Raw genomic sequence first — 144179 nt, forward strand, 5'->3', positions numbered from 1 at the left:
CCCTCAGAGAAATTTTTAAGTTTAATCCATCTTACTTAATTGTTTTGATAATACTAATAGAATAGTGTAAGGATTAATTAAATATCCCTCAGAAAGCCGTAAAACTCACCATTTTGAACCGTTTATCTTAAAATTCCGCAATGTATTAATCTCGCACCTACCGCTAATCCTGGTGGGTATTCATACCCCCACACACCCTGGTATTAGTGGCACCTGAACCCCCCCCCCCCCCCAGCTTTAATTCCTAGCTGCGCCCCTGTTTGGGAGGATTGGCAACTCACACATTTAAAGGTCCTTCTTAGTTCACATAGGCATTTTAATGTTCGAGTTGCTCAGGAAAGTTATAATACTATATGGGGCATTGTAGTTCAACACGGGGCAATATCGTGCTCCTTGCGCCTTGTACGGTATTGCCCCATGCAAGGTGTAAAGAAATGCCCCAAAACGACATGACGTAGCATTTTCAACCCTAACCTAAAATAAGAACAATATAGGGATTGTTTTCGGCATTAAAAATAGCCCATGATATGGGCTATTAAAATTCACTGGTTTGAATATAGTCATTAATAACATATTTCCCTTACCTCAGTTAGTTTTTAAAATTATAAGAAAAGTCGACAAAACATAAAAACTTTCGTGTAAAGGAAGAAGCTCCCAGATTGTCTTAATCGGTTTCGCTTTCCTTCGCTATGCAGCAGTAATTCCCAGCGCTCACTATACATATATGCACGCATGTATACTCCAGTGGATCTAAAATTATGGTGCACAGTATTGCCCCACCGTACGGTATTACCCCGCCCTACAGTATTACCCCTCTCTCCCCTGACCCCACTGAGATTTCAGACTAGTTCCAAAAGCTAGTCGACTCGGCCCGATTACAGACCTCGTTTACCAACTCGAACTGTGTCGGCAAGCCCGATATCAGTATTGATGGTAAACGTTGTGTATAAGTGATGCGTCACAAAAAATATCGGTCGAACGGATTTTTCGATCGATAATAATTGAATGTTCTCTCCTCAGGGTACCTCAGAGCTAAGGACTGCAATGCGATCACCGTTGATTGGTCTGGCCTCGCATCCAACATAATGTATTGGGTGGTGAAGAACCGGACTCAGGAGATCGGAGCCTACATTGCCCAGATGGTGGAATTCTTGGTGTCAGAGGGGGACTTGGACCTTGGGCGTTTACACCTAATGGGACACAGCCTTGGTGCACACGTCATGGGACAGGCCGGAAAACACATGCTAAGTGAGAAGATCTCTCGCATCACTGGTAAGCGAATTTGGGAAAGATACGGCGAATTTAACTCGCAGAAATATGCAAAGGAAATATGCCTATTGACGGCAAAATATCGGTATAGGCAACCCGCATACCACTCAAACTTTCCCCTAACCCCCGAAAAAATATTATGGTTATACTATGCTTGAGTTGCATGTTATGTCCGTTTCACTCAGTTGCGTAGCTAGGAATACGCTTTGAGGGGGGGGATGGAGGGGCACAGGAGGGAACTCCCCCACAGGCAACCAGGGTTACGGGAATTTCGTTTTGAAAAATGGCATGCCTGGAAATGCATTTTGCATCATTTTGTCACTTAAAATTTAACTTTAAGCAGATTCAGTTATTATTTGACAAAATTAGAAAATAGTTTTAAATAATTTTTGTATTTGATCTCTGCATTTTTATTCCGGGTTTCCTTCCGCGTCAGCTTGTTTGTAGACAATAGTTTCGCTGGCTATCCTGCCAGCGTCTTCAGGTCGAAGGTGTCGGCTGTCGGTTTCTGCCTCGCTTATATACCGTAGGCTGGACGGGAGCTGCACTGTGATTGGCTTCAGCCTACGGTATATAAGCGAGGCAGAAACCGACAGCCGACACCTTCGACCTGAAGACGCTGGCAGGATAGCCAGCAAAACTGTTGTCTACAAACAAGCTGACGCGGAAGGAAACCCGGAAGAAATGCAGAGATCAAACCATCGCCGTGGAAACCTATGTTCTAAAATTTTTGTATTTGTCTGAGACTTTGGGGCGGGGATCTATCCCCTCATCCCACCCCATAGTTACGCCAATGGTTTCACTTATCTTTTCGATACCTACACTGCACAAACGCTCAACTATAGACTACCGAATCAAATCCGCCCACGTACCTAGTACTACTAGAGCTACTTGATGGGTGGATTTGTTTCACTAGGCAATTATTGAGTGTTTGTGTATAGAAGCAGGGGCGCAGCCAAAAATTAAGGCTAGGGGGGGTTTTAGGCACAACTAATACTTTGGGGTGAGGGGTGTATTGCATACCCACCAGGGTAAGTGGGAGTTGCTCCTCCAGAAAATTTTTAAGATTAATGGTTCCAAATGGCGAGTTTTATGGCTTTCTGAGGGATATTTGATTAATCCTAACACTTTTATATAAGTAAAAACCAATTAAGTAAAATGGATTAAATTAAAAAATTTCTCTGAGCTCTGGGGTTGGGGGGGTTTCAACCCCCAAAACACCCCCCTCACTGCACCACTGTATAGGAGGTATCATTTTGTTTGTTTCAGAGTGTCAATTTTTTTACACTTTCCTTTCCATGTTCTTTCTGAGTGCTTTGTTCATAAATCTTGGCTGTGTACCATGTGACTTGAATATGTATATCGATGGCTAAGTTCAAACAACACGTATCTTAAATTCGGCCGGTTTGAAACAGGTATCTTAAACAAAGTGTGGTAACATTAAAAAAATAAAATACAAGCAAAAAAACAACTCTTTGTTTGCAAATGAATGTTTCTTTTTCAGTTTTATGAACTTTTGCTTTTTGGTTTCAGTGCACAAGTACAAAAAATTAATCGTTTTTTTTTGCTCTCCTGAAAAGTAACTATTTTTGAGATACGCTTTGTTAGAACTTAGCCATTTATATCTCTTTTAAATCAACATCTGTGGCATTATGTGAAACCATTCCACCATTTTACTAATTGCCAGGCATTGATCCAGCTGGTCCCCTCTTCACCCTGGAAGACACGGCGGATCGACTGGTGGTGGGGGATGCTGAGTTTGTGGATGTGGTCCATGCGTGTGGAGGCATTCTATCTTTCAAATATGCCATGGGCGACGCTGACTTCTTCCCCAATGGAGGCATGGCCCCAATGCCCGGATGCGGAAATGACTTTGGTGAGTACCTACTTACATACATTTGTAAGGACATGCAGAGTGCAAGGTTTCACAAGAGTGGATTGAGCACAGAACATAGGTTAGGGTCAGTGGTGGATCTATAAAGGGGGGTAACAGGGATCATGACCCCAACCCAAATTTTATCAAAATTTTTAAATATTTATTAGTTCAATAGTTTTTGTATTTTTGTAAAGGAGTAAAGTGAGTACCGTGTATGTATGAATATAGTCCCCCCTTTCTTTCCAAAAATGCCTGTGGTAAAAGTAAAGGTGGGGACTATATTCAAACGCATTTTTTTAACTTTTCCCAAACCTGAAGCCTCAAAATTAGGGGGGGGGGGACTATATTCAGAGGGGAATATATTCGGAGAAATACTATATGCAAATGTATGCTACAAGTCCAAAACTGATCCACTCCAGTTCAAGACATTGTTTCTCTCAGTAAGTTACTATCAGCCTTTCGCAGCATGTTACATAGGTTGCTGCAAATTCCGATGTCCCCTACCAATTTGAATGAGGAATTAAACACAGTAAAACTAATTGCTAAAAATAACGGCTACAACGAACAGCTAATTGATAGCTTATATTGGAAACAATTAAAAAAACAAGCAGTGGGAGAAATTTATGGTTCCCGAACGCAGGAGCGGATACAGAAAACACTCAAGGGGGGGGGCGCAAAAGATATATTGAGTTGCCTTTACTTTTTATCGCGATATCGCAATAAAAAATAATCAAGTCACAGCCAGAGTAAAATAAAATTTTACTTAATGTAATTATACACATATATAAGACAATGCCATCTTATGATATAAAAAAAGTCACAATCGTGGTTCTGCCATGTTTGCCAATACAGCCGGACCCGCAAGGGAGGGGCGCGCGCCCCCCATCTGTATCCGCCACTGCCTGAACGCGACAAGAATCCACGGCAAAGTGGCGAAGAATCCTTTTTTTAAAGGATTGTAAAGGAAAGTTGCGTTTTACAATAAATCCAACCTCAGGAACATTCTTTCCCTCATAAAAGATCCCGTCCCAAGAGAAGAAAGGAGTGGGGTGTATAGTAGGGCGGATCGCAAAAATCGATTTTTTTCAAATTCATCTGGCCCAATGAAAGAAAGTTGTGGGACCGATCAAAAATAAGGCCTGAAAAATTTGAGACCTGTACGTGATCCCCTGGCCCTCGCTCAAATGCAATTTAGGGGGGGAGGGTCAAAATTCGAAAAATACAATATTTTATGGTCATTTCCTATATATTTTGCCGAGTTACTGCCCTTTTAGAGCAAAATTTTCGTGGATTTTGACGTATCTACCACCGTTTAGCCACAAAACGCCTAATTTGAGTCCGCGTCCGCGAAGAAAATATTCCAACGCCCACGCAGCGTCGCGGATACCAGAGCCGCAGGCCGATCCCTTCCCCTCCACGCTCGCTTCTCCCCCTCCCACGCCTTTAATACAGCAATATTCATCCCGCGCATGCTGCTAGGAGGTCGTTTGTCTTTGATAATATAAATCAGAAGATGGTAGAAGGTAAAAAGCGCTGCGTAGTGAGACGACTTGTCCCTTATTTGGCGCCTCGTCGGCGTTAAACAAATCGATGTTGCCAACTTTTAGAGAAGTTATGAAATAATTTTAGACCTGCGCACGCAGGAAAGGAGACTACGGTCTATGAAGACGCCTCTCGAGTGGCTATGAAGGTGTGCGAACTATGGTGACGCGCTTCTCTTCCATTATGAATGTGACTAAATGGATTTAGCGGCTCCACAGGAAGTACTAAAACTTACGGAAAATCCTAATAGGCCAAAAGTGGGTTTTATTGAAGTATAAGACTCAAACAATTTTAAAGGAACATTTTAAATTATGCGATATTTTTGCGTGTAAGAGCATGGAGGAGCATAAGTATTTTGAGAGACAATCTGACGAAAAGAAAGATGATGGATGCTGGATTGAACCCTAAAGAAGCTCGACAACTGAGGAAAAAAGGGAATCAAAGGAGAACGTTGAGTCATCATCGTCAAATCTTGTACGGGAAAATAGTATCAAAAATTTTCTTCATCAATTCATCCGAAGAAAATTAAACTGGCGAGAAATTAGCCGATTTGTATCTCTACTTTCCTCATGAAATAAACATTAAGGACTATAACCTCAAATTGGAACTTCTTCGGGGAAAATGCGTCAGCCAACTGTGATAGAGGTATATGCAAGAACCAAGAAACAGCAATGCTCGTTCCCGCAACTTTAGCTGACGCAAAAGTCATAACTTCGTAAGATACATAAAAGCTAGTGTTGTATTGTAAGATTTGAGAGAGCAATTTCTCATATGAACACTGTAATACGATTTCGTTAAGTGGTGTCCTCTATCGGTAGCCGTGTGTGGTTTTGTATTATGGTATGTGTTTTGTTACTGAGAGTGTGATTGTGATATCGAGGTGTCCTCCATTTTGTGCGTTTAAGAGAGTGAAATATAAAAGATCAAAGAAATACTTTTAACACTTTTATTTTCAACCTGACCCTTAACAAAAGGTTATGGGCCCAGGGCGCGTACTGTTCTGGTATCGATAATAGTTTTTTTTTTATAAGTGAAGTGTAAACGACTTGCTGCCTTCTTTTCATTTCTAGTATTGAACGGAAATGGAAGAAGAAAGAGTGAAATTTCCATTCTTTGATGGACGAAACTTTTCCGATTGGAGTTTTCGGCTTAAACTCCAGCTCGATGAGTGTGAGTTATTGGAGCATATTATCACACCCTTGAATGAGCTGAAAAAGGAATTTGAAGAATGCTCTAGAGACAATGCATCGCTGAGGAAGCAGAAAGAAGAAGATTTGAAGAAGGTAGTAAAGGCGGACAAACGATGCAAAAGTTTTATCGTGCAACGTATTCAAGATGGACAGATGGAGGTCGTGAAAGATAAAGAGACCGCGTATGAGTTATGGAGTGCATTGAGGGAAAGATTCGAGTCCACAACACCAACTACGAGAATGAATCTTTCGAAAGAATTACATTCACTGGTATATATACCGAAAAGGGAATCATTTCGGGACTATTGTCTTAAATTTGACCGGATCATTAGGGGCCTTAGACAGGCCGGTGATAAGATTGATGAAGAGGGCACTATTATTCAGTTTCTTTTGTCGATGCCTAAAGAATATGAGTCTGTGGTCACCAGCTTACAAACACTTGTTTCGAAAGAAATGACTATGCAGTTCGTGAGGGTTAGAGTAGAAGAGTACGAGGTGAGCAGAAATGTAGGACTGACTACCAGAGCGCCGAGCATCCCTACTCAGAATGCTGCCTTTTTAGGGGTTCAAGCGGCATTTCCGTTCCCATGCAACAATTGCGGAAAAACGGGGCATCGGAAGATCCATTGCTGGAGACCAGGAGGTGGAGCCTATCGCGGAGCAGTGCGAGGAGGTGGTGTATTAAAAAATTACAGGGGCCGTGGATCACCAGGACAACACCTGCAAGGAGGTCGTGTCTACCGCGGACATCGTGGAGGTCGGAGCAGCAGCTCGTGGTCCCGTGGAGGCCATAGTCGCGGTTATAATCGCGGACGTCGAGCAGGGCGTGGACCCTGTCAATCAACGCCAGCAACAGCGGAGTTTCAGGGAGAAACTGCTAGTTTTGCCTCCGGGGGAGAATCTGGACCAGTGGCGTATAGTTTTATGACTGAGGTAGGAGTTGATACTGAAACTGTGGAGTATGAAAGCTTGAATAATGGTAACATGGTTGTCAGATCTAAAGCATACAGCTCCCTACTAGAGTCAGATTTGTTGTCTGCATGTAACAGTACTGTTTGGTACATTGATTCTGGTGCATCGGACCATATGGTCCAGGGAGGAGTGCCAATGTCAAATAGAAAATTATTAAAAGTTCCAGTAACGATTAAAATTGCTCAGAAGGCATCATATTTGAAAGCGTTTGAAGTTGGAGATGTTTGTGGTAATACAGAAGTTGGAGGAAAAACAAGCGTAATTCATCTTAAGAATGTCCTTATTGTGAAAAATCTAAATTACAATTTGCTGTCTGTTTCTAGGTTGGAAATGAGAGGCTATAATGTACTCTTCTGCTCTGGTAAATGTTTTATCAGCGTAAATGGTACAGTTGTGGCTGAAGGGGTGAGACAAGGTAGAGTCTACTGTCTTGCACTCAACATTGAAAGTGAAGAACAAGCTAACCTGGCAGTGAAAGATGAATGTCTCTGGCACAAACGTCTGGGGCACATTGGTCAGCAAAGTTTGCTGCAGTTGAGTAAAATGGTATGTGGATTAGAAATAACCAATTCAAAAGAGGCTAAGCGTGCTGATGTGTGTGAAACTTGTGTGAAAGGCAAGCAAACTAAAAGACCCTTTACAGGGATGAGAGACATAACCACTAGGCCCCTAGAAAGAGTACACAGTGACCTGTGTGGTCCAATAATGCCCACTGCTTATAATGGGGATAAGTATATCCTTAGTTTCATTGATGATTTTACTCACTTTACAGTAACTTTTGGTTTGAAAAGTAAATCTGAAGTATTTCAGTATTTAAAGATATATGAAGCCAGGGTGACTGCTAGATTTAACTTTAAAATATCTGTATTTCGTTGTGATAATGGCACTGAATATGTAAATGAAAATATGAGAGAATTCTTCCATGAAAAAGGAATTCATTTTGAATTGACAATTCCCCGAACACCTGAAAACAATGGTGTAGCTGAACGAATGAATAGAACAATTTTAGACAAGAGTAGATGCATGTTACTTGACAGTGGTTTAAATAAAGTCATGTGGATTGAGGCTGTCTATACGGCAGTCTACCTGATAAACCGGAGTCCTACTAGAGCATTAAGTGGAAGGGAAGTTCCCGCTGAAAAGTGGTATGGGAAAAAGCCTGATCTTTCAAAATTAAGGGTATTTGGCTGTCTTGCCTATTTACATGTTCCTAAAGAGTTGAGAAAAGGAAAATTTGATCAGAGAAGTGTTAAATGTGTTATGCTTGGTTATTGTGATAATGGCTACAGGTTGTGGCTGGTGGACAAGAAAAGATTGATCACTGGCAGAAATGTTATATTTGATGAATCAAAAACCTTGCCCTGATAAAAATAAACTCCTCCATTAAGGAGAGGTTTACCCTCCATTGAGGGTACAGGAAGGATAGGTGTACCCTTCCTGTACCCTTCAGCAAGGGTACACGAAGGGTATTTTAGAACATTGGTGGGTACGCCCTCTCCTTCCTGGAGGGTACGGGAAGGGTTTGGCCAGCCTCGATGAAGGGTACAGGAAGGATAAGTGTACCCTTCCTGTACCCTTCAGCAAGGGTACACGAAGGGTATTTTAGAACATTGGTGGGTACGCCCTCTCCTTCCTGGAGGGTACGGGAAGGGTTTGGCCAGGCTCAATGAAGGGTACATGAAGGGTAGGATAAAATAAAAACTAAAAATCCATAAATGAACATAAAAATTAAAAAAATCGCTAATAAACTAAATTAAACGAATGGGGATGAGTTGCAACAGTGATTTCTAAAGTTATAGGGCATAAAAAAAATTAGCCTTCACATGGTCTTGAACTCAGGACTTACATATTATAGGATCACAAACTAGAGATTTAACAACCTCGGCTATCGAGGTACTTGATAGGAGTAGATTCTCAACGGAACTTATACTACAAAATCTTAAGATGAGAATCGCACCCGGGCCTATGTGGAAGAAAGCTGTGACTTTTTTCTACCACACCTATTTCGTTTCAGAAAATAAGATCGGCATTCTAATACTGAACATCACTCTAGCGATGTCTCATTGTCAGCCACACAAATAGGTTACATCCTAAAACGTGAATGGAAGAACTTATAAATGAGATTTTTTCACAAAATTACAGAAACTATTGTGTACAGTGGCGTTGTCAGGAATTTCGTTTGGGGGGGGGTCCAAAACCAGGTGGGGAAAGTTTTGAAAAACAGGATAGTAAGTATTGGGTTTCAACTTATTCAAACACTTTTCATAATCGAAAAAACTTCAATAGTGAAAGAAATATTTTTTAAATTCATTATTTTACAATACTTTGATTTCTATTATGAAGGAAAATGATTGTTTTTTTATACTTCGGGGGGGGGGGGGGGCGGAGGGTCCGAACCCTCCGGACCCCACCCCTGGATACGCCACTGAATATGTATATTATTGTTTTCCTTAAGGAAATTTTAAAGATTAGTTGTGTAGCCCGTCTATCTTTGCTTTCAAAGACTGCTTACGTTCTTGTACGGAACTCAATACTCTTTAGCAGGTGAAAGTAGCTAAGGAGACTCTTTCAGGATATGTTTTCTTCAGTTATAAATGCTAAGTCCCAAGGAAGGGTAAACGAAGGAATTTTCTCTCCTTCCCTTACCCTTAATGGTGGGTAGAGGAAGGGTTGACGGATGGTAAGGAAAGGAGTTCCAAGGAAGGGTACACGAAGGATTTTTCTCTCCTTCCCTTACCCTTAATGGTGGGTAGAGGAAGGGTACACGGATGGTAAGGGAAGGAGTTCCAAGGAAGGGTACACGAAGGATTTTTCTCTCCTTCCCTTACCCTTAATGGTGGGTAGAGGAAGGGTACACGGATGGTAAGGAAAGGAGTTCCAAGGAAGGGTACACGAAGGATTTTTCTCTTCTTCCCTTAACCTTAATGGTGGGTAGAGGAAGGGTACACGGGTGGTAAGGGAAGGAGTTCCAAGGAAGGGTACACGAAGGATTTTTCTCTCCTTCCCTTACCCTTAATGGTGGGTAGAGGAAGGGTACACGGATGGTAAGGGAAGGAGTTCCAAGGAAGGGTACACGAAGGATTTTTCTCTCCTTCCCTTACCCTTAATGGTGGGTAGGGCGTGGGTTGTGCAAGGGTAACTACCCACCATGAAGGATGCCACCCTTCCTGTACCCTTCCTGTACCCACCATGGTGGAGTTTATTTTTGTCAGGGTGCTGGACTCGTGGGAAGGTTTCCTTGAGCCAGGAGATGTATGGGAAGGTTTCTCAGAACAGGCTAAAGAAAGAGAAGGTTTCTCAGGTCAGGATGATGAAAGAGAAGGTTTCTCTGAACAAGTAAAGGAAAGGGAAAGTTTCTCTGAAAGTAATAATGAAATAACTAATGGGGTACTGACTCCAAAAGTAATGGAAATATGTCCAGGAGGGGAAGCAAGGGGATTAGAGCCTGAAGTTACAGGAGAAAAACTAGAACTGGAGGAAAGTGAGGAGCAAGTTGCTCCCTTGAAAAAGTCAACACGACTCAAAATAGCCCCAAAATACCTCCAAAATTATGTAGTACTAGCCATGGCGGCAAGGTTTGTCGACATGTTAGACTGTGCCCAACAAGTTGATATTAACATGGTCCAGAGACCAAATAATGAAAATGAAGGAAAGTTGCCAATGCAGTCTTTAGAGAATATTCAAGGTACTGAGATTAATAAGGGCATAATTGCCTCACAGTTGATGAGTACCAAGTTGGTTCAAAGCAAGTCAGATTGTGGTTTATTGGAAAAATTCAATGATTCATTCACGTATGTTGATGATTGTATCTTAGCATTGACTGCAGAAAATTACTGTAACAATATCCCACAAACTTTTGATGAGGCCATGTCAAGGGATGATAGAGATCTCTGGATCAAAGCAGTGGAGGAGGAATTGAGTGCCTTACATCAAAATGAGACTTGGAACTTAGTTCAGTTGCCTAAAAGTCATGTTCCAATAAGGAGTAAATGGGTGTTTACCATGAAATATGATGGAGATGGAAACTTGGATAGGTACAAAGCTAGGCTGGTTATAAAAGGTTGTGCTCAAAGGAAAGGCATAGATTTCAGTGAAACATATGCTCCAGTAGCAAGGCTATCAACTTTCAGGGTTCTTTTGAGCATTGCATGTCGAGAAAATCTTTTTGTTCATCAAATGGATGTAAAAAATGCATTTCTAAATGGTATCCTAAAGGAAGATGTATACATGTGGCCACCAGAAGGGTTGAATGTTAAATCAGATATGGTATGTAAATTAAATAAAACACTTTATGGTCTGAAGCAAGCACCTGCTGAATGGAATCGAAGGTTTGATGAGTTTGTGAAGAAACTAGGGTATGTTCAATGTAAATCTGACAAATGTCTCTATGCATTGCATGTAAATGGTGGTATATCATACCTGCTGCTGTATGTGGATGATATTGTCATTGCTGGAAAATCACTTGCGGAAATGGCTCAAACAAAAGAGCAGTTAATGAGGGAATTTCAGATGCGAGACTTGGGTGAACTAAAACATTTTTTAGGCATCAAGATAATTCATTCTGAGAATAAGATCTTTATGAGTCAAGAAAGGTACATGAAATCAGTTCTTAGGAAGTTTGGAATGTCTAATTGTTCATCAAAAGTCAAAACTCCTTTACTCTTAAACTTAAGCGATGAGTCAAACATGAGTAGTGGAGATAATGGAACAATTATTGGGGTGCATCCATACAGAGAACTCATTGGAAGTCTAATGTATGCCTGCATGGCCACCCGGCCAGACTTGTGTACTGCAGTAAATTATTATAGCCAATTTCAAACCAATGCAACTAAGGAGCAGTGGCAGGGCCTAAAGAGAATTTTAAGGTATGTACAAGGAACCTTAAATTATGGATTGTGTTTTACAGCAAAAGATGACAACTTATTAGTGGGTTATGCTGATGCAGACTTTGCCAACGGTGTAGATAGGAAGTCAGTGTCTGGTTTTGTGTTAGAAGTGTATGGAAATCCTGTTGTTTGGGGTACAAGGAAACAACGAACTGTGGCACTGTCAACCACGGAAGCTGAATATGTAGCACTGGTGACAGCAACAGTAGAGGTTATGTGGTTAAAACAATTGATGGAGGAATTAAAACAGGTGTGTAATGGACCAATTACTATTTTTGAGGATAATCAGTCTTGCATTAGAGCTCTAGAGAGTTGGGAACAGAAAAGAATGAAACATATTGATGTCAAATATAATTTCATTAAAGATCTGCATCAGTCAAAGGTGATAAGAGTAGAATACATCCCCTCTGGAGATCAGAAAGCGGACTTAATGACTAAGGCATTGGCTCCTGAAATATTTCGGAAGCATGTTACGAATCTTGGAATGGTTGATATGTCATCAATGTGCTAAACTGTTCGGGTTTTTGAGTTTGTGTGTTTGTTTGTTTTTTTTTCAGAGGAAGAGAGTGAAGTACAAGCCTAATCAAAAGAAATGTTCTATTTTTGAGAAATTGAGGAGGGGTGTTGTATTGTAAGATTTGAGAGAGCAATTTCTCATATGAACACTGTAATACGATTTCGTTAAGTGGTGTCCTCTATCGGTAGCCGTGTGTGGTTTTGTATTATGGTATGTGTTTTGTTACTGAGAGTGTGATTGTGATATCGAGGTGTCCTCCATTTTGTGCGTTTAAGAGAGTGAAATATAAAAGATCAAAGAAATACTTTTAACACTTTTATTTTCAACCTGACCCTTAACAAAAGCTAGTGTACCAGAATTACTTACGTATACAGAAAAAGATGCTAATTCCTGTAAATAAGAAAAGCGGGGTGTCATCAAAGGGTTCCATTTTATTGGAATGAAAGACTATACTCTTGTCTGATTAAAAAAGGCAAGTGGACTTATCAATAGAAGTTTAGAGGGGAATGTGTGGTGTTAGTTGAAGAAACAGGGTCCCACTTTTGGAGGTTTGCCTCCCCCGTCGGAGGATTAGCAAAAGTTATAAAATCTGCGATTATCGATTCCTTTTACGAGTGAAAATTAGGTACACAGAATTAAAAAGGATTTGATTATGATGGTACCAAGCGAATACCGCCCAAAATGGAGGCATCATCCCTTTGCTACAAGCATAATTCCAACATCCCTTGCAGTGTGGGTAAACTCTTCCCGGGATTCCCACCGGGTTAATTTTTCCATAATGGCCAACATTTCAAGCTCCGACTGGGGGCTCATCCTAAGGGATAAATTTTGTTGAACCCCGAAAAGAGTTTACCCACATCATTCGCCGGGAAAGCATCAAATCGTATTTCATCCCTTACAGTGGTCTATTTGCTAATTGCACTATGTTGACTTGGATTTGCGACATAAACGTTGGGAGGGTAATCTAGGGACCCAATTTGCGTTTCTGCAAGGATGCGTTTGGCGACCAATCCGAGATTTTTTTAATTGCTGGATTTTAATACCGACATAAAGGCTGATGATATATTGGAGAGAGACTCCGGTTCCTTCGGCTATATCTGAGCTTAGCGCTGTGAAATTTAAAAATCTATTGATGAAAGTTCAAATTTAAATTTCAATATTCCTTTTATTATACATACGGACGAGAGATTCGCGAAAGAATTTACCAAAACTTTGTTGAAAGCAGCAAAAGACGAGGAATGACACTAACATAAGAAATACAGACTGGAAAGCAGGTAATTGAGTAATTCCTTAGTGATTGTTCCTCACTGGACGATGCTGATACATCAAATATTAGTAAGACTAACGAAGAAAGACGCACTTGGTGTGAATTTTGTTGCATCTGGGGCGTTCGAGAGGAGATCGGGGAGGGTACGCCGGCGGCCTTCACCCTTATTCATCAATTTAGTCACAGCTGTCGGAAAATACCGGAATAGAAATGCATTACCTAAGTTTCCAAACCTTCATAGCCACTCGAGAGGCGTCTTCATAGACCGTAGTCTCCTTTCCTGCGTGCGCAGGTCTAAAATTATTTCATAACTTCTCTAAAAGTTGGTAACATCGATTTGTTTAACGCCGACGAGGCGCCAAATAAGGGACAAGTCGTCTCACTACGCATCGCTTTTTACCTTCTACCATCTTCTGATTTATATTATCAAAGACAAACGACCTCCTAGCAGCATGCGCGGGATGAATATTGCTGTATTAGAGGCGTGGGAGGGGGAGAAGCGAGCGTGGAGGGGAAGGGATCGGCCTGCGGCTCTGGTATCCGCGACGCTGCGTGGGCGTTGGAATATTTTCTTCGCGGACGCGGACTCAAATTAGGCGTTTTGTGGCTAAACGGTGGTAGATACGTCAAAATCCACGAAAATTTTGCCCTAAAAGGGCAGTAACTCGGCAAAATATATAGGAAATGACCATAAAATATTGTATTTTTCGAATTTTGACCCTCCCCCCCTAAATTGCATTTGAGCGAGGGTCAGGGGTTCACGTACAGGTCTCAAATTTTTCAGGCCTTATTTTTGATCGGTCCCACAACTTTTTTTCATTGTGCCAGATGGATTTGAAAAAAATCGATTTTTGCGATCCGCCCTAGTGTATAGGTTAAAATGTGAATGCAACGCAGTGTATGTTGGGCAAACGGGGAGACAATTTCAAGAACGGGTGAAAGGACACCAAGCCTGCATGAGAAATAAAAAGACTACTTCACAATGTGCTAAACATTTGTTAGATAACAGTCATCAAAGTGATTTTGTTTTAGAAGTGCTTCATTTTGAGCCCAAAGAACCTAGATTAGACGCTTTGGAACAGATGGAAATTTTGCAGCATGTATGTTCCAATGACAACATTGTGAACGAATTTTTGCATGACTCCCACTCCCCTCTTTTTAAGCCTCCCACTTCTAAATTCCTGGGCTAATGATATGACGAATCCTTCTCTCTCACCTGCACCCCCCCCTCCACCTGCCATACCCTCCCTAAGGGAGCCTCCTCCCCCTAACTTTTTTCTACCGTATGGCCAAGTTCTTTCCCCTCCCTCTTCTCTGTTGAGCAATCTGTTCAACCTAATTACCTTCCTCCCTCCCCCTCCTAGCCTGGTATAAAAGGATGCGATGGACCTCTGTAGAGTTCACCTGATGATGACGTCTAACGTTGAAACCATGGTCGTAAATTTGTGAATAAATATTATTGTGAAAGCAAAAAGTTCTTCTTTTTAATTTTAACATTGAGCAGAGTGCAATCACAGATGCCTTCAAATCATTTGTTAGTATAATACATATAATAATTTAAGAAATTCTTCAAAAATATTTAATATCCTCAAAATTGTGTATGTACAGGCCAGAATCTTTAAAAAAATAACTTTCAGTTCTAAAATAAATCTTACAATGGAAACTTAAAGTTAATATGATGCTTTTAAAGGCCTTTTTCCCCCTAACCTTGTCCTTTTGCACAGGTGGAGCATGCTCCCACAATCGTGCTTGGCAGTATTTTGCTGAGTCCATCCACTCTGCTGAATTCCAATCCGTGCCGTGCACAAGCTACGAGGATTTCCAAGCTGGGCTGTGCGATGATATGCCAAAGGTGCCGATGGGGGAGCGGGCACCCAAAAGGTAGCGTTAACAACCCATGAAATAAACTTCAAAGCAAAGTGTTAACACTTGCTTCGATTGTCATTTAAGAGCTTACAGTCAGGTTATCGTAGCACCAATCATTGCTCAGAGTTGAGTTTGTTGGAATCAGGAGGGAAGAGACTATATTAAGGCAGTGCATTGCAGCAAAACCTCAAGGCCCTTCTTCCCTACATTTCACTAATAAATTACCACATTCATTTCAATTTGCATAGGATTCTATAAACAAAAACAGCCACAACCTCTGTATGCATGGTATTAGAGTTACTCTTTCTAGCTAGTGTCACCAAAATGATAGTCTCATCAATCAAGGCTATAACAGCTCACTGAAACCAATATGGAAATTAAATGGTAACATTGGTTCTCGCATGCCTATTGAGAACAGTGCAGGGAGAACCCAAGGTGTTAGAAGACATATGTATGTACTTTTTAGATTTTCCATGAGGTGATAGCCAGAAGCAGCTGCGATGCACACAGATTGCTCCTAATTCAATTTCATACTTACTCAAACCCGTAGGGGTTATGATAAATTATCAGTTTTTTCTTCTTCCTGTTTGAAGAAAAAATTGTAATAATTGATTAACAAAGCTGCCATAAATTAAATGATATATGTTCACGTACACCAATAAAGTTAAATATGCAGCCAAGCTTCAATTATCCATTCTGGCTATAGATTCCTTGGCCATGACTCATGACTCATGGCCCATGAGCCATGAGTGATTGGTCATCTTACTACTCTAGCGAGTATGTAAAGTTTGAAATGAGTACAACCCACTGACTTTCAGGACTATTGCTAACAACTACAGTAGAGAAGTCTGTGCAAAAGCTCATTCGAAGTTGGTGAGTACATTTTGGATGTTACAAAGATTAATTCTCACCAACTATACAACTCATCTCTAATTTGATTAAATATTTCATGTTTTTATCCAAAATTGTTCTCATACATATTTTTTCAAATTTGCCTGTATCCATATACATATAAGTATATATATATATATGATATTTATAAATCAGTTTAACAATTGAAAGCTGATTAAAGTGGCCTTACGTCCTGATTTAGTCAAAATGTCTTCAAATTCCTATCATATGAAAAACAAAAAAAAATGCTTTGTGAACGCTTGGTTACTTGATCTGGCAACTTGTGAACACTCATTAATCATTACCAGCTAGCAGCATAATATTACCAAATTTTGTATATTTGGGGCATCTCGTGTGATCTTAGGAATAGATAATTGTTAATAATGGTCATGAGAAGCTCAATCACTGGATGGGAAGCCATAAAATATAATTAAAAAGAGGTTATTAATCTATAATAATACATTGATGGTACATTTTATGAGCAATTTTTACTCTGGTTTCTGCAAAATGCTTGCCCATTTTTTTCTCGTGTTCTTTTTGCCCATTCAATCGAAAACTAGGGAGTTGTTTGGAGGCAGGAAATGTCACTAGGGAGAGAAATGAGGAAAGTATGAATGGGAGAGTAGGGCTGTGTGGAACTATCTGGGAAAATGATCGGCTAATAATCCAGTGAAGAGTTAGTCATATGACTAATGATTGAGGGCCTAGTGCTAAAATTATGCCTTATGCAGAATTAAAAAATTAATGAAAATGTTCACTCTACAGATTGAATGTAGATACCATTACTATTTTATTACCTTTCTTTTTTCTTTTTCTTATCCTTATTGAATACCTTATCCTTAAATTGTTTTTTCTCATACTCTGAAGTTTTGTCTCTGAGCTAGTTTTTAGTAGCTGTTATTAACTTGTATTGAAACTGCAGTAACTACCACAGGTAAAAAATAAGTATGTAATGTGATTTCAACAGTGTCTAATCTAATCTTTTCTTGAGGGCAAAAATACTGATCAGAATAAGCCAAATATTAATTTCTGTATCCCTTTCTTTCAGTGCACGGGGATCATATTTCCTGAACACAGCCCCCTCATCACCATATGCACTTGGTTGATTTAAATGTCGGTCAAAAATGTATTAACCATTGTATTCATCAATTGTAAAAAATCACTTAGTACGCCAATCACTAGCATTCATCTTAAGATCAGAATAAAAATTCCTCAGCAAAACATTTCTTGGTGAATAAATGCCATGCCAAGGAAAGGCATTTATGAAAGCAAGGAAGAAAGGAGGGAGATGCCTTCATGATAAGGAGTTCCTGACGCCTCCGTGGTAAGGATAAGAATTGAAAGGAAGGGATGAAGAATCCTGCAGGACACCGTCATTAGGCATCTACCACTTATAAATCTAATTTCTATTTCAAAATGGAGTAATTTACCAATGGAGAATATCAAATAGCCAATGGAGTTTTCTTAAGAGAAGAATGAATATAAAAGTTTTCATTAGATGTGAGTAAATGGCAGTGAAATTTTCAATAGTGGCCATGGAAAAAATCTTTGGAACCGGGAAAGTCTCGAATCAAGCACCATGAACCCAGGGGCAGATTTAGGGAGGGGGAGAGGAAGGGTCACAGGGGTCATAATCCTGCATAAATTTTATCAAAATTGTTAATTTTTATTAGTTTAACAGTTTTTGTATTCTTGTAAAGGGGGTGTATATGAAAATTCATGACTAAAAGTCCCAAAAGTGAGAGAAGTTTGTGTTGTATTTATAGTAGAGTGTAGCCTCCATATTCCGTTCTCTCAAGACTCAGGTCATGACCCTCCCACACCCCAAATTTGATGCTGAATCTGTCCCTGCATGAAACTTGGTAAAATTTTCATTGGAATTGATGTATGTACCTCCATAGCCAAGTGGTCTATGCAGAGGCTCTGAAGGCCAAAGGTCTGTGGTTTGATTCCCAATCCATGGTGATTTCTTCGGTGGCAAATATTGTGCACCCATGCATGTGCGATGGAAAAGATGAAGGAAAGATAGATAACATGTAAAAGTGAATTGGAGGCACTACCTTTTCTTGTTCAAGCAATTTTATCTCAGTTGGCTCTGGATGATCAGTGGAGATCTTCTTTGGCAGCAGTCGATGGCTTATTTTGCAGAGTAGGTTCCTATCTAGTGTTTCAACATTTTCAAATCCAGTGAAGTATGAAACAATCATGCCAACTATGCCCATTGTAATGAATCCAATGAGTGTGTAGTACAGGTAGGACACTCGATAGAGCCAGAAAACATCATCATGCCTGAAATGAGTCATTAGGATTTATTTAATTTTATGATATTTTATGTTGTAGTTTAAATATATTTTTATATTTGCAGCAGTTTTCTACCATGTTAAAGAGTGCTAGTGATAGGTCAAAAATAATTGAATTCCGTTGTTAGCTTTGGCCGTTACGTTTCTTCCTTTCTGTCTTTTTATTGCAGCCACCTGGTCATCGTAGACACAGAAAAGAAAACAAACAGAAACAAAACCAAAAGTAAAACACAATTTGGAATTATGGTTTTAAGAATTGTGGGGGAAACCACCCAGACTACCATGTTAGACTCTTTGCTCTTGTCCTGCTATTCCCACAACATAAAGGGCCTTGAGATGTGGCTAGAGTAAGCATGGGTCTGTTGACAAGCTTGCCGTCTTAAGGCCAGTTTATACGGTACATTAACACATACGAGTTAATGTTTAAATTTATGACTGTGAGAATGAACGCAAAAATGCACTGTGTAACCACCCAACTTGTGCAAAAGCATGAATGGAAAATAAAACCAGTTCTAATTTGGTTCATACGTTCATACGTTTTGGTCCACAAAAATCATTCATGTAAACAGACATTAACGTGTTAATTTATTGTATAAATAGGGCTTTAGAGAGGCATGTAGGGAATATGCAGTTATGGGCCGCAGGGAGAGGCCACCTCCAGGGGTCATTAACATTCCCAAGGTTGAGAGTATAGCAAGCTGCAAGATATGAGGCTCACTCACTTTATGTTGAAGGAAAGAAAGGGTGTAGAGCGGATGCATATGGTGCAGCAACAATAAACGTTTTGGTTTAATTTAATAAGCTCTTCCCTTTATTGGACTCTCAATGAACTTGAGAGCACTTGCAGGATTAAAATTTTGTACTTACTCAGGAATGTGAGTGTTGATAGCAGTGCCAAAGGTCAAACTTGTATAGTTGATTCCAGTAAGATGACTACATCCTTCAAGGGTCACAGGTTTTATTGGAAAGCGCAGCCATTTCTTAGCAATTGCCATCTGAGCTCCGACTGACACCCATGCACTGACGATGAACCCCACAATCCCACCAACAAGAGCACCCTGGGATTGGAGAGACATTAAGGCAATCAATCACGAAGAATTACCACATATCCTAGTATAAGATACACGAACACATAAGACCAACTGTGATTTTTCATGTTTGAATTTATGAAAAATATTTTAATCAGATGGAAATGGATAAAAGAACTTTTTCAAAATATAATTTCTGGCAAAGAAAACAAATCTCTAGCTATGGCTCTAGCATAAAATATTGGGAAATGAGTTTTTTTTGGAATATTATTGATAATTGCAATAAATACAACCATACTCCATGTACAGTGTGTCGAATTACTGAAGGATGAAGTTATACCCTAATATAAGAAGATGCCATCTTATTTTTAAGTATACATATTTGTGAATAAAAAAAGTGTGTCATATGGGCTGGAAAATACGGTATAGCTATCACAGTATTCTCTAAGACATTGAGCCCTTCAGAACTAGAGAGGAAAAGACTTCATCAAAATCATCACAAACCTTTGCATTCATCCACGGCGTCAGCAGTCCCAATATAAAAATTCCCAAGGATGGACCAGCTGAAATTCCTGAAAGACTCCTGCTGACCTATAAAATTGATTTCCACAGATTAATGCAAATAGTATTGAGTTCAAAAACCTAAAATGTGTGAGCACGTTTCAAAATGAGGAAGAGATGCATAAAAATGCTAATTTTATTCGTTCAAAGATAACTTGAAACAAAAAAGTATCACATGTTGGCATACAACAGCTAATGGGGTCAATCAATCAGAAATAAAAGCATAACTCAAGAAAAGAATTTGAAAGAGGGAAAGGAAAAGTAAGTTTAGTTGGAAAACAAATCTTCTTCATCCAGCCTCAACAAGAATATTTAAAATTTCAAACTAACTATATACATTATGTGTCACTAGTTCAAACCAAAGATATTATTTTTTTTTCATTTAGTAATGTAACTTTTAATTTTTACGGTGTAATACATAATCTGGAATCATGATGACAAATTGAATAGCAGAAAAATATCAGGAAAGATTGATTTAAATTCATTAAAATTATTCTAGATTCAAAAGGATTCTTGCTTCTCATTAATTCATGTAAGAGATCAAACTTAAAGGGGATGCATTAAATTACTCTTGGAAACAACTATGAAAAATCGAAGACACGTATATGCTGCCAAAATGTTTTTACTGGCAGCGTCTGCATAAGCCAAACGGGAGGTCATGCCCTGGGTTTTGGGAGAATGAAATAAATACCTTGAGAGAGGGGTATTCTCCCGTGTAATTTTTTTTTAAATAACCATATTTTATGCATTTTGAAGCCTAAAATTTCATTTTTATTTGTAACAACTGGTAAAATTGAAATTGTTTAGATATTTAAGAATGCAAAAACTATTAAAATAATAAATCTTTTTAAATTTGATAAAATTTTAGGGGGAATTCCTCCCCCCCCCCCAAAATCCACCCTAATAATACTTAATAAAAAATCTGTGTTCACTTACAAAGTGTATATTTCATTCAGCATGAATTCTCACCAAGTGAGAGCCAAATTGATCAATATCAATTCCTATCAGTGTCAAGCACAACCCCCCACAGCTAAACAATATCAAGAGCATGGGGTCAGATGAAATAAAATGACATGGTTAGAGGCTAGAAGATTACTTATCTGCTCACCCACCTGAATAATTGCTCCCAGTCTGTCGACGACCAAGACAAGAGCTGTGCTAATGATCCCCAATATGAGGACTATGAACTTCAATATTGTGCTGGCCTGCTTTTCAGACATTTTTATACCGGACCAAGGTTTTATAAAGTCCTCTAAAATCATTGCAGTGGCAGCATTCAGCAAGGTTGACATGGAACTAAAACAGATTATTAATTTTTCCATGGACGAGGGTGATTCACCACTCCAACAATCAAATTTGATGTGCTATTAAGTTTTATGTAGAGATGGGTAATACATAATGAAAACAAAATAAATATTCAGGGCAAATGAAGAGGGTTTCAAAGAAAAAGAATATCAGGGAACTGAAGGTAAATATAAATGTTTTTGAAAAGGAGAGTTCAAGAGCTGCAGTATACCAATATTAGGATTATAGTACGATGAATGAATAAATATTCGAGTAATATAATTAAAATTGTAGATGAAGTCTTGAAAGATATAGAAGCCTACAATTCATTATTTTAAGGCATAATTATAAAGAAACAGAAGTTTTTAAGGCATTTATAAAGAGAAAACAGTAGACATCTGAACGTTATCTCACAATGTGACCTGCATACTGGCTTTAAAGCAGCAATTATGAGAGAAGATAAAAACTGATTTGGAAAAAAATTTTATGTGTACCGATGTACTGTCATCTTTTGAACCAATAACACTCAGAGAAAAAACTGCCAAAATATTGCACCATACTATAATAGATAGCATAAGAGAATAGGAAGATGGCCAGTGGTTGAATAAACAATATAACATATAGGTCCTCATTAAAAACACTTCTTTAATTGACTGATAATTTACAACTAACTATACTCTCACCTCAGTGATGCACTAAATATTCCAGCAATGAAAAGTCCTGGGAGACCGGGTATTTTGTCACCAAATTGCATCACAAGATAGGGCAGGATCTGATCTGATTTTCGAATTTTCTAGAAATTGTAAAATATATTAGAATCATTTGAAACTAATTTATGACTTCTATTTTTTAATCAGAGATATACTGAGGCGTTAGGGATCTTAAATTTTAATACTATGTCTATAACATATAAAAAATTCTAATAAAAATATCTTCAACAGAAGAGGTACACAATATTTTCTGAAACCATTCTAAGAATTATCTTAAAAAAACTTGCTAGGCTGAGGACAAAAAAACCAAACATGTATTAAAAAAATAATTTGTTGTTAGAATGATGTTTATGATGTAATAAGATTTTTAATATTATTTTGATTCTACTGTAATCTCACATAAAGTAAATAGAAATTAATATAAGTAAGCATTTTTCTAAATAGAAAACTATTAATTTCCATGTACTTACCTTTGATTTCACAGGATCACAGTCATAGTGGTTGGCATATATCACCATTCCAGTGTAAATGAAAAGCACAACAAAGCATGAAATTCCAAATGCTAAACTCAGCACTGCTCTGCAAATCAATTTCAAAAGACATAAACAATTTCAATTTCTCCTGGTGAAATATATTGATGAATTCTTCTCATTTTAAATCATTGTCAATCAGGTTCAGTGTGAAATTGGACTTTCATTGAGTAATACACCATAAAAATGGAAAACAAGTTGTTTTCTGAAATATTGGCATATACGACTGTGTTAACCTGGTTGAAAACCCAAGAAGAATTCATCAATTTGAAAGACATTTTCAAAATTGGACAACAATTTACATGACTTCGGTTGACATGGCAATGGTCACATCAGTGGCTTACCTTCTGGCCTTCTTGAGGGTTGGCAGTGCAAGACAGCGCTGGAGGATTGCCTGGGAAGCTGCACAATGGGACAGCCACATGAAAAAATTCCCTATGAACACTGTCCAGAAGGTATGGCGGACTAGAGGATTCAGATCCATACTGCAGAAAGAAAGATGCAAGATTTAAAACATTTGTCTGCACACCATTATACAGGCTGGAGAAAAATTGCGTCCCGAAATTTTAACCCTGGATAGCTGATGCCAATAGGTACCAAAATAACTTTTGATGTTTAGGTCGAAAACGCACAATTTTTAAACTACAGATACTTTGAGCGAAGCACTCCAATTGACCACAAGTTAGCCCTCTTGCCAGATGCATTGGATAACTCATGATCTCCACTAAAGAAAGCATTCGAAGTTATGAGTTTAGTAATAGAACCACCTGGTACCCACTGTGCTTTTAGAACATCCAAACATTTTCACGTGGACGGCTCTACTTAATGTAATACACAAAAAAGCAAGAAATTCCATTTGCTAAACTCAGCACTGCTCTGCAAATCAGTTTCAAAAGACATGCTTAAAACAAGACAGCAATTTCCATGCCATCAGTAAATCCGTACTTGCAAGCTTTAAGTTTGACGTGTTCTACAGAAAGGTACTGGATCCCAAGAACCTTTTTTGTGCGCAATTTACCTGCGAGTGGCTCATTTTGGAGCAAATTCTATCCCCAATAGCTGAAATAAACATATTCGTTTGGTGCGAATCTTTGTTCTGGGAAGCATTTGTTAGATATTTATGAGCCCAATTTTTTAGCCAGATTTGAATTGGTCCTCCTGCAGAAACTAGGTTCAATGAAGCAAGGTATCGATTTGGAAACGGATTTTAAGTGAAATAGCTTTCTAGGAAGCTGAGTTTAGGATTTCACAACATTCAAATTCCACAAATATCACAATTTACCTGCGAGTGGCTCATTTTGGAGCAAATTCTATCCCCAATAGCTGAAATAAACATATTCGTTTGGTGCGAATCTATGTTTTCTACAAATTCTACGTATACACTTTAACATTGACAGCTTTAAGGTGTAAACTTCTGGAACAACTTCTGTAGGCAACACGCGGGTTATTACCGCCATGGGTGTTGCTGACTTAACAGGATGCGGCGATTATGTAATTATTATCATTATTATTCGTGCTACGAACGATTCCCAGAGGACAATTTTGGAACTGGAAAATTCTATTGTCTAAAACCTGGTTTTTGTTGCTGCTGGAAGAGTGGTACCAGAGGCATAGATTTCACGATTACAGTCCCGAATTATGAAATTTACGATCTGCCCTCAATAATTTGTCGTATAGCAGCGATTGAATTAATTTTCCAAACCACTACTTACAATTTATTACGGATTGTTTTCTTTATTCTTTTCGGAAGATTTTATACATAAAATCGCGAACTTTTGTGTTCTTTTCCTTTAACAGTCAAAATCAAAAACTCCCGTTCTCGTTTTCTCCATGATAGCTTCGAGAGTGGAAAGGTAATGTGAATTGAGAGTTTTCTAAATCATTTAAGACCATATTTGAAATCGTACCGAAGCTCATAGCACTAGATGTTAGGTGGTCCATTGAAGATGCCAACACAGGAAGGGGAGGACTTCAATGAAGCCACAACCGACTGAGAGCCTCAAATCTGCGCTAAAGGAGCACATGCTGGTAATATGTAATATATAGAAAAAGGCTAACATCTATTACCGAGAACCTCGGTACAATTTCCATGGAAATTCAGGAACCTACATAGCTTAGTAGTCCGGAAACCTAAAGGCTTGTGATTGGATACCCGGTACAGAGGCTTTTTTAATTTTTTTGGCTTAAATCATGTAAATTTCACCGCCATTCACACGGCAGCCTCGAGATACTATACAAATTTACTGTTCTTGAGGAAATGGAAAACCATTCTATGAGAAGGATGACTCAAAGATTTTTCCTCCTCTCCATTTTAAACGCGCACATCCGCTACTATCCACTGGGAATTCACTGACTTAACCTCCTAAGTCACTGTTTACCCTAAGGGGCATAGCTATGTGTATGGTATGGAATACCCTTTCAGCTATGGTAACTATATCGCAAGTCTTCCCATCTGTTCAGGAAACATTTCCTAGGAGGTCAGAGCCCTTTTTCTACCGGTATGCCTCCCTGGTTTTCCAGAAGGAAGGCCTGCCTGCAATGGAAGCTTTCTGTATTTTCAATTCCATCAATTCGGTTATGCAAAGGAATAACTCATCAAAATATACACACGTCAACATTTCATGTTTGAAAGTTATAAAAAGAGAGGAGTTTGAAAAATCATGTGACTTTGTTTTATCCGTTCCATTCGGTTTGCAAGCACATAAAAAGCCCTCAAATACGTATAAAATAAAAACACAGGCCATGATGACTGTGGATGATTGAATGATGCCGACAGCTCACTTAGAACAGCTTTTCAGGCTGACAACTGAATACAGAATTGGCGCAGCTTACGGACGCGTGTATGAAGTCAGCGACGCGACTTGTCAAAAAAACTGCGTTAAGGCATGTTTACACGATAAATTAACGCGTGCAAGTTACTGTCTGTTTGCGTGAATGATTTTTGTGGACCGGAACGGAACATGTACGAATGAATGAATCAAATGAGAACAGATTCTATTTTCCGTTCATGTATTCGTACAAGTTGAGTGGTTACACGGTACATTTTCGTATTCATTCTCGCGTTCATTCATTTAGACATTAACTCGTACGGGTTATTGTACCGTGTAAACAGGCCTTTAGAGGGAGAGCAGAGAGTGTAACATAACTTTTACATGAATTACTCTGGGGACCGCTAGTGAATCGGAGGCTATGTAGTAGGACTATATCGCTTGAGCTACCCTAACAACACCGGATATCCTACGGATATCCGTTTCAGGTCCGCTATGTCCTATCTAGGTCCGCCGGCAATCAGGATATCCGTCGGATCTCCCACGGATATCCGAAGCCGGATGATCCGAAAAATGTCCGAATGGGATGATCATAGGATATTCTGTTACAGAGCTATAATAACAATAATATACTATTGTTACCATTATTGCATTCATATTTGCACAATACCAATGCAGTTGTACCATATTCATTGAAGAAAACTAAATGAATACAAATAACAACTCTGACTGCAAAAAAATATTTGAGTTAACATTTGAACCCAGACGGCACAGGAAGTTTTCGTACCTAAATACGAGGGTGGACAATCAAGATACAAAAATCGCGCTTAGGAAGTTACTTAGAAGGTTTTGTTTCTTTATTTCCTTTAATTACGAATAAAGATGCAAGAGGACTGGCAAATTCATATGCATCGATAAAATTGTATCTCATCGATAAAACTGTATTCGGTCTGGGACTATTTTCTTACGCGGGTGGTGCCATCTGGTGCCATCGTGCCATATCCTCCTAGAGAGATCACATGTCTTCACAAGCTAGCACAAGGCGTTGGAGATCGCGTCGTTTACGTAACGTCTTACCACATTTCAGGGATTTTTGTGGTTAACGTTTGTGAAAAATAGAGTGTCTGGTAATAGTGAAGTTTCCCTTATTCTTTAATTTCATTCACTGGGCTTCAGAAACGTGTTTGTGAGATATTTTTGTTAAAAATGCCTTTCGTGTGTTTATTGTCGGGATGACGTAATGGAAACTCCGGGACATGGTTCAAGGTTTTAGCTTTCCAAAAGATCCTGAGTTGAAGAAGAAGTGCATTTGGGCGATAAGAAGAAAACATTTCACCCCTACGAAAAGCTGTGAGGTATGTACTCTTTCTCGCTGTAATTATTTGGATGTAATTTTAAGTTAGAAGTGGCTTCGGGATGTTGATGCATCAACATCCCGAACTATTCAGTACTGAAGTACTATAGTACTATTCAGTACTAAAAATGGTGATTCAAAATATTGTAGCAGCAATTCTTTTGAAAATTCTTGCATTTTAGTTATCTTTTTTGTATTAATTCATTCGGTAAACGTGTGGTTAAAGGAGAAACTATAGGAATAAGCTGCCAAGTTTATAGGTTCGAATATTGCTTCTTAGCTTGCCCTATGGTGTATTACACGTCGGCTTTCATCATTTCAAATTATCTTATGCTATAGTTTAAAACAATAAAAATATCAGGCATAAAAATATTTACTATATTTACGAGCCTAGTAATTTGATTTCTCATGCAGAAATACCAAAAATTGGAAATGATTTGACCTAATAAGTTACATGGTATTTTATCATTTATTAATTTTAGGTGTCTGAGCTTCACATCGCACCTTGTGATATCAGAAAATAATCTGTGGCCTTGGACGAGAAGACGAGGAGAAAATTCTTGCTGAATTGGAGGTGCCCAGATTGGAGGAAGGTACCATTGCTTCACTGTTACCTGTCGCCAAGAAGACAGACATTGTGGCAGAAGTGACATATTTGTGGATGTGGATTTGATTTGTGCAAGTTGGTGCAGTGATAGTGGACGTTCATCGGAGAAAGTATTGACGATAGTTTGTATGTATCGACCAGTCCTCTTTTAAATAATTTTCTATTCGAAAGAGAATAAGAGTAATTGTTTCGCTAAATTAGATGTGGGATAGAAGAGAAAATTGGAAATATTATTGTGGTTGACAATAGAAAATACATAATATATGTATTGTATTTCTGTGGGTTTTTTCTTTCCTGCCTCTTTAAAATTTCTTGCGGTGGTGACTTCATGCAAAGTAAGTATAAAATCGGAGGTGTGATCTAAGAGATAACATGTTTTATTTTACAAGTGTTTATGCTGGTGATTTGGCAGGACTTTCATATTTTTAATAGGGTGATACATTTACTGCAGTGACCTAGGGACTTTTACTCATCCCAAATAATTTTTCAAATACTTTAGCGCCTGATATGGGTAAGTTTTAGTAGCTGAGACTGAACTATACGTTAATTTTTGCTTGCATTTTGATGAATTCGATCATACTAATAGCAGATGTGTCAGCAATCCTGTTTCATCGGCAATTTTTATTTAAAAATTTTATTTCGTCAGGCTTTAGGGTAAGCTTTTTAATGCTCGTGGGCTATGTGATGTCTTATTTAGTGTCAAAATTAATAAGAATTTACTCTCATTAACATCTCAAGGTTTCCAAGTAAGTACGAGCCACTTAACAATGCTGGATGCTGGGGGTGCGTGAATTAGCCATGAGAATCTCATTTTTCGCAGAGTTATTTAAGTGGCCGAGTAAGTTTTGTAAGTTCTCAATGGGTAAATAATACTATATCATGAATTCTAATTACCATGAAAAACTCACAACCGACAAAACTTTGTCGGTCGTGAGTCTTTCATGGTAATTAGAATTCATGATATGGTGTTATTTACCTATTGAGAACTTACAATTCATAATGATTCGTATCAAGGTTCTCGCTACGGTCGGTAGCTATCGATTGTGTTGCGTTCGATACATTTTTCGATCGTGCGAGTTACGATATATCTAATGTCGACCTTATCGATTGAGATAAGCCTGAGTGCCGTGTTCCTGCGCGCTTCGTATCCAATCGTACGTGCTTAGTAGCGGACATTCACATGCTGCGTACGCGCTTCGTCGACAGGCCGCGAACGGAAATTATCCATTGACGAAAAGCGACGAAGCGGCATAGTATCCCCTTAGTCAATGGGTACTATGTACATACGAATTAGATACGGAGGGTTCTGTGCCGTCTGGGAAGTTTTTCCTGCAATTTTTGGTTTTCGCTCATTTTTAATACGGGGTTTCTGTCGAATGCAAGCATAAAGCAATGCAAGCAGAATATCCGTTTCAGGTCCGCTATGTCCTATCTATATAGGTCTGCCGGCAATCAGGATATCCGTCGGATCTCCCACGGATATCCGAAGTCGGATGATCCGAAAAATGTCCGAATGGGATGATCATAGGATATTCTGTTACAGAGCTTTAATAACAATAATATACAATTGTAACCATTATTGCATTCAGATTTGCACAATACCAATGCAGTTACAGCAAATTCATTGATGAAAACTAACGGAATACAAATAGCAACTCTGGATGCAAAAATTATTCGAATTGGCATTCGAAGTTTTTCCTGTAAGTTTTGGTTTTCGCTCATTATTAATATGGGTTTTCTGTCGAATACAAGCACCTATAGTTTGGAATTGGTGATTATAGCATTTACAAATTTCCTCCACAATGATAATTATTATATTTTTCGTTGGAACCATTATATTACGTACTTATCTAATAATAACAGATTAAAAATCGTATTTCTATTCTAGCGAAACTAAAATCTGCTCTAGAAAAATTTGCCCTTACATTTGATAAAACAAATAATGCACTGTTAAAAAATCTTTGGGACTACGAACCTCCGCTGAAACCAAAACACCGCCTCCCCAGATGTGCCCTCAACCCTTCCCATATCCCTATCCCCTAATTCCCTGTCTTATTATGCCATGACTCTTTTAATCTGTAAAACGTGATAAACTAATCTGCCTGCATTATTACTAAACGAACCCCCCAGGAGACAGCTGCAAAGCTGGGAACTGCGGAAAACAACAACGAGAAATATACTTGGACTTGGAAAATCGTATTTCGAAACTTGCGCCATAACGACCGGCGGCCATCTTATATAACATGTGACTTACAGCGCCCACAGCCATCGCCACTAAAGTTGTGTACGGTTGTGTACACATTCGTAGGTACTGTATTTTTGACTTTGTGACTTAAGCTGTGCTGTAAAATCTGATTTTACAAGCAAATTTACGTTGACGTACGCCATGGAAGAGGAAAATGATCCCTTTTTTGCAGTGGAGACTGGCAAAAAGGGATTAGAAGAATACAGTTTGTCAGCATCATTGACCCATCTACTGTTTACTGACCATTTAAATGAAAGTAAACGGAAAATTTTTCTCTATTCGATAGTAAACCAACGAACTTGTGTGTATCTAGCCTTTCAGGACTAATTTATTTCTCAGTGTAATTAATATTTCGTATGATCTTTGCGTGATAAAATACAATCCATTCAGACCGATTAAGTTTAAATATCAGTTCTCGCAGTAGAATCCATTTTTTAGCTGTTCTTTATGGCATTTAAGTATTATTCTCTATCTCAATGAACTCGTATATGAAGGGTTTTTCTCACAAATGAATAACTATTGAGAATATGTCGAAGAATTATAGTAAATAATGAGCAGTTCAGGACATAGCCATCAATTAACTCTCTCCGATCATTATCATTTAGGTATTGATTTGTGTCTTTAGTAAAATATTCGCTAATGCCTTACAGTTAGAAGAGGATGCAGAAAAATACATCTTCTGGAAAATGACGTGAGGTCCTTCGAGGATAAAAACAACAGTGTAAATGCCGGGATCAGAACATTCCAGTCTCTTCAGACCGCCCCGTAACTAGGAAGAGAAAAATTCTATAGCTACTGCAGGAGCATGAAGAGCCCAAGGAGGTGCAAATGTACCATGTAATCCCCGGAAATGGTAACGAGGAGGTTGATGAAGATAATTCGTATCTATTGATCCACATTCTTCCTGAAGGCATGTTTACACTGTACATTAACTCGTAGGAGTCATTGTCTAAATGTATGAATGCATCAATTTACACGAAAATGCACCATGTTATAGGCACCCAACTTGTGTGAAGCTGTGTGCCTAACCATTGTGTGTTAAAAAAAGTTAACGTTGGAATAGAAATACTTTGTCATTCCTCTTACTCAGGTGTTTATTATTTCGATGTGTGGCATTTTTTAAGTGTTTCCCCCCCCCAAAAATTTCTGGTACCCCCCCCCCCCCCAGAAATTCCTCGAACTTCCTCCGAACTTATCCGCAGAACTTCTCCCGCCAAGAACTTTTCGCGCTAAGGTTTTTCGCGCAAAGGATTTTTCGCGCAAAAGGACCCTGTAGCAAAATCCTGTCTCTGGAAAATCCTGTCTCTGAAAACCCTGCCTCTGGAATCAGCCTCTGAAACAGCCCCGAAACAACCCCGAACCAACTCCGAACCAACCTACCTGCAATGCAAGACTTATATAGGACTACTGCGGAGAAATACTTACTCCTTGGCAAGCAAGGGGAAATCGGTGCTAAGGCTTTAGTATTGCACTTGGAGGGAGAAGTTTTACCATTGTCCTATCACAACTCTCTCTCCCTCCAACACCTCACCCCAGTATCTCCTTCCCCTCCATGTGTTCCAATGAATATCCCTCTGATTCAACTGATGTCTCCAACCCAGAAGTTGAGGGGAAAATTCTGGCTGGTATGCTGTTGTCTCAAAACCAGGGAATGGTGTTTTGCGGAGCGGCCGTTTCTGCAGGGGCAGTGACGCATCAGTGGGCAGTAGTTGAATTCGCCTGGCTACCCCTCCACTCCCTGGAAGAATCCCTCCCCTCAAATCCTGTCTCGCCTTGCATAGGCAATCTCTCTTCTGCTCGTGGGCCGGTCGGGGACACATGTCTAGTGAGACATGGCAAATTTAGAGCAATTATTCTGCTGGTATTTAGCTGGTAATGTTTTCTTTGGGATCATGAATTACTATCATTGTTTTCTGTAATACTTGTGATTTTGAATACTCTACTTTTGAATAGATATCGAAAGATAATAACTCGTAAATTGTTTTTTGGAATTTTTGTCTTGTGAGCTGATTTTCTTGTTTGTGGAGTCTTTCCCTGATCCAGCTTGTGACCGACGGTTGGAGTATTTCCCTTGTCTGGACTTACGTGAACAATCAACTAGATTTACGACGTAACGTCACAGTTGTTTATCTCATTTTAGACTATCGTGCATTCCGTGAAAATAATCTACAGAGCATTGCTCTGCTCACATGTTTTCGCACTGTATTTACTTAGTCATAAGTGTTTTGGAGTTCAGAGATTAAGTGAATTCATTGGTCTTATCTATATGGACAGTTTATTTTGTGCCAATGTAAGCATGACATTTGTTTCCATGTTATAACTTATGTATGTTTAATAATTTTGTCTTTTAAAGCCATGCATGTTCACAGAGAAGTGCCATTTTTGTTAATTTTATAAGCTGAAATTTATATGATGAATCAAAAGATTGTTTTATCTGGTTCTTGTCAATATTCAACTGTAACCAAGTGGTAATCATTCTTAACTATTGTTTGCTACAATTTTTCATTAAGGTCACTTTACAAGGTTGAATTTATTCATTGATACGGAAATGCAAACCCAGAAATTATATCATCTCAGATTTATTAGTAGGCATAGTTGGAAGCTTGGGTATATACATTTTACCTATGAACAATGCCATTGTTGATGTGATTCTTCAAACCATTGAAATCTCAAAGCATGAGATGTTATGATCTTCCTTGGAAATCATTTTTCGGAACTTTCAGGGTATGACCTGTTCCATTCGAACTCTTGGAATCACTAAATTTAAATTGATCCAATTCCCAAGAGGTAACATTAATTTTGAAAGTCAGTTTGCTTGAATGCAATAACTCAAATCACGTAAAAAGGCCTTAAAAATGACAAAATAAGAAATATTAAATAGTTTTTTAATGCAATTTTGTTTCTTTTTATTTAATCAGTAGTCACTAGTTAAAGCATTAATCATTCGAATGAAGGAATCTATTTGGTGTATATTCTTGCTACAATATGCAAAAAATGGTATTAATATCCGGAAGGGGACGTCCTATGGATATCGGATTTTGGGACATGCGGATGGGCCACGGATATCCGAAGGAAATCCGGCGATATCCGTCGGACATCCGTCGGATATCCATAAGTCCCAAAATCCGATATCCATAGGACGTCCGCTGCCGGATATTAATACAATTTTTTGCATATTGTTGCAAGAATATCGGATTTGGGACATGAACACTCCTTCCACCTTGTTAAGGTTGTCTATCATGTGCAGGAATCTTTTTGGTGTATATTCTTGCAACAATATGCAAAAAATTGTATTAATATCCGGCAGCGGACGTCCTATGGATATCGGATTTTGGGACTTATGGATATCCGACGGATATCGCCGGATTCCCTTCGGATATCCGTGGCCCATCCGCAACGTCCGCCTTGGATATCCGACGGACATCCGTCGGATGTCCATGTGTTGTTAGGGTATTAAGATCAGATATCATTAAGAGCAACACGGAGGATATCATATAGGAACTTAAGTATATTTCTTGGTCCAACAGCAACGCTAAAATAAGAGAAATATTTGGTCAAGCGATTAGGCGTAGAAATTCATTTTTCTTCGAAATGTAAGTATTTAACACTCACTATGCTGACCTTACTGAAGATCTGTGCCCTGCTGCTGGCCATTTTCAATACTTTTGTGTTGTTTCTTAACAATCAACCTTTGGTGCAAGGGATATGCGTTTGGAATCATTTTAAAGCATGCATTTTGATTTTGTTTTTTTATTTGTTTTTGTTTAGAAGATGTTAATACCACTTTGTTAAAAATAGCAAAGTACGATCTGTCAAAAGACGCATGTCGTAATATTATGCCCGTGGCAAAAATCAAAGGATTTCACGTGGCGTAATATGACGCCCATTAGCACGCAAAGTGTTAAATTAATGCTATAATCTATTCACTTTATGTTTGCAAGTGAGCTTCCATGAAAGCTCGGACACACTCGGAAGGCTTCGCTAATGGGGGAGGGGTAGTACCGAGAGACAGAGAGGAGGAGCGAACTTAACGTCGCCAAATGTAAATAGCCGCCCTACTTTGTCACTGAAAAGGTCGGCGCCGAGGCAATGTATATACTTATTTGGAAGGTATTGATGATAATCCTTTCAAAGAAGCCCATGACATTGTCAGCTACCACGCTGAATGAGACACCGTGGGTGAAAGGCATACTTAAAGACATACGAGAAGAGGTTTGGCAACACTGCTCCACGAGCAGATTCACGATGTTAACTCGACGGAGGTTTGTGTGCGACTGACTGAGGCCACGCCTGCTGTTTTTCTGATTGGCAAATGGAAAGTCACGTGTCGAGAAACTTTCCCTCCCCTCACCCCCTCTTGCTTTAGCCACACCAGCTCATCAGCAAAGTTAAAATGAACAGAGTGTAGGTGGGACTCAATAGTCAAATATCTTCCACGCCACCCTTTCTTTTTTTTGGTGACGCTTGTAGTCATAACACCCTATTTAGGCAGCTTGCGAGCGAAGTTGTGTGTATATAAATGTAAACGAAAGAGAAGACTCACTTGAAGAACTCGAGTCGTCCGCTCTTATAGTTCTTTTCGAAGACGTTGGCCATGCTCCCGGCACCAATGGTTCCCATAATACACACCACCACCACTCCGGCCAGCATGCTGAAAGACTGCACCGTGTCAGCCCACACGACAGCCTTCAGACCACCCTTAAAAGGCAAAGAAGAATCAATCGTAGGGGAGAAGCGTGACTGTATTTATGTAATGCCTCGTTCCAATTTTATCGTCAGGACGAGGTCAAAACCAGGGATGGCAAGGGAAACAAAGCGAAAGTCAAAACCAGTAAAATCTCAATAGTTTCGTTCCCGGAAGCGAAACATAGACACGAAACGAAACAAAATTAAACCCGGGGAGCTAAACTCAGGGTCGAAACGAAATCGGGGTCAAAACTACTTCGGTTCGAAACTAAAGTAAACCTCTGGGACGAGACGAAACACAGATTTTGTATTTTACCGGAGACCACGTGCTTCACCTTCGAACAGTTTACTTTCGACCCACACGAGTACGATGTATGGTTGAATGAAGTAGAGGTTCGGCCTTCCGCCATTGTATGCATGGATCACTCACATTTTTACCACTAAAAGGAGAACGGTGAACGCAAACAGGCCATTCGATTTTTAAGCTCAGTGTTTTAACCTCTCCCCATTCTGTCATGAAATGGGTCGAAACTATCCCATCTTATCCCCCTCCTTTCTCTGTCTATAGACCTCCTAAAGTTGGTTATCTTAATGACGACTTTGAGTCAACGTTGTATAGTGTACTACCTCATTATAAAAATGTAATTGTGTGCGGTGACTTCAACTTTGACTTGCTTAAAGTCACGCACGATAGCAAATGTATTAATGGCATCTGTTACCGTTGCAATATGTCGATTGTACCGCTGCAACCTATCCATCACTTCCCTACCACAAGCACTTTATTAGATTTATTTATTGTCGATGACTTATCTAAAGTTATTGATTATGGTCAATACTCTATTCCATTTCTTTCAAATCATGACTTGATGTATGTTAAATTTAGATTTAATATTCCTAAAAGTAAAACTAATGCTATATACTGACGTGATTTCAGAAATTTCGATTTGACGAAGTTCCAAGAGGATTTTGATGGTCTTTCTTGGGCCAATTTTCTGTCTGTCCACACAGTTGATAGCAAACTGAGCATATTCATATCCAATGTGCATAAACTACTAGAAAAGCATGCCCCTTTAAGAAAGACACTGCCAAAGAGAAATCGAAATTATTCCGTGGGTGACTCCTGATATCGAGGACTTGATGAAAAGAAGGGACATAGCGAGGCGTAAATTTAAAAGAAATAAAACAGAAGAACTTTACCATCAGTATAAAAGCCTGAGGAATGCGACCCTAGATCTTATGAAAAAAAAGAAGAGCGAGTATTATAATCAATGCTTTTCCAGAAAATGGGATTCAAGGTCAATCTGGAATGAGATTCGACGGCTAGGGCTAGTTAAGACTCGAAAAGAAAATGAAAAACTGAATTTTTCTGCTGAGGAGTTAAACGCATATTTTCTTGACTCCCTTAGCACCAGCTCCTCCAGCCTCTCAGGGACAGGTCCACGCCCCCTTGTTTCCAACTATACTAACCCAAGAGATAATCAGGAGTTCGGTGATAACCTCTTTTATTTTCCTTATTTTACTCCTGAACTCATGTTGAATTATTTTTGTTGCATCAAATCAAATTCAGCCGGAATAGATGGGTTAGACAACAAAACGCTAAAAAATATTCTGCCAGTAGTTTTCCCAGTGATATTAGATATTTAAAATTGTTCCCTAAACTATTCATCCTTTCCCGTCAGCTGGAAAACGGCTGTAATCAAACCTATCAAAAAAAACCACAATCCCACTGAACTCTCTCACTTTCGCCCAATATCTTTGTTGTGTACTTTATCTAAGCTACTGGAAAGGTTTGTATACAACTCAACAATTGAATTTTTAGCAGAAAGGAATCTTATCGATAAATATCAATCTGGTTTTCGCAGCACCCACAGTACTCAAACTGCTCTCATAAGAGTAACAGAAGATATCCGTGTCGGCAAAGATAATAAGGAAGTTACTATTTTGGTACTCTTTGTCTTTAGCAAGGCCTTCGACTGTGTCAATCATGACCTCCTCCTACTCAAAATGAAAAGACTTGGATTCTCTATACCTGTTCTAAAATGGTTTAAATCTTATTTGTCAGAGAGAAAACAAGCAGTTAAAGGTAGTGATGGCCAACTCTCTAGTTTTTCTAATGTATCTTGTGGTGTGCCGCAGGGGTCAATCCTTGGCCCCGTACTTTTCACGATTTTTATTAAGGATTTGCCTTGTTCCTTAATTCATTCTATGTATCAATTATATGCGGATGATTTACAAATATATCTCCGCTGCCATCCAATACACCTGCTTAACGGCATTGAAAAAGTAAATGACGATATCAGCCGTATTTGTAATTGGTCCCGTGAAAATTTGTTGAAAATTAATCCTCTAAAAACGAAAGGGATTATAATTGGCGCCTCACAATTTATTAATAAACTTAATTTTGATGTATTACCTAAAATTTGTGTTGACGGCTTTGAAATTCAATACTCTCAGTCTGTTAAAAACTTAGGAGTTACTCTTAACAATGTACTCACTTGGGAGGAACAAGTAGCACATATTTCAAATAAGTGTTATAAAACGTTGGCACAGCTTAAGCATTTAATACCTCTTGAATTGCGCAAAAAGTTGATTCAATCGTTGTACCTTCCTCATATTCAGTATTGCTCGCTGGTAATGTCTGATCTAACCAATGAATTGTCCAATAAAATGCAAATATTGTTAAACGCTGGTGTAAGATTTGTATTTAATGTGGCATTACATGAACACATTACTCCTTATTAATTAAAGATCGAGTGGCTAAAACTTGAAGAACGAAAAAGTTACAGTATTCTATTTTTATGTTTAATTTATTGTCAAGCAAAACTCCTGATTATTCATATGAAAGAATAATGGTCAACATTAGCAATTGTGACAGGGTTGTTAGGGCGCGAAGACGTTTTAAAATACCAAAATGCAGAACAAACTCGTTCCTCCAATCCCACTACTTGGTCATCCGTGTGCAGGACAATATCTGCTGTTCACTTGTAGAATAACCCAGAATTAATATTTATCAATCCAGCGTTTGATGTTATTCACGTATATAGCACCAGAAAAGTTTTAAAATGCTGCTCTTATATAAAATTTGGATGACGGCTTCTTAAATTAAATCAAGATCGATTCATCCATGGAAAATATTGAAAAAGTTTGCATCCATAAAATTTCAGATGATTCACTTCGATATCCGAAAAATGCATCAACTTCACGACATTTTCGTATGAGAAAAATAGCTCCAATACAATAAATTTTTAGATCAATTATTGACGGGATCTTGATGCTTTGAAAAACAAATATGATGGCAATGCCTTCTTCGAAATCAAGATGACTTTCAAATTTAATCAACATTTAAGAAAGAAGAGGATGGCTACTAAATATCAAGTTCCTATTTTTTTGGGGGCAACGTGAGAGTAAAATTATGAGAATATGAACATCAATTGAAGAAGAAGAGAGAGATATGGGTAAGGTATAGGTAAAACTTACCAGGCTCGTGTAAAATATACAAACAGCACATATCACGGGAGATGTAACGTAGATATTGATGCCGGATACTGTGTAAGGAAATAAAAAATGCAAATGAATAGGGCATGACAATTATCGAAAAGACTAATCACTAATTCACCAAAAATAAAATCACACAATTTTGTTTTACCGTGGCTGAATGCCAGAGCAGGCACGTAGATCATCAAAGGAATATATAGCACCTGCAAGAGAAACAACCTCATAATATCGTATCCTAAGGCGTGTTATTTACATGCCTATTTTTAATAAAAATCAAGTCTTGTAATAGTCTATGGCCTCAAAAAAATATTTTTTTAGCCTCCAGCAATTCGAGTCAATGGTTTTCAAAGTGGTTACATATAAACGTGATTTATTGCTCAAATCTGTAAAACGCATCTGCTTAAATCAGCGAAATATGATGAATAGCCACTTACCATACTAATAATAGATATCCCGGACAGCAGTAGTCTTACTTTTTGGTCGTACCTCAGTTCAAGATACTGCAAAAGAAGAAAAATATTTCTAGTTTAGGCAATGAAAATAAAACTAGCAAATTAACCTTCCGAAAATTGTAACTTATGAATAGCATAGATATTTTGTGCTCCTCGCGATGTGCAAGTAGAATACTCGAAATTTAGGTACGCATTAGAATTATAGCGGGTAGCTTTACAGCTTTAGAGTAAATGAAGCGTGCGCCAAGCGTAGACTGAATGTTTTATGCCAGTGACGAGTCGCCAACCTCATCTCTTTTCATGCATGAATACGTTTCGGGTACCTACTACTACACAGTTACCGTTGGTGTACGTCAGAAGTGGGCCAGACTTCGCTAAAAGCACAGTTGTTGCACGCGTCGTGTGATATTGGCTTTCAGCAGTACCTCTCGTGCTGTAGGCTTCGTGTACGATGCCAGAACTTCTAATTTACCATCCGAAAAATAAATTTTAAACTAATAATTGGAATTTTAAAATTGAAATTTTCTCCCGCATACATATTTATAGATTATAAAATACAATTGTGGGCCAACTCTGTGATGGATTATTAGAAGAAAGTTAATTCAAATGTTTTTAAAGATTTAAATATAAAAACATATAGAAAAAATATAGAAATTGAATATTTACACATGTTTTGTCTTACACAAAGTCATAGCTTTAAAATAAGCCATAAAGCATAGCTTCTACGACAATTCGGTGGAAAAAAAGGAATTATATGATTCAAAGCACTTTTGTTGGCAAAAAATGCGAAAAAATTAAATTTCGCAAAAAACGCACTACAAATTATTTTACGTAAAACGGTGTCGGGGTATTTAGCTTGAGGTAAATAAAAACCCATGCAGAAATTTTCATTGCATTATGGACAAGACCCTAAGGGAACAACATTTTTTGGTATGAGAGTGGAATATCCCTTATGATTAGAAATATGAATGGTAAACTCGATTTAGTATTTTATGCGCGGCTAAGTTAAGGGTTGTGATGCTGTTAAATGTTTACTCTCATGTATATATGCCATGAAAATCCAGGATCATAGCATAGTTTGAAATAGGTAATAAGGCATGAGAAAGACAATATTCGATCGACGACAATATTCGTACATACTTAAAATAACGCAAACCTCCCCCTCGGCCACTCTGTTTTGGTGACGGACCAAAAGTTAACATATACCATTATCTTGAAATGTGGACGTTATATAAAGTATATACTGGGAATAGTTTGTTCATGGTGAAACAAAACCCGGTACTATTCCACAAACTTTTTATTATAGCTATCAACTAGTTTCGACCTTTACACCGTCATTTTATGATTGTAATGTCATGCTGAACTTGTAAAAGTTGTACAATAATTTTCTCATGGGCCACAAGGCCCACGAAATAAACGAATTTATTACTATTATTATTATTATCAAGACCAACAGAGAGGAAAGTCTGTTAGTCTCGATAATGACGGTATAAACGTCGAAACTAGTTAACAGCTATAATAAAAAGTTTGTGGAATAGTACTGGGTTTTGTTTCACCATGAACATTTCATCGTTCCACCAAGTAACGCCCAAATCAGTTGATTGCATTGGGATAAGTTCGCCTAAAATTTTCTAAATATTTTAAAATTCCACCTCAGTGTTTTCTTAGTTGCAAAAAAGATGACAAAATACGACCAGTAGAGAGGCAATTATGCGACAAGGGGCATTTTCAAGTCGCTTTTTTGTGGGGGTATCTGGGGAGGGGGGGTCGTCACTTTCCGCGGCGCCTCAGTGGTATTCAAAACCTCTTCGCGATGATGTGTCTGAGGTCTGGTTTGCGTAGAAAATTTACTTTTAGATATTCTTACATTGTATTTAAATGTTTTATGTTAAGCTGGTGTTATAAAAAATTTAATCGGAGAGCCAACTTGAAGATTGAGATGGTAAACCATATTTTCAATTTTTCCAGGGCGGCAGACCCCTGGAACCCCATAATTTGCTACTGGTATGGGTCCCTCTTTTGATCATTATCATTCCCTTCTATTCCTGACCTCAATAAAATAAGAGGAGTCAAAAGAACCCACTGCTCATAAATACCTCATACACGAAAAGGAATCGTTATCTTTCAGAATAACCCGATGATTCGTACGCGCTTGAAAATTAGCCATTCTCTCTATATTACTATGAACTTCAGCCTATGAATACCTTATAGGCTGAAGTTAGCTGAAGATTGTAGAAGACGGGCATGAAGACGTAGGCGACGGAGATGCAGACACAGACTTCAGCGGCCAGAACCAAACCGTATTGGGTTCCGTAAGTGTAGACTTCGGCAGGGACCCCGAGACTGGACACACCAGAGATGTAACTAGAAGTGAAACGAAAAGAGAATTTACTCATTAATTTCACGGGAAGGACTGCCCAACGATAGGCGGGTGGGAATCCTCAGTATTGCATAGATCTTTTTTAGTGTACCCCCCGAAATTTCTGGTACATCACCCCCAGAAATTCCTCCGAATTCCTTCGAACTTCCTCCGAATCAGCCAACCGAACCAGCCATACCTGGATATCGAGACTTATATAGGTAGTACGGCGGAGGAATACCTACTCCTGGAAATCAAGGGGAAGTGGGTGCTGAGGCATAAGAATGAAGTTTGGAGTGAGAAGTACTCCACTTGTCCTATTACAATTCTCTCTCCCTCCAACACCTCATCCCACTATGTCTTTCCCCTCCTTGAATTCCAATGACTTGCCTCTACCAGCTATCACCCCACTTGGTTATGTCTCCAACCCAGGAGATAGAGGAGAGAAAACCCGGCTGTACGCGGTTCTCCCCCAACCCTGGCTTGGATGACGGAAGTTTTGCAGTGTTGCCAGTCAACAGGGGCGCCTACCGGCAGATTTACGCTGATGCAGCTAACTTGAACATCGCCCTATTACCCCTCCACTCCTTTGCAAATTCCCTCCCCTCCACCCTGACACGGTTCGGAGGTCGCCCAGGGGCCGTATTCTGTAACTCCAAACCGATCGGTGCGGCACCGATTCGTCGGGTGCGACGTCACACCGGCTCCCGGCAAGCAGTGGTGCGATTCTGTACGAACCCGATCGGTGCGGCACCGACGTGAGGACGGGAGATCGTCGGTAGCCGTACCCACAGCAAAAAGGTGTCGGTACGGCCACCGGCTAGTGGGTTTCATGAACTCCCCGGTGCGCATTGTACGTTTTATTTTGTTGTTTTTTTTGAGCCCTTGTTTCTTTGTGTACTGAAAGACTAAGATTGGGAAAGTGTTTATGCAGATATCTTGAGAACTGAAAACACTGAAATTTTAAGTTATAGATTGAAGTCTTCTGCTGGAGCCATTAAAATGCTCATCGAAAAGTTTTATAAAACCTTTTTTTAAGTCGGGTGTGCCTTATTTCCACATCGCCATCGGGGTCGTTAGCTAACCATTCCACCCCAGAAATAGAATCACTTTGGAACGTAAATGAGCTGGTCACGCACGAAAAAAGAATTTATTCCATCGAAAATTAAACCATGTCAAACCACGAGAAGAGGGTAGGAAATAGAATGTGAAATAAAGATTCAAGATGTAATTCATTCCTCGTACTATCGGATATCGCAACAGTATCTCAATTCAGTAAATTAATTAATGGCACTCGCTAGGACGAGTGATTGCATAGTTCTATCATAATTCTATTTTAATTTGTACTTTTTGTTTTTACTGAACTTTCTTTGCATTTTTGTCCTCTTCATCTTGTAATGACCGAGTATTGTCTAACCTCTTGGTATTGCTCAACGATATAGGCTTTTCCTGATTATAACCTCGCTAGGATATCCAATGCACTACATTAAAAAAGTTACTTTTCCACCCGAGCCCACTTGCATGAGTGCGGCCTTGCTCTTGAAGTTGTACGCTCCGGTTATTGGCAGCGATGGTATATGAAACGAAACGAAAATGTTTCGTTACGACCCGGAGATAAACAAAAATACGAGGCCTATGTTTAGTGTCGTTCCCGCACGAAATTAAAATCACCAAGGAGTTTAGAGTCGTCCCGGGGCGAAACTCTACTCCCAGGAACGAAACTATAAATGAATCGCAACTCCGCTGCTGACAGTTAAGTTTCGATTCCAGAAATTGAGTGGAGGGGTATAAGAGGGAATAGTTTCGACCCATAACGTTTGATATGCGTGAAGAGAGGTTAAAACATTGAGCTTAAAAATAGAATTGCTAATTTGCGTTCCTGTTAGTGGTAAAAATAATAGTTTCCCATCCATCTAATGGCGGTAGGCCGAACCTCTACTTCATTCAACCACACTTCGTACTCGGTGCGTGGGTCGAAACTAAACCGTTCGACGATAAAGCACGTTGTCCCTCCGGTGCTAAACATTATCTGCGTTTCGTTTTCTCACAGAGTTTTAGTTTAGTTTCGACCCGAAGTAGTTTGGACTCCGATGTCGTTTAGCTCTCGGAGTTTAAATGCATTTCGTTTCGTTCCTACATTTCGCTCCCGGTAACAAAGCTATTGAAATTTTACTATGTTTTGACTATCGTTTACAAGGCCCTGAAAGAAGTATAGGCCGCCGGCTTACCTAATGTTGTGGATAAGACACCGCGTGAAGACCTGGGGCGCTAGTGAAAATTCATCAAGTTCAGCATCCTATTCGATATCCTTCATGCTATTACCAACATAATCCTTTTATTGTGAATTACTTTTCATTGGCAAAATAAAGAGCAGTGCAGCGGAAGAAACATATTTTAATATTGTGTAATGTTATCTGCGGATACATATGAACGATATTTTATACGGATTAATGCATATTGTGCAAAAGTAACCTACGCCACTGTACTATGCGAACATTGTGCAGTTGCTTTACCTGCCTATGTTTTTGTTGACAGAAACATTCGTTTTGCTCGAGGTATTACCAGTATTACTCAGTTGTCTCGTTATCTGGACAATTAAAACATGAAAATAAGTGGAAATAATTATGGATGTTCGATATTTGAGTAAGGAAGGATGTGCCCTTGAATTGAATTTCTATCATGTTGAGGTGTGAATGTTGGACGTGGTCAACTCTATGGAATAGGTAATTATTTTAATTAAATTCTATGACTAGAACCTCTTTGATTGTGCACCTTATCCCATTTGCTTTTTTTCTTCATAGTGTAATATATGCTATTATTCATCAATCACATATAGCATGAGACATTGGACGTGTATGGTGTATTTTGTTAAGTGAAAATTGGCGTATTCTATTGAAAAAAGCTCTTCAATTTCTATCACGTTGAGGTGTGAATGTTGGATAAAGATCAACTCAATGAAATAGGTAAGAACTCTAATTACATTCTATGAATATGACCTCTTCGAATGGGAACCTATCTTATTTTTTTTCTTCACAGTGAAATTTATGCTATAATTCATCAGTCGCGTATAGCATGAGACATTGGCTTTGTATGCTGGACATGGTTAAGTGAATATTGGCAAGATCTGTTGTAAAATGCTCTTGGATTTCTATCATGTTGGGGTGTGATTTTTGGATAAATTTCAACGCAATGGAATAGGTAATGATCTTTGAAATTTAATTTTACGATTACATCCCCTTTGATCTGAACTGGAGTCTTTCTCTAGTAGAACTTTTTTTCTTCGCTGTGTAGTCAATGGTTTCATTCATTATCCTCTTCTATCGTGAGACATTGGATTTGTATGATTGAGGTTCTGAACTGTTGGGTGCCCTTTACTGTTGAAAAATCGTAATTTTAATATTGTTCAAAAGTGGTACACCCATAGCTGGTTCTGATACTAAATATCTACCAAATTTTAAAATTGATATAAGTTTCTTTATGGAATAAGAATTCTTATGTTTGGAAAAACTGGCTCATACATTAATGGTGTTGTTTCAGCTATACTTGTGGCAGTCCTAATGGAGCTAGAGAGCTGGTTGCCTAATGGAGGCCATGTTGCAGGTTATTTTATGCTTATTCCAGTTTTACAGATCACATTAAATGATCTAGTCTGAGTAAGGTTACAGTAATGAACTGAATTTTACAGTCAGAGTGGAACATGTTAAATTTAAATTTACTTCAAGGGAGTCTTGCAAAGTTTTAGGTGTAACAGTTTCTCAAGGGCAATATTCAGAATTATGTACGTATGTTTCAATCAATTGGTGATCAGTTGAAATGCTATTTTACACTGCATTGCTTGTTATTACTTAAGTTATTTTCTATGCCACATTTTGCTTGGCATTGTCACTCATTCATTTTATGATTTGTTGAGTTGAATATTCACAAGTGGGGTGTGGCCACTCAGTCCAGCTAATAATTAAGCTCATAAATGAATCACTCAACAGATTTGATCATCATCATGACATAATGTAATAGCTTAGCCATGTGGTACTTAATTTTATCTTCAATAAAAATGTAAGGAAAAAGTCTCACCAACAGAGAAACAAGATAGTCGTTCATTATCTGGTTGTAGATTAAGTCTTGTGAAGTACGGACTCAGAAAGCCTCAGATAGGCCCTTAGTCATGTGCATCTATTTTATCATCAGAGGTTCTATTGCATTATGTCTCAAACTCCTAAGTTATGACTTAATTTAGATGTTCCACCTGTCAAAAGAATATTCTTTAAATGTCGAGAGTCATCAAATTTGAAACATCTCACTCTCCAAATTTTCAAGTTCCCCCACTTTAGGTGTTTCTGAATAGGCACTTGTCCATTTTATTTATGTCAACTCAAGCTGATTTTTTAATTCAGTTGACATTTTTTTTCATTTGAACCTTGACTTCCAGCCTGAAGAAGTAGACTGGAATGCCTGCTATACATGATCTTCAGATGGATAAATACAGCAGAGAACTTGAAAGAATGTTGCATAACCCTTCTGCAAAACTTTCTATCTAATACTTGTATCTCACTGGAAATAGTGTACAAAATGTTGGTATATGACACCTTTCCCATCTCTGCAGCTCAATTAAGACAGCACAAAGAGTGATGAAAAATATTTGTTCTCCCTTTTTTGTCAGTTTATGAAAATATTACTTAGCCATATTTCTGTAACTGCTTCAGATAAAAAATTGAAAATTTGGTAATTATTGCTCCAGCACTTGCAATCATCGTAACAAATTTCCACAAAATCTAAAATGGTGAGGTAAACACTTTATTTTGCATTGATATGGAATGGCTCGTGTTGAACTTGATGGAATTGACTATGTACTTTGATATTCATATCTATGGCCATCTCTCTTTTACCAGGTAACATATTGTCATTTATCTTTTTTTTTACCTTGACAGTATCTGAATTGATGTCATTCATCACCCAAGTACAATGTGAAACCTTAGATCAGGATAATGGAGCAGTTAAACTGATGAATGGGATTGAATATTGAAAAATTCCATTGGATTTCTAACATTCCAAGGCATGGAGCTTAGAGGTATGTAATCAACTTGATGGGATTGCTAATGTACTTTCGCATTCATCTTTATGAGTACCTGCTTTTTATTGGGTGACATATTTTTATATATTTTTGGTTTGCTCTGACAGTATCTTGAAACTGAAGTTGCTGAAGTGGTTCAACCTGCAGATTTCTCCTGCGGCAATGGACATGGAAATGAAGCTTTGCTCTTAACCAAATTAATAACCTTGATAGGAAAATATGCAAAAGTAAAATTTTTGACATTGCCATGGTGTACATCTAAGGTATTCCTTATCTTTGCCTACAGGCCATCTTATAGTCAGTGTTTTTATATCAATGGTGTAGCTGTATGTATTTGGAATTACAATGATGCGTAACCAATTGGGATCATGACCACTTAATTGTGCCATTAGATTTTTAAGAAATCTTTGTATTTCATTTACATTTTTATTTATTATGTTATGCAGTGCCATACAAAGTGTTTTTGGGGTAAAAAAGCATTTAAGGGTGCGATTCATAGAGACACTAAAATTCCTCACTTTACAAAGTCTCTTTACGGTAAAGTGAGAGTTTAGCTAAAGTTCACTTCAAAGGCATCCCCAGGATCTCACTTTATAAAGTGGAACTGTAGCTGCTTAAGTCTCGATCAGGCATTGAAATTTTGAGTGTTGGCAATGAACGCTTCATAAAGGTTAACAAAAAGTTGACTCAGGATATGAATTGCTAAGTTGTTTACAGGTTTTTGGGGTCTAGGTTTCCATGTTGTATTGTGCAAAGATTTTATTAAGCTACATTTTCTCGTTCTCTCATTTTGTATGCAGATGTAAATTAATACTGCGTTGTCCGAAGCTTTTCCCCACTAACTTTTTTGTATGATAATGACTGAGTTAGGTGAATAAAAGCTCACTTTTAATTAGCTTCCTGCATTGGAAATGCACTTCGATGTTTTCAGCAAAGTAAAGATACAAATGCTGATATTTTCACATCATTTTATGATAATCTTGCCTGTTTAACTGCACACGGTTGTTTGGACTACATGTTAGTCGAAGTTTGATGGTATAAGTTCATTGAAGGTGGGTGAAATAGTGAAATTCTCTCACGTTAACTTGAAACTGTAGTAATCAATTTGAAGATTTTCCAATCAGTGGTTGTCTCAGGTGGACGCATATTTTGAAGTAGGTATTGGTGTTTATTGAATTTTTTTGTTCTTACCAGTATTTTAATTCTTGGGATGTTGATGTATGGGGCTGTATGTATATACATCCTCGATAAAATATTGCTTAGCTGCAGATAATATGACTATGAAGGAAAGTATGTTTTACTTATTTATTGCTGCCTTTCATGGCAAGATACTATTTCATCATTGTAAACATTCAAATGACTAATCGAAAAACGAAACAAAAACTCTCTAGTTTCAAAATGACAGAAACAAGAAAATGTTAACATAATATGGAGGCATGTGGAAAGAGTACATAAAGCAATTATGGAATGAAAACGCTTAAAATACAATGAAACGTTTAGAAAATAGCATTTGGTTTGCCAAACGATATGAAAATCAAGTCTGCTTAAGAGGACCATTGGCTCCAATATAAACAGAAATTTGCTATCATTTCTAGGGGGGAAATTCTAGAATATAAACACATGCATAACCTAAGAACATAATTAGCTTGTTTTAAAAATCAACACAAATTATGCCAACCTATTCAACCACTTACTGTGCTGTAATTATCACATAATCGTAAAAATGTCCTAGGTAGTATAACAACTAATAGAGTTCAACTGCAGAAGTAATGGGTCATCTCCAGCAATACTGACTCGATATATTTTCCGGAAAGAGAGACACATTACGTGTCTGGTCATTTCTTGAAATATGCCTGTCTTCTGCCGAGTCTCACCAAAGAATTAATTCCTATTAATTTCCGTAACCCAAATATCTTCATATTTCAACTTCAAAAGCAGCCATATTTATTCATCCGTAAAGAACACTTTACCCTAAGTGAGCTCCGGTTGGGCACTTTACGGTAAAGTGACAATTCTGCCATTTTTCTTCTAAAGTGGTGTTTATGAAACAGAGAAAGCAGACTTTAGCCTGGCTAAAGTAGACTTTAGCCCAGCTAATGTATACTTTAGCTTAAAGTGCCGTCTACGAATAGCACCCTTAGGGATTCATTTCATTATTAATGTTGAGGTGCAGTTCTCAAACTTTTCTGTTGCACATTTGATTGTTACTTCACATTTGTGGATATAATCCCATCTTTTTGTATAATTGTTTTGCATCATTTTATTGTTCTGTGTCAAAGGCTACTGCAGTGTGATCACAATGTAATATGCAAGAAATCTTAATAAATGTGCTTTGTATTACTCAATTATTTTTTTTAGTGTTTTCACCCTAGCGAACCGTAATGGATATCAACTATGATAACGGGTCATTGGCCCGAGTTTTTAATAAGTAGTAATATTGGTAATCCCATGGAAAGGGGGGCGGGGAAAAAGGCTGTTCAATTTGAATTTCGCGCTCTAGCATAGCCGAAGTTACTTTTTTGGCCGCTGCAAAAGTAGGATGGCGCTACAGTAGGCGGCCAAAACTTGCTACGTCATTTTTAACACGTACATACACATCTTTCTAGAGTATATAATCTTTGATCGTTTAGTTTCAATTGCCATCAATGGTTATTGGACCATATTATTACTCCCGCTTCGAGAGCCCAAACATTTCAAGCCTCGAAATAGCCGTGATCGTATAGTGGTTAGTACTTCGCGTTGTGGCCGCAACAACCCAGGTTCGAATCCTGGTCACGGCAGTGTTTCTCACTGAAGTGGCAAGAGGTGTTTTTTTTTGCCATTACAACTTCGATCTATACGGTGAATTTCGATTTAATTGACTTTTTTCCTCTCTGTTTTTTTTTTCATTTTTGAACAATACTATCAAGATTTTCGGCGGTCGTAGAAGGGTCTTGTGTGGATAGACGTCGTTATTGGAGGAATTGTGAGAGGATATTAAACTCATTCATTAGTCCCAACTTTTCTAGGAGATCGAAGGCACTGCATTAAACAAATAATTTTGTACGATTTCACGCGCACATGTGCAAAGTTAAACCCAGGTAAAAGCAAGACCGATTGGCCTTTCGAGAAAATAGCTAGGTGATCTAACTGGTTGCATACGTGATCAACAATCAGTAAAATAGGGTACGAATCCCGGCAAAGCTAAATGATTTTTTTTCGTGGCATTTTTCATCCTTGGCGCATAATATTTGCATGGAGATGCTTATACCAATTACTGACCGTAAGAAAAGTTTTGTTTTATTTGGCATGACAACTTCGATCGATACGGTGCATTTCGATTTAGTTGACTTTTTTCTCTCAGTTTTTTGTCCTATTTGTTTTTTTTCCATTTTTGAGTATCACTATCAAGTTTCTTCGTCTGGGTCTTGGACAGGATAGTTACAAGAGGAATTGTAAGAGGGTATTAAAGTAATTCAATGGATCAAACTTTTCTCCCTTAAGCTTATTCATTATTTTCCTATACTATGAGTTCTTCTCTTTGAGGCTTTTTCTGTATCATAAGGTGCGTCTCATAATTATTCATTCTATTGTGGAATATTTTCTTTTTAAAAGTTTATGATACTTACTAATATTTGATAACTACCCTTTGGATACGCATATTTGATTTGAATCTCTTGGGGGCAATGGGTAACATGTGTATAGTGCAAAGGTAATTTTTATCATTATTTTCTGATTAGAATGGAATTAAATTTTTAAATATGATATAAAACATCTCTACAGGAATTCCTCTTACATTTTTATAATTTAATACCGTTTTTCATGCGAATATTATTCAAATTGCACGTATACAGTTCTTATTGCATGTATTTTTTGTGCTTTCTTGAAAAGAAATCAATCATTGTATTCGTAAATGGAGAAGTGAGGGCATTGTAACTTTAAATGTAGGTTAGTGGTTAAAAGAAAATAAGTAAAGAAGCATCTCTAGCTCGTCCGCCCACAACTTGAGTAAAGAACGGTCTTATGGGATTCAGCGCAAATAGTATTCGTGAACTTAAAACACACACATAGGGAAGCCGAATTGTGAATTTAATCGGGAAGTTCAAGATGGGAGACGAAGCGGTCGGATTAATTCCCTAATGATCCATGCAAAACTAATTCAAACGGTGAAATATTTAAATTATAATCCGTCATGTGCGTGTGGTGAACCTATTGCATGCTATTGATTGCTCATTCCGTGCCAAACACACTAGAGAAGGCTCGCAGGGTATGACGTAGATTTGGATGAAACCAATGTAGCAATATGTTATACCTTGACCAACGACTGAAAATTTTCAACCATAATTTTCATAAATGGGGTCAAAATTCTTCAGTATGTTGCCAAGCAATGCGGCAAAGAAGGAGAAAAGATACGAATTCACATCTGCTGTCAAACAATGGCGAAAGTAGAGCTTTTACCTAGAAATGTAATATAAAATGTTATTAATTTTAGGTATTTTGTGTGTATGTCATTGCTGTGTGTTTCTGAAAGCAAGTTAGTTGCCATGTGTGTTTGTTTTCTATGTATTTATGACATCAGGATTATTAAAATGCACAAAAGATTAGAAAATAAAAATGATCACTGAATTGAATGAAAGAAAATTTGTATCATACATTGATAGCACCAGTTCTGTTGGATCAATGTATGATGATAACCCCAAAACAGGTTCCTATGTGATACCTGTACAGTATACAGGGTGGATTAAAGTTGTATCACGAAATTTTTATCCTGGATAGCGGAGGAACCAAAATTTCTGATGATATTTAGGTCGAAAATGCACCATTTTCAAACCACAGAAACTTTGCGCCAAGCACTCCGATTGGCCGCGAGTTTGCCTTGTTGCTGTGGATAACTCAAGAGTTCAAATGCCTGCCTGCCGGAGATCGCGATGTACCCATGGCATTCGGAAACAGGACAAACTTGCGGCCAATTGGAGCGTTTGTCCAAAAGTTTCTATAGTTTAAAAATTCTACGTTTTCGAGCTAAAAATCATCGGTTATTTTGGTCCCTACTGGTATCAGCTATCCAGGGTTAAAATTTAATAGCACAATTTTTCGCCACCCTGTATATTCCGATGCATTTGTGAAGGGTGTAAAATAGGGCTGGATTTACCCAAAGTTACGCTATAGGTACCCCCTCCTCACTTGACCCCCCCCCCCGAATTTTATGATGAGGCATACTTAGATAGCCACTCGCATGAGGTAAGGTTCGGTAAAAAGGAATAAACAGATGTATGGCTGACAGCATAAGTTTATGCTTGAATTTTTACGGAGGGAAAGCATAGACAATTCAATTAAAGAAAAACAGATAGGGGTAAAACTACATTAAACAATTTAACTTTTATGCAACTAAAACACTTTATGAATACCCTTTCCAAAAATAATGTCTAGCCTTAATAGGGTAGTTTCCCTCATCAAAGAAAACGAAATGCATTGATTGCGATTCGTTACCCAACATTAGTGTATTCATAGTAAACAAATTATTTGGTTTTAGAAATCCACCACCTTCACCGCAAATGTTGAATTGTAGCAATGGATGAGAGATAAAAGTTATTATACAAACATATTAATGCATAAAATACATTACTTACGACGTTATGATAGCTTAATACCTAAAAATAACAAGAGAAATCAGGAAATACCCAACAAAAAGCAATGATTCGTCAACGTAGTTTCGTGAGGTAATATTGCTCGGTATCCTCGGAGCTCTACTTCCGAATTCGGCCGATAGTTGTCGTCTCTCTTGTCTGGATTCTCGATATTCGCTGGCGCAGCTAGGCTTCCGGCTTGTTCACCGCGTCGATTCATCTTCATTACGGCAGTTTCACCGGCGTTTCTTCAGGTTTGAGTTGTCTGATGCAAAGTTTTTTTCCCGTCAAAAAGGGACGGTTTTTTTTGACGGAAAAAAAAACTTGCATCAGACAACTCAAACCTGAAGAAACCTGCTACAACGCTGGTGAAACTGCCGTAATGAAGATGAATCGACGCGGTTTACAAGCCGGAAGCCTATCTGGGTACACTGTAATTGTTTATGAGTGGAATGAAGTTATATTGTATAGTAAAAATAAACGTTCTTCTCACCTGGCGATCAGAGACATGGAGATAGGGAAAACGCCCATGGTCTTGCCTCCCATCAAGTACTCTTGCGTCGTGTTCTGCTTTTGTTTCGCGAAGAACGCGAAGTAGACCCCGATGAGGGCGGACATAGCCAGCAGACCCACGAACACGGCGTAGTCCAGGACGCCGAACGACTTTATGTCCAGCGGCGGAGGCATCGCGGTGGATGAAGAGAAATAGTCCTCAGAGGAGACGTCGCTTATTGTTGTTGTTGATGATGGCGATGAGGACCACGCCTCTTCCTCGGTGACAAAAGACGGCGAGAGGGCGCTACTGAAAGTGGCGCTCACATCGGCGTCCATGCCTGTAGAAGTGGACGGAAAACAGTAGGTAAAACGGGATTCATACGGTCTTCAATTAAAATCTGCGTGGGATGCATAAATCTCACTCGATCGATTTTTTTATGAACCATCTCTTATATGAATTTTAGTCCCCCAAAGTTGAAACTTACAGGGTGCATGGTGCAAACCCGAGTCAGCATTTATCTTTGACTGTTTGACTACGCCCTTCATCCTTGCGCTAATCCTAATGTGATCCTCCAGTGACACTCGTGTTTTTTATTCCTGTACGGTTCCCGCTGGAACCTCGAGATTTTGATCACAATTTACCACTGAACATTATTGGTGCACGTTATGATAGTGAGATATATCTGGGTTATATTCATGAATTATTTTTTTAACAGCAAAAAAGTTTTTCCGTAGCATATTTTAAAATTATCAGAATATCGCCATAGAAGTTTACACTTCTTCTGTGTTGTCTTAAACACACCTAGTCTTTTAATGGTATCATTTCCATCATAAATGGTTTATTTAATCTTTCGCTGCCGGTCGCAGTACGAAGAGGTGGTCCCACCCGCCACAGTTTCAATCGTCGTCGTTAATCTGTATTGCATGGTATGAAATCAAGTTTCTGAGGTTAGTGTCCACAAAGTTCGTAAGGAAAGCACGTTATTTCTGGGAAAAGAGTGAAATATTGTTGATTTTAGATTTAATAATAATCTTGTTCCGATTTCCAAAAATATCCAAATTATTCATTAAGTACGTAAATTAATTAGCTTATTAAATTATCTCGCATGATGCTTGTCTTAAACGAGGACGGGAGATACATACAAGTATACGGTAATATCAACCATTGAACTTAATTTTCCCAATCCATACCGAGGGAACAAAAACGTACTCGAGCGTCACATCCCTATTGGCATGCTTATGTTATGTCTGTTATCGACTTCGCGATAGTGAAAATGTAAAAGGCGTGACGAAGAAAAGTTTCAGTTGGTTTCGGCTACTGTAATCCGTAAAAGAAAACTGTGTGCTGAATTCTTTTTTCAGGCTTTCTATTGTGTATTATAAAGGGATTGCAATACTTCAAATTAACTGCTCGAGGCACTAAATACCGTAAGTAATATACAAAACGAATGTAAGCACAGTTTACAGTGGCTAGCAGTGAGTGCCGTAAAGATTTAATTAGGTACGTCAATGGATGTGGAATATGGTTACAGTAAATGTTAGCGTAAGATGTGAAATACGACTTTAAAACTGATAATATAGAATGGGTCTGATTTATAGAGGATGAGTTTTCTTCTTAACCTCTTATTATAGACTTTTTGTTCGAGTAGGTATAGGTATATTTTTTATTCATCAAAAAAACATCTAAGGCCAGCGTTTCGAAAAGTTGTTAATCAATTTTTAAGGTGGTTGCATGCAAGGAGTTGTTTTTAGCGTGATAGTATTAACCATAAACATCTCAATGCATGAAAGTCTTGAAAATGGAAAAAGAGATTTCCAAAAGGTTGGCCTTAAATGTGCTTTTTTAATGTATAATAAAATATACATTTTTCGCCAAGGACAAGTCGACAAAAAATAAATATTTAGGGGTAAAACTTTTAATTTGGAGTTTAAATACCTCAAATATAATGTTATATTTTTTCTGGCGTTTCCAAAAATAATGCCATAACAACGCCAATGCACTCCATGAATTACTTTAAAATTGATCACTTGAAGCTACCTTATGATTGGCTCATTCTTTAAGTCTGACGGGGTAGAATAAATTGAGCCTGTGTTGGCTGTCCTTACGGTTAGGTCCACAAGTGGATGCCAATTGCTCATGAGACGGTGACTAATTGCGGGCGGATAAGAGCTGCTCGAAGGTGAATTGCGTTTGAGCAGCGCGCCCTAGATCGTCATTTATCTGAGCCACGAGTACTTCCTCTCTTCCTGGGATTTCTTTCTAAGCAAGATGACCTCTGCTTATTGGTGCTATCAACGCCGTCAAGAGTAGGTATATACCGCTTTTCTATAAACAAATGTATCTTGGTCCGTCCGTAATACCCTCATAATATGGAAATAGTTTTTTTAGTACTTGTTTTTCCGATTGTATGTATTTCATAAGTAAGATTGATTCAAACATACTAATGCAACGATGAAATAGCTAATACCACACAACCTAATTTTAGACGTTTTCCCAATTTCGTCAACTTTCAATATCATTTTTATCAAGAAGTCTATTACCTAGAGCATTTAAATTTTATCAAAATATGAAAAATCAAACAAAGATACGAATAAAAGTAATGCAACAGCACTTTTTCATTTAGATAAAACATATATAGCCAAGTATAATTTTAACAATCAACATAAAAACAAGTAATTGTGACTCAAAAAGTTGGCAAATATCTTGAATTTTTAGTGACCGGGAGTAGTTCGCCACTTTGTGACTTCAGAGCGGTCCGAGTGGTTTTCTTTGGGCCAGTATTCTGATTTTTTCTTCCTTAGGGCCATTGTACTAAAGAATAAGAAAGGCCGCGTGTGTTTATGTAACTGGTCAAAGACCCAACTCGATAGTTCGTCGCCTTGGAGACACTCCACCACCGAATCGAATGGGCCATTCAAGCACTCGACGCGACTACAGCGATGACGAACGCGATGCACAGCTGTGGTCTCTGAGTGTATCGCCAGGCGGCACTCTTATCTTCCCTGGGTAATATATTCAGCGCACGCTTGTCCACTTGCAAACGGCGTTCATTGGATAATCATCCCACATTGAGCCACACCCATGGTCACTAGCGAGGACTCGTTAGCAATAGCATCCGAACTGGACACAACTCCAATTCCTTCACAACAGTTTTTAAACTGATTAATTCGCACCCGCCGCGAAAATAAAACCTAACTGATAATTGGTCCATTTAACTATATTTTTAGATATCGATTGCTATAGAGTTTGAAAAATTAAAGAGACACCCATTTTTCTGTTTTTCGATCCGTCAGTAACTGTTCAAGGTATTCGCGACGAAAAATCACCGGCATTAACCCTTTCGCAGGTAGGTTGATGACGTCACGAACTCATGCCGAGCTATCGTCGATTCTACGTTAATCCTCGGCCTTGCGGATAGGTCTCGCGAGGTTCGCTGTTGTTTATGACCTTGTTAGTCATTTGTTTCCTGTCTTTCCACATATTATGTTCTCCTCGTGTTCTGTGGCAACCAAATTTGTGCGACGCATTGCTTGCATACGCATGCATTGCCATTGAAATGTAACAAAAAAACTATGAGGTATTTTTGTTCCTTTGTGTTAGTGAAACGATAATGAAGAGAATATAGTAAAGTTGTGCATTCACGTATGAAATTCTGAGAGATTAAACTGTTTACATAGGTAAAACCGAAGGTACAACGAAGACTATTTGAGAATTGAAGTACATTTTTGTTCCGTTATCTATTTTCTATGCTGTAATTGAAAAAAATGCACCAAAATTTAACGCATTTTATTCTAGAAATTTTAGGGTATATTTAAAATTATTCATATTTTTCTCAGCCTCCAATCATTGTAATGTGTGATAATCTTGGTCTCCATGGATAGGAATGAGTGTTTATAGCTTAAGCAACAGTAAGAGAGACTGCAAAAGGATATGTATGCTCAGAAGCAGTTTAATGGAGAGGGAGAATGTAATAAATCTTTTTTAACGCTTGAAGTATAGCAGGTCTTAGCATAGGTATCGGGGGAATACTTTATACCGATGTGTGACTCGTATAAACGGCCTCTTTTCCCAACTAACCGGAGAAAGTTCAGAGTAACTTATCAATTTAGTTATGTTCTCAGAGATCAGTCCAGCTTTAAGGTCGATAAGATTACTTAATCAGTGTTACGAAACTACGACAACAAATAGGATGGGCACCATTGTCTGAACTTGAAACTTTGGTTACGTACCCGATAAATGGAATGCGTGTTTCACTGGTTAAAATCACCGAGCAAAACATTTTGATCAATTAAATTGCATTCCCGTCAATTGGGACTCATCGATAACGAGAGAGGTTTCCTCAACTGAGCGTCTGCCACATTCCGGTAAAGAATTCTGTAAAATATGCATGTAACTACGTAAAAATGGTACAACGAAGACTATATGAGAATTGAAATTCATTATTTTTCTGTTATCTATTTTCTATGCTGTAGTTGTGGAAGTATAAAATTTTTTTATGCATTTTATTCTAGAAATTTAGGGTTATATTAAAAATTATTCATATTTTTCTCAGCCTCCATGCATTGAAATGCGTGATAATAACTTAATAATAAGCAGGTTACAGAGATAATGAAAGATAAAACGTGCCCGACATTAGTTTGATGAAGAGGGAAAATGTATAAAACTGCCATCTTGAATAAAACATTGCATGCGTCACAAAAGTATTGGGCAAATGCCACCGATGGAACGTCTTTTGCCCCAATAAACCAGTGGCAAATGTGGGTATTTTGTCAATGGGGTTGTGTTCTTAAATATTTATACCAACTAAGCGACTTCCCCAATACGTATACTGTTACTCAAATACCAGTAATTTACACAATAAATTTTTCACTCGGAGTGAAAACCTCCGAACCTCATACATTATAAAAAAGTAAAATAAAATATTAGCATTTCAACAAGGAATGGGAATTGCCAAGCTGAATAGAAAATAATACAGGTGCACGTTAAGGGCTTAACAAAAAGTGCGCGGAACAAATTGCATAGTAAATTCCTCGCACTTAGAAGGAGACATTGTTACGTAACCATGGTTCCAGAAACGCTACATTTCCATATTACACTTCATCATCATCAACACAGTCATCAGGGGAAACACTCAAAAAGAGGGCGTAAGAATCATGGGGAACATACACTATGCGTAACCTGTGGTTAACGTACGCGGCGTACGCGAGCACTATCAGCATCTGATTGTCCTGCTCGGGTATTCTTCGGTAAATGCGTTTTGATAATGTGTAATACGGTTTGTGTAGTTCAGAGCACTGTAAATTATCTTGATTTCATATCTTATTTTTCTTTTTCTATTTGTAATAATACAGATGTATGGATAGGTTGTTTAATAAGGTATTTTAGGTTTCTCTTGGGTCTCTGGCAGTGCCACTAATATTGTTGCCCGGTAGTTTAGTGAAACACTTGGAGAATATTTAAGTATGGGAACGACTCGGTAACCCCAAGGAGTATCTCCGAAGGGACACCTGTATTCTTCGCTGTTTATCGAATCTCTGATGACTGTATTGAAGGAAGTGAGGGGTTACATGAAAAAAGCGGACTTATGTTCCTTTTACACTGTCTTCGGCCTCTTCGGCTGACAATGAGTGTCAGGAATCTTACATGCAATTTACACCGTGCATTTGCCTTACTCCCTCACGCAACACAATTAAGTGTAATACCTATCTGGTGAAAAATATAAAAAGAATAAGGAGAGTGTAACTAACGTGGATACACTATTCCTCTTAAAATGGCAGAAGTTTTTAACTTTATGATACCTTTAATGACTAATATTGTTAAAATTAGGTTCGCTGAGGGGTTATAGTCACTTTATGTTCTCCACTTTTTCTCTGCATCAAGGTTTCGCCATTTATTATTGGCATCCTCACGGCTATTCCAACTTAGTTAATTATCTGCATTGTTTATAAAAGGCTGAACAATTATTTGACTGAAGAATACGTCATTTTACATATCTGTTAAACCATGATACAGAACTGAGGATGCCAAAAATAAAGGACGAAACGCTGGCGTAGAGTAAAAGTAATTTTCCTTTAATACATGATATGTAGCGATAGTAACTGAGGCAAGCGAGATTTAATGGAATGACATCCTGATTTAATGAAAATAGATACGGCAATTTTAAACGAGTAATTTTAATAATGTACTGCACGTTTCGATGCTCAGGTCATTCTAAAGTGCAATTAGTAACAGCATTGTACTTGAGAATGACCTATCGGTCAAAACGCGTTGAACATTAAATAAATTTGTGGAAAAATGCCATCTCTTTTTCATTAAATTAATGTATAGTGTTCAAAAATCTTCAACGAACTAACTTGTAACGATATTGCTCAAGATGGGTCAGTGGCGCAGCTAGGGGGGGATTTTGGGGGATAAACCCCCCCCCCCAGAGCTGAGAGAAATATTTAAGTTTAATCCATTTTAATTAATTGGATTAGGATTACTTATAGCATAGTGTTAGGATTAATCAAATATCCCTCAGAAAGCCGTAAAACTCGCCCTTTTGAATTATTAATCTTAAAATTTTTCTGGAGGAGGTCCCACGCAAATCCCGCTTACCCTGGCGGGTATGCAATACCCCCATACCCCTTAGTATTAGTTGCACCTAAAACCCCCCCAGCCTTAATTCTTAGCTGCGCCCCTGAAATAGGTAACATCAAACTTCACTATATCCTTATACGAATGTATGATTTCTTACCAATACTTTCGGTTTGAATGTTTAAGGTTTCTTCAATATAGATCGAAATATTTTACTCCATATCTTACAATTAGTCCTGATGCTGGCTGCGTCAAATGCACCCCTTATCACCTGTTGGCCTCATTATCGGAAGTGCTCATGAATATGCAGAGATGATCAATTTACCATAAGGATCACATATTAATATTAATTACTATACCTGAGCTTCAAACACGCAACCCGGTAAAACCCTCGAAAATATTTAAATTATGGGCAAAAAAATTATAAGCGTTAGATAATTTAGCTGAATAGTCACACAACCGTTGAATTAAAAAAAAAGTCCTCTGCTCATTCGTTATCAAACTACAACGGTTTCATTAATAATAATTTACTAACGTAAAGAAATTCTCGTACCTCAACAGGACGATTACGGAATGGAATAGGCTCCTTGCAGAACTGTTTAAACCCTACCCTAACAACGTAAGGATTTTCAAGAAGAGGTGTAAAGGATTTATATTGGAAAATTAATGTCATTGCATTTTAAATATTCACTATCTAGTTTCATTTTGGTGATGTATTTTTCATTTACAATTTTTTATTTTTTTATTTTGCATAAACTGTTACCACCTGGCAAATAGCCAACTTGTAACTTGTACAATATCATAATAATTTATTTTTTTGCGCAGTAAATTACTCTTTTTGGGCTCAAACTTGTATCTTAAAGTTTTCAAGATGCATATGGTTGGGCTTTGCCGTGAAGTAACCTTTTGACCGAGAGGTGGATCCTGCATCGGTCTTAGCCCAGGAAGGGAGATCCAGGTGACGCGGCAAATGCGTTGCCTTAACTTTTGGAGATGAAAATATGATTGAGAAAAATAATAAGGTTCTCATTCACTGGGACCAGCTTCAGAATCTTATATTTCGTAAATTTTAGTTTAAACTAGACTTAAAAATTTCACTATAAGTAATATTAGCTACCAAACTGGATAGAAAAATAGTTATATGTAAAAATATTTAAACATAATTCCATAAGGACGACAGAAAAGGGAAATTGTATAAAAAAAAGAGGTCGCATTATTCCCGCTGCACCGGTCGAATTTTTTTTCGAATTTTCCTTCGCATAAATAATTTAATTGAAATAGCAACCTCAACTTATCATTTGACCAAAGAAACAAAAAATATTTAAGATAAATGATCCAAAAAATTAAAGAGATGATTAAAAAATAACTATGTAAAAATTTGAAATTAATATGATACTTTGTTTTACCATGGATATATTGTGTAGTGTTTTCATTGAATAATAATTTTTATTTTTTGAATGATTTAATAATATCTCTTTTATTATATTTACTTATTATATGATTATAATTGTTGGCATGGAATAGTTCAAGATGAAAAAATTTAATTATTATTCAATTTTCAAACGTTTTACTGAATTCTGGCCCTTAAAAATTTAGTTCACCAAGCACAGTTATCGATTGTTACAGCTAGTACCGAAATTTTACGATTTAAATTGAGTGTTCTATGCTTTATAATTATAAGTTTTAATAATTATTAATTTAATTCTTAATAACTGGTTTGGTATTCCTTGATGGCATTTAGCGTTGCCCGTGAAGTTAGAATCGTGCAATGTTGAAAAATTGATTTCCCTGGCAACACACAGTCAAAAGTACGAAAACTTGCAGGGGATAATTATTGTAATTTGTGTACTTAATTCCAGAATGAAAAAATGTCTGTGAAAATAATTATAGTTACGAACAGGGAGATAAATATTGACGGATAATGAGGAGAATCCAGGATTTATTCTGGAGAGGGAAAAATAATAACGCGCCATATCATTAAGGGGGGTTTTGGAATACCCAACAGCTGAGAATACAAGCGCACAAGTAAGAAAACAATTCATCGGACGCTACACTTGGTTCATGCTTCTTTGAGAGAAAGAGGCATGAACGTCCTCAGCAGCGGTTAAGTCAAGAGTGGAAACATTGGAGTTGTGGAGCCACCGGAGAATTATGAAGATAAATTGGATGGAAAGAGCATGTAAAGAGGAGGTGCTAAGAAGAGTGGGAGAAAGGAGGTGTCCTATAAATAACTTCAGAAGATGACAAGCCAATTCAATCGACCACAACACAAGGCATAGTGCCTTATGAAGAAAATCGTCGAAAGGCATGCGGACGTGAAGAAAGTCGTAGGATAATGAGTTACATAAGAAAAGTTTTTAAGCAAAATTTTAGGAGAAGGAGGTTTTTGAGTGAGACGCATTACATACATAAGAAAAAGTTTACAAATAGGAGAGCGGAATAGAGAATACAACCTCGTAAGACCGAACTTCGGATTGTTGAATTATCACGATGATTTAGAATACCCACCCAATTGAGTAGTTATTGCTTTTTTTCTTGAGACCACTAAGGATATTAATTTATTCTTCCTCAAGACCGTCTTACTGCTCACGAATTGCTCTTAAAATGATGGATCACTGTCAATATGTGCTTCGTAAAGAAAGCATGCAGATCAAGAGGACAATAAACTCTACCTTCGAGGAAGTTATAATAAGAAATGTCGTGATTTGACACCAATAAGTGTTTCAATATTTATTTCCATAATAATTTAGGCTAAAGCTGGCGAATTAATCGAAATAAGTCAATAGTGGGAAGCTGAAATGATGAAACTTTAAAATTACCATGTTGAAATCTACTTTGATGGACCAAGTGACCACGACATCTTTAGGGCGTAACATAATTAAGGTATCAAGAAGAGAGTACAAGTTACATTCATTAGGTACTTGCGAAACGGCAGAAAATGCCATCAATGTGTAGAACTCTTGAGTTATATTCGGAATATTTCCTGGTGCTTGAGTACGGACCAGAAGTGGTGGAGCGTTTGTAAAGGCCAAAAGAAATCTGATAAAGGAACAATGAAAATATCAACTTTAAAATTCTCATAACTCATTTCCTTCCCTCGAACTGCGGCGGTTAATCTAGTGTACACAGCGCAACGCAACGAGATGCTACCGATGAAATATGAGAACAACCATGCTACGGTTGGTATCCGATGCAGTGGCGTCTTTCACAAGGCAGCGTCAAAAAGAGTATTTATGATATGTATCTTTCGAAATTCTGACTCGTGTGGCTTTCGTCAAGCAATTGCAATTCAGTAGTTGACGTAGGTCCATTCGATCTCAAAGATGTATTACTGAATGAGCGTTAATTACCTCAAAGAATCCTTTTATATGAATTGTAAGCACGCAATCCACATGCAATACTTCCAGACCTCATAATAATATAGATTTTATGGCTGATTTCCAGCCAGAAAGCCAAAAATCTATCAGTTAAACTGGTCGTAGGCTTTTCCGTTGAAAAATGCTCGTAAAATCTTCTCAGGTTGGGCACTGGGTAAGGCTCTTAAATGTCGACGTACGGGAGCATCAAGTGGTCGTTGACGAATTAAAAAAATGAGCATCGAATTTCCATTGGTACCAATAGTAACGAAGTCATCAGCCAAGCGATGACCGCTAAACTAATTCTCCGTTGAATATAGTTTGTGAATTTACATATGAGATCATTGGCCTATATCATTTAAGTTAACTTAATTGTTAAAACTTTCACAAACCCCCTCGGACTTTTACTATTTGTAGTAGGGTTTGTTTAGTTACCATGGAAATATTTGTTTCCGCAGAACAGGAGGGGAAGTTTTTCCTGTCAAGGTAGCTCTGAAGTAAAATTTAAGTAAAGTTAAGGCCTAAGCCAAAATAAGTTAAGTCCTGGAAATATTTATTTGATATAAGAGATAAAAAGTTGACGATCGCAACGCACACCTTCGAAGGTGTACAATTGAACTTGAAGTATTTTAATTGACCGGTGAACAATGGGTCTCTACTTGACACTAAGCGTGTCCTGATGATTTCAAGAGAGTTACTCATCGAAACTTCGACCTCAAACAACCTTACCCGGTTCAAAACCCGTGAATATTTTACAAATCGTTTTCATCAGTTCTCCTTTAACCTTCATTACACTCCTCACGAAATTACTATACCTAACAATAAATAGATGGCCCGACCACCAGGTCTTTATCAGGAGTGTGAAGCTTTATACGCCAGAGAAGTGCCCGATGGATAGACCATGTCATAAGGCAGCAATCACATGAGGAATATAAAGGGAAAGTTGAAGAAACATTCTTCGCCATGGACAGCCTAAAGATAAGTGCTTGGGACATGTAGAGAAGGACAAAAAGTAAAAGAGCGCCAGGGAACTGACGGAACTAGCTTGAGAAAGGGAGAAATGGAGGACTGCTGTTCCCCACTCTTTAAGTTTCTAATAATTTAATTATGAAGGATGTAAACTTTTACACGGTAAATGACAAAGAAAACGCGGCATTATGGTGCACACAACTTAACGAAAGCTTCTTTCCCAAGAATATTCCATGATGCCACTGGTCCTTACCACACGATACAAGGCGTCCACATAATCAATTTTATCCCCTTCGAAGCGTGAGATCATTATTGGTGCGATGAAACAAAAGCGAGGGACGAGGGCGATGCGAAGTCAACTCACCCGAGCCCACTGAAGGGCGGGAATCTTGTCGACGGTCAAACGGCGCACGCCGCCGCCGCCCGCGGGCCACATTCACTCACTAACCTCCCGCCGCGCCACCGGGCTGGCCGGCGATCCTGTTTCCCCAACCGCTCCACCAATCAGTAACACTGTGCACTGGCACGTGCTCCCGGGGGAAAAAGATGAGTTGAAATTGAAGCACCCCCTCGAAGTTGTTGTTAGGAAATCAAAGATGAAATTCCTCAGCAGGGCTCCCTTTTGGTCGTCAGTGTAGCGAACCGCTACAGCGACGCAGGCCGATCTTCAACTGCCTCCGAGAGAACAGCAGATAAACGCGTTCCGCACACGACACTCTAGCCGCGGGAAGGGTGCCGCATCTGCGGGAGTGGGTGGGAGCGTCCAAACGGCACCCGGGTGCGGTGAGAAGGGGGCAATTTGTCGACCTCTGATGGCGATGGTTCGTGCCAGCCTCCCGTTGTCTGTTGGCCTCCAAGGAGTCGGACCGTCTTCTTAAAGGGAGGGGTGGTCGGTAGCATTGTTGTGAAAGAGGGGAGGGGAGTTTACCCCACCCACTCCCGATAGGGCAAACGATAAATCATGTAGAGCGAAGGATGCGAGATAGCATATGTTAGGCCGAGAACCGGGCAATAGCCTTCGTGCAAAAGACTTAGGTGTAAAGCAAGGGTCGGTAACCCGCGGCCAATGAGCTCATATGGTACCTAAAATATTTAATGATAATAGTTAATTCTGTGAAGACGGAGAATTATTTGAATAAGACTTTGACAGATACGGAAATGACAATGGCTGTTGAAAATAAAAATAAGAAGACTAAGGTACTAGTATGGACAAAAGAGAAAAGGCTGGGACAAAGATTAAACTAGGAAAGCAAAAGCTGGAAGAGGTGAATGAATTTTGTTGCCTAGGAAGCCGAATAATCAACGATGGACGAAACAAGAAATAAATAGTCCACAGAATAGCTCAGGCGAAGAGGTCATTCTACAGAAATAAGAATCTTCTTACAGCTGACAAGAGCATACAACTAAGAAAACAACTCATCAGATGCTGCATATGGAGCATATTTCTCCATGTGAACGAGGCTTGGAAGTTGAGGCCTGAGGATGACGCAGTGCGTCGAAACCACGGTCGTGATTGAATAAATATTTATGTGGAAAAACAAAGTTCAAGTTTCATTCATTATGAGTAAATTCCACAAAGTGACGCCTCAAATCATCAACTTGACTACAGCAGATAAATCAAGAGTGGAAGCATTCGAAATGTGGTGCGAACTAATAATGATGTGGATATAATGGATCGCCCGAGTAATGAGAAAGTGTTAAGAAGAGTGGGAGCAAGAGAAGTCTTCTAAAAACCTTAATGTGAAGACGGCACAACTTAGTTGGCCACATTATGAGGCATGATGGCCTGATTAATTCAGTCGTAGAAGTACAGGTGGAAGGAAAGAAGGGTAAAAGGTGACCACGAATGAGATGCGTACGATATAGTGGCGGGATACGATATATTGGGGAGTTTTGGGGGTCCGAACCCCTCCAAAATATAAAAGCACAAATATTTTCCTTCATAAAAGAAAACAAAATATTGAACAATCATGAATTTACAAAATATTTTTTAACGAATGAAGTTTTTCCGATTATGGAAAGTGTTAAAATTAGTAATATAGTACCCTGTTTTTAAAATATTCCCCCCCCTGTTTTTGAACCCTCTCCCCAAACGAAATCCCAGGCTACGCCACTGGTACGATTGGTTATGAAGTGCGTAAATGGGAAGACATACGTAGCTATGAAAAGGCTAGCGGATAGGATAGAGGAATGTAGAGCTGCGTTAAACCAATCTTATGATTGGTCACTAATGATGATGAGAGATTTCCTACAACACGTTCAATACTATAGGCATACCATGAACCGTAAGCGATGCACTCCATACAACGGGCTCTCTCGTTAATTTCTTTTTTTATTATTCTTGTGTAGAATTTTTGGTTGTGATAGTGTTTGAAAAACAAAGAGTTCATTATTTTTCCGTTTATGGATCCGTTGCCTACATCTATATCTATCCGAGGAAAAAATCGACTGCCTCAACACTTTCAAAGATAATTTCGTGTCGTCATGAACTCATTTTTAGCGGATATGTTGGTTATAATAATATCCAGCCTTTATTATTTACACATTTCATTGCAAATTTTGAGGTTCTTGGTTCAATCATTAAATAAGCTTCCCTGTGAAATATTCCCCTTTATTAATTAATCATACTCGGGGCTGATAAATAAAAGCAACAAAAAAACAAAAGAAGTTTAGATCTACGACTAGGTGAAACAGTACACCAAAGGCAGAGTTAGCATGACATAGTATTTTTAAAAGTACCCAATGAAAAACAAACCTACCTACCCTATGATGCTGGGGACTCAGCATTATCACCATTTATGGACAACAAATTCTCATTTAAAATGATATGGAACCATGGAAACAAAAAATCATGTATTGAGGACAAAACATTGATTAATGGAGCATGCAAATGCTGTTTATTTTCGTTTCCATGTCTGCCGTGGACGTTTAAAATAGAATCTGATGTCCATTAGGTATTTCAATGCTGAGCTTGTGACAAGTTGTTTTCATTGGGTTTAAAAAATAATTTTTCACTATTTTAAGATATGCTGCATTGACTTGTTGTATTTCTATACTTTTTGGTTCATACTGTTGTTTTCTTAATGAAGTACATACATTTCTATCACGTTTTTCAATTATTCGAACAAACACTCAAAACCATTTCAAAAAATAAATTGAGAAAAAGTATTGCTCAATAAAAATAAAACATTCATAACTTTCGACGTGAATAGGTGCACAAAGATATTGCATTGTCCAGTTATTTTAATTTTAAAACTCGACAACACGCATTTCAACTGGCTCGCAGTCATCATCAGGCACCTACAGGTAAATTTCAGTTCAGTGGCGCAGCAAGGGGGGTTTTGAGGGATTAATCCCCCCCCCCTCAGAGCTCAGATAAAATTTAAAGTTAAATCCATTTTAATAGTTAATAATTCTTATAGAAAAGTGTAAGGATGAATGGAATATCCCTCAGAAGCCGTAAAACTCACCATTTTGAACCATTTATCTTAAAGAATTTCCTGGGGGCGGGCCCCGCGCACCTCCTGCTTACCCCGGCAGGTATTCCATACCCGCCAGACCCCTACTGTTAGTTGCGTCTAAACCCCCCCCCCCCCCCAGTCTTAATTCCTTGCTGCGCCCCTGTTTCAGTTGACGAACTAACAGTGTTGTAGAGTTATGAAATTTAAATTAGTAGACTGAACGATATCTTCGTGTATCTCTTCGCTATGATGTTCTATGATAATAGGGTGGTTCCCAACTATTTTTTATTGCCTAAATCGAAATATTATTACTCCGGGAGTACGCATTTCACGCTCTTAGATTTTCAAATGGCGATATCTATTTTTCCTGATTAAACGAAAAGTGAAAATTTTCAAGCGCGCGAAAACGCGATGGCTAAGTAGGAATGATGGGAAAAGTCCGTGTGACGTATTTCTGGTTCCCGCTGCCGCCTAGTGAGGTGACCTTGAGGCGAGGCTTGAGCGCTGATACGACGCAGGCTGCTAGCAGGTAGCGCTTGGCTTAAATATGGATTATTACTACCTTATCAAACGAAGGAAACTTTCCGACCTTAGGCAATTTTAATAAGTGATTATTAAGAGATGTTTCCCTGAGCTCTGGGACTCATGCATGCATTAGTAATCTCAGACGATGTAAAACTCCTATCTACTCGTATAGAAACTAGGACCCTGTGAGGTCAGGTGGAGTGGAATCGCATGGGCGCCAACCTGGCCTTTTTCAAATGAGGATAAAATTGACCATTGCCATTCGTCTAAACTGGGATTTCTGAAACAAAAAAAATTGTATATTATGAAAACCCTAATGGTGGGTAACGAATAGCAATCAATGCATTTCGTTTTCTTCGATGAAGGAAACTACCCTATTCCTCCGTAAAAGTTACTTCAATTAGAGTGAGAGGAGTACATGCTGCCCACTTTCTTAAAGCGATACGGTTTGCGCCCGCGTGGGTGACCGCATTAAGCGCCGAGGATGTTCCCCACGCGTCCTTGGCCTTTATACCGCAATGTCGCCCACTGGTCAACGGGAACTGCGTCCACTTAAACGCGGTCAATCAACTAACCCCCAATAGTGTGCCCCCACTCTATATGCGCCGAGGATTGCAGAACGATCGCCATCAATCAATTAAATTGCCAGTAAAGGCCAATTGTGTAAGCTTTAAATACCAACTGCTACACGTGATGGGATCTAGAACATTGCCAACGAACATTTTTTGTCGTGTTTCGACAAGGTTTTGGTGGACTGTTTGAAGTTTCGATGAGTTATTTTATGTTTCAAATGAGTTATATGCTTTCGGTTTGGGCATGAAAACCTTGTGGACAAGCTTTCCCTTAAAGTACTAGGAAAGATCTTAAAAGTCACTGTTTGGCAGTCTAATTCCTTCATAATTTTTTCGTGACCCGTTTAACCATTATACGACGGTGAACGAATTTTTCACGTCATCTGAGAAAAACTTATCTCTGTATTTGCTAAATAAAAGAAGCATCTATTCTCAGCCTATTCTACATAACCTCAAAGACAAAAGCTTTCGAAATACCCGTATTTATCAATTTTTAATCAAGATGCATTCCACGCCCGAGAAGGAGAAGACCTAATTTGAGGATTCCTCGGTCACAGGGAAACAAATTGTACATACTCCTGTAGGCTTCCTCTTCCCCTTCAATCAAGATTTCGGATGCACCTAAACTTAACGAATTACTTTACTTGGTGTTTTCTTATCTTCTAAATATTTCTCCGACCAAATTAAATGGTTTACACACACTAGAAACATTTAGGAATGAATAGGATTGTTGAAGGCATAAGAACTTTGTGGAATTTTTGTGAGAGATTAAAATATAAAGTTTATTTGACTTTATTTTTGACGATGACAACACTTAGAGGTTAGAGACATAATATAACTTCCTTAAGACTTAATTTTACGTCTCCAACCGTTTAAATTATTTTTTTCTGCCTAAGTTAAGCAAATAATTTAATTTTATATCGTCTCATATAAATTAAAAAAGAGCTAAAATTAAGGTAAAATAAAAGTCAACCTAGTTAATATGAGTATTATGTAACAGAAGTTTTCGAAAACATTGACAAATTGTTTGCAATGGAAAACAGAACAGACCTTTTCCAATAATTGCCTCTATCTCAAATTTAACAATTTACCCCAGCATTCCTCAAACATGTTTTTTTAAACATATGACACGGAAAATTTTTGGCACAGCCCAACTAATCATGAAAATATCATGTCAGTGCAAGTTTTCAACGACCAGTATGTCACCAAACGAAACAAAATGCAACCGGTTGAGAGGGAGGGATGCGTGGCTTACCATTGATCCCTTGCAACAAATAAATAGAAAAAATTAATCTGTAATTATATTCTTTGGCTGCGAAGCTCAATTCACATTTTCCGCTTGCGATACATGCATAGGCATTGACTTCCACTGCGTTAAAGAATTGAACTTCTTCCACTACTAATACATCGAATCGTGACCTCAATCAATTCGGATTCCCTTCGCTGAAGATGTCCACATGTACCAATTGAACTTACTCAATCGACCGCTGTTGCAGTCAAATTCGTCGTGTAATTCCAGCATAACGCTGAGGAGTCCAGGAAGGATTTCGATCCACTTGTAGTTGAATGTCGCAAAGCTTTGAGAAGACTATTATGAGTCCAAGGGTGCAACTTTTCCCTTTATTTGTCGTGTAAAGTACGCGAGAGCTTCAACTTCTTCCTGGAGGTATGGAAGAGGGTTCCCGGTATCACCTGGAAGCTATCCCTGCTAAGCACTACGAAATTTTTATTTCATTTCTAAGATATATGACCGCATACAGCAGTTTTGCCTTTTTATAGTGGCCAGGAAATAATGCATAAATTTGAGGACATACAAGCAAGGTAACAAGAAGAAACAAGAGAATGTGAACATCAGAGCAACGGTGGGGCCCAACAACTTCTTGGAGACATTATGATGTGGGTTCCAGTACCAGATGACAGTCAGGATCAGTGAAGATGCGTTGGAGGTACGGGCGATTTGATTTAAAAGTGGCAATTGAAACGCGCAAGTCTTGTCTTTTCTCGCTTTTTATTCGCTACGAAGTAAGTGTCCACGCAGAATCGTGCGCGCTAATTCGAAGGCTACGGGGACGTATCCCTCCCACTCCTTCTGTCATATTTTGTGTCGTTTGATGACGTATTTGTCACTACGCTTATTTTCGCGGTGTCGAGGTTCCAATGCCTCCATTCTTCCGGTACTACAGCAGGTCGGTTTCGTTGGCACTGCTGCCAGCGTCTTAAAGTCGAAAATGCCGGTCCATGATTCTCGTCCTCCGGGTTCATTCCAGCCAGTTGTGGCTGCTGCTCTCTCATTGGCGCGTTTAATTAGTCTTCTCCAATCGGTATCGAAGTGATAGTAGCCATTGTCCCTACTAAAAGTGTCCGTCCGGGCTATCTCAATTTATTCTCGGATTGGTCTGGGATAATATCTGCCTTCTTTTGCTATTATCTAGGCTTCGTCAAATTTGTCCCGGGGTCCAGCCCTTATATAAGGAGGACACTATAGAAGTACAACACTGCTGTATGTGGTTATCTATCTTTAAAATAAAAAAATAATAGAAATAAATCTTCGACCTGAAGACGCTGGCAGCAGTACTAGCGAAACTGCTGTCTTAAACAAACAACCGACGCGGTAGCACCGGAAGAATGGAGACATTGGCACATAGTGGTCGTTTAAAACTTGCACTGTCATCATGATATTTTCAGGATTAAAAGAGCTTTTCCGCGAGGGCCTGCGAGCAAAAGCGTGTTTATTCCTCTATAAACGACCCAAAGCTGTGAGCATGGGCTTTCCCAGCGGGGATTGGGTGGTGGTAATAGGAGGGGGGCAGGAAGGGGCAGTGCCCCCCCCCTAAAAATCATAGTAAACTTAATTCAAAACTAAATATTTGAAAAAAAAATTCTTTAAATCCTAGGAAAGTGATAGTTGTATTAAACATGTAATAAAAATAAAAATATTTTTTCCGAGCAAATAATTTAAATAATCAATTAAGCGCGGCTATTATTTTCTTGAAATTTTGGTTTCGTAAACTTTTCTATGTTACAACTTGAATGACCACGGCTTGCCCCCCTCTAGTTTTGATCCTGAGTACACCCTTGGTTGCGAGGCTAAATTTTCATGAACTTCTTCATTTAAATTTTTTGCTGATGGCTCATATAAGCCGATATTGAATCGGCACCTATTTGAGTATTCCTGCGGGCACTCTACCATCGGCAGACCGCTGGCTGGGAAGCTAGCAGTTTCATAAATCTAGGGCAAAATAAAGGTCCCAGCATCAAAGCTATTTAAAAGAGGACTTCTCGCTGGACCACTGGTATCACAAGCCTCGTGAGTCACGTTACGTAAGTGCGTTTCGAAACAAATGGCTGAAAACTATGGCATGAATGGGCTTCTCACGTACACATGTGAAAAGTTCGACGCGTTGCGACGTCAGGGGTCCAGTTTCACCTTTCGACTAACCTCTTCAGCAGAGAAAGTGCATAAATAGGGTATGAAAGATTACGCACGTATATAGTAGAAGCTCAAAATCGTACTAAATGAGCTAAAAGCTACTTCATGATAGTACTATCGCACAAGTAGTATAGGGGAGCTACGAGCGGCGTCCAATAATAAATTACGTGAAAGATGATCGTGTGAACCCAGGTGTATATCACCTTCATCATCTTCCTCCTTTCGAAGACCGAAATGCTATTCCCTCGTGCGACTGCTGTCGCCTAAATGATGTAGGGCGCTTCAGATAGCAGAGACAATTGATATGGGAATGCTGTAAGCATGAGTAGACGAACCTACGACTCTCGGATGGCCTTGGCAAGGACTGATGGAGTTGGCTCACGAAAAGAAACACGGAGCTGTTGATACAGTCATATTGTGTCTCTCAGTTTTACAAAACGAAATTCATATCCATTAATGAACTTTTTACAGGTGTGCAATATTTAAAAAAATAATCTATACCTACTCTTTACTGGTCAAGTTAAGGGATAGGTGCGGAAAAGTTTAGTTGTAGGGCCGGAACTAAAAGTTTTGTCAGGGAGCGCAAAACTCAGTTGCTCCCCCCCTCACAACCCCATCGCTCCTTCCTTTCCCCTCCCCCACCACTAAAAGATAATATCCCCCCTATATATTACTTGCGGTAGTAGAAATTAAAAACCGTATGTTTGTTGTAAGTTTTGTTAATATTATTTTATATAATCTGTAAATAATTTAATTAGAAAAATAAAAACTTTCAAATAAAATTTTCAAATTATGCAGCTCCCTGAAATCTGGCGCCCGGGGCACGCGCCCCATCTGTCTCGCCCTATTCCGGGCCCGAGGTCAATAGGGTAGTTTCCTTCATCAAAGAAAACGAAAGGCATTGATGGCGATTCGTTACCCACCATTTGTGTATTCATAATATACAAATTATTTTGTTTTAGAAACCCCAGTTTAAACGAATGTTAATGGTCAATTTTAACCTCATTTGAAAAAGGCCAGATTGGCGCCCATGCGATGCCACTCCACGTGACGTCACAGGGACCTAGTTTCTACACGAGTAGATAGGAGTTTTACATCGTCTGAGATCACCGATACATGCATGAGGCACAGAGCTCAGGGAAACTTGTCTTAATAATCACCTTTTAAAACTGCCCTAGGTCGGAAAGTTTCCTTCGCTTGATAGAGTATTACTAATCCCTATTTAAGCCAAGCGCTACCTGCTAGCTGGGTACTCTGCTACCTGCTAGCAACCTATCATCGTATCAGCGCTCAAAGCCTCGCACCAATGTCACCTCACACGCCGACAGCGGGAACCAGAATGACGTCACACGGGGTTTTCCCAGCATTCATACATAGTCGTTGCGTTTTCGCACGCTTGAAAATTTTCACTAGTCAGTTAATCGCGAAAAAATAGATATTGTAATTTAAAATTCTAAAAGTGTGAAATATGTACTCCAGGAGTAATAATCATTCGATTTAGGCAATAAAAAAACCCTATTGTGAAAAAAATGTTGTATTTTGCACTATGGCTTACTTATTGATCTCCCTTCATTTCCAATCTCTTAACTCGCCTAGTACGGAGTACCTACAGCCAAGGGGAATTATCGTAACCCTGGAACGAGTAGCATTGCACTACGATCGGGTTGTAAATTATTGCGCCGATAAATAAGTAGCAGTTGGGGAAATGAAAATCATTTGTCAATATTGTAAGGCGTTCAGGTACAGCGTTGAATCTACTGGTTAATGTTGTCCTGGTGGAAAAGTTTTATTGCCACAATTTGTGTCACCACCAGATCCATTACTCTCATCCGTTTCTGGAACGGGAAATGATTCTAAACCCTTATTGGCCAACATTAATAAAATATAACAGTCGTTTTAAAATGATTTCGTCATCTTTGGATATTTAAACAACGAAGAGAAAATAAAAAATATATAGTTTATCAGAAAGCATTGAATTGATGAACGTCATTGTATTTAATTCAGGTGGATATATTGTATTCATTTGAATTGTAAGGAAGTTTTATTTAATAACCGCATTCAATAGCGATAGGCCACAAACGGTACTGACAGAAAATAATTGTAGGTAGTTACTTATTTGTTGATATAATTATCTGTATTACAATGAATGGTTATTCTTGACGTGGTTGAAAGACGGCACATCAAATGTTTGGACTTCCAAATAACTTATGACCAAAATTAACCAAATCGCATTGGCCGTTTTAGAATTTTGTCGTGAAGATCTAACTGTAATTGATTTTGGTATTTGTGGATACAGGGACGGATTCAGGATTTTTTTTTCTGGGGGGGCACAAGGGAATGACAGGCCATCTCATATTCGAGATTGAAATTAAAATACAACAATTACTGTAGAAAATATTCTCCTTATTTTGATATGAAAGTTATTAATGTTAAATTAAATGATTGATGCTCCGGAATACACTAAATAAAAAGAACGTAATGATGACCGTAAGAATTAAAAAAACTTGTCTATTTTTTAAGCGTCTGGGAGGGTACGTGTCCCTGTGCCACCCCCCCTTAATTCGCCTATGCATGGATAGATATAAAGGTGATACGAAGTTCACCGGGTCATCTAGTTTCAAATATTAAGCGCCTGAGAAATTATCGGGGTTAAATTTTCAAATCTGAGATAGTTAGAGGCAAGTGCTATCAGGGGTCGAGACTAATTAATTTAAAAATTATGAAGTAACTTTCAGAAGAGTAACGCGCCACGGAAAAAAGACCAATCGAACAGGAATGATTCATTCAATGAAATTATGTAGAATAGACCCAAGATCGAAACCAGAGCGAGGCAGAGGGGGCACGTGCCCAGAACGGCAAAATTTGAAAATTTTATTTCTTTCAATAATTTAATTTTTTTGATTAAATTAAAAAAATATGAATCAGTTAATTGATTTATTATTAATATCTTAAATTTTTTGTTTAATAATTAACTTTAAAACAAAAACATTAATATAATTTTCTGAATAGCAAAAATATGGTACCTACGTAATTTCAACCACAGCATCTCAAAAAAATAGCTAACGGATGTATTATATTTTAGTGGTGGGGAAGTTGGAGGGAGGGGGGTATCAGGGGAGAGGTTAGGGCGACTAACTGATTTTTGCCTCCTCCCCTGACAAAACTCCTAGTTCCGGCCCTACGCCTGAGAAATTTCTGAGATAAATTTTTCAAATGTGAGATGGAGGCAAGCGCTAATAGGGGTCGACACTAATTAATGTAAATTAATGAAATAGCACTCATTGTGCACTCCATTCGTTCTCAATATTTTTAACGAAGCATTTGCGTTTCATTGAAACTTTATGAGAAATTTCATTTAAAAGTTATGACGAATTTCATTTAAAAGTTATGACGAATTTCATTGAAAAGCCATGAGGAATTTCATTGAAAAGTCTCGAGGAATTTCTTTGAAAAGTTATGTACTCGATAAACTACGCCATATTTAATATAAATGCCGGGTAATAACTCTGATAATAGCTTACTTCTAAGCGAAATACGGATTGTTTTACCATTGGCATCGCAAATGGCGAACTTCGTAAAGAAATTCAAATGAACGGTGAGTGGCTACACATATAGAGGCCTATTGGTGAATCCTCAACTGAAACATTCGTGGATGTGTCCTCTTAAAAGAGAGTCATCGTATTCTTGGAGCGAAACTAGTCAAGTCATTCTACTCACGATGATGAAGCTCCGCCACACGCCGAAACAGTAAAACCAACATTTTTTTGTTTTCCTCTCATTCCTGACGTCACGAGTTGACGGTTAGTTATTGCTGCCGCATCAAAGATGATAGGGCACCCCCGATTCCTCAAACATTCGCCGCCAAAAGAGTTGGGAAGGTCGCGCCTCGTTTCCATTGCATTCTCATGAACACAAATCAACTCCCATCTGCCTTCCCCTCACACTCCCCAACCCCCACTCCCCCCTTCTCCGACTCTTAGGTACCTCCCACATAGTAGTGCTTATAAGAGCCAAGGGAAGCTGTGAAAGACCCACCCCAGGGCAGGCAGGTAGCCAGGAATTTTCTGCGGGGGAAATTTGGTGGCATACTGGTTGTATATACTCATAGGCGGATATAGAGGGGAAAATCGTTTGCCCTCGTGTCCCTCCCCCCCCCCCAGACGCTTAAAAAAAAAAAATCGACAATATTTTAATACAGTTATCATTACGTTCGTTTCGTGTATTACGGAGACTCAATCATTAAATATCATATTAATAGCTTTCATATTAAAATAAAGGTATTATTTTGTAGGGTAATTGATGTACATATCTTATTTTTAATCCCAAGTATGAGGAGATCGTTAGCCTGTCAGACCCTTTCCCTCCCCCCCAGGAAAAATCCTGGATCCGCCTTTGTCTATACTGATGCTTTGTTCCCTGTAAACCATATATGTTGCCAATAAGTCGTTGAAACGCTTCGCGGTGACCTATATGGAGTTGCTGGAACGTTATGGTAAAAGTGCTCCTAAAACACTCTCGCAACATTATGACAGCATCACTAAAACATGCCTGACTATGTTATCGCGACCCACCCCACACCGCAACCAGTAATGAATACAGAAGAAACTCAAGGGGGGGCACGAAAGATATTTTTAGCTACCTATACTTTTATGGTAATAAAAAATAATCAAGTTACATGCTAAGTTTAAGTGTTTTTTATCTAAGCTGATGATATGTATATACAAGACAATGCTATCTTATGGTATGAAAAAGCTACAACTGTGGTTCTGCCATGATCGGCAATGCAGGCAGCTCCACAAGGGGGGGGGGGGCGTGCGCTGTCCGCTCCCCCCCCCCCCTGCTACTGTCCACAGCATAATGAAAATGCTGTGGTAACTTACTTTACAGTGCATCCATAACAGCAATGCAACCTTAAATGATCAATACTCGAGTTTTGCCTTTGGTAACAAAACAAAATACTTTTATTTGCATCGGCGTACACAATTATCTCATAGAAGCAACCTAGTGCTCCTGCCTTTGATGCCAGCTGTTGGCATGTCTTAGCCAGCAAGGCTGGATCAAAGGGGGGCCTAAGGGGTCCAGACCCTGGATCACCCACCAACCCAGGGCCAGGCTCGCAGCAAGGGTTTAAGGCTAAGGGGGGGGTTTAGGAGCAACTAATGCTGGGGGGTATGGAATACGAGAGATTCCGGTGCCCTCCCCCAGAAAATTTTTAAGATAAATGGTGAGTTTTATGGCTGGTTTGGCATGGTATTTGGAGGAGGCGACCGACAGCTTAAGTCATTTGCACCCTGAGGGAAAGGTAGGTAAGGAATGGTGGAGAGAAACCCAGCATGGGCATTGCTCTTAACGAAAGGCACCAAGGGGACCACGACTTAACGTCCCATCTGATGGAAGGTGTGTTGCATTTGAAATGTCCTCCATACAACATGCAATGGGGATAAGGCACTCTTTGGAAAATCTCCAAAAAGAGTCCATGGGGTGAGAAGCTAACACTCCAGCTACCACACCAACCCGATACCCAGTTATACGGATTTCTGAGGGATATTTTACTAATCTTTACACTAATCTATAAGTAATATTTATCCAATTAAGTAAAATGGATTAAATTTTTAAAAATTTCTGAGTTCTGGAGGAGGGTTTTATCTCCAAGACCCTCCCCCTTGCTGCGCCACTCCTTCAGCCAATATAGAGGTAATGCTCACAATATCAGAAATCAAGAAAAAAAATCATCATTTACGAGGGGATTCGTAGTGAAGCTAAGTTGTTATATGATTAACATGTAATCGTCAATATTGATATCAAAAAATGGTTAATCCCCCAGATAAAAAACACTTTATCTGTTGGCGTTGTTAATTTAGCTCTGAACGCAACCAATGGCACCTCCCGGCCTCCCGCCAAAATGGGCCCCTAGCCACCCACATCCTAAATCTGACCATGATTCAAAAAACCATTAAAATAATAATTTTATTCACCTGTTTTGACATACATTTAATTAGACATAGACTTTGTCAGTTATTTCAATAAAATAATATGTAATTACATTTTAGGTGTTATAACAACAGCAATTTTTTATGTTATAATAGAACAACCTTAAAGATGATACATCTACTGAGTTATAAAAAATATTGGGGGGGCCAATACCAAGGGTCTTACCCCGAGAAAGTAAATAAATAGTGAGTTTTAAAGTTTTTTAAAGCATTTTAGAAGAGTCATATGATCCTCATTAGAACCCTGAAAACTCAACTCTCGATAACTGGACACTACGACTGGAAAATCGACAAGCTCGACACATTTTTCCCTCACCCCCATTAACGCATTTTTGAGGGGGCTAGGGCCCCCTCAATCCCCAGTGACTTGGCATCACTGAATCTACTATACATATAAAAGAGGAGATCTGTTTGTCTGTCCGTTATGCGTTTCCACAGGAATGCACAGATTACAATCAAAGTTAGTGCATATGTGCAGGGGCGCAGCTAGGAATTAAGGTTGGGGGGGGGGTTTAGGTGCAACTAATACCGGGGTGTCTGGGGGTGTGGAATACCCACCAGGGTAGGCGGTAGGTGCGAGATTAATACATTGCGGAATTTTAAGATAAATTGTTCAAAATGGTGAGTTTTACAGCTTTCTGAAGGATATTTTATTAATCCTTCCACTATTCTATTAGTAATATCAATCCAATTAAGTAAAATGGATTTAACTTAAAAATTTCTCTGAGCTCTGGGGGGGTTTTAACCCCCAAAACCCTTGCTCTCCACAAAACCCCTTGCTGTGCCACTGCATATGTGCATCTCAAGCTCCCAAAACCCGTAGTGCAATTTTCGGTTGCGACTGACCTGTCATTCGCATTGTTTTCTCATTACCGTTTGTTAGGTCACGTTGTACAACTTCAGTGGTTCTGCAACCTGCTAGCTAGGCACACCTCTGGACACGATAAAAGAGAAAACACAACTCAAAGAATTCTACACTTAACTACTCTTTGTGCCGACCTTTTTGCTGAGTTATGCATTCAAATGACGTTTTTGGTCTACCAGTGTACCAACATATAACAATCAATACTCTGGAGTAAAGTATAAGCTGATCCTATGTGCGATATACAGAAATCATTTTTTCCATTGTTTGCTGTTACATAGGTATACCTGAATCACCATACCTGCTTTGTACCTTTACCTTAAAATCCTGCCATGTGACCATGAATTCCAAGCTCCAAGTTTCCCTATTCTCTGGCTACATTGGCACAGCGAGGGGGGGTTTTGGCAGATAAACCCCCCACCCATGAGCTCAGAGAAATTTTTAAGTTTAATCCATTTTACTTAATTGGATTAATGTTACCTACAGAATAGTGTAAATATTAAACAAATATCCCTCCGAAATCTGTAAAACTCACCATTTTGAACCATTTCTCTTAAAAATTTTCTGGGGGAGGGACCCACCTCTTCCAATTATCCTGGCGGGTATTCCATACCCTCTAGACTTCCCAGTATTAGTTGCGCCTTAAACCCCCTTAGCCTTAATTCCTAGTTGCACCCCTGTCTGGCTATTATCCTTCCCGAGCAACACCGGGTGGCCAGCCAGTTACATATAATTTTCAATTACTTCGGTTTGTCAGAGAAACAGCAAACTATCCGCAGCATAAAAAACTTTGCCAAGGAGTAAGTGTTTCCATTTGATTTTGAAAAGCCCCAAGAAGTTACTGTTCCTTATACTTCCAGGAAGGTCATAGATATATTTCACTAAGCCAACTATGTATATTTTGCTGGCATAATGCTGAGAGTTGAATGCATCATTTGCCATCAGCAAACATCATGAAATGTAGCTACATATACCGTATATGTCTGAATATAGTCCCCCCTTTTTTCCAAAAATACCCATGGTAAAAGTAAAGGGGGGACTATATTCAAACACATTTTTTAAAACTTTTCCCGAAACTGAAGCCTCAAAATTAGGGGGGGGGGAGTATATTCAGAGGGGGACTATATTTGGAGAAATATGGTATTGAAAAATGGTGAGTCAGGGCATAGATGCCTCATGGGTAGTGGACCCCTCAGCAGTTGTAGTTCTACTAGAGAAAAATTTTTGGGGGGGCTGAAGCCCCAAAAGTTCTGGGTACATGCCTCCTCCTGGGTTCATGTTAGCAGTGTAAGCAATTAAATGGTAACAGAGGGTCCACAGAGATGCAAGCAGAGTTGGGCAAAATACTTGCTCTCCAGTATTTTAAATACTGAAAATATGTTAATACTTCAGCAAAATAAATCAAGTACCTTAGTTATACAAAGTTTTTCTTTCATCAAAATCAGTCATTACAATAATTCATATTGTCCTTTAGCACAATTAATTCCTCAAAGAGTTAATCAGAAATAGACCCCTAGAAGGAGAATTTATAAATCCTGAAAAAGAAAACAGTCTTTCCACAGGTGTAGAAGAACACAAGCTTGAGCTGTTATGTATGTGCGCTAAGTGTTTATCGATGTTCATTTGTTAATATATGATTACCAGCCTGTCCAGCTGGAGTAAGTAGGGGCAGTGGGTAACGAACTTCCGGGCTCGCGGGAAGCAGCCCTGGCTTAAGTGTACTACTGTGTGAAGTTGGAAATAAATCCTGTGCCATCTGATGAATTAAGTATCATTCAACCCGCAGATGTAACATTGGCGACGAGGATGGGATGCAGCGATATTTTTCTGTGAGATTTTACGAAGAATTTTGTGCATTTGTGAGAATTTTTGCGGTGACGCGTTGACCACGTGAGTAAAATTATGGAAGGCACCACTTTCGTGGGAACGATCGGCAATTTGCCAACTTATTCGTCAGGTAATGCCGACGATTGGGCTATATTTAAGGAACAATTGTACTATTATTTTATTGCCAACGGCATCGTGAATGAGGAGAAGAAGAAGGCTATTTTGTTCACTGTTCCGGGTGATTACATATTAAGAAACGTGATTAAATTATGCAAACCGAATCCTCTCAAGGATACTTCTTTTGATGAAGCCATTCGGCTTCTTGACTCATATATTTCCCCGAAACCTTGCAAATGGGTTCAGAGGGAAGTGTTTCATAAGAGAGTGCAACAGGCCGGGGAGACTTTTAGCGATTTCCTCGCAGATTTGCGGGCATTAGCTGAGGGCTGCGGTTTTTCTGATGAAGAAGAATCAATCCTGGGGCAAGTGATTTTGGGCTTGAGAGACGTACGATTGAAGGAGGCCCTTTTCGCAATAGGGTCATTGGACTTAAAACTTGTGATAGACAGGGCACAGGCTGCGGAAACCGCTCGTGATCACGTGACTCAATTGCAGTTATCCTCTGAAACTGCTGTGGCATTGCACCGCACTGACTCGCGACAGGCCTCAACCGGCCGTTATTCCAGATTTGCTGATAGCGGAGCTCCAGGAGGCGTCCAGGGACGCACCAGAGCCGAAGGCGGTGGACCAACGATGGACCGGAGCTGGCGTTCAGATCGACAGCAACCTTCGCCAGCTAGGCCATGCTATAGGTGCACAGGTGATCATGGTCCAGAATTCTGTGGGTTCCGCACCACGGTATGCCGTTATTGCCGTAAGGTAGGGCATATCGAGCGGGCGTGCATGTCAAAGAGGAACCGGGGGCCATTTCAGCCGAGAGAGATTCATCATCCTATAGAGACGAGGAACGAGAATTCCTGGCATAGCCGCCAGCCCAGTAACGAGGATTCCAGGGGTAGCAGATACAGAATGGCGCAGCCTCGCGACGTTGGAGCCCAAGGTGCGACTCACAACATGCAAGCTGCGGGCGACGAGTGGACCATGGATACGCAGGTTTCTGCACGTTTTAATTTTCCTGAAGCCATTCATGCCCCCGAATACGACTCTTTGTTCCATCTTCCCTCCGCTGTGTCAGCACCCCCAATTACAATAACTTTAGAAGCTGAGGGGTACCAATTAAAGATGGAGGTGGATACTGGTGCTAGGTATTCGATTATTGGGCACAAGACTTACGAGGCCTTATTTCCCCATTGTGCGTTAGAAGCCCCGGGGGTTATCCTTAGCACCTGGTCAAAGGAACAGTTGACAGTGATGGGAAAAATTTTTGTGAATGTGCATTTCCCTCCACACAGTGCTAAACTTCCGTTGCTAGTGATGACTGGCAATGGTCCATCCTTGTTGGGAAGGAATTGGTTTCCTCATTTGGGGATCACCATTGAAGGAATCCACTCGCTGCGTCCAACGCAGATACCGCAGCAGCTGGAGGCATTCAGGGACATCTTTACCCCCGGCCTGGGGAACTATGCTGGCCCACCGGCGCAAGTTGTCCTGAAACCTGCTGCTAAACCCGTATTTAGGAGGAGCAGGCCAGTTCCATTCGCACCAGTAATACCATGGAGTGTGCCACAGAAGCCATGGTCAAGGCTTCACCTTGATTTTGCTGGACCAACCAATGGCTGCACATTCTTTCTGCTTGTAGATGCTTATTCAAAGTGGATTGAGGTAGAGGAGACAAAAGGATCCATGGCATCCTCAGTGGTCATTGCGTGCCTCACAAGATGGTTTTCTGTGCATGGAATTCCTGACGAAATAGTTACTGACAATGGTCCTGCATTCTGTTCAGCAGAGTTTTGTGATTTTCTGAAAAAAAAACATTATTTCGCATGTACGTGTTGCCCCTTATAATCCCTCCTCAAATGGTCAGGTAGAGAGGGTCGTTCGAACTGTTAAAAGTTGTTTAAAAAAGTTGCCCCCTGCCCACTGGAGAAGTGAGTTGGCTAATATTCTGTTGACATTGAGAACAACGCCGAGTTCATCAACCAACAAAACCCCCTCAAAAATGCTAATGGGACGATGTGTGCAAACACTTTTCCACAAATTACATCCCGCTGCACGCCCTGCTCCGGCTAGTAGGGAGCAAATTGCTGCTAACAGCAACTCTTGTCACGCATCCAGAAAATTTAAACTTGATGACTTAGTCTATTTCAGGCACTATGGTGGCTGTAGGCGATGGGTTCCAGGCAGAATATCGTCCATAATGGGGCCTCGGAATGTCGAAATAGAGGCTGAGGATGGAGGTCACGAAAGGCGTCATGTGGATCAACTGATTCATAGAGCAGCACACAGGTCTCGAGATTCTGCCAATGTCCTGGATGGTGATGACAGGTGGTACGACTTCCATCATAGTGCTGCCTCCAGGGGTTCTCCAATGACTGGAGTTGGTGATGCCTCTTGTTCCACTCCAGTGGAACCACCCCAAGACCTCTCTTATGGAACATGTGAGATGCGGGGCCCAGGTCATGGAATGGGACAACACCCAGGAAGTCAATCAGAGGGCAATGTGAGGGTTTCCTCTAGAATAAAGAAAGTGCCAGGTTACTTGGAGGATTATGCCTTGTGATGTGCCGAGTGACTGACAATGGTTAAGTGTGACATTAGTGACTCCTGCAAAAGGGGAAGGAATGGAGTAAATGCTTTGAGATAATAATTTTGATAATTTGTGAATGAATTGACTTAATATTTTTTTGATAATTAGTGTGCCGTTATTACTAAAAGGGGGAGGGTTGTTATGTATGTGCGCTTAGTGTTTATTGATGTTCATTTAATGGAGTAAATGCTTTGAGATAATAATTTTGATAATTTGTGAATGAATTGACTTAATATTTTTTGATAATTAGGGTGCTGTTATTACTAAAAGGGGGAGGAGTTGTTATGTATGTGCGCAAAGTGTTTATCGATGTTCATTTGTTAATATATGAATACCAGCCTGTCCAGCAGGAGTAAGTAGGGGCAGTGGGTAACGAACTTCCGGGCTCGCGGCAAGCAGCCCTGGCTTAAGTGTACTACTGTGTGAAGTTGGAAATAAATCCTGTGCCATCTGATGAATTAAGTATCATTCAACCCGCAGATGTAACAGAGCTGTTCTGAACAAAAGCTTATTTCACCACTGCATATTTATTTAGGATATCTATGTTTTTACTTTATCTTTAAATAACTGTACCAGCTCATACTCTACACTTGAAAGTTTTTTTCTTTATGTCTTGAACAGTCAGTTTCATTGGTTGAACTAAAAATATAGATATTTCTATCATTCTCTGAAACTTCTTTTTCTGAACTCTCACTAGATGAGAATTGTTCAAGTGAGTTCACACATAATTTATAAATCCTCCTACTATCATTTTCGGAAGCAGTGTTGAGCAGCCACCATAATTTAAAGGCTGGGTGAAAACAAGCTGTTAAAATGGCATCATTTGCTTAGGGTCTTTCCACAGGAGTAGAAGAACACAAGCTTTTGTTGTTCCGAACAAAAGCATCTTTAACCACAGCATATTTACTTAGGACGTCCATTGTTTTTACTTAAAAAAAATTAAGCCTTTGTGTGAGTGAATTGATGAGAAGTGTAAAAAAAATGGGAGAGGTGTCTCAAATTTATTTATAGAAGTATACAAGTCTGTTTTTGAGAGAGACTAATATAGGTGACAGCTTCCCATAAAAGCATGTCTTCTCGTTTTGCATTTAATGCAGAGCGAAAGTAATTGGTTTAAAGACTGATGTACTCTTCTAAATATGTATTCTAACTCAATTTTATTTAAGTTGATGTAGTTCCAGTTTTGTAGTCAATGAGTGAAGTTTATTCTTGAGTTGTAATGTGTAGTTGTGACACAGAATCATTTAGTGAGTTTCACCGTGTAGGGCATAGAACTTTTCAAGTACACTGCGGGCAATAATAATAGAAGAGCAATGTAATTTGAAGCTGAATATAATGATTTTCAAGTTCAGTTATCAGCGCTAAATGCCCGATGACCCCGATTATTTTTTCACAGATCCACTAAGGCATCATTTCTCTTCTATGTAAGGAAATATCAAGGCATTTTATCGGAGGTCCTTGTAGTGGAGTTTCCACCTCAATAGATATCATCCTATTCACTCTTTCCTCTTCCATTATCTCCCATCACCGATGAATATGCCCAGCCAGTGACATAGCACAGGGGAAAATAGCAGCAAAATATTAACTTATAAAACAAATGTATTCTATCCCACCAATCTATTCTACCACAGCAAAACAGCTTCTGGACGGCCCATCACTTGTGTAATTTTAAGCGACAAAATAGCATAAAATGGGATTTCTAGGGATAAAAATGTTCACATTTTCCCAGAAGGGGTTCCATCCCCTTCCCCTGGGTCCTGCCCCCCCTAACACATCACCCTGGCTACGCCCCTGTGGCTATTCACTCAGGCAGTGCATATGACTATGCCACAGAGCAGTGAATCGAATTGTGTACAGTCTGAATTAATTTCTGTGGAAAATAAAATTTTTTTTCTCCATTATGAAAATTCAAAATTTCCGCAAAGTTAATCCTTATTAAGTCATCAATTTTATTTTATTTGCATGAAAATCGTAGAAGCAAAAAAGACTTACCATTCCAAAAGGCTTTCTTGGAAGTAGGTATAAGATTCTATGATGACCATGATGAAAGCAGGCTCAACTCCATTGATATCTAGGTCTTAAGACTGTTGACTTCCTCTGAAAGAGAAACAAATTGGGATAGTGAAGCTGAAAGAAGACTAAGAAATGAAATTCATTTGTATTAAAAATATCATATTACTCAAATAAATACATACATACTATAATTGTCATAAAAAATATTCATATAAGCCATTAGCAAAAGGAATTAAAAAGAAAATGTAATTTTTCTTGGGCATAGTATGGGTGTAGAATATATAATGCATTGTGTATGTGATTCTTTGTAATATCCTGAACCATTCAAAAAATAACTTGCATGGAACATGTGTTAGGAACCAAATACAAGTAAGGAAGTGTGCATAGGTCCTGTACATCCAATGTCTTATATATTTGTTACACACCTAACATTTATACTGCTTATAATAATTTTTGAGCATATTCACTGCTGCTGGATGAGTCATTGAAGTTGGCAATCAATCGATGGGCAATTATTTTTCTCACATGAACCCATGGGAAACCTTGGGTAAAATCCTAACAAATTTTGAGGCTGCTTCCACACACATCAGTAAAGCCAGTTTACCACCCCCACCATTTACATTACCAGAAAGGGCACAGGATCTGATACATCTGAATTGATATATGTATCTGTGGGTTGAAATAACACTCTTAACTCTGGATGCCACTGGATTACTTACAGTTAAGCAAAATAAGCATAAAAAAATCCTGCGAAGCATACATAATAACTCCTCCCCCTTTCAGTTTTGCTCAAACACACATAAATTTTCAAGACAGCAAGTAAAAGATAGAATCAAAAACAATATTCTTGACTCGGGCAGACTCTAATAACTGTGTGGCAACTTATGACTCTAATAACTGGGTAGTTGCCAAGGCAATGACATCACTTGTAAGAGGCAATCCAACCCGTGTCTTCTCCAATAAAAGAATACCTGCTGGTTTAGGTACACTTTTTCTGCTAACTCAATGGGAAACAGGGTGATGGGTTAATTTGTAATCACAATTACGTACTGAATAGTATGCATGGGCTGAGTACATCTAAAATTTGCTTTCCCTACTGGAATATGCATCCCTTGGAGAATTTGGTGATCAATAACAATTTCAAAACATTGTCCAACCAAATACATCCTACACACCTATCATCCAAATAAAATTGATAGGGCCTTGCTATCAATATGCACATGCATATTTCCTTCCATTTCTCTTTAGTGCCCTGGAGGCATAGGCAATGGGATACTCAAACTTATCATCTCCAGCCTAAGGTAAGACAGTGACAACTCCATAGGGTGAAGCATCACCAGTGGCGGATGCAGATGGGGGTGCAGGGGGCGTGTGGGCGGGCCCACCCATATTGCCAAACATTGAGAACCACAATTATAACTTTTTTATATCATAAGATGGCATTGTCTTGTATATGTGTATAATAAATTTAGCTAAAATTTTCTAAAACTCTACATGTAACTTGATTATTTTTTTATTAGGATAAAAGTAAAGGTAACTCAAGATATCTTTTGTGTCCCCCTCGAGTTTTTACTGTATCTGTTACTGGGCATCACATTGCAGTACCAGAGGTAATTTGGGATTATTGCTCTTCAACAATGAGCCCAAGGACATAATCTTCTTTACGTAGCTTTTTGGGGAAAGAAATGATCATGATAATTCACATTCCTTAGATAGCCTTGAAATTTACCCTTTTTTGCAAGAGAGGGAGCATTTAAAAGGGAGATTAATTTCTCCTTAGGTGGCTGAATACTCTTCTTTGACTGGCAATAGCCCAGGAAGTACAGTGCCCTGATATTAAATTTACATTCATCCAATTTCAGCTTTACTCCCGCATCCCTTACTCAAAAGCGATTTCATAGGTGCCCACAACAAGTCTTTTGAAGGTGCATGATGCAGTATATCATCAATATACACCAACATTCTCTCCAAACCTGCAAGGATTTTTTCCATTTTACATTGAAAAATAAACGGTGCAAAACAAAATCCTGGTGGTAATCATAGTATATACAACAATTCCCCTTATGTGTATTCAACATAAGGATTTTTGAGGATTCCTCATCAACTCCTACTTGCAGAAATGCTTCAGATGAATCAATTTTTTGCAAATAAACTTCCTGCAGACAATTTATTCAGCATTTCATCAATGGTTGGTAAGGGGAATATTTGCTGCATATATGCAGAATTGATGGTGGCACTATAGTCCCCACAAATTCTTATTCAACCATCTCCCTTCACTACATTCACAGTTGGTGTTGCCCATTCTGAGTAATTTACTGGCATTAAAATGTTTTCTTTCGTGATTTTATCTATCTCCTCACTTACCCTCTGTGTCAAGGGGAATGGAACTGGCCTGCTTTTCCTGAATATGGGTTTGGAACCAGGTTTTAGTACAACCTGCACAGGTGGGCAGGCATAGTTCCCCAGGCGGCGGTAATGATGACCCTGAATGCCTCCAGCTGCTGCTGTATCTGAATCTGACCCAATGCATGGCTTCTTAGAATAGTGATCTCCAAGTGAGGAAACCAGTTCCTTCCTTACAGGGATGGATCGTTGCCACAGTGGAATGCAATTGCCACACTGAACAATGTAAGTTTCACATTGTGTGGAGGGAAATGCACATTCACAAAAATATATTCACCGTAAACTTTTCTTTCAACCAGGTGCTTAGGATAACCCCCAGGGTTTCTAATGCACAATGGGGACATAAGGCCTTGTAAGTCTTGTGCCCAGCGATAGAATACCCAGCACCAGTGCCCACCACCATCTTTTATTGGTGCTCAATACAAGCCAGCCAGTAGCCATTCAATCACGCATAGGCGGATATAGGGAGGGGCTTGGGGACACGTGCCCCCCCCAGACCCTTAAATAATATGTGGGATTTTTAATACAGTCCTATTATCATTGAGTTCCTTTTGAATTACGAGGTATCCTTGTGCCCCACCAGAACAAAATCCTGGATACAGCTTTTCTTGTCCCCCCTGACCCCCAAAAAGAAATCCTGGATCCGCCCCTGCGATCAAGCAATACCTTACTTAATCATATTTAAGAATTTCCACCACATTTACCACGTATCATACAAGATGTGTCTTCTGATGCTTAGCAAGCATTGGCAATCTTAAATGTCTCTCAACTCTGCTTTGAAAAATATTTCTGCTCACTTTGATCTTTCCCTCTTCCAAAACTACTATGGGGGAGGACCCACTCCAAGTGTATAAAGAAATGCTTGAGTTCATTATTTTTGATGGCTCTTTGGTTTTCAGCAAGACTTGGTAAACCTGTACAATGCATGCCCTATCACAGCTGCGCATCTCCTGATTTGATGCAGAAAGATTTAATCTATGAAATTAATTAAATACAAAGTAAAGCAATGTGATTTTTCAAAAACTGATACAATCAATTGAGGAGCATAACACAGCAAGATAAATTAGGCTGGGAGCTGCTGGAGACACGCATGCTATATTCTAGGCAGGAGTGGATCCAGAATCAAATTTGGGGGGGAGGTCATGACCTTGGTGTGGGGAGTATGGAATACCCCCTGGGATGGAAGGTTGTTCTCCTATATATAATTTTTTGTTGTGAGTACTACGCTGCATGGTAAATACAACTTTTCTCACGTTTGGGACTTGTATCCATGCATTTGCATATACACCGGTAATGCCATGGCAAAATTAGCAGTGCTGGAGTACACTTTCCTTGGTCCGTCAGCACCCAAAGTTTTTTTTAATTCACTCATATTTCACCTTTATAAAATATGATACATATGAGCTCAATACAATGAACACCATCCAAACTGACTGAAATATAGAGGAAATCTTCTACTAAGTATGTGCACCAAAGTGTACACTAAAATTCACATATTAAATGCATTGCAGGAGTATTGGATTGGCACTGCACTGGGTGCCATATGGCACCCGTGGGCGTTGATGGGTTAACTTTTTTCACAAGTGAAATTGTATTACTGCATGTTTTTTTATTAAAGGTTATCATTTAAATTTTATTACATTTTTTTGATTTGGTTACAAATGCTTGTATTAGAAATTTTCACGCACCAAAATTGATAAAAGTGCAATTTGACTATTATGTCTTTTGTTTACCAGTGCTGGAATGGAGTTCTGGCATGTTCCGGCACCATGACACCACTGATATACACTCCTTATAATCTTTACAAGGTTACAAAAACTATTCAACAAATAAAAATTTAAAATTTTTGATAAACTTTGGGAGGCGTATGAGTCATGATCCCTTGTGACCCCCCCCCTCCCCCAAATCCGCCCCTGGTTCTAGGCATAGATTGCTCAAGCATTTAAGAACAAATACTTTCCAGAGTGACACAGACAATACTCCTTGGAACCTCTCTCTGTTTCCAGATCCAACAGAAATAATAAAAATAGGAAAGATATTTGATCGAAGGGATTGGCATAGGAATTTGTTTTCTCCCGGTTAACAAATGACTTAATAAATGCTAAGGTGGCTTACTAGTCAAATATCTCAAATATATGCTTATTTTTTAATTCAAATTCAATTTTTTTAGGGTTGATGTCAAAACACGCATTTGCCACACACCTATTGTGTTGGCTTGTGGGGTAGTTGGCAGATGTACGTGTCTTGGTAGATTCCTCTGGTCGTGTTCACGGGCAATAGATCTTTATGTCAGCATTTTGTGTCTATTTAGGGAAGCAGGGGATGATTATCACAAAGTCATGTCTTCTAAGGGCTTTCAATATTTTTTTTTGAACAGTATTATTTTCATTCTTCTTTCACAGACATTGACGTACAAGCAATAAGTCAAAAGTGGAATATAGGCACCACTAAGGAGTTTAAAAAAGTACTTGTGTTGGGGCTGCCAACCCCCTATCCTCATGGCGCAGCTCTCACAGGTCTCTGTGTCACCCCCTGAAACTGCCACTGCAAGCTACTGATTGGCAAATAATCTTTCCTCCGCCCAGAATTGGGTTCTCCAGATATGTCGCTGCTTCCTAACCCACTTAGCACAAAATATCTTCTAGATGTCTACAAAATATCTAGAACGTCTTGAGCTAATGTCTAGAAAATATCTTGTAATATCTTCTAGACATCTTCTAGATATTTTTTAGATATCTGAATGTCCGCTTTTCTAATATCTACAAGATATCTTTGAGAAGATATTTTCTAGTCATTCACATTCAAATTGGATCCATTGGGAAAATTCAGGATAAATGACTAAAATATAATACTTTTCGGTACAACAAGATTTTATTTTCAACTGACAGCCTACTGGTGGAGCAGGAGGTGATATGATAGGATGCCTTCTGGGGATTCATCCTGAATATTGGGAATATGGAACCTCTCTGGCATTCACTTCTTTCTAATGGGGGCTTCCTCCTCCAATTCCAAAATTGAAGTTACGAAAGCAGCTTACAATTTCCTTTTAGATTTCTCTTTAGGAGTCTGCAACATTATCAATGAATGTAGATTCAGTGTCTTGCAATATAGGTATTGAAGAATTTTTAATGCAAGTTTTGCCAGCGTATTTGAACATCATCAGGGCTATGAATGAATTATATTTATATGAATGAGTACATAACTGTGATACGTAAAAGGTTATGGCAATATTTGTTATGATAGTAGAAAAAAAATAGTAAATTAATTATAATAAGCATAGACTAGAATTTTGACATACCTTTATTCCATTGAATTGGATTTGTTTACTGATGGTAACTAAGCTGAGACTATTCATAGTTACCTATCAATTTTGATGTCACTGGACATATACAAAAGAGTCTCCGTTCAAAAAGACATATACAGACATCTAGAAGATTTTTATAATATCCACCGCATTGAAGGCATTTTCTAGACTTCTAGTGGATATTTAAAATATCAAAGACATTAAAGATATTTTCCTGACATCTAGCAGACATTTAAAATATCCAAGACATTGAAGATATTTTCTAGATATCTAGAAGATATTTAAGATATCCAAGACATTTAAGATATTTTGTAGATATCTAGAAGATATTTTGTGCTATGTGGGAAGTGGCAATTTATTTCTAACTAGCACGCCACCCAGCGTTGCTTGGGAAGGATAGTTGCCACAGAATTGGGAAACCTGGAACTTGGAATTCATGGTCGCATGGCAGAATTTTTAGATAAAGGAACAAAGCAGGCATGATGATGGTGAGCAAGGGTGTGAAAATGTACAAGGGCGGATGCAAGACTTTTTTTTGGAGGGGGCGTCAAGGGTCTGACAGGCAAACAATCTTCTCATACTTACGATTAAAAGCAAGATACACTATTTACTGTACAAAATATTATCTTTATTTTAATATGAATGTTATTAATATGGGTTTAATTAATTGAGGCTCCATAATACACAAAACAAAACGAACGTTATCATAACCATTTTAAAAATTCCCCTCCCCCCACGATATCCGTATACCGCGCATGGGGTCAGCTTATACCCCACTACACAGCATTAATCACTATATGTGTCCTTACGTACGTAGACCAAAAACGTCGTGTTAACACATGCCTCATCAAAAAGGTTTGCGCCAAAAGGATTAATAGTTAAGAGTAGAATCCTTCGAGTTAAGCTTTCCCTTTGAGCGTGTCAAGAGGTGTGCCTACTCGGCAGGATGCCCAACCACAGAAGTTGTATGACGTGATGTAGCAAACAGTATTGAGAAACAGACGCAAATGATGCGTCCGACACAACCTTAAGTAGCACTACGGGCTTTGGCAGCATGAGATGTGCTTACGTACTAACTTTGATTGAAATACGCGGAGCCGCATGGAGCTGCATAGCGGACAGACAAACAGATATTCTCGTTAATATATTTACAATGATTTTTTAGGGATAGAGTTTATATTCCTCAACTGCTAAAAAAAGCCTTATTGCTAAGGTTTCCAAAGAAAATGAAAGTGAGGACACCAATGGGCTTGGATGAAGGATGAAGTTTCCCCAAAACATTTGCCTTCAGCCATCTCTCAGGGTGTTGGTTAAAATAGCGTATTTTCAAGAATGTAAGACGAGATTTTTATTCCCTCCCAACCATGGGCGAAACTAGGAGTTTTGTAAGGGAGCAAATAACAGTTCCTCATCCCCCTCGTTTCATTCCTCCCTCTCCCTAGCCTATCACTAAAATATAATACATCCGTAAGCTATTTTTTGAGATGCGGAAGTTGAAATTACATGCCCTACATTTGTTATTAAGAGGTGTCATTAATATTATTGCTTAAAGTTTATAGTCAAATAATTTATTTCGAAAATTTTGAAAACTGTTTTAATAAAATTTTCAAATTTTTTCGCCCTTTGGAATCTGCCGCCCGGGGCACGTGCCCCCCTGCCCCGCCCAAGTTCCGGGCCTGCTCCAGGTTCCATAGTCTATTGCGGATTGCGTGAAATAAAATAGGGATACCCGAGTTTGGCGCCAGATAGCTTTGAGACATAAAACGAGGTTCAAAATAGCAGTACCATAATTAAAATAATTACGAATTTAAGTTTCAAGGCAAATAAATGTTTTTTGATAGCTATCTTGAGGCCTTATGCCCCGCGCTTTAACTCCCGCTGACGGTTACATCGAGGCTGTTTCGTCAGCGAATCGCCGTAGAGTCACCAATAGCCGATGCTTGGCCGAGGAGAGACTGGTGAATCACTGACCCACAGTGTCTCCTACGGTGCGATTTTATGGGAAAGGTGAAACCAGGATGTCATAGGCTAAGATTAGTTAGGTTTAAAAAGAAAATGACACTTTAAGCAGAATTTTCAGTATTAATTTCACAATTCGTGTTTATCACAGTGGTTTCTAAAGTTTTAAAAGTACTTTGTGAGCAGAAATTCATTTTACTGAAACAAAATAATTATGAAGATCGCAACGACCGCGCTTCGAATTCAAAATCTTCTTAAAAATGAGTGGATTTCGAACTGTCCACCACGCCGTCACTCAAGTACATGCGCTCCAATGTAGGCATGGCCTCCTTTTGTACTAAATTATTCAAGGTGGTCATGATATAGGCAACCCTATTACTTATTTTACCCGCCATCCGGAGGTTTTGAGAAAAATATAGGGGATCGTTGGAGGTACAAGGCATTTATTTATTTTTCAAAATAAACTTTTTCCCTGCCGGAGAACCAAAAAAGGGGATTCGTCTTAGAATGAACGATAACATAGGCCAACAATGAAAAAACTTTTTTACTGAAAATACCTTATTCTTATGTTTTTAAAGTTGCTGAATCCAACTATGTATGATGGTTTTAAAGTTGTATCACCCACCATTTATTCACATTTTACAGTTAAATTTATGAAAGCAAGCAATATTTTTAGAATTTAACAGCTTTTTTATAGTTATAATAAAATTGAAAAAGTAGGTCTAATGAACGAAGATAATGGGGATTACTGTAAGTACTTCACCGAGAAGTTCAGCAAGCGATTCATCGCAGAAAAAGCTACACAAGAAGCTTCAAGGAAAAAAGGGAAAGAAAATGTAGAACAATTCCAGTTGATAAGTGAACCCTGTATTATCACGCTGTAGTAAATACAAGCAATTTTATGATGTAACACAGTGTTCCATTGATTTCCCTATTTACCGAATAGGCGTATTAGACTGAATATTGATACAAAAAAACTAAGGCCAGGTTTGGATTCGGCACATAAAAATCTATAAAGATCAGCTATTAAAATAAAAAAAGTTTTCAAACAAAATTTTTTTGTTGGCCTGTGTAATTGATGCTTTGGAAAACCAAAAAGAGCAACAAGCCGTACAAATACGGTAAGTAGAGGTCGGATGCCATGTCCAAATAAATCGGTCCTATACTCTGAAAACCGATTGCTCTCCGTTATCTTCATACGAAATGGACGTGAGGGATAGCCTTTACTGCGAAAACAGTATTTACACGCCGATATTTAAAAAAATCAGAATAGGGCACTCATAAAACTGGGCTGACCATGTAGACATTGAAATGTACATTGAAATATACAGCTTAATATTTAGATATCTATTTGAAATCCAAGCCTCTGGGTTTCACATCAACTCGGATGCTTTTTTCGCATTTTTAAGCGCTCTTAATGAATTATATATATGAATCTCAGAAAAAATTGTGGAAACAGGTAAAGAGATTGCTTATGTATTTAATTTAGGATACGGACAGTCTCCCAATACACAGATGTACATAAGTTACCATATTGTTCATAAATAAATCACGTATAAATTATGCATCCATAAAAACACATTAAATATAAATCAGAGTTATAAAAATTTTAATAATTAGGTGAAAGTTTTCCATAATGATTTTCTCAAAACGCTATCAAAATTAACAACAGACAAATGAAAAAATCTATGGATGAAGGAAGCGTATTCGATTCTTTAACTATCCTAGCGAAGGAGGGATTTTAAATGTAATTCTTGTTATGAAAAACATTGTTGAATGTATTAGGATTATAAACGAATTATAGCAATAGGTACTAGAAGTGAATTTCAATGGATATGAGCATGACATCTTATGTTTTATTTTTTAATGGAAATTAAAACTCGTGATTTAAAAATTATATCTTGAATATATGCATAAATAACATACTTGCGCTTGAAAACTGATGTTGAAGGAGAAAATAATTCCAAGGTCTTTTATTGAGGATGAATTCCATAGATATAAATCCATGCCTAAGTAATTTGCTAAAATTAATCGATTTACCAAGAGAAAAAGTTATACATTTACATTTATATAAATTTAAAAGTATATAATCGTATAACTTAAAAAAATAACTTAAATCGATTCAGACTATTTTGGATACTGATGCAGTAATTTACGTAATTAAAACTAAAATAAATTTTTTAATCACCAGCGTATAATAGAAATTTAACAGGACTAAGTATATCACATGCGTCATTCACAAATTGGATGAAAGAAATGACCCAAAATTTGATCTTTAAGAGAGCTTGACCTGACTATCATAATGTATCATGAGGTAATTATGAATTTTATCTTGACATTCAATTTCCTTTCATTTTAAATTGCTTGTCAAACAATATGGAAGATTACAGTTAAATCCACTGCGATTTTTTCCTCTTAATGGTCACGTATTCGGAGGCAGAAAATCTGTACGTAATGCGTCAACCTGGTTTCCAAAATCAAAAAAGGCTAAAACATAGGTAATTAAGTCTGTGGCGATAGAACACCCTGGATGAAAATCATGTTGCTTCTCAATAATTATATTTTTAAACTAAGGCCATATTATACTGATATCTTGATATCTACATTTTCAAATAAAATTTGCTGTACAGAAATGTGGAGATATTAGTCTATAATTGAAATCCAAGCCAATCGCTAACTGCAGAGAGGCATCATGTCCAAGCTGGACGATTATTCTTTTTTTTTCTTTAAGCTGTTGCTAGGTGCAAGACCTAACGTTACTAAACGTCCTACTAAAAGGAAACGTGTCTTGCCGATAACACCAAGTATATGTTACCATAACATGTTTCCATTTTGTAGCAAACATTGAGCCTTGCACCTAGCAACAACTTAAAGAAAAATCGTCCAACTTGAACATGATGCCTTTCTGCAGTTAGAACTTCAATTGTGTACATTAGATTTATCTCCAAATATATAAATAAGAGCAATATGGCTCACTTTTAGTGATTTAGAAACGGTACCCATGGATGATGATTGAATGACTAATTCAGGAAGAGACGGATCAATAAAAGTAATACAGCTTTTTGAACAGTTGGTGAAATTCCATCTGGCCCGGGTCCTATATTTATATATAAGGAAATTAGTTTCTTCTAATCACCCTTAATGGTGACGCACAGGGAAGACAAATTGAGAGAGTTACCAAAAAAATAATTATCACTGAGAAAAATGGCTTAAATATATTTGATAAATGTTTATTAAAAGATTAGAAACATATTTATAACTACTAGTATAATATTATTATGAAAGTGGTAAAATATAAGCGGAAAATGAAGGGGAGAACTACGACAAACCAATATTTTGATTGATGACAATATATACGAAATATTTTCATTGAATTCGATTTTGACGCTTTATTGGGCACTTAAATTTGCTTGAGAATGTCGAGTTGTGGCCATTAAAATGTGATGAATCTATTATTTACGTAAAAACTACATTTTTTTAGTGAGTGGCTATAAGCACCACTTGCAAGGCTCTGAGTTATTCGTCAAGCTGTAGTGCCTTAAACGATAAATCTATGAAAACAGCTGCGGGCTTCGCAGGAGAAAAAATTGAGGGAAAACTTGACTTCAATGAAAGTAGTAGAAATTGGTTATGTTGATGCATAATCGTCTTTCAAAGTATAAATTTAATCTAAAATTCTCCTAATAAAATCAAATATTCTTCTCTTATTAGTAAATAACCAGTAAAACATACAAAATCATAAACTTCGAAAATAATTGATTATAAAATTAGCAGCTTGTTTCGAATTTAAACGCAATTTACGGGTTAAATGGAGCCGTTTCATCCTAAAAGTTTTAAAGACTTAAGAGTGTACTTGTTCTATTATTTAAGATTCCATAAGATTATAGCATGGAAACAATAAGGGTAAAAATACGATAAAGAATCCTTCGAATTGAAGTCCCGCAGGCTAAATTTGCTGTATCGGCCGGCAGGCTGAGATAATCTCCGATACTGGTTTGTGATTTACTCAGTAAAGGTAATCGAGTGTCAATATTGCCTTTTCACAGGGTCTATTCACAAATGACACAGTATATTCGGATGATATCAAATCACCACTTGTTGGAGGCAGTCTTCATGTGAGTATTTTCCCTATGCCCTATTTTCACCTGGATTGGTCATTTTATTTTAGTGATGGAGGGTCAAATTATGATGGGAGTGATATTAACACTGTTGTTTTCCATATAATGCTTATTAACCTTATACGTATTGGGCCATAACCTATTTCATTGGAGTATTGACTATGGCCGAAACCATTAGTAAAGTAAATTAAATCAAAATTGGTTGAATAGGCGATGGGTAGAAAATTACATATAGAAATGATTTGGTTTATCCTGAAATTTGGCTTATTAAGTGTTACAGAAAAGTAAAAAAAAATCAAAGTGAAATCAGGTATATCATAACAAATGTCAAAATTTTCTCATTTCTCAACACGATAATAGGGTGGTTTCATATTATTTTTTATTGCCTAAATCTAAAGATTATTACTCTTGGAGTACGCATTTCACGCTTTTAGATTTTTAAATGACGATATCTATTTTTCGCGATTAAATGAAAAGTGAAAATTTTCAAGCGCGCGAAAACACGACGGCTAAGTATGAATGCTGGGAAAACTCTGTGTGATGTCGTTCTGGTTCCCGCTGCCGCAAGTGAGGTGACCTTGGGGCGAGGCTTTGAGCGCTGATACGACGCAGGATGCTAGTTGGTAGCACAGTACCATGCTGGCTGGTAGCGCTCGGCTTAAATAAGGATTATTAATACCTTATCAAACGAGGAAAACTTTCCGACCTTAGCCAGTTTTCATAGGTGATTATTAAGACATGTTTCCCTGAGCTCTGTGCCTCATGCATGCATTGGTAATCTCAGACGATGTAAAACTCCTATCTACTCGTATAGAAACTAGGTCCCTGTGACGTCACGTGGAGTGGCATCGCATGGGCGGCAATCTGGACTTTTTCAAATGCGGTTAAAATTGACCATAGCCATTCCCCTAAACTTGGATTTCTAAAATCAAATAATTTTTTATATTATGAATACACTAATGGTGGGTAACGAATCGCATTCAATGCCTTTCGTTTCCTTTGATGAAGGAAACTACCCTATTATGGAATGGAATCGATTACATGGAGGGATGTTAAAATCCATACCTTGAAACACATTGACATTCAAAAATAAATATGATAAATGCATGCATACTTATTGATAAGAACCATTTGCACAATTTTAACGGAGATTTATATGTGTATTCCTAGATGCATAATTACGTTTAATGATGTTTTTCATTTCCTACGATTTGGTTTAAAATACGGTTCACAAGGAATCTTATGATTCAGACATTGGAAATTATTTGGAAAATTTGTTGACAAAAGACAATCATTAAGTATATCACATATTTTATGACCAAAGTATTGTGCAAAAAACATTCTGAGAGCATTGTGAAAATAAAAGGCGAATAAATAAGAAATTTGTGAATTAATTAATTTCATCTGCAAGTTTAGCCATTAAGTTCCAGTTCCTGAGGATAATAAATAGGTATGTATTTGAGGACACGCTGGAAAATTAACAAATATAAAATTAAATTAGCCAAACCTAAAACTAAACTAAACAATATATTTTTCCAAAAACAGTTGAAAAGGAACTAAAAAGTAAAAAAATAAGCTTTTCATCACTCGCAGAATATAGCTGATTAGGCTCATTCAGAATGAGTGTGGAAGAGCCTGATAGGTGAGTAAGGTTTGGCGCGCAATATTATTATCTAAACCTAATCGGCACCCACGTTTTAGATAGACTCATTAGCTCAGTGGCGAAAGAATATTATTCGATGAAAATTACTAATCTATTATTACATAGAGAAGAGTGGGAGGAAAGAGAAGCCTCCTAAAAACCTTAAGCAAAAGACGGGACAACTTGGTTGGCCACATTATGAGGCATGATGGCCTGTTAAAAACAATCGTTGAAGGACAGGTGGAAGGAAAGAAGGGCAAGGGACGGCCCCGAATGAGTTACATAGGACAGGTTACAAAGGATGCAAAAGAGAAGAAATACGTCGCTATGAAAAGGTTAGCGGACAAGAGACAGGAATGGAGAGCTTCGCCAAACCAATCTTAAGCCTGAATCACACGATCATTTTTTTCGTCGCGAAAGTGATCACTATCGCTATCACTAGAGTGATCACTCGCGAAATGATCGTCGCCGGCAATTGTTTTTCGCGATCGCGATGAGGATTCCCATCGTTATTTTTCATCACTCGTCCGGTCGCTTTTCCGTCGCTAAAACCGTCCCTGAAACCCCATATCAGCCAATCAGACCGCATGACCGAATGGTGTGATTGCAGCGCAGCGTTTGACAATGGGGAACATGCACATTTTTTTAAAAGTACTATAATAAGAAGGTCCCTACGTCAAATGTACTCGCCGAAAATCTGGCGGATGAATAATGTTTTTTAGCTGAGTTATGAGTCTTTAAAAATTAAACTTCATCGGCTGCTTGAAAACACGGCGTCATCGGAGCTTAACGTTACGGTACGGTATCCCCTGATGACAGACTGAGGAAGTGGATAGAAAATCTGTCTATACAGGGGCTTAAACGAAAATTTGGCGGAAATAATTGCAATTTTTACTTCGATATCTTGCATTCAAGGTTCCACCGCTCTACTCTCTTAGCGAAATGAATGGTGTACCGTCCGATGACGTCAGAAGGCGTTTCAGGTCACGTGACTTCAAACGATATTCGAGCACTTTTATTTAGCATTTAATGACGTTTCTGGAATACTAGGAGAGTATTGGCTTATATATTTAGACTCGCGAGAAAATTGTCTATTCAGTGAGACTTACTAGCATGATGAACAAATTTCATGCGTGTTCCCCATTGGGGGAACGACATAGATAAATAAACACGCTATATATTTTCGTGATGTGGGTCCTATGACAACGAGCTGTGATATCGGAAATGATGCGAAAAGTGACGGCGGGAGTGACCGTGTGATTCAGAAAAATGATCACTAGAACAATCGCTTTTCGAGACAAAAAAAATGATCGTGTGATTCAAACTTTAGGACTGTTGACTAATGATGATGGTTACTATTTGCGTTAAGTCTTCTCGAGATTTCCACCGGTTTTATTTGTTGCACATCACATACGTTTCAACTGGCGACTCGTCCATAATTATCAGAGTGAAAGACTTCATATATCTGAAATTTTATTTCAATCCGATGAAGTTGGACGAATCGTCCGTTAAAACGTTAATGATATACAACCTGTGTAGAGTTAAACCTGTGGAAATCCCGAGAAGATTACACGTAATTAATTCTAAGTTTTCCTGAATGTACATAATTACTTATACCACTTACTTTTTTATATCAGAGCGCGACCCGGGTTCCAATGAGTTATCATCATCTTCAGGCGCAAATTATGATTTTGGTATAAGTAATTGTGTATATCCAGGAAAACTTATAATGGAACACCACAAAGTAAAGCGAGAGTTAGTGAATTTTGTATTTAATTCGCCGGGGAAGAATTGCTTCTCATATTATTTACCCCATCGAAATGAAAAAAATCCTCAAATTTATGCTAACAACTGTCGGATAAAGTCCATTCACATTTCCTTATCACCACCAATTATTTCTCTTATAATCAGTTATTCACGAAGAAACGTTGAATGCCCATGGTATTCATAGCTTTGCCAAAACTATGGTGACTGTGGTATCATTTTTGCACTCGCAGTGTCGGGGCTTGACTCCCGCTGCTGCAGGACGTTTCACATCCCGAGATAAGACGCCCGTCCTCGCCCTTAGCATACCTCTGAGGAGAAACAAGCTAAAATGCTCTATCTTGGTTTGAATAACTCTGGAGCCAACCCAAGTTCATATTATGCTCGGTATTTGAAAAGAACGAACCGTCTCAGAATTCGCGTGAAATTTGACCATAATAAAAATAAAACTAAGCTTTTAAAATTTCATTAATGAATTTAAATTGTCACAAGACCCGAGTTTTGGTACGTTGAAAACCTGGAGATGATATAAAGTATTGAAACACAGATCGTGCGATAATTAAAATTCATATGTGATATTTTTCAAGTTTTGTAACGTGTTCATCAATTGAAAAGGTATTCTTCCCAACTACGTAATCACGTTATCAATAGTAGACTCTCTATCATTTCCACAAAATATTTTTTTTAAATTCTATGACCGGTTTTGGCTATTACACCATTATCAAGTACAGAAAAAAATGGTGGGGATAATTTTATATATATACTATGTTTGTAAACGGAATGGGGTTGGCTCCGAGCTGGGATTGGTAAATTCCTGGAAGGGAAGGGGGGAAACACAGTTTGTCATTCGGGTTAATTTACCAATCCCAGCTCGGAGCCAACCCCATTTTATTAACAGACATAGTATATATAAACCTGTCCCCACCATATTTTTTATATTTTCACTAATTGATGATGGTGTAATAGCCGAAACATGTTATAGAAATTTTATAAATATTTTGTGGAAATAACAAAGTGTCTCTTGTTGATAATATGGAGTCCTTCCACCACGTCCAAGCTTCAAGTTTATTTCCGTAATCGCGAATGGAAATGCAAATGAGATTAAATAGAAGATGAGTATGAGCGCAATATTTATGCTGAGTTAGCCGCTGAACTGGTACAAGACCAACTTGACAAAGCTCACGCTTGGTATGAGAAGTGGCGAATTAAGATAAACGCGGACAAAACACAGACGATAGTTTTTCACAATAGAAAGGACGCTCCGCGGTGCCCAATCCTCCGCATTCGTCAACAAGGGATTAAGTATACTGACAAGGCCAAGTACCTTGGGGTGACCCTGGACAATAAACTTGGATTTAGTGAACATATTGACAACATAAAAACAAAGGCAATTATAGCAAGAGCTGGCTTAGCACCTATAATTCATAACAACTCGACGCCGCCTGAGGTAAGAGTATATATTTATAATACGTACATAAGACCTATAATGACTTACGCAGCACCGGCGTGGATCGGACTAATCAATAAAACAAATAGGAAAAAAATCGGTGTCACCGAAAGGAAATGTTTACGGGCCATATTGAAAACAAGATGGGGAGTAAATAATGACAATGAAACAAAATATAAATTGGCGAACACAAAAACAATAGAAGAAATATTACAGGAACAAATAACTACATATTATGAAAAACTAAGTCAAAACGAGCATGAAATAATAAGTGACCTATCTATTCCCAAATCAAGCACTTGGGATAGATACAAAAGAACAGAGCATTGCCAAAAAACTTAGGCGAGGGAAAGCCTAACATTAGGAAATAAAAAGAAGAGGGTTCATTGCGAAAAAATCGACAATTAGTCGATAAAACGCAAATAAATGCTGATTTCAGCAACGACACACGGCGGCAATATTTACTATTTTGGGTGTAGTTTGTTCCCATGAATCTCAAAATACGATAAAATATTTTGTGAGCTCATGTAAGAATACATATTTAAAGAAAATTCAGAAATCAAGGCGATGAATAAAAATACCAAGTATTTGTAAGAGGAATGAGCGTCGATACATAAATTATGCTGCAAGATTAGTCATATAAACATGATGAGGTCCAGTTTTATCGAAGATTAATTAAAATGCTTCTTGATCTACTGTAAAACTCCCTCATAACGAATTTTAGGGGGCCATTCTCCTATATTGTTAAAAACGGGTTTTCGTTATGTCCATAATAAAGGATTTTTCCCTGAAAAATCACAGGATTGCTGGCTAATATTCCGTAAATCGTCTTTATTTAAGCAACAGATCCGTAACATTTAACCATCATCCCACCCTTTTACATCGAAGGGAAGGATATTAAAATCAACAGTAGAACTATGCTGATGACCATACGTAAGAACAACTGACAATAAGATAATAATAATAATAATAAAACAATAGACCGGACATAGTTATAATAGATAAAATAAAACGGCACACTACCCTCATAGACGTGACAATTCCCTTAAACCATAATGTACAGAAAGCACAATCCACCAAAATTAACAAATATGCAGAACTTGCAGCAGAGATCAAAACCTTGTGGAAGATGCAGTCAGTAGATATATGCCCAATAGAGATAACAACAACAGGAATCACACCGTGCGAAGTTCTACACCAGCTAAAAAAGCTAAACTTGGAGAAAACTCTACCAAAAATACAAAAATCAGTCATCCTGGACACCTGTCATATTTTCCGAAGGTTCCTTTCAATAGATTAATAACGGAAGTAATAACAAAACACAGTTGAACTTGACTTGGTCCGTTCACTGTGAACAATCCTTGTAAGATAGCAAGAGGGAAAAAGGAAAATAATCATAATAATTAACTCATTTATTGCTCTAGGAGTTTTAACTCCTTTGGAACATGGTGATAGTTTTCCGGGTTTACACCGCGTTGATTCATAAACATATAAATTGGAACATATAAATTGTTAAAGTGGTGAGCAGTACAATTAACATAGTAAAACTGGAGAAGAATAATTTCTTTTTCTAACAGAAAAACGAACATTAAACATACCAAGAAATAAATAACACAAACCTTAAAAAAGGAAATTTAGCTTAACAAATAAAACAAGAAGTAGATTACTACTTCTAACACAACAATAGGTATTAATCACATCAGTGAGCAGACAAATGATTATTAAATGACATGATCAGTGTTCCTGGGTAGCAAGAAAGTAGGTGGGTGACAATCCTTTTCTTAAATATTTCCTGTGATGCACTGTCTTTTACATGTATCGGCAAATCGTTCCACAGCTTTGAGGCAGCAACAGTGAATGACTTCTGAACTGTAGCTGTGCGGAACTGTGGGAATCACCAAGATAGGGAATGGTTAAGTAGCAAAGTTGGCAGTAATTTCCTTACAAAAGAGGAAATAATTCCCCAAGGGAGCAAATAATGGTTCGTAATAGGGGGGATTCCGTATCATCCAAACTCGTTACATTCGTGGAAATTAACATTGGCGATCATAGAGAAGTCCAAGAGACTGGAAACTCACCTCGTTAAAGGCGGGATTTCGCTACATGATCGTGATCATGATGAACGTGATCATCATGAGCGAGTTTCACTGACCTTAAAATTAGTCTTTATAGCCGTTAGTTAACATGTTTTTACGGGTCCATAAAATATTTTAATAGTTTATGACATTGGAGTTTGGGAAGGAATGATGTCAATTTCAATTATCATTTCTTCAAAATATCATGTATAAGGCTTATATTTTTCAGCAATATTTTTTTTTCTAGTGTCGATAATAGGGAACAAATAAATACTTACTATATAATAGATAAAGACTCATATCTTCGAAACATTTTTACTCTCTGATGTGGCTGATTGTGAGACCACAGCAAAAAATAGGCTGCCTTCATCTTCCATTTTCTTATGATTGCTACAATCCTAGCATTCCTCGTAGATGATACTGAAGGAAATGGCAAGAACTGGCCCACTCAAACACATGGGTTGAAAAAGTGTATTACTGTATAATAATAGAGATATTTCGAGATTTTGCGTGCTTTTGGAATTTTTAAATGCACGATGAGTAACTTAGGGATTCAACTGTGGTTGATTTTTTGGTTTACTAGTAATTTATTTGATAATTGTCGTTGAATAGTGCTAATTGATATGATCTAAAAAATCAATAGTCATTTTAATGAATCGATTTAATACATGATAAAGGGCAATCATTTCTTATTTTGTGATAATTTTTTCCGCAATAAACAACAGAAGTTTTGGAATTCGTGTTCCATAGCAACGTCATTATTTATCCTTTTCATCCAAAACATGGGTGTCAGCAATCGGAGTTCGCGAATTACTTGTTCCATCAAAAGCTGTACACAGGAACTTTTGGCGAGTCAGGAGGAAGATGTAAGTACAAGATTTTATTAATTTGTAAAGCGATCTTGAAAAGATTAATTCACCGATTTACTGGAAATTACTCTGTGAGTTTTTGAAGTATTATTTATCCAGTGTGGATGGATATTCCAGGCATCTTGGCGATAACGTGCTTTATGTCGTTAAAATTCCTCATTTTTTGGACTAACCATGATTACTCTGCTTTTGATGTCTTTGGAGTGATTATATCCTTAGGGCGCAGTGTTACGAATTGGTGTGGTCACAAAAAATCATAATCAATCCATGCCAATTGAGGCGTTTTCAATCCCGAGTGAATCATTTGTTCCGAAATCGATTTATTCCAACTTTTACCTTGGAGCCCGAAATTCAGCTTATGAGGTCTCAAATCAAGAGATGAGTGATACATGTCTAAATGTATGAATGCGAGAATGAACGCCAAAATGCTCCGTGTAACCACCCAACTTGTGCAAATGCATGCACAGAAAATAGAACTTGTTCTAATTTGGTTCATGTATTCGTACGTGTTCTATTTCGGTCCACAAAAACATTCATGCAAACAGACATTAACTCGTACGTGTTAATGTATCGTGTAAACAGGCCTAATCATACCGTTGTCAAAAAATTCATTGTAAATGGATTTCTTCACAATGGAGATTACGCTTTTTGCTCGATGGATAAAAAATCAGAGTCATAACTTAATTGATGCTTGCTTTTGTTTCATGTTAAGGCCTTCTGTGATATTTATTGATAATTTATTTGATAATTATTTTATATATTTTAAATGCTAAATGATTTTGATTGTTACATTTTCTCCTCCCTCAACCAAGTTTTTTTATGGTCCTCCACACAGCATTCAAACAGGGATAGGGCAGTCTCTGAAAATTATCTCTCACCGCCGGGACTTGAACTCGAGCCCACGGAATGGGAACCCGACACATTAGCCATCACACCAACCCGATCCCCTCGAAATCATTTTAGCCTGGTTTGAGGCACTATAGAAAACGTCCCAGATTTGGCCATAAAACCCTGCACATGGGAGCATCCATGGATGAAATCAATTGATTCGGCTTTTACTTTGTGAAAATCCGTGTTGAAATGAAAATAGGCTACCTTGGTAACTTTTCTCTGGAAAATTATTTATTGGTACGACGCGTTTCGACGCTGAGGCGTCATTCTCAAGTACACTGTTTGTAATATCGACAATCCAATAAACACCCAAATTCTGGTAGGGGGGGGGGGAGGGAGAAGGGTTATACAGGGTTATACATTATATATCCCTCCCCCCTACCAGAATTTGGGTATTTATTGGATTGTTGACATTATAAACAGTGTACTTGAGAATGACGCCTCAGCGTCGAAACGCGTCGTACCAATAAATAATTTTCCAGTGAAAAGTTACCAAGGCTGTGTATTTTCATTTCAGCATCCATGGATTTGTGCATGGGATATTGTGATTCAGGCTTTACAATTTAAATCTCTTTCTTCTAGGGCATAGTAGAGAGGAAGAAGGGAGAAAAGGAGGCTCGGATGGCTACGAGGCGTAGTACGTGGTCTGGGCAGGCGGGTAAGGGGAGCAGCAGGAAAGAGGAGGAGGAGGAGGAAGAGCTGGCGCCCCCACTCTCAGCCTCCGAGCTGGACGAGATCCTGAGCGGAGAAATGCTGAGCGGCGAGCACATCAACAAGTTCCAGGAGATCCTGTCCGCCTTCACCGATTACAACCCTCGCAACGTCTTCTTCATCGGCGCCATGGAGTTCATCAAACCGGTCCGCAGCCGAGAACACCTGCAGATCCTTCCCGGCAGGGCCATCCAAGTCCCGGGAGACATCACCCACTGGATCTGCGTGTATCACGACGGAGCCATGCTCCACGTCTACGACTCCCTTAACTCCCGTAGCCTGTCCCAGCCCCAGGAAGAGTACCTCAAGCGCCTGTTCCCTTGCCGCCGGCGACCGCCGCTAGTCTTCGAGCACGTACAGTCGCAGCCCAACGGCGTGGACTGCGGTGTGTTCGCGGCCGCGTTCGCAACGTCCGTGGCCTTCGGTCGGGACCCTGTCTCCGAGCTGTACATCCACTCCAGGATGCGGCCACACCTCCACGACCTCCTGTGCCGCGCCGTCATCGAGCCCTTCCCCACGTTCGCCGAATATGACGAGTACGAGGAGACAGAGGAACGACTCCGGAACCTCAAGTTGTGAGGATGTGGATGAACAACGCGGTGGGTCCGGTAGAGATTCTCAGCGCGGTGGTTCGAGACCTGACGCAACAGCATAAGCTACTGCCGTTGAAGAAGAAGGAAATGGATGAAAGGTTGCCGAAATGAAACTGAAAATATTTACTTCAGCAATGATTTTTAGGGAGTGCCTAAGTACGAGTGTATGGCTTTCAGTCATAATCTACCTTTTAATTTAACCACCATCTTCAAGTCCTCCTATGAGATATCTATAAGATGAATGGATGACATATGCCTCTACTCTGTGGAATACATACTCACAAGTAAGGATCGAAAAAGCGACTGCAATTGAGGAGGAATAAGAAGTATGAAGATTAACTTAAATAAAAAACAGGAGACTGACCGTCATTCATGATCTCTGTGATGCATGAATAGCTCTTGCTTTAACTCTGAGGAATGCATTTTTACGAAGTACACTTGACTTTACTCGAAGAAGAAGTAAAAGTATGAAGACTGATTAACTTAAGACTAATAAAAACCTTGCTTCTATGAACTCTACCTTTGAGGAGACGAAGTCATGTGATGGTTGACTGAAATGAGGCTGAACAAAAACACCCTTCTATGATCTATGGAATGCCTGAATGGTCTATGCCTCCACACGGTAGAATTCGTATTCTTTGGGAGCGTGTTGAAGAATCTCTTGGAGACGTTGCTCGGCCTGGTATTCATGGTGACCTGAAGTTTACTGTTAAAATGCCTGTAAGTATGCCCCTGTGCCTAATCTCTACCTATAGCTAAAATCCGTGGGGTAGAAAACAATCTACCCCACGGATTTTAATGCCTCATATTTGCCCGTTGTTTCAAAAAATTGATAAAATCGCCATTTTGATTGATTTTCTTATTTTATGAAGTCCCAAGTAAATTTTTATGATAAATTAAGAGATGATTCCATCCTAATGATAAGTTTAGATTAGAAGCTACATTTTATACATTTATATGATAGTATTTGGTTGTAATATCGAAGTGAATACTAATGCTTCTCGTTTCAGTGCTTGAGTAAACCAACCTTTCAGCTTGGAACTACAAATTGAGACATACAAGGTGATTTGAAGCTGTAAACTTGTTTTCCCTTATTTTTAGAGATGAAAAAAAATGTGTTTGCCATAAAAATTCTTTGAATTTAGAATTGTAGATAGAAGTTATTTAAAAAAATATTAATTCCTGTAAATAAGAGTTTATTTTCTGGTACTATAAATGCTTCCAATCACAAACGAAACATGAAAGATCTCAGGCTTTCCCAACTAATGGATAGTAGGAAGAATGCTCAGGTTTCCCTTTGGGTCCTTGGGCTGATAGGTAGGTACGAACGCTTTCTAGGGTGTAGTTGGGCGTACCCTACTATTGCCTCTAGGGAGAATCCCTGAAGGCTAAGAATCATCTTGGAGATGATGGCACACTACGCCCCTAAAACATGGACGCCCATTGACCCGGTGTTAACCCAAGAACTCTTCGAGCGAACGAGTCATATTTGTATAATAAATCATCAATTATAGACTTTATTGGTCGCTTACCTCCTAGTGATTGCCTGTAACTCCTAGTGCTCTAAATTCGAAAATTGTCTGCTATGTTATGCGTTTATATTCTTTGTCTAAAATGCACGAATATATAGAGGAAACCTTCCAAAATCCCGGCGTTGCCGTTAAATCTAAATAACGCACGTTAACTCGGAGAACGAAATTTGCAAAGGGTAAAATTATCAACTAAGTCATGTACTTTCCATGTTTTTTAAAAAGAAATTTCCGATTCAATTTCCATTAAATCTAATTCTCACGAAGAAGGTAAAGAATTAGGTTTCGATTAGATCTATTTCTGCGTATAAACCTTGCCATTTCAACTTCCCATTTTGATACATTGGAATTTTGGGATACCTTGGGGTAGGGCTTTCAATTTTGACCTAGGTTTTTCCTCTGGGGAAAAACCAACTACTTGAATTATAAAGTGTATTACAGGGGAATATCTGTTCACGTGTATAACCTCCACAACTAAGACCAGACTACTTATATGATTGTAAGACTAAAAATGAGTGAAAAACGGGCGAGAAGTACAACGAGAAACTAATTTTTTTAAAGTAAAATAATTGGCAATGCAGATATTTTGTACTTTTCTAAGTGTTCTTTTATATATGTTGTAAAGCTTGTTCCCGTATAGTGGTATATTTTGGTACAATATTAAATATAAATGTTGCATTGTATATAATTTATATTGTATCTTTTCACGCTCATTATTGCCTTAGTTTCAGGGATTACGAACTTAGATCATATTCGTAACCAAATATGCATCTGCATACACATTGCCATTGAGCATTTTGGTCTAAATAGTTCCGAGAAAATGCTGAGGCTAACATTGGAAAAAAATATTGTTCTGGGAAATGGAAACAGCAAAACAAATAGATACCTATGCATAGATAGCATTAAAATCCTAATGCGTTTCCTCTTTGTGACTGTAAAATTTCACGGACATAAAATTAAGAATCGAAATGAACAACATAAAATCAAACGCTATCATTACAATGACTCAATCAGACCCATCAGATTCATCAAGTGATCTACGCTTTTGAAATTTCGTTTTTGCCTCCACACTAAAAGCTGATCCACGATATTGTATGACAATGTATCTGACAATGCGTTAAGTATAGGTATTGAACGTTACAAAGTAGAATAAATTGCAGGAATATCCTAATCCCTCCCATAATTATCCAAATTTCCTTGAGGAGGCCTAACTTAAAAAATTGGGAATGGCCGCTGCATTTTCTTTTAGTTTTAACGACACAGAAGTCGGTAACACATAGGCGAAGAATTTCAAAGTTTACTTCGCTTCTGGATGCAATTTTATAAAGAATAATCTCCAATATGATGAATCCGCAATGATTTTGGACGATTTTGGTCGAATCTCCAATTTATGGGCAATCAACCTCCTAATTCTTACCATAACGCTTACTCCAAGGGCCATCCTAGTTGATCTTTGGCCTGCAACCGGGGCTGAGGCTGCGCGATAGGCTTATATTGCTTGAACAATTGAGAATGGATATCTTTAAGAGCGACACAGAGAACATAATATTAGAGCCACACTATATTTCCAGGTCCGATAGAAGCGATAAATTAAGAGAGATGTTTTGCCGAACGGATAGATATGGGAAATCGTTTTTCCCCCGAACCATAAAGGACTTTAATAAACGCTAGTCCCAACTTCGTTAGAGCACTTCATTTTTTATGTGTAAACGGCTGGTGTCCTAACAACCCCTGCCACACGCCTTTTGGGTGGCTTGCGAGGTATTCTGTAGATGTAGATAAACCAATATCTCTCCATCTGCCTTCGCTACACCTATTTCCTTGAGCGCGGTGTTCCCCTATTGCCTTAGTTTCCTTCATCAAAGAAAACGAAATGCATTGATTGCGATTCGTTACCCACCATTAGTGTATTCATAATATACAAATTATTTAGTTTTATAAATACCGGTTTAGACGAATGGCAATGGTCAATTTTATCCTCATTTGAAAGAGACCAGATTGTCGCCCATGCGATGCCACTCCACGTGACGTCACAGGGACCTAGTTTCTATACGAGTAGATAGGAGTTTTACATCGTCTGAGGTTACCAATGCATGCATGAGGCACAGAGCTCAGGGAAAAATGTCTTAATAATCACTTATTAAAACCGGCTAAGGTCGGAAAGTTTCCTTCGTTTGATAAGGTATTAATAATCCTTATTTAAGCCAAGCGCTACCAGCTAGCAGGGTACTCTGCTACCTGCTAGCATCCTGCGTCGTATCAGCGCTCAAAGCCTCGCCCCAAGGTCACCTCACTTGCGGTAGTGGGAACCAGAACGACGTCACACGGAGTTTTCCCAGCATTCATACTTAGTCGTCGTGTTTTCGCGCGCTTAAAAATGTTCACTTTTCATTTAATCGCGAAAAATAGATATCGTCATTTAAAAATCTAAAAGCGTGAAATGCGTAATCCAGGAGTAATAATCATTCGATTTAGGCAATAAAAAATAATAGGAAATCACCCTATTACACCGTGTTTTCTTCAACAAATTTCACCAGCCGACAACCTTCGCCATTACCAGTAATTCCTCTGCCTAAGGGCTGGGCAGTATTTCAAATACAAGTATTTTAAAATACGTATTTGAAGTACATTTGTAATTTGTATTCGGTACTTCAAATACACGACAGAATGTATCTTGTATTTCAAATACAGATTTTGGTATTTTCCCATTCTTAAATAAAAAATACATTTGTAAAATATATTTGAAGTAGCTCTGATAACACTTATGTTTCATTATGTTTCAGAGATTATTTTGTTTTCGTTTCGTCATTATCATTTCCTTCATGTTTGAAACTATCCATAACGTGCCAAGGCAGGTTATATTTTTTTAAAGATCTCTTTGTTTCCATAAATATGTATTTTGCATTTTAAACTGTATTTAAAACGCTATTTTTGAGTTTATTTTTCAAATACTCTAGCCAAAGGTATTTTGTACTTTGCATTTCAAATACATTTGAAGCGGTATTTTTTATTTCAAATACTCCTCACCATGCATTTTGCCCATCTCAGCTCTGCCTTTAATCTCGATTATGATGCCTGTATTACTGAAGAGATTTCACATTTGTTCTTCTGAAATCAGGCAAGTGTAACGGGAAGAGGTTAAATTCTAATAATAAAATAGGAAATGCAAAACTGGAACAGTTGTCTCAAATTCGTCATTGGAGGAGCAAAATAACCAGTGAAGAAAGGATAAAGTAAGAAATTAGCGATAGAATAGCACAGAGAAAGAGAGGATTATATAAAAAGAAGTATTTCAGTGAGAAAATCCGGAAAGTTAACACGTTCATATCGGCGTGACCCACCGGTGGGTTACATTAATTTTCGCCATCGGGCAGCGTGACCCACCGGTGGGTCACACTCTCCATACTTAGATCTGTAGAAGTTATTTCACTGCAGCCATTCTGTTGTATTATATCCTGAATTATTCTCCGCCAGATAGATATTTTAAGGTTTCATTTCCATTTCCTTTTTTATAAAGACCTAAGGAACTTCTTGAGTTTCATCACTAGATGAATCTGATGTCTCTGAACTGAAATTACTCAATTCTGATTCAGAAGAATGGAGTATTCTTTTACGGACCCCCTGCCTACGCAAACAACTTGGTTGGTTCAGATCGTCTTCTGAGTCGTCGTCAATAAGCTTGCTAATGCAAGCCGGATCCAACCCCCTCTTCATAATTACAGTCAGAAGTGAAACCAAAGAGTCAGACAATTTAGGCTAAAAATGATAATCTCCACTCCGGTCCTTCCCTCTTCATGTGTTATTATAACGGTATATCTCTGTAATCCTCATAAGTTTGTTTAATATAAAATAATGGTGGTGCATAGCCGTAAACTGAAAAGTTTCAGCTCAGATATACAATATCGCAAATTCAATCACAAGTATTATCTTAACTTTTGGGTTGAATTATCCCACAAGTATAATGAGCTATAAACTGATGCTGACACAGTCTGCAAAAAGACTCCCTGTGTGGATTATGTTGACTGATCTAATGAAAAGAGAACCAGCGGAGAGGACTGAACAGAAAAAAGCAATTTGATATTGGACTTTGACACTTTCTAGTTACTTTGCTATCGCAATGCAATAAATAGTCTCAGAACAGTGATTCACCGTTTTATCTTCACGTCAATATAACGGTACCTCAGGACGATCAATTTATATTCCTTCCGATTTGATGGGTGGACTGAAATAGCATTGGTATATGTAGTCTTGTGGACACAAAGTATACGTCTGAAGGCTAAGAAGCATAAAAATTATGATTGTTAGATACTCTGAGTATGGATTTGAGTTTAAGAGCCAGTTCGTCCCTCTCAAAATACCATTGACTGAAACAACATGACAATGCTTGACGAGCCCACGGATGGGTCACGCCGCCTGGCACCGAAATTTCAATAAATGAGCTTTGTGTATTCACAGCTGATACGTAATAAATAACGTATACTAAATTTATAAATATAAATGCTAAATATAAATACTTAATAACTATATGAAAACAGTGAATTAGAAAATAGTATATTAAAAATATAATGGAAAATAAAATTTTTCCTTACCAACCCGCCACTAGATACGCTCTATTACTGGTTGCAGTGCCGCCCCCAGGGCCTGCATTAAAAAATATGAGCCGGGGTGAACGTGAAATAAGGCATAGAAATAAGGAAGCAGATCATCTGAACTTATACCTGGAGTATGTTTATATATAGCAGTGGCGCACGGACGATGCCAGCAGCAGAGCAATCAAGAGTGGAGGCACTCGAAATGCGGTGCTATGGAAGAATGATAAGCATAATATGGATCGACCGAGTCTGCAATGAGCAAGTTCTCAGGAGAGTCAGGGAGAAGAGGAGCCTTACAAAAATTTTAGAAAAAGACCAAGCTGCTTATGAGGCCATATGAGGTATGACGGCCTGATAAACGCAATCGTTGATGGACAAGTGGATGGCTAGAAGGGAAAGGAAGACCTTGGACAAAATAAATGGAAAAGGTAATGACGGATGTCAAAAAAGAAAGAAATCAGTGAAAAATTTATGTAGCAGAGAAACTAAAGCAGCCAAAATAAAACCTGCATTTCAAGAAACAGTGGGGAACAAAGGAGTGGAAAAATAAATTATTATTTTTTTCCTGCTTTTCGTTCACTTATAAGTACAGAAAGTGTACATTTGTAGAAATTGTATTTCTGTCTCAATCTGCATGAAAGTTTTCTTTTATCTTTTAAAATAGTTTTTCACTTCTCGGCTCCCAATGCGAAGCACAAAATATTTAACCTGGCCTGAGTTTTAATACTAGCTGAATCAAGAGAACGCATTACTCCCTTTCAACGGCTCAAGTAGTCTTTTTTTCGCGATGAATCGCTTAAGTTTTAAGAAATATTAAGCTATTGAGCAATTAAGCAACTGAGAAATCGGTGAAGGATATCTGGAAAAAAATTAAAAGCGGACTAAAGGAGGCCGCTAAGGAAGTTCTGGGGGGAATAAAAGTTGCTAAGAAAAAGCCATTGATCATGGATGAAGTTCCAGACCTCATTAAAGAAAGGAGAGCGAATAAAAATGCCGAAACTGAAAAAGTACAAGATTGCTATCTAGAGAAGCACGCCATGGATATTTAACACATGTGAAGATGTAAAAAACAAACTCGAACAGGGGAAAGTGTAAGCGGCCTATAGGATAGTAAGGAACCAGTTCAAGGAACGCAATACAAGATGCAATGCCATAAGGGATTAGGATGGAAATATTTTGATTGAAAACGATGAAAAAGTGAAAAGATGGAAATAATACCTGGAAAAGTTATGTGGTGGAAGCAATCTGAGAGGAATAATTATTGAAGATGAAACTGAGGAAAGAAGAGGGAACATGCAAGGACATGGGGACCAGCAAGTTAAGGTCGGAAATTTACGCAGAAAAAAGAGACTTGCGAAGGAACTCCCGAAATAAATAATATTCCTGCAGAACTATTTAAAATGCAGCGGAGAATATTTCACAGCGGCGAGTAGCTCAAGTCCTCACCAACTAGACCCGGTAGCGGATGTAGAAAACACTTAAGGATGGGGCGCAAAAGATATTTTGAGCTACCTAAACTTTCATCGTTTAATCAAGTTACGTGCAAAGTTTAAGTAAGTTTTTTCCTTCCATTTTTACGTGGGCTGCCCAGAAAGTAATGCAAGGATGGGAAGGATAGCGGGAGGTGGAAAAAATGAAGACGCCACCGCCGAATGAAATTGAACTTTGGCTGAATGAAATCAGACTCGCGCGGAGTTTCGCGTATCCACGGTGGCGGTGGTGTTGATGGCGACGTGCTCATTGGATGCATTCGAATCCGGCCAAAGGTTTTTTTATTTATACGAGGGTTGACCAGAAAGTAATGCACCATATTTTTTTCTCTTCGACATTTATCGATTGAACTTAATGAGAATTATGCACATGAAAGAATGATGTTTCAAATACACACCCTATTTTTCCTCGTAATCTCCGTCCCATTCTATGACCTTCCTTCAGCGCGAAACAATGGCGTGTATACTTAGTTGGTACCAATCCTTGCTCTGGTCCCCGACGCTGCAAATCTTGAAGCCCCGCAGAACCACCTTTACCTCGTCCTGACTACGGTGACTAGCCGAACTCCTGTAGACAGCAGATGCCCCATTGACTTTGGACAAACGATTTTGAATATTTCCCCACATTTTCTTTCTCTGCAGTGAGAAATTCGATGACAGCACGCTGCTTGCTATGCACATCGCTTACAGATGCCATTACGAAACGGTCCTGCAGCTTTGCTATTTGTTGTATGTAAATAGTAGTATATATGTAGTATATAAATTTCGCGCGAGCATCCGTGGAATTTATGCCCGTATATGTGACGTTTAAACACAACATTCGCACAATAAATATCGGCTGAGAAAAAAAATTTTGGTGCATTACTTTCTGGGCAATTCTTGTACTTATATTATTCCTGAATCTCATTTGAAGACAGGCGTTCATATGGGAATTCCGATTTGCACACGTCTCTTTTAGCATGTGATATTATTCATAAAAGCTTTCAAAAATGAACTAGTAGATGAATAGAGTAATTTCCTATTATTTTTTTATTGCCTAAGTCGAAAGATTACTACTCCTGGAGAACGAATTTCAAACTTTTAGATTTTTAAATGACTATATCTATTTTTTGCGATCAAATGAAAAGTGAAAAATTTCAAGCGCGCGGAAACGCGACGACTGAGTAAGTATGAATGCTGGGAAAAGAACGTGTGACGTCATTCTAGTTCCCACTGCCGCCGTGTAAGGTGACCTTGGGGCGAGGCTTTGAGCGCCGCTAAGATGCAGGCTGCTAGCAGGTAGCAAATTACCCAGCCAGCAGATAGCGCTTGGCTTAAATAAGGATTATTATTACCCTATCAAGCGAAGGAAACTTCCCGACCTTAGGCAATTTGAATAGGTGATTATTAAAAGTTGTTTCCCTGAGGTCTGTTCCTCATGCATGCATTGGTAATCTCAGACGATGCAAAACTCCTATCAACTCGTATACCATCTAGGTCCCTGTGACGTCACATTGAGTGGCATCGCATGGGTGCCAATCTGGCCTTTTTCAAATGAGATTAAAGTTGACCATTAAAATTCGTCTATCAATGCCTTTCGTTTTCTTTGATGAAGGAAACTACCCTATTAGGCTAGCAAAACATTAAGAAGCAAATTTGCAAAAATTTTAAAACAATACGTGGCTTCAGTGGGCGGAAATGCGCAATTTTCCGGGCGGTGCAGATAAATAATATTCTGATGCAAAAATTTGTACATGAATTATTTCGTAATGATCATTACTCAATAATTCACCACAGTTTTGCAACAATTATTTGTGAAATTAAGTCTACAAGATTGGTTGCGGATGTAGATACCATCCGTTGCCCGTCCTACTAGAGTGGGCCGTGAGAAATGACCTTTTCCATTGGACCTTCAACTGTAGGGCTATTCAGTAACTGTTTACGCGGTCGCGAAAACGAAAGATTTCATTTACATGATTACACCGCGTAAACATTCAGAGACGCGAAATTTTGTATTCAGTAGGCTTCACGTTAACGTTTTCGTGCCTTCCCCTCCTCGGCAGTAGGGGAAGTCGAAGATACCCGAAATTTTCCAGCAATACGTCACCAATGTCATGACATAAGGACCACGAGCCAATAAGTGCAAATCGGCTTACAATCGTCATTGACAAACAAAAATAGAGCGAGATTCGGCAGGTAAGTGGAATGTTATTATGAATTATCACGTTGATTAATAAAAAGTATGTTGTACACTTTTCTATTCAAGCGAGAGCACAAAGTGTATATTAATGCTGAAAATGAGTTCGTCGGAAATATGTATACGATTGGATACCAAATATTGCAGTGAATAATTGGGATAAAAATTGTAAATAAGAGGAATTTGGCGCTATTATGCATTTGCTTATGACCACGTAAACAGTTAATGAATAGAGAAGAGTTCTCGGGTTCGCCACCGGGACAGGAACTGCATAACTCGGCCCTGAGGACGATGGCCGAGTCGGGCATCGAAACGTCGACAGTCATGCAGTTCCTGACCCGGTGGCGAACCCGAGAACTCCTCACCAAGTCTATTTGCCGGGAAAGTACGAAATCTTTCTTCAGTTACTGAAAAGCCTTGCTGATCACGTAGTCATTTCTTTCGCCGCGAAAGATATTTGGAGGCATTCCGTTGCCAGGACAACGCTTTCGCCGAGGGGGGAGCCCGGTATTTCCCAGGCTTCCTTCCCCTCTCACCCGTTCCCTTTTCAGTCTTTCGCCTCCTATGAGCAGAAGGGATCTCCCCTTTCTGCTGTCTCGTGGGCTGAGGAGAAGGAATATTATTTGTAGAAGGGGTGGGGTGGGGAGGAGGCCATTCGTCTGCGTGGGAGAGTCCTTATTCTTTTGAACGTCGAAGTGTGGAAGGAGTGAATGAGTGAGTTCTTTTCATCGCACAGAGGGCGGTGTGTGTGTGGGGGGGGGGGATGTAAAATAAGGAGAAGGAGGAGGAAAGGGGTCCATGGGGTGTGTGGTATGGGTGAACTGCTTCTTGTGGGTATCGGCCGCTCACATTCCGAATGGCCTCTTCTAAAGATTGGGGCCTCGTGGTCCATTCACGGTGGACGCGTAAAAATTCCCTCGCTATGGGATCCCGAATTTCTCCTATTGTCGAATGTGAGGCGGTAGAGAGTTAGCTTAGTGGGTAGAGCGCTTGGTTAATGATCGAAGAGTCCCAGATTCGAATCCCGGGTTAAGCTTTCGTACATCCAAATTCAAAATCCCCACGGTGGTCCAAGGAAAGGTACTGACCTCCCTAACTTACAAGTTTGAAATTCACACGACTCAGGCTTAGTCCGTGGTGAGCTCTACCCTCACCTATCGAAATCAACAATCGGGTATTGTATTATCGAGTGCGATAGAGATTGAGAATCGTTTTACGATTGCCTCGAGCTCTTCGCGCCCATAAGCCTTTTTCAGATAAGTTGATGACGTCACAAACTCATGCCGAGAGGGTTTCTGCTTCTCAGCTACTCTTCGACCATGCGCATCGGCAATACCTGGTTCATTTTTGCTTTCACTCTCGTGAACGATTCCTTCCCTCAGTGTAAAGCTCTTCCAGAACGGGAAACGAATGGGATTTCATATGACGTGACCAACTAATGAAAAGTAAGCGGCTAATTTCTTTTTTTTATTTTAGACATTCGTCAAGGGGAGAGAACAGGTGTTAACCTTCTTGTGGCTAGCTTAAGGGGAAAGGGTTTGGTTCTCCACGTTAAGAAACTTGTCCACAGTGACAGATATTGAAAAAAGAGATATATATTAATTTTATCGATTCGACATCTACTTCTTGAGAAATTCACGACCTTAACCGTTACGAAAATTGGTAAGTTGATAGATTCGCGCACCCCTGGCGCTCTGGACCCGGCCATTCAGCTGCTAATACTATCGTGAATAACCTCATAGCCCAATGAACGGTTCTTGCTGGACGAGAAAATAAACAGGACTTCAAATGACCTGACAAATTCATGAAAAGTGGGTGGAAACTTTCCCATTTTATTTTGTTGAACTTATTCGTAAAAACAGATAAATGAAGAGTTCTTTTTGGTTGTACCTTATCTTTCCCATCCATCAGACGAATTCTTATAATAGACAGTTGGTGAGTCTAAGAATGTATATTTGTGTTCGTACAATAAATACCATTAATAAATAAAAATCAGGCATTTGTCAATAGGGTGGTTTCCTATTATTTTTTTATTGCCTTAATCGAAAGATTATTACTCCTGGAGTACGTATTTCACGCTTTTAGATTTTTAAATGATAATATCTATTTTTCGCGATTAAATGAAAAGTGAAAATTTTCAAGCGCGCGAAAACGCGACGCGTTAGTAGGAATGATGGGAAATCTCTCCGTACGTCGTATTTCTGGTTCCCCCTCCGCCCGGTAAGGTGACCTTGAGGCGAGGCTTAGCGCTGATACGTCGCAGGCTACCAGCGGGTAGCCTAGTGCCCTGCCGCCTGGTAGCGCTTGGCTTAAATAAGGATTATTAATACCTTATCAAACGAGGAAAACTTTCCGACCTTAGCCAGTTTTAATAAGTGATTATTAAGACATGTTTCCCTGAGCTCTGCGCCTCATGCATGCTTTGGTAACCTCAGACGACGTATAACTCCTATCTTCTCCTATAGAAACTAGGTCCCTGTGACGTCACGTGGAGTGGCATCGCATGGGCGCCAATCTGGCCCTTTTCAAATGAGGATAAAAATGGACCATTGCCATTCGTCTACACCGGCATTTATAAAACGAAATAATTTGTATATTATGAATACACTAATGGTGGGTAACGAATCGCAATTATTGCCTTTTGTTTTCTTTGATGAAGGAAACTACCCTATTAACTAGGAATATACTCATTGAAGCATTTCAAGGAATATATAAGTAAAATCGAAACGTGAGACCAGTTTTACGATCTTCACGACCAACTATGGGAAAAAATGCCTCTACTCCAGCTCTTAGGTTCCGTAAATATTTAGGCAAATTAGTTCCAGGAAAGGGAATAATTGGAAGCAGCATGATATGACGACGCGCTCGAACTGAAAAATGATATTACCACGGTGCTCAGGCCCAGCCAACTTTGAGCGGCAGAGTGCACGATGTTTATATTTGAATATGCTAGGGACGCGTTTATCAGCGTCTGCGCGATAGCGTCCTATCCCCTGACGTTTTCAGGCGTTGGTTTTTTCACTCACAATCACATCCGACGACTTCGGGTAAACTCCAAGGGCCGCTTGAAATTCAGAGCATCAAAATATGACAATGATCAGGGAAAAGATGGGATTGTGGAGCGGAGGGAATTTCCATGACTCATTCAAAATAGGCCAATTATTGAAGCTTTTCACCATCGGATATTTTGAAACTACACCAATTAATATGAACTTTTGCACAAACGAGGCGTGCTCAGAAAATAACGGGAATTTAATTTTTCAAAAAAAATGTTTATATGTTCGTTTAATTGAGTGTTTTCAGTTCACACAAGTCCTCATGGGATTAGATATAAACATTTTTGCCAGTGTTTCTTCCAATTGTCGACACTCTTCTCAAACGCGATCTTTGGGATACTTTTTAGCTCTGTTAGTGATTTTTAAAAAAATGTCATCTATTCCTGTAAAACGGTGGTCCTTCGAGTTCATTTTTATTTTTAGAAATAAGAAAAAGTCAAATGAAGCCTTTCTTGGTTAACATGGAGGCTGGAGCATCGTTAAAGAATTGTTTTTAGCCGAAAATTCACGAACAAACAATGAGGTGTGAGCCGAAAATAGCCGAACGCATAAAAAAAACGCCTACCCTTAACGGCTGCCACAGACGAAGTAGGTAAACAATGAATGGGCCTGAAAATTTGATCATAATTAAAGGTTTGAGTGCTATCGTAACAAAAAATTGACAACCGGAGTCTCGAAAGTCACGAAAAATCAAAAAAATTTAGTTCCCGATATTTTATGAATATACCTACCTCGCAGTTCGAGCATATATCAGCGAACATTAGTGAAATATTGCGGAGTGCCGCTCCCACCTTTGGGGAGAATTTTTTTCCCAAATTACCTACCTCGTCTTCAGAGGACCAAAATTCAAGAAAAATTGTTAATTATTTATTTATAATTAAATAATATTTTAGTGATTTTTGATTGAAAAATAATACGCATTTTTGTGGAAAATATCACGTTTTTAAACGGTTTTTCACGAATAACTCAAAAACTACTCCAAATATGAAAAATAATGTAATGTACAAAAACTTATCTAGTAAAAAAAAGAGAACAGACTTTTAAAGGAATGATCTGAGTATAATATTAAGAGATGGTTGGATGGATGGTTGAGAATATTAAGTTGGTGGAAGGGAATTTTTATTTGGTGTATACGCGAATCGATGTATTCGACGTCAAATAACGGAAAAAGGGCAGTCTTTTCTTAAAAGTGCTAAGTTTTCTGCCGGGAACAACTCGAAAAGTACTCATTAACAAAAATAACTTCATTCAAGATTTTTTGTCTAAGATTTTCTTTAATTCCTGGAGTTGCTCTGAGAAAAATATCCCCTCCAGAGAAGGTGGAAACCACGCTCAGTTTGGAGGCGTAAATCGGCACTTTTTTCGTTATATCTGTTGGAAAAAAAATGCTCGCTAAAAATAGCAAAAAAGTCCAAAATTTCATTATAATGGGGGCATCTTAAAAGTATCCAGAAATTATTGGTAATTTAAAATTTCAATGACTGGACTAACATGAATTTTGAATTTATGCCGAGAGCTGAATCTTATCAACTTTATGAACATTGAGTCTTCAATTTAAACGTCAACTTGTTTGAGCGAAGATGCTGTTGTACAGCATATTCCCTCTAAATGTCACCCTACATTGGGCAGAGTATGTCAAAAAGCGTGCAATCAATGCAATACCTTGGTAATTTTCAATTTCACTGTCGGTTACAACGGGTCTAGTATTGCTGTTGACAATAGTCTCAGTTTCAGACAACAGACGCCAGGAGGAACACAGTTGTGAACCGAAATACTAGACGCGAATTATTTCTTGAAACCCTGAAGAGGACCTAACACTCATATAGAGAACGCTCCAAATATATGGGATTTTTTCGAGATTAGCTTAATCACTGAGCTAGAACGATTCCAGTGAAGATCTGCAAGTTCAACTTAAGCAGTGGCGCAGCGAGGGAGGGGGTTTGGGGGATAAAACCCCCCCCCTATAGCTCAGAGAAATTTTTAAATTTAATCCATTTTACTTAATTGATTAGTATTACTTATAGAAAAGTGTTTTAGAATTAATCAAATATCTCTCATAAAGCGGTAAAACTAATTATTTTGAACCATTCATCTTAAAATTACCTGGAGGAGGGCCTCCGCAAATCCCACTTACCCTAGCGGGTATGCAATACCCCCATACCCCCTATTATTTGCGCCTAAAACTTCTTAGCTGCGCCCCTCAACTAAAGGTCTATATGATCATAGCAGAAATGAATAACGATCCTTAAATACGATTAACTCATATTATGAGCCCATTGCAACAATTAGAATAGGCCTCATTGCGTGCTTACTGGCAGAGGCTGGGCTCATCGGATTTTGCGATCCCTTGCTCCTCACCAGTACTTGCATTGCATGCCTTAAACATTTATATCACTATCATCATCACAATCTTATGATTGGGTTAAAGCTCTCCATTCCGTTCTCCTATCTTAGGGGCTGTTATAAACTTTAACAGTATTTCTGTGGACGAAAAATCTAATTATTTTCCGATATAAATAAAAAAATATGACTACAAACTACAGCAACTTGCTTGCTGAATATATTCTTCAGAATTCATTTACAGCGTCACAATCAGAGTCGTGCAGCTGTTTTTCTTCCTACATTAATGCATTTTCAATTGATGCAATTTTCTGCGACTATAAACTTATACTTCCGACCTAGGCTTCGATGTTACTATATCATCTTCCAGGCACGGAAGTGAAAGTTTACAATCGTGGAATATTGCATGTGTTTTCTTTCAATATGGAAAAATTCCGCTCCATCGCGCTTAGTTTTTCTGATTTTATTTTCAATATAACGTGATTAATGAGTTTTTGCTCAGAAAGGTAACATAAAATGTTCTCAATACAATTTATATTGTACGTATGTATGAAATTGTTATGCGATTCTATAAGCAAGGTATTTACCATGTGTATTTGTATTGTGTGCTTGTACATTACTGGAATATCACAACTGAATGCAAACGAGAAAAATATCACGAATTCAACGAAAGAAATTCATTTTGTCATGTACGAGGCCATCCAGAAAGTAAGTTACGTTTTTCTTTTTTAAATCGAGTTTTTATTGAAAAAAATTCAAACTTCCAGGAAATGTTTTTGACAATATGTATTATATTTCCACATAATCTTCAGAGACCTCAATACACTTCGTATACCGAGAAATCAAATTTGAAATCCCCTCCTCATAGAAGTTTCCCGCCACCACCTTGGTCCAGTTGGTGATTGCTTCTTTCACTTCCTCGTCACTTGTGAAACGTTCTCCAGCTAATCCCTCCTTCATTTTGGTGAACAGATGAAAGTCTGAAGGGGCCAAGTCGGGACTGTAAGGTGGATGGGTCAGAACATCCCAACCGAACTGATCCAAAAGTTCCGTAGTGGATCGAGCGACGTGAGGCCTTGCGTTGTCGTGGAGAAGGCACACACCAGAGCACCAGAGGTCAGCATTTCTCTTCTCTTGTTTTGGATTGCCCGACGAAGCTTCTTCAGAGTCTCACAATACCGGGAGGCGTTAATTGTTTCTCCTTGAGGCAAGAAATCAATCAGGAGGATCCCTTTTTGGTCCCAGAAAACAGAGGCCATGATCTTCCTGGTGGACTTGACAACTTTGAATTTCTTCGCACTTGGGGAGATGGTGTGTTTCCACTGCATGGATTGTCTTTTGTTCTCTGGGGAATAGTGCGACACCCAGGTTTTATCTCCAGTGACTATGGACTTGAGAAAAGGATCCCCTTCCATTCTGTAGCGGCCCAAAAATTCACGAGCTGCAGCCACTCGTTGTGACTTGTGTTCGGGCGTCAGCTCTCTCGAAACCCGTCGGGCGCAAACTTTTCGAAAATCGAGTTTTTCCGAGACAATCTCATGAATGAGAGTTCGCCCACAGTGGAACGGCGATCTTCGCGTACAGCACTGTTGACTTTTGCCACAAGTTCGTCCGTGACTACTGAGGGTCTGCCTCTTCCACTTTCGGCCTTAAGTGAATGTCTTCCCGCCTTAAATTCACGAACCCATCTCCTCACCATTGATTCACTCATTACACCATCTCCATACACAGAAACAAGCTGTTGATGAATTTCAACCGATTTGAAACCACGGGCATGAAGAAATTGAATCACTCCGCGCACAACTCGAGACGGAAAAGGCACCGAGGTGGCGGGACGCGACGTCGAGGACTCCATTTCAACGATTTACTGTGACTCTGTTTTCAAGGCTACTGAGCCTATCTCCCTCTCATTCTATTCAGAAGATTCCCCTATTTTGTACAATGTAGCCACATTTGTCAAAAAGTGCCTCTAGCGATCTACACACCAAAACGTAACTTACTTTCTGGATGGCCCTCGTATTAATAGCACCAGTTCTGTATAAACAGTGTATGATGGTGGCCCCAAAAAGATTTCACTAGGGGTACCTATAAATTCCACCCATCTTAAAGGGTTTTCTATTGTAAAGTAATTGTTTATGAAGTGGAATAAAGTTATATTATTATTATTAATGTGAAACAAAAAACTCAATATTTTATTGATGCTTGGTTCATGTTCATGAGGAACCTGTGAGATTAAAGATGCATATATATATATCTAAAATTCATTTAATGATGTCATATTTCTGCTGCCTGTAGACAGTTTTAGTCCTCTACAGTACGTCTGCGGACTAAAAGGAACCATTCTTTGCTCATGAAACTCGAAGGTACGGGTGCAAACTACACCGTGAAAACTGCTGAATGGATCCAACCTTCCTCATTTCCGACGTCCCTATTAGAGTTTTGCGGCTGCTTTTTCTGGATGCATTGACGAATTTGGAGGCATTTTTTTTATTCCAGTCCACTTCATAAGCCACTGCTTTTCCTCCCTTTCCCTTTCCGATAAGGTTTTCCAGGGTTTGGTTTGCACTCGCGGTCCTTGGTGCGGGCGTCGGCAGTCAGGGGTTGTCATAGTTACGGGCGCGCGACGCGGTTGCTGCTTACGTGTGGGGAATAGGGAGGAAGAGTGGGGGGAGGGTACCATTCGCGCTTTTAATTAAAAATCGCAAGGAGGAGATGATGAAGGGGGGGGGGGAGTGGAAGGGAGTTGTTGCCTGGGGGGAAAGATTCTTTGTTCTTGCTCCGCAAACAAAAGACACATAAATTTTCCCTCTTCTTCGGCGGGGTGGGCTGCAGGGGGAGGGGGAGCCAGACAGCTCGCGACGCCACTCATCCAAACTCCACCACCACGCCCTCCCCTTAAAGCAAAGACGCCAATATGGCGGACGAGCGCACTCGAGCAAACAGCCATATGAATACGAGTCGATGCCAATGGAGCGAGCAGGGAGTGGCATTAGGAGGGATATCTCACCATGTAACCGAATAACCAGGCATGGACCAAGCAATGAATAAATAGTAAGTGGAATAGCACATGCGACACAGGGCTTTCTACAAGAGGAAGAATTTACTAACAGCTGAAAATACAAGCACAGAAGTAGTATGAATAGTAGTAGTAGAAGAAGATTTAGTTCACTTTCTCAGTGATTCAACCCGAAGATTTAAGAAGATTTAAGAAGAAGATAAGCGAGAAGAGAAGATAGATAGTTGAGGGCAGAGTTCACCCTGGATTAACCCAAAGGCGTGTGAACTTAACAGATATAGGGTATGGGTTCTTTGCCTTGTAAACTCGATTGATTCAGGCTTTACTTTGTGAAAATCCATTGTACACAATAAAAAGTTATAGTACTTTTTCACTCAATTTTTTAAGACGACTGGTTTCCTCGCAGAGGCGACATCTTCAGGTACAGAAATCGTTATTTTTATAGTTTTTTTATCGTTCTTTGCCCGGTGCCGCCTCGCCCATCTAGAATTTTTGAGGTGATATGATTACGATTTCAATGGTGATATCGTTTTAGATATTCAGTTGATAGCGCCGCGTAATCGTTAATAGCATCATTTGTTTTGATTTTAATTTTCTTTCTGCTACAGGTGAATTCTTAATGTCATATGTGTAATTAAGTGAAACGAGACATCAGATGCATGTGGAGCATGTTTCTCAATGGGGACGAGGGTTGTTGACAAGCGTTGACAGCAACAGAGAAGTCTAGAGTTATAGCATTCAAAATGCGGTACTACCAAAGAATGACGAAGATAAAATAGATCGAACGAATAAGTAATGAGGAAGTAGGTATTAAGAATAGTGGGAGAAAAAAGAAATCCTCCTAAAATCTCAAGGAGAAGACGGGACAACTTAGTTGGCCAAATTATGATTCATGATAGCCTGATTAAAATAATCATAGAAGGAGAGGTGGACCGGAAAAAGGGCGAGGGCGCCGAATGGCTTTATTATTATTAAAGTATTCTACCGATTAAGGTAGGTTTCCATGGAGTGCTAAGAAGAATTCCGGGAGCCTCCCCTTCCATCATGCACTTCCCTCTTCAATTCACAATAAGACCTACTCCCTTTCATTCTATCTAAAATTCCTCTTCTTTTCCTTCCTCTCCCTCGTTTTCCTATCATTCTTCCCTCTAACACTGTTTTCAACATCCACTCCCATACTACTAGTACTATAGTACTCGCTCCATCCATAGCTTCTGTCTCCTCCGTATCTCATCTAAAAGCTGCCTCTCCTCACCCACCATGTCCAGCACTTCGTCGTTCCTCCTCCTCTCCGTCCACTTCACCTTCTCCATTCTTCACCACACCCACATCTCGAATGCCTTTAGTCTTTTCTCGTCCTCCTTCTCAACGTAAGTGTCCACGTCTCTGCGCCGTAAAGCGCCTCACTCCAGATCACACTCTTCACTAACCTTTTCTTAAAATTCTTACATAGCGAACCTCTCAGAAGCTCCTTTCTGTTCACAAACGCCTCCTTTGCTATTGCAAGAATTTAGGATGGGTTATTGTGAATACAAAAGATCACTACGTTTACATCACTACGAAACGTCTAGCAGATAGGAGAGCAGAATGGAGAGTGGTGTCAAACTAATTTTAGGACTGTGATGATGAATATGTCAATGTTAAAAACATGCAACGCAAGTAGCAGCAAGGAGCGAGCTCATAATCTGCTGAGCTGAACCTCTGCGGCGAGTGTTCTCACTATTATCTTACAATCCTCCGTTGGCACTTGGCCAATCAATTGAAGCCTTTGATGTCGGATGGCTGCGATGGGGTGAGGTAATGTACCAAGCAAAGATGGCAGCTTTTGTTTACATCAGGTGATTGTGTCAACGTTGCATAGTTTCCTTTGTATTCTTGAGAAAACAAGATTATTTTTCCAAAATATGCCAGTTTTATCTGTATTATTGCAATGCAACAAATCGCATAATAACGTTGACTTTATGCGACCGCTCAAACGAGATATTCATGCGTAGGTACGCACTGCATTTCAGCTAGAATCAGCGGCGCATCTATGCGGGGGGGAGGTCTAAGGTTTAAGGTTTGTATGTTTTGACCCAATTTGGGGGGTCTATAACCCCCCCAATTGGGTCGAAACACACAAATCACAATCACACACAAATCGAATTACTATTACTGATATTTGCTTCATTGGTCACCATTTTACAAATCGGCACCAGACTGCGTTACCGTCAGGTCGGTCGTCCATCCGTCCGTGCCTACATTCTCTTCTAATTAATCAAACAAGCATAGTAAAATGTATTAAACATATTTAAAAAAAAAGGGATAGCAAAAGTATGGGATCTTTTAAAGTTTGAACTCATGGACTTAAAGTTGGCAAATATTTAAGAAACTGTATACATTTAATACTATCACAGAAAAGTTGGAGAAAAATTTATTCCTTTAAATAATTGCTTGAATGGGACACCATAAGGCCCCCACTCGGAGATTTGTAGCTCTCCCAAGCATACTCAAGCACATCATATGTTAATTATTCAAATAAATTCAGAAGTAAGGAAAGAAAGGGATAGGGACATATAATAGAAAAAGGACGAGGACAACAGTGCTGTGGTAGATGGAAAAAGCCAGAAATCAGAGGGTAAAAATGCTACCTGACTGGGACTCGAACCCAGAACCTCCCGGTTGCCGACCGGGTGCTCATATGTTAATTATGTGTTTAAGAATGAATATAATATCACCATAAAATTACTGAAATGCAATGAAAATGAGTCACGTAAATATATGTACGACCGTTAAGATAAGCACGAAGACACGAAAATAAGCACGACTGACAGTTAAACAACGAGGCATTGTGTTTAGCCGTCAATATAAAATGACCGTCGGGGTATTTTGGCACCCCATTCAAATAATAATGATATTTTTGAAAGGAGTAGGTACATGAGAAAAGTCTTTACAACTCTATTGCACAAAATAAATGCTACGAAATGCATGATTTCATAGAATAAGAAATATATGCGTTCAAAAATGTATATCTTTGATATTTGTGTGTATATAAAAAACATATGTTTTGTGATTTTTAGGGTCCGCAAGTCACGGAAGGGTCAGCAAAGAGAATAGTGATCGTACATCTAGCTGAAAGGAATGCAGTCATATTTTGTTGAACGTGATCCACCTAACATGATATGCGGTCCGTAAAAAAGAGATGCAATTCATGATATACACCCAGAATCCACGGTTTCTCTTAGCATTTGCTGACCAGCGCCATCTCAGATATAATGCACCAGAGGAGAAAGGAAAATATTAAAATGATTTCTGCCACCAGCTCTCGGGCAACCTGCGTCTGCAGCGCTCATTTAAGGGGGGTAAATGCGAAATTGTATTCATGGATTCACAATCGAGAAGCATGCACACAATCTCAGCAATTTATTTTCCATTAACTCACTTTTTGGCGTCCGGTAGAGAAAAAAACACTTGCGTTATGCGAAATATTGCTGAGAGAGCGAGCTATAAAATCGTAGAGACAACGAGAGACTAATATTGTTGAAATGGACAAAACTGAACTTAGTAATGAATTGCGCCCAAAGTTTTCCTTTTAACTCCCGTTATTTGTTAATAAATATACTGAGGAATCCCAGAGACACTCATCGCGTAATATTTTTCTATTGCAACCGGCGGCAATAAAGTATTCCGATTATCCCTAGGCGCAAAGACACACAGATTGATAGCTGAGGAAAAAGGCCGTCCCGTTTGCTGTAAATACTAACACAACCGATACCAAGATTGCAGGGTTGGCAAAATTCTTAGGCTTAGCAGCACTGGAGCGTGTCATTTAATTACAAAGAAGGACAGACTTGAGTTTCAAAAAGAAGTGAAGCACTCTAACCGAACGTTGCACATACATTGCCAATTCAAAAATACCCATTAAAAACCCACCGTGAGGAAATTGGGTTGTCCCAGTGGTCTGGCTCAAATACCAGCGGACTAGGACATTCGCATAACCATTGGAGGGTAAATAGTGCGAAATTTGCGAAAGTACATCGTCATTGCCTTTCACGAACTCAAAAGCCAGTGGCTATGTTTGGTTGCCTATGTGGTCGGATGCATGCCTCACCTCAAAACCACTCCTGATGGTCAAATGGTTGCCGATAGTGATCTAATGACATCTCTATTGACTTTTACATGCTTCAAATCCTAGGGGATTGACACTTTATTTGTCAAGTGGCGAATACACTTGCGGGGTCGCCCGCATTGCTGAACATTGCAGAACCACAAACGTAATTATTAAATTAATTTCGCTTCTCCCGTCCAGGTGTCTGTTCCATAGATCGTTTTCGAGCAAATTCTCCCGAAGTATAACCCACGGAGTAAGTGTTGTGTGTGTGTGATTCCTTAACCGAAGCAGCCTTAGCGAGACCCCCGAAAACCCTCGCGAAGGTTCCTTCGGAGTTAAGCGAGTGATTGGATGTGAGTTTATTCAACGGAAGCAGCCTTAGCGAGGTTCCCCAAAACCCTCGCGAAGGTTTCTTCACCGTTGAACGAGTGTTTGTGAAGGGTTTCCGGTAGAGAGGCTGGGGTTGGTCACTGCTGCGAATCTTCCCGTTCCAGCATAACAACACAGTGTTTTGTTTATACCTGTGACGAGATCCCCTGTTACGGCCATTGGAGTTTTTCATTTCCTAGTTCACAAATGTAACTTTTTTATATCATAAGATGGCATTGTCTTGTATAAATGTGTAATCAGTTCAACCTTTCGTCAGGCGCAATATTAGAATTGCTGAGACCAGGCGCAATGTGCATGGCAAGCACGGATGTGAAAAAAACATTACTAACTCTTAGCATGGCTCAGTGATACGACTTTAAAGTTTAGATCACCATTACAAGTGCAGTCGAACACTTATATTAAGTCTTTCGTGCTATGCGTAAAACGCTTTACACACCGTCATACGGCCCAGGACCGGTCCAGCAAGGTGCGATTCAAACGTGCCCTTTAGGCTATTAAGTATCATTTTATGTAATGCATTTTAGCATGTGAATTCTATAATATCAGTGGTTTTTATTTTGCCACCTTATTTATCTAATAATGCTTTTGTTTTGCTTTCCCTTCTCCTTGATTTCCCGAATTCTTGCATTGCAGCCGCTGCTACATACTTATAAGTGCAAAACGATACCGTCGGCTTCACAATGTCTTTTGTTATACTAAATAAAGAAGATACTGTACCCAAAAAGTTTTCCAGATAGGAAATGATTAATTCAAATTCTTCCACTTGATCACGTAATCACCCGTGTTGAAAGGTGAAGGCGGATATTTCTCGTAGCGCTGCGGTTCAGCGATTTTGAAACTCATTAAAATGGTCGAAATGAGACATCAGCACTTCTGCTTCCCGCGGTCTTAACTAGAATCTCTTGTAGGTAACATACTCCATGGGCGTTACCATGGGAGTGGGGGAAAGGGTCGAAAGGAAAGAACCCTTACCCCCAGAAACCAAAGCAAAAAAATAATAGTTATGTCACAGCAATCCTCATCATCGTCATCATCACTGGTCAACAATCCTAAGATTGGTTTGACGCAGCACTCCCCTCAATAGGGTAGTTTCCTTCATCAAAGAAAACGAAAGGCATTGACGGCGATTCATTATCCACCGTTAGTGTATTCATAATATAAAAATTATTTGGTAATAGAAATCCCAGTTTAGACGAATGGCAATGGTTAATTTTAACTGCATTTGAAAAAGGCCAGATTGGCGCCCATGCGATGCCACTCCACGTGACGTCACAGGGACCTAGTTTCTATACGAGTAGATAAGAGTTTAACATCGTCTGAGATTACCAATGCATACATGAAGCACAGAGCTCAGAGAAGCCAAGCGCTCCCTGCTAGCAGTGTACTCTGCTACCTTCTAGCAGCCTGCATCACAGCGGCGCACACATCTTCGCCCCAAGGTCACCTCACAATACGGCAGCGGGAACTAGACTGACGTCACAAGGGCTTTTCCCAGCATTCATACTTAGCCGTCGCCTTTTCGAACGCTTCAAATTTTCGCTTTGTATTGAAGCGCGAAAAAAGATATCGTAATTTAAAAATATAAAATCGTGAAATGCGTACTCCAGGAGCAAAAATCTTTCCATTTAGGCAATAAAAAAATAATAGGAAACCACCCTTTTCTCCTATCAGCTACTATTTTCACACCTAAATATTTCTTCTTTTACACATCTAACTTTACCTGTTCCACATATTTTTTTCGTGGTCTTCCTTTTCTGCTCTTGTCATCTACTTTTCCCTCGACGATTATCTTCATCAGGTCACCATGTCTCAAGAGGTGGCCAACTAAGTTGTTCCGTCTTTTGCTTAAGGTTTTTAAAATACTTCTTTTTTCTCCTACTCTTCTTAGAACTTCCTCTTTACTTACACGGTCGATCCATTTTATCTTCATCATTCTTCGGTAGCACCAAATTTCAAATGCTTCCACTCTTGGGTTCTCTGTTGCTGTCAACGTCCAACCCTCGCTTCGATAGGCCTGTCCGTACCTTGGTTTGACAAGGTTCTAACTGACATTTTTGCAAAATTTGGTGTTTTCAATCAAGATAACTAAGTTTATGTTTCTCTATGTGTTGCACCGGTTTTTATTCCTCTATGTAAAATAATAACAAATTTATAACTGTGACAAAGTTCCAACTGCAAGGAGAAAAAACTAATATTTGGTGTGACAAGGTTCTAACTGCATTTTACTTATTTTATTACTCATATAAACATGTGAAAAAATAAAATAAATAACATATTTTCTTAAAGTAATAATTACTAGTGTATCTAGTGGATCACTAGTGTATGTGCAAAATTCAAAAATAAATTCCTATTAATAATAGAAATAGAGCAGCTGAAAACTGTGACAAGGTTTTTCTCAAAACCAGCTGATGGTCAGTTAGAACCTTGTCAAAGCAAGGTAGCGCTGTGGCAATCCTACTTTTTTGTAATAAATACTCTAATTAAAAGCCTTAGCTTAAGTTTGGTTACTCTAAAGGCCATTTTATAGAGAAATATCAATAAATCACCTGAATAGAACTCTTAGAGTGACATTCCAGTATCCTTAAGTCAATCGTGACGTTCAGAGAAAGAATTAGTGAGCCTGGTGAAATTAGCGGTAAAAGTAACTTGGGGTTCGGTCGATTTAGAATGAATAGAAGAATAAGCGTATAAGAACTTGGGAACATGCAGTGTTGTCTTCATTTATTTTCATGCCATTTCAATTGTTGTTTTGTTTTAGTGATAACCACGAACATCATAAAAAAGGATCCCCAAGTCGTCCTCATAATGTGTTGTCACCCACCGCGCATTTAAATGCGTTTGCAAAAGTCGCCGACAGAGTTGAGATGAGAGTTAAACCAATACGGTGGTTTCCTATTTTTTTTTGTTGCCTGAATCGAAAGATTATTACTCCTAGAGTCCGTATTTCCCGCTCATAAATTTTTAAATAACCATATCTATTTCCCGCGATTAAATGAAAAGTGAAAAATTTCAAGCTCGCGAAATTTTTATGTGTAACGGCTATGTATGAGTACTGGGAAAAGCCCGTGTGACGTCATTCTGGTTCCGGCTGCTGCCGTGTGAAGCCACCTTGGTGCAAGGCTATGAGCACCGTTGCGATGCAGGCTGGTAGCAGGTAGCTGAGTACCCAGCTAGCAGGTAGCACTTGGCTTAAATTAGGATTATTATTACCCTATCAAACGAAGGAAACTTTCCAACCTTAGGTAATTTTAAAAGGTGATGATTAAGAGATGTTTCCCTGAGCTCTGGGCCTCATGCATGCAAAGGTAATCTCAGACGATGTAAAACTCCTGACTACTCGTATAGAATCTGGGCCCCTGTGACGTCACGTGGAGTGGCATCGCATGGGCGCCAATCTGGCCTTTTTCAAATGAGGTTAAAAATGGCCATTAACATTCGTCTAAACTGGAATTTCCAAACCCAAATAATTTGTATATTATGAGTAAACTAATGTTGGGTAACGAATCGCAATCAAAGCCTTTCATTTTCTTTGATGAAGGAAACTACTCTATTACACGTGCACGAACAACCAAGACCGGATAGGTGCCACCTACCCTGGCGGGACTCGAACCCGCGATCTCTTGTATAGCAGGCGAGGACTTTACCCGGCCGCCACCACCAAACAACGCGGTGGAAACCCGAAAACCATGAGGGCATGGGAACTGGTATACTGATATAGCCACACTGCATATCCCTAATAGCCCGCACTGCGACGCCGTGTTCCTCACCGTGGTCCCTTTGTAAAACCCCCTTCCCCTCGTCCATCTTGTTCGAGAAAAAAATACTGGTTGGTCGGGAGTGAGAGAGATAGAAGGGTGGGGTTGCCAATGCAACGGGCTTCCCTTCCCCGGCCACTGTAGCCCCCCTTTCCACTTCCCCGAGAAAAACTACCCCTTCCCCCTTATTCTTTCTTTTGAACACGGCGGGCGGGGGCGGGAATTTTTTTCCGCCACCGTTCGTCCTCTTCCCGCCAATGGCATCGGCGGAAATCCCTCCCCCCCTCCATGTCTTGGACCCCTCCCCTGCCGGCCCTTGTCCGCATGCGCGCGCCCCTCGACCGCCGCCCCTGAGCCGAAAATGGCCACCTCACCCCACAATTCCTGGGAGGAGAGTGGAGGGGTTGATTGACAGCGGACGGGTAGACGGTCGGCCTTTTGAACGGATGGTATTGCGGAAATGAATACGTTGAGGTGGGGTGTGGTTATTTCCCCGTGTTGGGCAGCGCCCGGGCGAATTTCATGGCGGCGTTCCAGAACGGGGCAGAATACAAAAATACTGGCCTGAAATCGGAACGAATCAAAACAAGGGCGTACCCAGGATCATAACTAGGGGGGGCAAACTATGGTCTAGGGGAGGGCAAACAAATTATGACATTACTTTATGAGATTATTTCCTTGAAAAAATAGTTATATTTTAGTTACATATCTTATATAATACATATCATCTTTCGTGGGTTTAAAGAAAATTTGTTGAATGCTTTCGTTTCAGTTCAGAAGGGAAGCCGACTTACAAAAAATATTGGGGGGCCCAAAGCGAGGATCTTTCCCCGGGAAATTTTATAACTAGTGAGTTTTAAATTTTTTACCCATTTTTGAAGAGTCATATGATCAATATTAGAACCCTGATACCTCGAATCTCGATATCTGTAAGCTCCGGGGAAAATCAACAAGCCTGACACAATTTTTCCTCATACCGATGACGAATTTTGAGGGGCCTCGGGCCCCCTAAAGCCCCATGAAGTCGGCGCCACTGCAATTCAGTACTGATTTTGCTTAAAGGCTTTTGCGATTTTTGCTTCTTCTTCTGCTTTTGCCACCCCCTGTTCCTCGCTGGATACGCCCATGAATCAAAACAATAAGTAGACATTTATGTCAATGCTTTGGCTTTGTAAAAGCCTATAAGTTTTTAATTTTTTATCCATAAAATTTGAAAAGAATTTTAAGGGAAAAAAATCGCAAGCTATTGACAGGCCACGGTCGCGTTCTTATTCCGCACATTTTATGACCGTGAAAGAGGGTCGAAAAAAGGTCCAATAATCCTTATGTCTGTATTCCGCAAATGACCAGAAGCTGGTTGTTCGTTTCGTGAAAAGAACTCTCTGGAAGTGCGAAGACTAAGCAGGAGGGACGGGCTACTTTTCCTTCGTGAGAGCTCAGAGTACGCTGCCGGTACATTGGATCCTAATGAGATAGACAAGATTAAGGAGCCCAAGCGTGCAGTTTGTTTTTGGTTTGGTCAGTTTTGTCTGATATATGCCTCGACCAGCTAACAAGCAACTTTTTTCACAAAAAATTAAGAAGTTTTCTGCTCATAGGTACCAGACATGCATAACTACTATCTATATATCCACTTAAGATTCGAGAGACGACCTAATGCCGTTGGCTTAGCAGCACTATGCGAAGTTTGGGCGTTCGCGGTCAGGAATGCTGGGTTTGGGGTAATGTGTGGAATACGGCCTAGGCAGCTTTGAAGACTGCGCGGAAAACAGACGTTCTTATCTACCGAGGCAGGTAAAATATACGGAGCCGCTGACCTCTACGCTAACCAAGTTACTTGACTACCTGGCCATGTCCCTCGTGTTGTATCCTTTGTAAATAAGGAAAATGATAGCGGAGTGTTCGAAGCAGTGGCCCTGGTGTGTCAAAGGTCACTGGTTTCACTATGCCGGTCCTGGTGAATTTATTCCTAATGTGAATCTCATGAATGTGTCCGAGTCTTTCCAAATGACTCCGAGGGGGATTAAATTTATATAATTATTGCTTTTACTTGCTAATTAGATTGAAATTTCTCTTCACCAATTATTGCTTCCTGCATTTAAGAGGAATATAGGGTAGTATACCCCACTTCCTGTGGCAATTAAGTGAAATTTTATACTCGCATGTTAATTTTTTTGCTCTATTCTTCTTCAATCGATGGAAGTAAACTAATCAACATTAATCTTGCATCTTTTTTATCATTCAAAAAATAAAATATGGCATATCTTAATCCACACACTTCCCCGTAATCCGAGTCAACAGACGGGTGGCGTGAGTTTTAGGACATAGCCGTTTATAAATAAAATGGATATGCTCTGACGAAATTCCGAGTAGCATTTACTAAAGTCTCTTGTTTTTCGGGGGAAAAACGAAAAACATATTGTATTCATGATAAACCTGTATCAAATTCCTCAGGAAAAAACACTACTATACCCTTTGAATAGTTAGCAAATAGTAACCCAATCACAATTCATTTGAAAATTTCAAAACAATTAAAACCTTCATATGAAAAATACCTTATTAATATGAAAACCGACCGTGCGTAAATTGATGAATTTACCACTATGACAACTTATGATTTATTATTAAACATCTAAGTAGATTTTAATTATTGCTTCCATGTTACTGGTCTCATACTGGTTGTCAGTTTCGCACTGGTATGCTAATCATAATTTTGCTTCCTAATCCTTTAATTACCTTTTCTCAAACGCTAAAGTTTGTGACCAAATTTAGTTACAAGTACCTGTTAAATACTTCTCGGGTCCATTCCCAGTCTTGAGAAATTTTCCCATGGACACAATTGTGAATTTCACCAGCGTTCATGCGGCAGGTTAGAAGTATATAACATTTTCCAGAGTTAGTTAGAAGGAGGGTTGAAGAGAGGGTTGAACCAAGGGTAGATAGAGGATTTTTTTCTTGGGAGGGTCTGACAGGCAAACAATCTTCTCATATTTGGGATTTAAAAATACATGCCACAATTACTATAAAAAATATACTCTTAATTTTAATGTCAAAGTTATTAATAAGTGAATATTTATAACTTTTAAATTAAAATATAAAGTAAATTAATAATTGTTGTAAAAATCTAGTCTATTTTTTAAGCGTCTGGATCCCTAAATCCGCCGGTGGATTAAACCCTTCAATCCTTTCCAAGGGACTCGCTACATCATTTTGAAGTGCCAAAAATGACCGTGGCGTGTTAAGATTCCCTTCTTGTAGCTGGCTGCTCTGCCTACAAAATCGCGGCCGCTTCTACCGCCTCCTCGCGATAGGAAGAGGAACCTCTGGTCACCCTGCTGAAAGAAAGAAGGGGGGGGGGGCATTTTCCACCCCTAATCAGATCCATCCCCCCAAATCCTCTTGCCCGCGTTCCTCTGCTTTATTGGCGCGGCCCCCTGCCCGCGGGGCGGAGAACTAAATTGGCCGCTTCTTAAATAGAGACCTTTCTGTCCGGCCATTAAGTTGAGCGAAGATTAAAATATTTGATTCGAGACGAATGAAAAGAATTCATTACTACCCCTCGCCGTATACTACCCTCCCTCTTCCCCCAAAAGGAGAACAGCTTTATTAATAAAATGGGCATATTAAAATTTTTGGGAATTGTTGGACAAAATCGCATGGAATCGAAATTAACTTTTTCGGTTGTTTAGCGCGGAATTTCGTGAGGAATTTCAATCGAGACAAGGAAGCTCGCTTGCCCTTTCGCATTAATGAAAATATCCTCAATAGTATATCCTTGACCCCACCTCCTCCCCTTTCGTACCCCCAGAGAAATTTGCGAGGGATGAGGGTGTGAGCTATTATCCCCAACCCTTCCCCCCTCATCAAAGCTCAACCAACAGCCAATCAAAAACAAGCGCATCCTGGCCTTTACCCCGCTTAATTCGCTCTCTATTCCGAATCCATTAGCGGTGCAATATTTAGAAACGTATTTCATTTTTTAGTTTTCACTGTGCATTATCACCCATGACCGTATAAGAGGGTGGTTTCCTATTATTTTTTTATTGCCTAAATCGAAAGGTTATTACTCCTTGAGTACGCATTTCACGTTCTTAGATTTTCGAAGGAGGATATCTATTTTTCGCGATTAAACGAAAAGTGAAAATTTTAAAGCGCGTGAAAACGCGACGGCTAAGTATGAATGCTGGGAAAATCCCGTGTGACGTCGTTCTGGTTCCCGCTGTCGCCGTGTGAGGTGACCTTGGGGCGAGGCTTTGAGCGCTGATACGATGATAGGCTGCTAGCAGGTAGCAGAGTACCCTGCTACCTGGTAGCGCTTGGCTTAAATTAGGATTATTAATACCTTATCAAACGAAGGAAACTTTCCGACCATAAGACAGTTTTAATAGGTGATTATTAAGAGACGTTTCCCTGAGGTCTGTGCTTCATGTATGCATAGGTAATCTCAGACGATGTAAAACTCCTATCCACTCGTATAGAAACTAGGTCCCTGAGACGTTACGTGGAGTGTAATCGCATGGGCGCCAATCTGGCCTTTTTCAAATCAGGTTAAAATTGACCATTGCCATTCGTCTAAACCGGTATTTCTAAAACCAAATAATTTGTATATTTGGAATACACTAATGGTGGGTAAGGAATCGCAATCAATGCCTTTCGTTTTATTTGATGAAGGAAACTACCCTATTGCCATCATAACTGATCTACAGCCCTAAGATTGCAGGATGACATATCGGTAGCATAAAATCGGCGAAAAAGATTTGATAACGGCGAAGTTCAAATATTTATTTCCCATAGCGATAAAAACCACAATAGAATTCAAAAATGCCTTTCGGTTAGACCGTTAAGTAATAAATTTGATCTACGCTCAATATTATGAAAGAACATGCCCATCATTATCCACAGGTCGATAGGTTGTGCAGCTTTTCTTGAATGCCATCAGTTCGTGATGTTTGCAGATCTGGGTCTTAATACCGTCGGAGAGGGAAGAATAGTGCACGCCTATGAGGGTTACATTCTACCTGATGTGTTCTACACCTACGTGTAGATAGTGCTCTCCGAGTCACCTCAAGGGTGTTTGGCAGGAGGTGACCAATCACCAGAATGTAAGAATATCCCACATGCACACCGCAAGTTTATAAAAAATGCCGTATCACGACAAAATAATACATGGACATTCATGCAGAACGAAAACTTTCCAAAGGTTAGTAATCCATATCGATGGCTTAGTTCAAACAACACGTATTCCAAAAATAGCAACTTTTCAGGAGAGCAAAAACAAACGATTTATTTATTATTGTGTATAATTTGAATTGAAATTAAGAAACAAAAATACATAAAACTGAAAAAGTAGCCTACATTTGCAAACAAAGAGTTGTTTTTTGCTTGAATTTTATTTTTTATTAACAGTATTAGCAGTATTGACTCAAACCGGTCAAATTATGAGATACGTGTTGTTAGAACTTAGCCATCGATACAGTAGCCTAGCTATAGCAAACCACAAGTAGTATAGTGTATGTTGGAGATAAAAACTCACCCCCTGCCAAACTCACTCGTTTTCATGCAGGTTAATGTAGATAATCAGCTAACGTACGTGTGATGTATTGTGAAGATAAATCACATACTCATTGGTTCCAACGACTAAGGAGAGAGGCAGCACAAATTCATCGAAGACATCTGCATAGCGGAGACTCCCATCACGTTGAGATTCGATTTCCTTCGCTTTATCAGCCGCATTTTTTAACCGCATTTTAAAAATGTTCGCTAAACAAAGATGAGTTTAGAGCGTAATTCTTCGTTAAAACTTTCGCGGGTGCTCGTCATTATGATTAAAAACTTTTGGGCTATGTCGCCGCGTCAATGCTTTGGGTGGCCCCCAAAGCATTGACGCGGCAACATAGCCCAAAAGTTTTTAATCATAATGAGTTTAGACCGATCCATCTACCCTCAAAATTTGGAATAAATTGTTTGATTTTGTAAGGAAAAGCATTAAAGAGTCATGCCACCAACAAAATTCATCAAAATGAATATAATTTTTAATCTACAGTCCTAATAATAGCCTCGTACTACCAGAGAAGGCAACGGTACCTTGATTTTCAAGGATGACCTTTGCAAGTTTATCTTTTCTCATTGATCTAACCTTACATGGATTTACCGTGAGAATTACTAACAGTTGGCAATTTTGGCTTTTGCATGAATAATAGGGTGATTTGTTTTTATTTTTTTTGTTACCTAAATCGAAAGATAATAGTCCTGGAGTACGTATTTCACGCTTTTAGTTTTTAAATGACAATATGTATTTTTCGCGACTAAATTAAAAGTAAACATTTTCAAGCCCGCAAAAAGGCGACGGCTAAGTATGAATGCTGAGAAAAGACCGTGTGACGTCATTCTGGTTCCGACTTCCGCCGTGCGAGGCCACCTTGGTGTGAGGCTATGAGAGCCGCTACGATGCAGGCTACTAGCAGGGAACAGAGTACCCTAATAGCAGGTAGCGCTTGGCTTAAATAAGGATTATTAATACCCTATCAAACGAAGGAAACTTTCCAACCTTAGCCAATTTTAATAGGTGATGACATGTTTCCCTCAGCTCTGTGCCTCATGCATGCATTGGTAACCTCAGACGATGTAATACTCCTATCTACTTGTATAGCATCTAGGTCCCTGTGATATCACGTGGAGTGGCATCCCTTGGCCGTCAATCTGGCCTTTTTCAAATGAGGTTAAAATTGACCATTACATTTGTCTAGACTGGGATTTCTAAAACCAAATATGTAATTTGTATATGATGAATACACTAATGGTGGGAAACGAATCGAAATCAACGCCTTTCATTTTCTTTCATGAAGGAAACTACCTTATTTTTGTTTTATGGTTAATTTTCAATTTCCGATGATGTGGTGTACATGTGGGCATGGTGGATTTTAGGGGGGTCATGTGTCCCCCCCCCCCCCACGCTTAGGCAAGTTTTTTATAATACGGTTATCATTACGTTCGTTTTATTTTGTGTATTACGGAGCCTCGATCATTTAATTCAATATTGATAACTTTCATATCATAATTAAGGAAATATTTCCTACAGTAATTGTTGTATTTTGTTTTTGATCTCAAATGTGATATAACCTGTCAGACTCTTTCAAACCCCCCCAGAAAAAATCCTGGATCCGCCCCTGCATGTGGGAATCATCTTGCATGCCGGTGACTGGCCACTCCCTGCCATACGTCGTAGAGGTGCCTCGCAGGGGTTTATGTAGATGCTGATCCCCGTGAAATTCGAATCGCTTTGGCCGCCAGCGTCACGAGTGGAGACTTTTTAGGACTATTTAAATGCGCGTTGGGTGGCAACACTGTTAGTGGTCGACGGAAGAAACCTCCATTATTAATCGCGGTCTCCTCTTGCGAAATCGGTTGTTGCTCCTCCATAGATGAATCGAAACTCAAGCATTCGCGTGGTGGAAGCCGTAGGTATCGGCATCCCAATGTGCTGAGGGGAGTTAGGCTAGAAATATTTACAGGGACGTAGAGTAAAATATAGGCTAAATTTACTTGGCGAAGTTGGAGAAGATTTTTCCTCACACAGCGTGAAAAATATCCTTGGTTTATCGCCGTACTAAGATAGAACTCTAGAAGTACTAAGAAGAAGGAACCACGATAATAAAATATAGGGAATAGAATGCAAAAAAGAAAAATTCAATGTACAATTATTTTTTCGTATTATAAGGGATACTAACAGTGCCCGATTAATAAAATATATGGTGTCACTCGCTAGGACGACTCATTTCATGCTTACCTTTTTCCATTGAACTAACGTTGCATAAACTTGCTATGCAAATTATTAACCGTTAGCAGGTTTTTCCCTTGCATGGTTGTGCAAGTATTTTCATTATAATTTGTATTTTTTTATGACCATGTGGCGGTCCTCTTGCATGCTGCTGATTGGCCATAATCCCGAGATGTGCTTCGCAGGGTAATATGTAGATGTAAATGTAGATTCCACGCCAGGGATGCCGACTTACAAAAAATATTGGGAGGGCCCTAACCGGGGATCTTGCCCCGGGAAATTTTATAAGTAGTGAGTTTTAAGTTTTTTAAGCATTTTATAAGAGTCATATGATCAATATAAGAGCCCTGATTATTCAAATCCCTGTATGTGGACACTCCGAGGAAAATCGACAAGCCTGACACATTTTTTCCTCACACCCATAACGAATTTTTGAGGGGGCTTGGGCCCCCTCAGGCCCCATGGAGTCGACGCCACTGTCCCACCACGTCTACTCGATTAGGACTGGATCGGCGAGAAAAAGTAGTGGGTGTAGGCTGACAAGGAATATTCACGAATAAGTATATCCCTTCCCACTTCGTCCAAATTTGGTTGGATAGTATGGTAACATTGTGTATCCAACGATTTGATCGCTGTTTTTTTCTCTTTCATAGAAATTCATGGAAAATCCTCCAAAATCGTTGGCACATAAATGGCTGATGCCGGGTTTCGCTAGAAAGTGAGCCCTTTCCGCTTCTACAGCGGTAAGGTGTTTTACCCCGTCCCATCCCTTCCAACCCTTCCCCTACCTCAGAGGAGTCGTCGGGCTCCTATCGTGGCGGCGCCTCTTTCCTTTTTCCTTCCTTTCCAACCCCTTCCCCGGGTGATCGGGCGAATCAGCACGATTGCTGGGTCCCGGCCCCGGTGCGTTGCCTCCTCGAAGGGCTCCCCTGAGCCCTCACATCTTGGTACCATGGTGTATGAACAAGTAAAAAAATTTCCGTGCTCTCAATAAGCGAGCAAAACTGAGGAATAGGTTAGTGAAATGCTTTGTTTGGAGTGTGCTTATGTATGGATGTGAGACTTAGACGATGGGGAAGAGAGACAGGGACAGGATTGGGGCGTTTGAGATGTGGGTTTGGAGGAAGATGGAGGGAATACGGTGGACGGATCGAGTTAGGAATGAGCAAGTGTTAAATAGAATAGATGAGAAAATAACGTCATTGGGCAAAATAAATCAAAGGAAGGGTAACTGGCTGGGACATTTGATGAGAGGGAATGGAATTTTGAAAGTAGCTTTGGAGGGACCGGTGAAAGGGATCAGAAGAAGGGGAAGGAGAAGGATGAAGTTCATTGACAACAGAAAAATTGGAAGATATGGAGACTTCAAGGAGATGGCCGGATATAGGAGGGAATGGAGACAGCATTGGCGCGGGGGACCTGCCGACGGGCAGAACACCACACGATGATGATGAGTGAGATAATGAGTGAGTAATCAGCTTCCAAAGTTCTGTGCACGCAACCAATTTATCGCTGAGGGGGCCCTCGCTTACGGGCCCGCAGCGAGGCGTCTCTGCCGGCAAGACGAAGAGGGAGATGCCGGCCTCCGAGGTGTAGCGGGAGACCCCGAGGTACGCGCGGCCTCTTGCGAGGAGATATACCGCACGTTATAACTACGTAAAATAACTTGATTCATTTGTTTTATCTGAAGATTTTCGCAGCTTCTTTTTTCTATCCGGTAAGTTACTTTCGGGAAATGTTGCGTTGGTAACCGTTTCACTCCCTCTACTGGGAGCGTTTTCAAGAGGATGGGAAAGAAATCGTACTGGTCCCGATCTTATGTGAGGAGTTGAGAAGCCAATGGGTACCAGGGATTTTTTTCTTAAAAGAGTTAGGTCAAGTTAATTGTTATAATAAATACACAAAAACTTGGTTGCCAAGGGATACGAGTATGTCTCTGTTTTGTGCTCACATCAAGTGCAAATACAAACACACTAATAAACACCTAATTGATCTTATTTGTTTTCTGTACCTAATTTCTGTACCTAACTCTGTTTAGAAAACAAAATAACTCGTACCATTTGGCTTCTCACCCACTCATATGAGATTCGTTATCCCATTGTTGACCCGATTTGAATTTCCCACGGAAGGCGATAGCCGTTGGTCATTAGATTGAACTAGGAAACGTGAGGTTTTATCCATTGTCCATCCTCCCAATTGAAAATATTTGGCCTTTTCGCTTTTTCATGATTAGCGAAGGAACTTCATAAATGGGACGCATCAGCGGCCGCTGAACATTACGCTTCCAGCCGTGGGCATAAAATTATGTTTAACGCTACACGGGTATTGGCGAAGACAGAAGATTTACCATCCACGCCTCATACGCGAAGCCGTCGAAATAGCGAAAAGGCCAAATAATTTCAATAGGGAGGATGGATATGACTTCAGCCGCTTATGGAGAGGGTTCCTGGCCCAATCTAATGACAAACAGCTATCACTTTCCCCGTCCGAAATTCAAATCCACTACGAGCATAAAATGTTACAAACGCAAAATTTCCCGGAAAGAACTTACCGCGTAAGTTGTTTCACTATAATTCCGCCAAAAATTACTTTTAAACCAACGAAAAAAACGAGAGGCGGTACAATGGTCGTCACCGTAAGTAATCAATCGAAAGATTGGTTTGAAGGAGGTCACCTCTCCGCTCTACTACTTGATATTCATTTATTTGAGTTGATTTACATTCAGTGTTTCTGCCAATTTAAAGTGAAACCATAGCAATGGATATAAATAAGAAGTTTAAATTGGATTATTAAAATGGATATAAAAAGAAGTTAATCGTATACCACCAATCTATGGAAGTAACAGATTAACCGTAAATCTGATAATGCCTGAGTGTTTGTCCACATGAATTAGCAACGGAGCAAAAAGACAGTTTGAATAGGGTCAATCCATCTCGATTGGTATAATTTTATGAAAATATAAAATTGGTTCATTCTTCAAGGAATTTTTTAAAATTTATGATAAAGAAAATTGTTGATACACACTTAGTTCATGTTCCCTGAATGTTCTTCGCCACTACTAATTGTTTTTCTTCAGAATTCCTGTCTTTAGTCAATTGGCATAGTTAATTCAATATTTTTTCGCGACTCCCGTAAAGAATACTGCATCGCAATTCATAAAATTTCAAGGTTGAGACCTTTTGAAATATGGCGGTTCAGAGGACGGATAAATATGAAGAGTGTAGATGAATATGAAGAAGTAATTTGCAAGTAACTTTCAATTTATTGATAATCCAGATGATTTAATTTAGGATTGTGCACTTTCAAGGATCCTAGTAAAAGATGAAATGATTCCAACAGTCTTGCAATGGCTATTTATACACACGTGGGATACTTATCCTTGGATATTGCCGTAGGCGAGACGTGAGGAGGTGTTTTCAAATGCTGAACAAAATCAAACGCCAAATGAGGATTTTTTGAGAAAAATATTCGTGCATGGTTCATAGTAATTTAATAAAACATGGAAATGCAAAATTTGTCCATGAACTCAACCGCGATAAAGGCATTACACCTGAAGATTACTTTTTAATGGTTTTAATCCCGGAGATTTCAATAGCTACTATTGAAGTCTCTCATCTTCGACGATAGGATTTGAATTTTTTGAATTACAAATGGCATGCGAGAAATTCGCATTCTATAGAGAAGGCCCTCATAAACGATTGGATATCCAAGAATTATTCTTTTACTACACTGGTAACCTTTCGCAGCAAATTTGCACCGAATCGTCGCCCAAGTAAGTTTCTTTATAATTTGACCAATCTCTCAAGAGGATGATAAAATGTTTTTACCCATGATCAACCCTGATAATGTAGGCCAGTTGATTTTAGGACCTTTGCTCTATTAGTTGTTGTCGACTGAGAATGAGAGTAAGGTAGTTCCCTTCGTCAAAGAAAATGAAAGGCATTGATTGCGATTCGTTACCTACCACTAATGTAGTCATAATATACAACTTATTTGGTTTTAGAAATCCCAGTTTAGACGAATGCCAATGGTCAATTTTAACCTCATTTGAAATAGGCCAGATTGGTACCCATGCGATG

The 144179-nt window shown here is 39.0% G+C and overlaps 3 protein-coding genes across 4 annotated transcripts; 2 read left to right on the plus strand and 1 right to left on the minus strand.

Annotated features, from left to right (window-relative positions):
• The first annotated feature begins 1026 nt into the window (after window positions 1–1026).
• On the plus strand, window positions 1027–15696 carry LOC124163279 (inactive pancreatic lipase-related protein 1-like). The gene is made up of 3 exons (XM_046540074.1): window positions 1027–1272; window positions 2957–3145; window positions 15244–15696. Exons 1-3 carry the CDS (start codon window positions 1086–1088, stop codon window positions 15402–15404), a joined length of 537 nt encoding a protein of 178 aa, XP_046396030.1. The 5' UTR covers window positions 1027–1085; the 3' UTR covers window positions 15405–15696.
• Window positions 15697–15787: 91 nt separating this feature from the next.
• On the minus strand, window positions 15788–63573 carry LOC124163277 (sodium-coupled monocarboxylate transporter 1-like). 2 transcript variants are annotated; one of them, XM_046540071.1, is made up of 15 exons: window positions 63175–63573; window positions 51823–52162; window positions 40501–40660; window positions 38279–38344; window positions 37996–38047; window positions 37827–37894; window positions 34207–34361; window positions 23034–23174; window positions 22630–22738; window positions 22133–22242; window positions 21278–21461; window positions 20109–20195; window positions 19444–19634; window positions 18337–18565; window positions 15788–15968 (listed from the first exon to the last, which is right to left on the minus strand). In XM_046540071.1, exons 2-15 carry the CDS (start codon window positions 52158–52160, stop codon window positions 15939–15941), a joined length of 1920 nt encoding a protein of 639 aa, XP_046396027.1. In that variant the 5' UTR covers window positions 52161–52162; window positions 63175–63573; the 3' UTR covers window positions 15788–15938. The 2 variants fall into 2 exon arrangements, with proteins under 2 accessions (XP_046396027.1, XP_046396026.1); XM_046540070.1 differs by having other exon boundaries at window positions 63091–63573.
• A 40026-nt stretch (window positions 63574–103599) lies between these two features.
• Window positions 103600–107033, plus strand: LOC124164279. The gene is made up of 3 exons (XM_046541530.1): window positions 103600–103691; window positions 105168–106609; window positions 106900–107033. The coding sequence occupies exons 1-2, from the start codon at window positions 103608–103610 to the stop codon at window positions 105873–105875; spliced, it is 792 nt and encodes a 263-aa protein (XP_046397486.1). The 5' UTR covers window positions 103600–103607; the 3' UTR covers window positions 105876–106609; window positions 106900–107033.
• The last annotated feature ends 37146 nt before the right edge of the window (window positions 107034–144179 follow it).

This window comes from Ischnura elegans, chromosome 8 (genome assembly GCF_921293095.1).
Source record: "Ischnura elegans chromosome 8, ioIscEleg1.1, whole genome shotgun sequence".
Taxonomy (NCBI): domain Eukaryota; kingdom Metazoa; phylum Arthropoda; class Insecta; order Odonata; family Coenagrionidae; genus Ischnura; species Ischnura elegans.

Coding starts and splice junctions, on each gene's coding strand:
- LOC124163279 (XM_046540074.1), top strand. CDS start 1,086: ATGTATTGGGTGGTGAAGAACCGGACTCAGGAGATCGGAGCCTACATT. Junction 1,273..2,956: donor GAAGATCTCTCGCATCACTG/GTAAGCGAATTT, acceptor ACTAATTGCCAG/GCATTGATCCAGCTGGTCCC. Junction 3,146..15,243: donor CGGATGCGGAAATGACTTTG/GTGAGTACCTAC, acceptor CCTTTTGCACAG/GTGGAGCATGCTCCCACAAT.
- LOC124163277 (XM_046540071.1), bottom strand. CDS start 52,160: ATGGACGCCGATGTGAGCGCCACTTTCAGTAGCGCCCTCTCGCCGTCT. Junction 20,196..21,277: donor GACTGGGAGCAATTATTCAG/GTGGGTGAGCAG, acceptor TCAATTTTATAG/GTCAGCAGGAGTCTTTCAGG. Junction 15,969..18,336: donor AATTGCTTGAACAAGAAAAG/GTAGTGCCTCCA, acceptor TTCTTCAAACAG/GAAGAAGAAAAAACTGATAA.
- LOC124164279 (XM_046541530.1), top strand. CDS start 103,608: ATGGGTGTCAGCAATCGGAGTTCGCGAATTACTTGTTCCATCAAAAGC. Junction 103,692..105,167: donor TGGCGAGTCAGGAGGAAGAT/GTAAGTACAAGA, acceptor TCTTTCTTCTAG/GGCATAGTAGAGAGGAAGAA.